Source organism: Diceros bicornis, chromosome 7 (genome assembly GCF_020826845.1).
Source record: "Diceros bicornis minor isolate mBicDic1 chromosome 7, mDicBic1.mat.cur, whole genome shotgun sequence".
In the NCBI taxonomy this organism is placed as follows: domain Eukaryota; kingdom Metazoa; phylum Chordata; class Mammalia; order Perissodactyla; family Rhinocerotidae; genus Diceros; species Diceros bicornis.
In genome coordinates this window covers 40,177,231-40,321,409 of record NC_080746.1, presented here as the reverse complement: position 1 = coordinate 40,321,409, position 144,179 = coordinate 40,177,231, and the positions used below count along the sequence as shown (strand labels likewise).

Sequence of the window (144,179 nt, the reverse complement as noted above, 5' to 3'; positions counted from 1 at the left end):
AGGTCATTTTTTAAAAATGAGAACAAAAAGTACTTGAAATAGCAGATGTATAAATGGTCCCAGACACCTGAGATCCATTAGTTACTGCCTTTGCACTTTATATCGTGGCTGTGAGTTTCCTGAAAGCTAAGAAACGGCAGAAAACACATTCTGTTATTAAAATTCTCCTAATTAAAGGAAGCATATGTTGTTTACCTGGAAAAATGAACTTTTCCTCTCAGTGAAACAAAAGGAATTTATTATTTTAAATGATGCTCTTTGCATGATTCTCTCCATTAGAGCAAAAACTATAATATTAAATCTTTACTCAGTGATGGCCTAATTTAACACTCAGAGAGAATTTCAAGAAGCAGATTTCGAAAACTAACAAGTGTCTCAGATTCAGTCTGAGAAACTGCTTCAAGTAAGCTTTTAGCAGGTGCCAACTCATAGTCAAATTAGCTCCTACATTCTCTTGAAGTGCTGGTAATCTATGTCATTAATTAAAGAGCACTCCGTGTGTTTTAGATGCCAGAAATGTTGTCAGAGTTAACTTTCTGCTATGACAATTTATTTAGGAACTTGATTCTTGTTCAAACAAAAGATCATTTCTGTGTTACTGAGGTTTGCTCAGAGAGCAAGGACCAGAGATGTGCTCAGGTGACTTCTTTGAGAAAATGTCACACCATCAGGCCTAATGAGAACTGGAATGTTGAATATCTGTCAGGGTCATTTAACGTGTCCAGCATTTCTGTGACCTTGCCTTAGCCCTAGAGACACAGCTGTCATCTCACCTTTCCTGGTTCCTGCTAGTATGCATTCTCCTAAGCCCTTTCTCTCTATCTTTTCTTCTTTTATATTTCTGTTGCTTCCATCCTCTCTCTCTGTGTGTGTCACATTCAACGTACCCTCCAGGGGGAGAGGATTTGATTAAGTCATAGCTATCCAATATGGAGCACCCTTATTGAGCAGAGTGAGGTGATCACAGAGGCTATGGGTTAAGACTAAGGGCTCTAGAGTCAAGCAGACAGAAAGAACCTGGGTTCAAGCCCCAGCAACTCCACTTATTAGCCTGTGACATTGGACCAGTTACTAAGCCTCTGTGATGGTGCAGGCTGGTCATGAGACACATGTGTTTCAAGTTGGATGATTATTGAGAACTTTTTCAATCCTGTCAGGGTATCTCTGTAACTATATGTGTATTATTATTAAGATGCATTTGATAATATTTCAACCAACCTCATAGGACTATTGTGAAGATTAAATATAACAATCAAGTGAAGGCCTCTGCATTGTGTTTGACTCACAGTAAGTGCTCATTAAATATTTAGCTATTATTACTACGTTCAGCCCTTGACAATTACTTTTGACCCCGATTTCTGGTTTAATCAATATTGGGCAAATAACAGAGTCACACGACGCTAATCCTGGTAACTTTGGGTGCAAGGAACCATCTTTTTTCCAAAAGGGAGGATAAGCATGGTATGTGCTTAGTGTTTTACACGTTGTTCAGGAAGATCCCATTTCTGCATGAAATAGGATGCATTTAGCATCATAAGCCTGGAAGATATGGTTAGGGCTTTAAATAATTAAAGACATTATTACAAACTGTCCTCTTTGACCATAAAAGGAAAGAACAAGTAGAATAGCATCCTGGGGGACTCTCCAGGATTTATCTGCTTTTGTTTCCTAATCATTTCCCAGACATAAATCTTGATGCCACAGCTAGATTGGGAGTTTGAGAACAGAAAATCATATATTTTAATTTCTTTTTATTTCCCCAAACTGCTAGGCAAATAAATAACAGATTCTCAAAAAGCACTTGTGACCTGTCTTGTTGAAGACAGTTAAGCATTTGCTCAGTGGTAAATGGAACTAACATGCAATTTTTTTTTTACAACTTTTAAGGTATGACTGCAGCAGAAATTCTCTTGGAGTCCTTTGAAAATCCTCTGCTCTCTTAGCCCTACGCATACCTCTCCATCACATTTGTCACAGTGATTAGCAGATCTCCATGATTGCTTAGAAAACAAGAGAGACCCAAGTCACTTCCATTATTTGAGGCTTATGCATTAAAAAAAATTTTTAAATCAAAAGAATGTTATAAAACAAAAACAATGCAATATAATTCTATTATTTATAAGACCAAAGATAAACACCAATATTAATTAATAAGGGAAATATAACAAAAATAATTTTAACAGTCAGTTTACAGTATTTCTATAGTTTAAATTTTTCTCAAAATCATAAAAGGAAACAGTAAAAATATAGTAAGATAAATATATTAACTTACAGTGTACTACAGATGGTGTGGTCTGACAATGAGATACATATGTTTAAGTTGTATGACCTTGAACAACTTCTTTGAATCTTGTCAGAGTGTCTCTGCAATTATATGTATGTTATTATTTGTAAACAATGTCTTGAGGACCAGTCAAATGGCCCTCATGCAGCACCCACTCCCAGCCAGGTATAATAATTTCATCAGCTGCTGTGGGAGTAGCGTCTACAAGCAGACAAGTAGACGCTCACAATTTAAAGGTCCTTAGGAGTCTTCTTGCCCAATCTCACTTTCCCATTCAGCTTTCTTCTCCTCCCTCCTCCCTTCCCCACTCTGCCAACATCTGCTTTTAGTATTCGATGAAAATGAGCCAACATTTTTGATAATCAGCAAAGTGATCTAGACTCTCTAAATTTTCTTTGCATATTTTAATCATTTACTTAACAATTTATAATTTTTTTAGGTGCTGTTTTATCTACGACACTGTAAAATTCATGGAAAGCACGGATAATGTCTATTTTGTTTATTATATAGCAATTCCTAAGAACATAATAAATATTTGTTGCTTGACTGGATTTTTGGACACTCTCCTACATGAATAGCGGGAACATAAATTGTAGGGAAATTTGCCAATGTATTTATATGCATAGAAAATCTGCTGGGGAAACACAAATAATGTTAATAGTAGATATCTCTGAGAAGTGGGATTATGGAGGGCTTTTATTTTCTGGGTCATTTAAAAAAAAAAACAGCTCCAATGTTTTCCCTTAACCTACTTAAACATATGTTTTTCTTCCTTCCTTCCTTCCTTTCTCCCTCCCTTTGGCTTATATTTTAAAAGGTCCTTCAATGTCTGGACACATCTTACTAGATCACCCACTGGCTCTCATTAGAAAGCTCTCCTCCAGTTAATCTATCCATCCATCCATACAAACAATATTTACTGAGAGCTCATGACTTACCCAGCACCGCAGAGTGGGGAAACCGACACATGAATAATTCATTACACTACAATGTGGTTAGCGTTGCATTAGAGACACATGCAAAGGGCTGTAGGAGTGCAAAGGGGGAGTGATTGACTTTTGCCCAGATGCTGAAGGAGGTAGGGGAAGGCTCTAGAAGAAAAAAACCATATTCGATCTGGACCTTGAAGAGAAATTTAGCTAGGCAGAAAAGCGGAGGAAAAATACTCAAGGCAGAGTGAGCAGCCCATGAATAATTTCATAGGAAATACATGTATGTATTTCATATGGAGTGAAATACTGTGTGCCTGGAACACAGGAGTCCACAGGGAGGAGTGACTACTCAAACCCAGACATCTCAAGTCCTGCTTCCTCCAGTAAGTCTTCCTGGATGCTCTTGGTTCCTTACGGCCTCTCCATTCTTGTAGTCCTATTGGCCAATTATTTGGCACCCAATTCAAGACTTCTTTTATTATTCTCTTGTATTTCCCTGTCTGGTTTGCATCCTTCTCAAGAGCAAAGACTATGCCTTATCTTTGTTTCTCTAGTACACACTTCAGCAACTGATTAATGTACTCTTCGGTGCATAGCAAGCTCTTAAAACTCATTGCGGACTGATAGACAGGCGACCCCTTAGCTTCTGTGTTTTTAGCTACAAGGCTGTCTGAAGAGCCACACAAAAATGGTTAATCCGAAAGGTGACTGACTGCAGCAGTTTGGTATACCACTGGGCTAAGTACTAATGTGCAATCACCCCAAACCATCTTTTGAATCTTCTCTCAAAGTAAAAAGAGCAGACCCACCACTGGTGCAGAACCAAAGTTTCTATAAATAAGGCCTGCTGTGGCCCCATCAGACCTTTCAATACTGACTGAAGAGCTTGCAGTGTTTACTAAACTCCTGAGATCACTAAAGTCTGAAGTAATCTCTCATGCCTCATTAATCTCCAACGTTTGAAGTAATCGCTAATGTGTAATAAATCTCCAGTCTCTGAAGGTTTAAGCCACACAGATGTGTTGTTTCAGATGAATAATGACAGATATGATTTTGCCATTCAGTCATTCAACCCACACTTAGGAAATACATATCATGTTAAAAGCACTGAACTGGGATCTTTTCCTGTGACCCACACTTCTGTGCCCTAACTGCTCTACGTCATAATGAAAAATGGACTACCTCACAAAAAATACATAGTGGGCAAGAAGTTTTATGAATGCAAATTAAAGGATTATTTTAGTGTTCAAATAGACCAGGGGAATGTTTCCCATTGGTTTAAGGGTAAAGACTTGGAGATTCATTCATTCATTCATTCATTCACTCAATAAATGTTTATAGAGAACCTGTAATTTGTCAAACACTGTACTAGAAACCGACATATAATGATGAACAAAAGAGTCATGGTTTCTGCCTGTATGGAGCACACCACGCACACAGAAGGCAGAATCATCTAGAGCTTTACGTTTTATCATCCTTTACTGAATACTTATTTTGTGCCAGGCATTAACATGGTCAAGATATGTTGAGTGAATTAGGAATGTCCATTAATTTAAAGCATGTCTTTTATTTGGATGATAATTGTTTAGAACATGCGATTTGGAGTTAAAAGACTTGAGTTTTATTCTGCCTTGTATTAGGTATGTGATCTGAGAAAATCCTTTCCTTCTTTGTGCCTCAGTTCCCTTATCTGTAAAAATGGGAAAGTGGAAAACATCTCATTTCTGGGGTTTTGGGGGAGCATGTAAGACAACTCTCTGTGCCTTTGTATGTGCCATTCTCACTCCCTGAATTGTCTTTCCCATCTCTCCACCCCTTCTGCCTTCTTCCCCATCTCCTACTTATCTTTGAAACCCCAGCTTAGGTAAGTGTCACTTCATGTAAGAAGTCTTGCTCTTTCTATCCCTAATGGTGCTGAGTACTCTCTCCTCTGGGTCATCGTTGTACCCACCCAGGCTTTTATTGCCACATGATATTGTTATGCAGAAGGGCAGAGCCTGTGTCTTGTTCACATGTTCTGCACCTAGCATAGGGCCTGACTCATAACCAGTGCTTAAAAACCTGCTGAATAAATGAATAAAAACTATGTTGGGAAAATGCTTCATAAATTCCAAAGTATTAAACAAAAGTAAGATTATTATTGTCATCATTTTGCTTCCCATTCAAGTGGGAATCAATTCATCTTTACAAAATATAAAATTTATTTTGGCCTAATTCTGATATGTAACTGCGGTGGACAGTATGCTGCTCACTAATATATCAGTTCTCCTCTCCTTCTGGGCACACAGGAGAATTGCACTTCCCTGCCCCCTTGAAGGTAGGAATAAACACATGATTTGCTTTAGCCGATAAATTTGTGTGGCATAGGTCACTTCCATGTGGAAGCATTTCGTTGGCAGTGCTTGACCGTTCAGCTCTCTCTTCCCTCCATTGGTGGTCATGGAAGTGTATGTTGACACGGAGGCCATGAGATTGAAGGATCCCAGCATGGTAACCTTGCACCACAAAGAGAACAGCTGTCTGCAGACTAGACCAAAACGGGACTTGGCATGACTGAGCAATAAATGTGTATTCTATTCATCCTTCGAGATTTTGCCATTTTTTATTACCACACCGTAATCTAACTTATCCTGACTGATAAAGTCACCAACTCACTGCTAGGAAAAAAATACGGCAATTGTCTGGGAATATAAACAGGGTAATAACCAAAACAAAAAGCATGAAGAAAAAATTTGTGTGAAAAGTATACATCTGAGAGTCGAACCATAATATAAAGAATCTAGTCTAGTTGATGAAGTGTTAAACCTCTCTTAACTTGAATCTCCTTCCCAAAATCTAGAGAAATTTCTCTCGTAGTCAGCACTGAAGCAGGAATCAAATCCTGTACTTAGATCAGAATGAAATTATATGCAACAAAAATAATTTTTGAAACAAGTCATTTGGTATAACTTGTTTTAAAGAAATGTGCTTAGGATCTTCCACCAACATGATCACTGCTAGCATGGTCTGTTCACCGTACCCCTTCCCTAATGTGAGTGCTAATGAGGAGTGTCTCACGAATTTCCAGTCCATGAGTGCAAAAGAGGGAAACATTCTTTTATGGATTTAGTTATGTTTTCATTTTTTGTCTTATTGTGAAATATGTACATACATACATACACACAAAGTATGTGAAACATATATTTACAGTTTAACAAAAAACTGTAAAGTGAAACTGATATAGCCACTACTCAGTTCAAGAAATAGAACATTACCAAGACTCTAGAAGTCCCCCATGTATTCCTCTCACTGGAGGAAACCACTGGCCTGGCTTTTGGGATAATGATTTTCTTACTTTTCCCAGTAGTTCCCTGTAGTGCCTATTTTTAAATTTGTTATATCATATGTATTGTGGCATAACTTATGTACGATAAAATGTACCATTTAAAGAATACAGTTTAGTGAGTTTTGCAAATGCATATACCTATGTTAACACCACCTCAATCAAGATATAGAATTTTCATCACCCCAAAAAGTTTCCTTGTGTCCCTTTGCAGTAAATTCTCCTAGTCCCAGCCCCAGGCTACCACTAATCTGCTTTCTATCACTATAGGTTAGTTTAGCCTCCAATAGACTTTTTTTAATAAATGGAACCATACAGTATACACAGCATATACTGGCTTCTTTCATTTAGCATAATCTATGTCTGATTTTGAACTGTATATGAACAGAATCGTAATGTATATTATGATTCTTTGGCATCTTGCTTTTTTGTTCAACATTCTATTTGTAAAAGTCATCCATAAACTTGCATGTGCCTAAAATTCATTCATTTTTATTGCTGTATATAAACCATTGTACAACTATAGAATAATTTATTTATCCATTCTGTTATTAATAGATAGTTGAGCTGTTCTATAGTTCCACTGCTGTCATGTATTAATTTTTTAAGTTGATTTTTATATCCAGCTAGCTTGCTAATTCTTCTTATTAACAATAATGACTCCTCTGTGGATTCTTTTGGATTTTCAGTGCATACATTCATATTTCTCTGTGAATAATGACCATTTTCAATCCTTAAAATCTCTGTATCTTTAATTCATTTTTCTTGTTTGTTCAACTGCTCTCACGAAGACTTCCAGTACAAACTTAGATAGAAGGGTTGATAGTGGCACCCTTGTATTGCTCCTGATCTCAAAGGAAAAGCTTTTTAATTATGAGGTGTAATTATTAGGTGTGAAGTTTGCTGAAGATTTTTGTGGTTACTCTTTATCAGAATATTCTTCACCAGAATGACGTTCTCCTTTAATCTCAGAAGTTTGGGGGGGGGGCGGAATCACGAATGATCTAAATTTACTAAGAGTTTCAACATGATTGGAAAATGAATTTTATCACATATTTTTTCTGCAACTATTGAGATGATCATATGAATTGATATTCTATGATTTAACTGGTATTCCATTATTAAACCAATCTTCCGTTCCTGGTATAAACCAATTTGCTAATAGCATCTCATCTAGTACATATTTTGTTTATTTTTGTTTACATACATCTTTATGAGTAAATTGGCCTGTAATATTCTTTTCTCATACTCTGTCAGGTTTTGGTTTCAAGGTTTTGCTAATCTCATAAAAGCATAGCGGAGTGTACCCTCTTTTAAAATTTCAACCTTGTGGACTCATTTTTTCTTTGACTGTTTGGTAGAAGTCACCAGTCAAGCTCTCTGGGCCAACAATTTCCTCTGTGGAAAACTTTTAATCACACATTTAAATTTAGATTTTTGACTTCTAATCCTTTTTGATTAAGTTTGGTAACATTTTTTCTAGGACTTGCTCTATTTTTATAAATTTTTAAATTTATTGGTATGAAGTTCTTCATAAAAATCCCTATGTTCACACTTAATATCTGTGGCATTCTGCAGTGTTCTGTATAGTTTGTCTAGTTTGTTCACTATATTCTACAAATATTCTGTGTTCTTGCTTTTTCTGTTTGTTGGTTTACTTGTTTGCTTATTTACTGAGAGAAATGGATTAAAATTGTCCACTATGATTGTAGTTTTGTGTATTTCTCTTTGTAGTGCTCGAATTTTAGCTTTATATATTTAGAAGATATGTTGATCAGTGCATAGAGATTTATAATTGTTATATATTCTGGATAACTGAATATTTTTATCATTATGAATCATCCCCTATCTTTAGTAGTTGTTTTGTCATAAGGTTTATTTTTTCTGATATTAATGTAGCTGCACCAACTTTCTTAGTAGGTAATTTTGCAAGGTATATATTTTCCCAAACTTTTACCTTTAAATATTCCATACCCTTAGGTTTTAGATCTGTCCCCTGAAAACAGCATATAGTCTTTTTTTTTTTTTAATCTAGCTTGAATATCTTTGCCTTTTAACTGGATCCTTTTGTCCACTTATAATTAGTGCAACTACTGGTATATTTGGATAAAATATCATTTTTCATTTCTAATGTGTATTCTCTGTTCTATGTTTTCTTTTTCTCTCCTTCCTTTCTTACCTTTTGTTGATTAATAGAATATTTTTATTATTTCATTTTTCTCCTACTAGTTTTCAATTCATACAGTTTGTTTCTATTCTGTTCATAGTTAACCTAGAACTGTGTTCTCCAATACAGTAGCCACTAGCCAAGTGTTGCTATTTATATTTTAATTAATTAAAATTAAATAAAATTAAAAATTTAGTTTCTCAGTCACACTAGGCACATTTCAAGTGCTCTAATGCTATATGCATCTAGTGGCTACTATATTGGATGGTATAATGGACCATTTTCATCATCTCAGAAAGTTCTGTTACATGGAGCTGCCTGCAAACTACAACATACATAGTCTAAAGTAAATCAATACTTTAACTACCTCCTAGATAATTCAAGGACTTTAGAACATCATAACTCAATTTAACACAGCCCAATTTGTATATTATGGTTGCTGCATGTGATAATTCAGTTAAAAATCTCACTAGGCAGTATTGTTATAGTTTTATAGAGTCAATGTTCTTTACATACACCCATATTTTTTTCACTTCATTTATTCTTTATTCCTTCTTATGGTAGTGATAAACTCTGTTTTGGTCTGTTTTTAAATATCTTTATTTCACTTTCATTCTTAAAAGATCTTTTTACTGGATATAGTGTTGTAGGTTGTCAGGCAGATAATTAATAACAATATTTTGCTAACTTTCTGTCATCTCTCTCATAGTTGATCAAAATTTGATTTTTTTTTTAATGTTGAATGTTGAGATGCATAAAACATAAAACATGTAACCTCACATACACCCCTAGTGTTTGAGTACTGCTACAGCTTTATGCCGCATAAACAATGTAGCCACTAGAGGCCCCAACACAAGAGGAAGTTTGACAGAAGAAGAGCAGGACTGGAAAGTGACAGCAATCTTAGCTTCTCGCAAAGTATCTTATTTTTGCAAATTTTATAAAAACATATGATTACATTGGCAAAGGATGATGAAACCACCACTCAATATTTGAAAGAAAGCGCACACACACACACACACACACACACACACACACAGCTGAATTTATTGCTTGCTATAATCAGGCACAGCCTCTCCAAGTGAAGCAGACTGCTGATCTCTATTGGGTTTTGGTAAGGGTGGAGTTCCAGTATTGGTGATTTTCAGGGGGAAAATGGACTGATATCATCTATAGAAGCAGTTACTGGGTGAGACTCTTGTTGATTGGTTGACATTAAGATGTGCATTCATTGGAGTGAGTCTCTGGTTGGCTGACTTTCAGAAGTGAGTGGCTGACAATTGGCTGACTTTCAAAAGGATTTTCACTGAGACAAGTTGTCCTTGATCTATTGAACAGGGGCTTAAACAAAACCAGTTCTGATTGCTCCTTGCTACTAAACTACAGAACAACCAGTTTTTTCTTAGGAGCATGGGAACCTTTCTTTATTCTCAATTTGAAACATTTCCAAGGCCCTCCCTGGGCCTTAGAAGAGGTTGATATAAATGTGGGGCCTTAAAGCTCAAGTTTCATTAACTTCATGGTAAATCTACCTCTGAGGCCGGGATCATGACTATTTCAGCTTTACCCCGTAGCCCTTCAGTCCCTGCTTATGTAGGGGTGTATCCTTTTGCTTCCCTGCCTCAGGTAGGAGACATGGAATTCTATCCCCACTGGAAGGCCAGGCTATAAAAACCAATGCCCATTTATAAAGTTTTGTTTCTTCTGGACCAAGAAAAGTAATCAGGGAAAAAGTGGTTTGAAGTTCTCACTTTACTTAGATTTTGAATTAGTTAATCTTTGTTATGTGTGATGGCTCCTTTATGCCTTTAAGAAGGTTATCTTTACTCCAGCATTTAAAATTCGAGTAATGAGATACTATCTCATACTTATTAGGATGTCTACTACCAAAAAACCAGAAAATAAGAAGTTGACAAGGATGTGGAGAAATTGGAACCCTTGGACACTGTTGGTAGGAATGTAAAACGGTTTAGCTACTGTGGAAAATAGTATGGTGGTTCCTCAAAAAATTTAAAATAGAATTAGCATATGATCCAGCAGTTCTACTTCTGGGTATATATCCAAAAGAATTAAAAGCGAGGTCTTGAAGAGATATTTGTATCTCTTCATATTCATAGTAGCATTATTCACAATAGCCAAAAGGTAGAAGCAACACAAGTGTTCATTGACAAGTGAAAAGGTAAAAAAAATGTGGTATATACATACAATGGATGTACAATTCAGCCTTAAAGGGGAAAGAAATTCTGCCATATGCTACAACATGGATGAATGTTGAAGACATTGTGCTAAGTGAAATAAGTCAGTCCAAAAATACAAATATTGCACGATTCCACTTATATGAGGTACCTAGAGTAGCCAAATTTATAGAGACAGAAAGTAGAATGGTGGTTGCCAGGAACTGGGGGGAGGACGGAATGGGGAGCTGTCATTCAATATCTACAGAATTTCAGTTTTTTAAGATGAAAAGAGTTCTAGAAAATCCAACACACCTTCATGATAAAAACTCTCAGTAAACTAGGAATAGAGGGTAACTTTCTCAACTTGATTAAGACTATTTACAAAAAATCAACAACTAACACCATGCTGAATGGTGAGAAACTTAAATCTTCCCCACTAAGATCAGGTACAAGGCAAGGATATCCCCTCTCATCACTCCTTTTCAACATCATACTTGAAGTACTTGCTAATTCAATAATGCAAGAAAAGGAAATAAAAGGTATATGGATTGGGAAGGAAGACATAAAACTGTCTTTCTTTGCAGATGACGTGATTGTGTATATGGAAAACCCAAAAGAATTGACAAAAAGACCCTGGAACTAACAAGCAGTTATAGCAAGGTTGCAGGATACAAAGTTAATATACAAAAGTCAATTGCTTTCCTATGTACCAACAGTGAACAAGTGGAATTTGAAATTAAAAACACAATAAGATTTACATTAGTACCCAAAAAAGCAAAATACGTAGGTATAAACCTAACAATATATATATAAGATCTATATGAGGAAAACTACAAAACTCTGATGAAAAAAATAAAAGAAGAGCTAAATAAATGGAGAGATATTCCATGTTCGTGCATAGGAAAACTTAGTATTGTCAAGATGTCAGATCTCCCCAACTTGATTGATAGATAGATTCGATGCAATCCCAATAAAAATCCCAGAAAATTATTTTATAGATATTGAAAAACTTATTCTAGAGTTTATATGGAGAGGCAGAAGACCCAGAATAGCCAACACAACATTGAAGGAGAAAAACAAAGTTGGAGGACTTACACTGCCCAACTCCAACTTCAAGACTTACTATAAAGCTACAGTAATCAAGACAGAGTGATATTGGTTAAAGAACAGACAAATAGATCAAAGGAACAGAATAGAGATCCCAGAAATATACCCCCATAAATACAGTCACTGATCTTTGATAAAGGAGCAAAGGCAATACAATGGAGCCAAGATAGTCTCTTCAACAAATGGTGCTAGAACAACTGGAAATCCACATGCAAAAAAATGAATCTAGACACAAATCTTATACTCTTCACAATTATTAACTCAAAATGGATCACAGATAGACCTAAATATAAAATGCAAATCTGTAAAACTCCTAGAAGATAACATAGGAGAAAACCTAGATGACCTGGGGCATGGTGATACATTTTTCAATACAACACCAAAGACATGATCCATAAAAGAAATAATTGATAAGCTGAATTTAAAAACTTCTGCTCTGGGAAAGACAATTTCAAGAGAATTAGAAGATAAGCCACAGTAGGGAGAAAATATTTGCAAAAGACATGTCTGATAAAGGACTGTTATCCAAAATATACAAAGAACTCTTAAAACTCAACAATAAGAAAACAAGCAACCTGATTAACAAATGGGCCAAACAACTTAACAGACACTGCACCAAAGAAGATACACAGTTGGGAAATAAGCATATGAAAAGATGCTTCCACATATGTCAACAGGGAAATGCAAATTAAAACAACAAGATACCACTACACACCTATTAGAATGGCTGAAATCTGGAACACCGACAACACCAAATGCTGGCAAAGATGTAGCAACAGGAACTCATTCATTGCTGGTGGGAACGCAAAACGGTACAGCCACTTTTGAAGACTGGAGATTTCTTACAAAAACTAAACATACTCTTACCATATGATCTAGAAATCATGCTCCTTGGAATTTATCCAAAGAAGTTGAAAACTTATGTCCACACAAAAACCTATAAGTGGATGTTTATAGCAGCCTTATTCATAATTGCCAAAACTGGGAAGCAATCAAAATGTCCTTCAGCAGATGAATGGATAAACTGTGGTACCTCCAGACATTGGAATATTACTCAGTGCTAAAAAGAAATAAGCTATCAAGCTATGAAAAGACAAGGAGGAACCATAAATGCATATTACCAGGTGAAAGAAGCCAATCTGAGAGGGCTACATGCTGTATGATTCCAACTTTCTGGAAAAGGCAAAACTATGGAGACAATAAAAATATCAGTGGTTTCTGGGAGTGCTGGGGAGGAGAGATGAATAGGCAGAGCTTAGAGGATTTTTAGGGCAGTGAAAATACTCTGTATGATATAGTGATGGATATATGTCATTATACGTTTGTACAAACACATAGAACGTACAACACAAGAGTAAACCCTAAGGTAAACTATGGACTCTGGGTGATTATGGTGCGTCAATGTAGGTTTGTCCTTGGTAAAAAATGCACCATTCTGGCGAGTGATGTGGATAATGGGAGAGGCTATGCACGTGGGGGGTGGTTATGAGAAATCCCTGCACCTTCGTCTCATTTTTATTGTAAACCTAAAACTGCTCTTAAAAAAAAAACCTTAGGGACCGGCCCAGTGGCGCAAGCGGTTGGGTGCGTGCACTCCGCTGCAGCGGCCCAGGGTTCAGAAGTTCAGATTCCAGGCGCACATCAACGCACCGCTTGGCAGGCCATGCTGTGGCGGTGTCCTATATAGATTGGAGGAAGATGGGCACGGATGTTGGCCTGGGGCCGGTCTTCCTCAGTAAAAAAAAAGGAGGAGGATTGGCAGATGTTAGCACAGGGCTGATCTTCCTCACAAAAAAAATTAATTAATTAATTAAAAAAACAAAACTTAAAATTAATAAAAACGTTCTGGAAATGGATGGTGATGATGATTGCACAACAATGTGAATGTACTTAATACCACTGAACTGTACCCTTAAAAATGGTTAAGATGGTAAATTTTATATGTATTTTACTACATTTAAAAAAAATCTAGGAGGACGGTTAGCCCGAATAACCTAGTTGACTATTACTGGAAGGAAGCTGGGAAGTCACATTTATATTGAATACTTACTCAGTGCCAAGGATGATGCCATATCTTTTACGTTATTACTTCAAATAATTACTAATAATTTAAGTAAGAGCTACTTGTTTATTTGGCAAGTAGTCACTGAGTACTTTTTATGTACTTACTATGTAGACATTATGCTACGTCCTGGAGATCCAACAACAAACAACACTAGCTCAGTTCACGCCTGCAAAGGGCTAACAGTCTAGTGTTCTAACATGGGATGCAGACACCATTCCAGAACAAGATGGTAAGAACGGAAGAGGAGAACCTACCCCTGGGTCCTATGTGCTAGACTTCCTGCTTAACATTTATGCACATTATCTCATTTAATTCCCCCAACAACACTAAGAGTTAGGAATTATCATCACCATTTTACAAAGGATGGCCTTAAATCTCAGCTTTAACTTACCTAAGATTGTACAGCTGCTAAGTGGTAGAGCTGAAATGCAAAGACCAAGTCTGCTACTCCAAGGCCCATGTCCTCTACACACATGGGGTCCCAAAACAGTTCTGTGGACCAAGCTGCCTCAAGGCAGTTTCACCATGAATCAAGGAAAGAAAACAGTAAGGACAATACAGTGACTTTTCTATTAAAAAAAAAAAACAACAAAAAAAAACCCTGTATTTCATTAATAGGCTGTCCTGTATACTTCAATTTGCCCCCTTTTACAGTTTGGTACTAAATTTTCTTTTCTCTTATGAACTGTTGGGGATAATACAAGGTAGTTGTCACTCTTTTTTAGGATCCCAATATCTAAACTCTATTCCTATGTTTGGGAGATTCTGCACTTCATAAATCTTGGTGGGAAGCACAGTCAGGCGCCTCCAACCCTGGAAGCTCACTCTCCCGCTTTCCTTAAAGTGAGGATGTGAGCCTCTGAGCTACACTCCACTCGTGGTAAGTTCACCCCAGACTTTGAATCGGAAATTGGCTTTATGAAGAAGTAAGGACTGCCGAGAATCCATTCTGGGGATGAATGGTGGCAGCAGCAATGGCTATATCGGGTTCCACGGGCCACGTGTCAGTTAGTGGAGCCATCCAGCAGCAGCATTGGTGATGTAAGCAGTAAACCTATGGCATCTACTGCTTGATGGCACTGGCAGGAGCAGTGGTGTCTTCATCATTTCAAAGATTTGGGCAAGGTTCTCTCTTGGTAGCTTGGTCCTCAGCCTCTAGCCCTCCTGGTGATTCCATGAGCCACACAAAACCCTCATCATAATTTCTTTCCTACTTAAATTAGCCAGAATTAGTTTTTGTTGCTTGCAGCTAAGAACCCTAACTGCTAAAGTAGTTGTTTGTTTGTTTTAATACTCATTCTTGACAACCTAAAAAGTGTCAACATTAAGCAGTTCCCTCAATTTTGGAAAAAAAGAATATTGGTTTATGAAACAAAAAAATATTTAGGAACCACTGCTGTGTACTATAGTGCTGTAAGTTGTACATTCAAAGCTCTATCTAATGAACAATTAAACTGACCCAAATAGAATTGATTTTCTCTTGGGCTAGTATAGTGACTAAACATAACTCTGGATAACCATGTGGTCTGTATTATGTAGTTGCTAATATGGCCAAAGTAACTGGACTGACTCTTGCAACAAGTCTATCTTCTTAGCAAACAAACCAGACTGACTATGTGTCTATATAACTACTTTCTCAGCTGTTGTGAAATACTTGATCCAGTTAACGATACAGATCAGCTCCTCTTTTTACAAGATTAAAACAGCATGTAATAATTAAGTAATTAATGTATTGATTCATTATATTTACTTACTGAGTACAGCCATAGGTTTTCACCAAGCACAATGACCGGGCATGAACAAAAGGCATGAAGCTTATAATCTCAATTATAAACCATTCTTTCCATCTCCCTTGCAACCATCATTAATGGCCAACAACTATGACTTCTTGTCTGGACTTTTGTAATTACTCTCAAGCTAGTTTCTTTTATTCTACTCTTGCTCCTTTGCAATCTATTTTCCAGTGAGGAACTAGGACATTCTTTTAAAACATTAATTGGGCCATATTACTGCTCTGCTATAAATCCTTCAAAAATTTTCCAATATCCCTAGCTTTAAACTCAAAGTTCTTAACACAACCTAGAAGGCCCCACATGATCTCCCTATGTTCCTATGTCACTCTTGCCACCTGCCGCCTGCCATAATGTCCCAAACAAACTGTCCTCCCAATTCCTAAAATGCTTTGATCTCTTTCCTGATTCAAGGCCTTTAAACATATGATTCCTTCTGCCTGGAATGTTTTTGCTCCTACTGTTTACTTCTCATCATCTACTTATACTTCCTGTTTTAGATGTCACTTCCTCAGAGACACCTCCTCTGACCACCCAACTTAAGATAGACCCCTGATTTACGCTCTCAATGCATCTGAAAGTTTTCTTTCATAGCGCTTATTGCGATCTGTAATTTTATATTTACATATTTGTTTACTTGTTTAATGTCTGTCTCCTCCACACTAGTCTGTAAGCTTTAAGAAGACAGTGACCATGCTTGTCTTGTTCACCACCTTGCACCCAGCAAATCACTTCCTATGGGCTCCTTAAACATTTGCTGAATGAATGAACAAACAAGCAAATGAATCCGATGCTTATGCAATTCCGTGTAAAAATGGTGTTCTGGACAGGAAGTGCTGGAAATCACAGAAAAGAGGGAATTTGGAGGAGCCTGGAAAGCTAAGGAAACTCTCCTAGGGAGCACCTCAGTTGGACCCCAAAGGATGGGTAAGATGTGAATGGGCTCTGAGGAGACCTGGGGGGGACACTTCATTGCTCAAGGAAAGGGCAGCACCAGGGAAAAGGTGGCCACTTAGCAGGAGGCAGTGAAGGGTCACACCTGGGTGTCACCTGGATCTGGATCTCACTCCTGGATGTCAGTGAGTAGTTGGCTTCCACGTGTATGAGGCCATGAAGTGATTTATTAATCCTATCTCTTGAGTAAACACATTGGTGCAGTGAAACTACCCAGGACATAGACTAACAGGTGTGTGGTGTGGGCACTGTGGTAGATACTGCAAGCTGGTTCCCTCTGTTCCATGCCAACCCCTGAAATGGGTATGCTTGCTGCATGCCTGAGCCTAGAAAGGTAAGACCACATGCTCAGGCTTCCTTCAGCTCAAGTTCAGCACCTGAACTTGATTCTGTCAGGCAGATATCCCCATGCCAGATTTGGGAGGAAGTGACTATCATGCAGAAGAGGCCACATTTCTGCTGCTGCTTTTTGCAAGCACAGTAGTCAAAGTATTATATTTTTAATTTTTATTATTATTTTTTTTTGGTGGGGAAGATTGGCCTTGAGCTAACATCTGTTGCCAATCTTCCTCTTTTTGCTTGAGGAAGATTGTCGCTAAGCTAACATCTGTGCCAATCTTCCTCTATTTTGTATGTGGGACACCGCCACAGCATGTCTTGATGAGCAGTGTGTGGGTTTGCGCCCGGGATCTGAACTCTGGGCTGCCAAAGTGGAGCGTGCAAACTTAACCACTATAACCCCGGGCTGGCCCCAAAGCTCTTATACTCTGAGGCAGCTCTAGCAGAGGTCCCAGAGTCTAGTTAGTGAAAGGCGTGGCACACAGTATTCCATTTGCTTGTGCAGATCATGGCCAAGGTAAAGGGGTTCCAGGATGAAAAGTCCTAGGAAGCCTATGTTTTTTGGGTCTCTCTTAAATAACAGAAGTTCAAAAGTCACTTTAGAATGTGAACACAGTGCCAATTCAATAATTTAAAATGCTCTCTAAAGTTGATTGAAATTTAAAATCTTCTCCCCTCCCACAACACAACTAGGGCCAACTACAGGCTGGCCACTTGCAGGGGGTTAGAAGGCATGGTCTTTCTTTCCCTAATTTTCTTTATCCAGCTTGCTTTCCAGTTTATGATCTCTCTGGGAGTAGAGATCAGAGAGGTTGGAAAGGAAAGCGTAAAGGAGAGGTCTCATTTTACCAGCGCTATTGTAAGGTGACTTCACATTTTCTGGGTCTGGCAGGTGTTTAAAATTGACTCACTTTTGGAGGTTCTTTAGAGACCTCGATATCATGGTAGTCTTTCACCTGCAGCTTCTCTGATCTGGGCAGATGCATTCTATTCCTGCACTTCCTTCCTCTACAAGCTCTAGGGAATGGGTGATCCACCACAACTTCATTTCTGTTGAGGTCTCATTGTTCCTCCAATGTTCGTAATGGAAAGGATCTAAGAGGGTTCTTCCACTGGCTCTCAAGTGCACACATCTAGCCCCCACCCGGGCCACAGGAATCATTCATGCCTTGTCCCCAAAACTCTGAGGGTGTAGGTCCATCCTAGTGTAGCAGCAACCCTCCTTCACTCTGCCACCAAAATAGCTTGTCAGACCATCTCCAGCCTGATTTCCAGGATAGGAGTCAAGCCACATCCATGCTGATTCTCTAACTGCAAGGGAAACAGCAAGCTACCCAAGTGATTCCCTTGCAGCCCCTCTTTCTCAGCTTGTGCTAAGAGTAGACACACTTCCCCCTTAGGATGGGGGCTTGAGACTCACAGCACACCAGCATCTCTTTCTTTAAAAATCCTTCACACCAAATCTTCTCTCAATCTCTACCCACTACCATTTTAAGTCCTTGATAGGAGTGACTCATTTCATCAGTTCCCTGCCATCTCTGCCATCTATTTTGAAATTTCTGCAGAGTAATCTGTTTCATAACTCACTGATTATATTGTTACCTCAGCTGCTACATGCATTTTAACATCTTTTTGCACCAGCATTCATCTCTCCCCACGTCTAACTTCTGCCTTCCTAAGAGAACATTGCTCTTTTTTGGGTATCTATCCCATCTCTGGCTCCTTGTATGAATCTTGAGTAGCATAACCCAATCTACTTTTATCTCTCCTACCAATGATGAATCAGGAATCAAGGCTTAAACTAAGAAAGAAAATATTCTCCTGGTCTGATATTGGCTCAGGTTGAGCATATGTCCTAAATTAGCCCAGTTATATCAAGCAGCAAGAGGCTTCCTTTCTATTTTGCCTGCTTGATATGAGAAAGGAAGTGTGTCCTCCCAGTTGTTGCTGGCAGCCTTCTTGTTGTCATGAGGAAAAACATCTTGAGGACAATATCAAGCCATGGAAGAAGCAAAGCTGAGCCCTGGAGCCATTATTGTGATGTGGCTGGGATTGCTCTATCTTTAGACTTCTTGTTGTAAGAAAAACGAAATGTCTTTATTATTTAGCCAAGTTGAGTCAGAGTTTCTGTTATTAGCAAGCAAAAGTTAGTGATCTTCTACAGATTTCCCGTGTCAGGTTATGAGTCCTGAACAGTGGTTCAGGAAATGGAAACATTTGGTGATGGAAAACATTTGGTTGTTGAAAATATTTGGTCATGGAAAACAAATGGAAACATGGTGCGATGGAAAACATTAATTGGCATAGCATAGGTCACTTGTTTCTTCCCTGGAACTTGGGATAGAAGTGACTTTCCAAGGACCAAAGATATCTTCCATATTTTGGGGACAGGGAAGAGGTAAAGGAATGCCAAAGAGGCAAACACCCCACTGAGACTATAGGCAAAAGCTTTTTAAAGTAACTTCTGAAACCATTCTCTTTTGTGAACATTTTAACGTTCCAATTGCCTGGGCATTGTTAACAGCACCTGGGCAATTAATATTATTCGAGATAATTGCTTCACATACATTGCAGAAGTCCGCTATGCTTGATTATTTCCTTCCCAAGGAAGTTTTTAATCTAAATTTTGTTAATTTATGAGGCTAGTAGTTATTTGGGGGAAAAAAATGCAAATGTATTTTACAGAAAGATACCAAATCAACACATGAACTTATGAACTTCAATTTTAATTAAATAAATGTCCTTATGGGAAGTTGCTGTTTCCAGCCAACAAGGCTCTTTAGTTAACCATTTTGTTTTTATTCTATTAGAGTATTTAATCCTAAAAGTTTGGTAAATTACCTATGCACTCTGTGTATTTCTGGGAAGCTCAGGATCTCTTTGTGAGTATTTTGATGTGTTCAATGTGAAGAAATATGATCACACTATAAAGCAATGCCACTTTGCTTCTAGCTACCAATAGCATCAGTGATAAAAATAGACAGGAACTAGACACGTAGGATGGCATCATCTGTATTATGGCTGGAGAAATGATCAATAACCTCTGAATGTCTCTTGCATCTTCCCCCTCCATCACTTTAGTGTAGATTTTCATTATCTTGCTGGATTACTGCAAAGCCACTGAAGTGGTATCTTTTTAATCTCCTGTCTTTCCCGTCTTCAGGCCAGACTTCACGCTGTTTCCAGATAAATCTTACAGGCACACAGCTCCCATCGCCTCACTGTCTCACTCAAGAGCCTTCAGGGACCCTCCACTGCCGCCTAAAATCAACAGTATTTGGGGTCCTGGTGTTCAAGGGCCTTATAATGTGACCCAAATACACTTTTCAAACTTATCTCTCAATCTTTCCCTGCAAGTATTTTATGATTCCAATCAACTAGACTGTTTGCTATTCCCCAAATATCCCTCATGCTCCCACTTTTCTGAGCCTTGGCTGTGATCTTTCTCCTATGATGACTGTTGTCTTAGTCTGTTCAGGCTGCTGTAACAAAAATACCATAGGCTGGTGGCTTAAACAACAAACATTTATTTCTCACAGTTCTGGAGTCTGAGAAGTCCAAGATCAAGGCACTGGAAGATTTGGTGTCTGGTGAGGGCCCACTTCTTGGTTCATGGACAGCTGTCTTCTCACTGAGTCCTCACATGGATAGTGCTTGGACAGGTGTGCATGAGAAGAGAATTTCCTCATTGCATGAAAATGTCCAGAGGCTACAGTGTAGGGACAGCCATCCAGAAGGGGAGGAGGGCAAGGGGACATCTAGGGGAGAGGAGGATTGGAGAGAGGGCTTACATGACTGGTGATATGTCTCTGGGTCAGAGAGCTCAGACGGGCCATAGCAGCTTGGGATCATATAAGCACAAAGCTCTATTTTATCAATAACCAGCAGGTGTGGGGTCAGGTTTCACCCGTATGCAAAGCAGTCAGGCTCTAAATGGCTAAAAATCTGCTTGTTTGGGCTATTTTTAAAATAATTGGATGTGTAAAATTTTGAGCGTGGTGCCAGTAGGCTTTTGAACTAATAGATCTCAGCCTGCAGTGAAGAATAATCTAGGGGTCAATATATAAAGACCATCTTTGGCTCATTTATATACCATACTGGGCAATAATTACCAGCCAGTGCCACAGCAACAATTTACACATTGAATTGAGTATTAAACATTCACAATTTAGGAGGTACTCCCGCAAATGACAAAACATATCCTTTAGAATTATAAACTAGGAAAGAATGAAACCGATTTGATTGGTGATGGCAGTACTTGACAATGGAGACTGGAGAGAATAAATTCAGCCTAGATGTCCCACTGTGTTTTTATTTAGAGGTGAAATTATCATTCGCTCTTCCCCTTCTCTCCCAAATAAATCCATGGGAACTCTAATCAGAGTTCAACCCAAGATGCCCAAACTGAAGTGTTGCCCAGTATGATGGGGAACAGGAATCCCCCAACACTATGACCACACTAATGGTGCCCTTTAATGGCTGCTGTGTAGGTTGTTTTCATGAGAGGACTTCCTTTCCAAATGGAAGAGATGAAAATGTTGGATAAAATGTATTATTCTTCCAGGGGGTGATGTACTATTAGAATTGTTTATGTAATCACATTTTAAAACGTCCTACAATTTATATTATTCTCCCACAGAGTATATCTTCTTTGTTTTAATATAGGAAGTTCCTGCAATTTGGACCCATTTTCTACAGTCTGGGAGTTGATATATACCTCAATTATTTGTTTACATATAAGTCCAGAAGCACAAACAGAGATTCTTTACAAAATGAGAACTTAGCATATTAGAAATTCACAAGTGCCTTAAGAAGTTTCTGGAAAATGGGTCATAATGTAATATGAGATTTTAATTACTGCTTAATACTCCCTGGGATGTTTCCTAAGTTAATTTGAAGAAGTAATTTTAATCGTGTGACCCTTGGCATCTATTTTTTGTTCGACAAATATTTATTGAATACTTGCTATGTGCCAGGCACTGGGCTAGAAAATGGGGACATGGCAGTGAGTAAGTTGAACGTGATTGCTGCCCCGATGATGTGGAGAATGATGTAGTGGTCATAAAGCTGCCCAAAACATATGCCCCCAAAATTGGAGATTCTGATAAGGTAAGACAAAAATAAGTAACTATTACTGTTTTATTTTCTTCTAGTCTGGGCTCCCCCGAGGCTGGAACTGATGGACTCCAGCTGAAAATTCTGCTGGAGAGAAAGCGCTTTTTTTTTTTTTTCCAAGGGAATTGATAGCTGTGTAAGCATATCACTGGTCTGAGGACTTGAGCTTAAGCTCCAATTTGCTTCACCAAGATCCCTGATCAGCCTCCAGGAGGCCAGTTCATGGACTCCCACATTCTGACTTATCAAAATATTCATTTGACGTTGAAAACATTCTTGTTGATGCCATGCAGCTAGAAAACAAAGTATTTGAACAAAATGTTTGCATCAGTGACTCCAAATTGACACAAACTCTGTAGGTTGTCTAGGACGAGGAACCTCTCTAAGGCTCATTTTATTTAGTGTTTGCAGGGTTTTGTTATGCTCTGCACTAAAAGATGACAAGCAGCATGTGAATTAAAAAAGCCATGTCCTTCAATTTACTCTTTTCTCACTACTTGCAATATTCCTCTTTCTCCCCTCAACTCCCATCCCCACTCCTGCCATTCCCAAAGAAGTGTAAGTGAAAGGTTTCACAGTTTTTACATGAATAACTTTGGGACAGATACTGTTCTTCTCATCAACCGCTTTACAGCAAAGTCAAATTGTGTGCCCCGTTATGTTAAATTTTGATCCTTTTAACACAAGAAAAATCATTTTGATAAAGGTTAATGCCTCCTTAATATTTATACACTTGAATCATATTGAAAATGCATTTTGAAATTCTGAAATCTTGAATTAATATGACAGCGTGCAAAGACTGTGTGACACTATCTGTAATTCATTAGCACATACTTTACAATATATTAGCATCGAATGTGGAATGCTCTGTCATGGTTCTGGCAAGCCTGTGAGTGTCATCCGAGTCTATTTGCCAGCACTTTAAGGTGTTGACATGGATGTCCAGAGACAATTCCAAATGATTCTTGCAGATCAGGAATAAATTAATTTATCCAGCAACCTGCTAGGTATAATATATTACCCTGAGAAACATGCTTACCTAGCAGCCATCCAGCATATGTTTGTCTAGTTCTGAGCAGATTCTGAGCACCAGACTGCCATAATGTGAATGAATTGTGACATGATCCTGGTAAATTGGGGACTGCATCTGCTGTGCTGCACCTGGCGTGTGCCCTCCTCGCATAGTGAGTCTGCAGATGATTAACGGGCCCTGCAACTCACATTTTGAAATAGTGCCTGGATAACCCCACATGTATCGTCAATGGCTTCTTGAAACAGATGGAAATCTAAAAGTGCCATAGATTTCACAAGTTTGTTCTTTGCTGATGCTAAAACCCTCTGGAATATTTATTCTAATGACCTGTTCTCCTGGGAATCTGAAAACCAGTCTCTGACTGGTTTTCACACACAGTGTCCAAAACAGAAACTTAATGGCTATCCTTATGTTGACTATCACCTCAAATATTTAAATCTTAGCTATTAAAAATTCCCCAATCTCCAAAAATCCTTTGGCATCATAGAATGTTCTATGAATTCTCAAGTTCCCCTGAGCTTGAAAACTTTTGTAAGGAGCATAGCACAGGAATTTATGTTTAAAAATATTTTTAAGGATGTTTCTGGCTTTATCATTATTCATAAGAATTTCATTCATTTGAATTTTAGAATTGAAAGGGCTGCTTCATATTTATTTTTAATCTCTGTGACCAAACTATTTAGAACTGTATTACAATATTTTTGATCCATTGTGTAGTGTGTGTGCATAAGTGTATGTGTGTGAATGTGCACATGTGCATATGTGTACAGATCCTTGTGGAACACAGAAAATACACCATCGGATGCATGAGTGTGGTCTTGTCTTTGTAATCCTTGTTGCCTTCACAAGTCAGCTTATTCTTGCTTCCTCCCTTTGAGCAATGACAGACAGCTTTGCTCTCAGCCTCATCTCTGCGATGCTGCTTCATCCCTCCAGTACTGTGTCAGGACTGCTAATTTCTTCCTAATATCCATTTCATCCCCTCCTGAGTAATATAACGCTGAGTTTTAGCTGGATACATTGCTGCCCACCCAGATACACATTTTCCAGGCTTCCTTGCAGCTAGGTGTGGGCAAATGACCTCATTTTAAATAAAAAGATATAAATGGACCCTCCTTGAACCCCTAACATCAACCTGCTGCCTGGAACACCAATTTGATGGCTTAGGCTCCCGCAGCCATTTTATGCAAATATTGGAAGGAGCCTTGTACTCTGACAACCAGGGGACCTCAACCATCTCAGACTGCCTATCTTCAGATTATTTTGTGTAAGGAAGAAATAAACTTTTATCTTGTTCAAGGCACTGTTTTTCCTGCTGTTGTATATGGAGGCAAACTGAATCCTAACTGATAAAATTGTCCTGGTCGTTTCTTCCACAACTGCGCTTGACACCATCTGTCCCCTACTCTGAGCCCTGCCATCCATGTTATTCCCCATGATCCTAGAGCCATTTCTTGCCTGTCTAATATCCTCAACTGATCACATGAGGCCGGTGAAGATCTGATGACTGCTTCTCTGTTCAGCCTCACGTCTGCCATTCCTCCTAACCCTCAAGCTCCATGTTTCAGCAATCCTGCCACTCTCCTCACACTTCAGGTTTGTGTTTCTTCTGTCTAGAACATTCTCCCTGTGCTCAACAACTTGAGAAACTCAAGTCTCAGCTCAAATGCTCATCCCCTCATTAGAATCTTCCATGATTCTCCAGGCAGAGCAAAAGCAAACTCACATGTCCTGTCTCTTATATGCCCCGCACTGGGTTAACCAATTGTATTGAGATCCTTTGTATGTCTGTCTGCATGTTAAACTATAAGCTTCTGGAAAGCAAGGGCTCAGTTATTTCTTCCTTGTACATCTTGTAACAAGTGCATTATAGTCACTCAATGTATATATGCTGAATGAAAAAGAAATGAATGAATGAATGATTCAGTGAGGAACCCATTCCATTAGGAAGCGCTCCCCTCACTTTAAGTAACCTGGCTTCAACTCCTCAATTGCCTAGGTGACAAAGAGCCCTGATGATTTTTTTTAAAAAACCATAATAGAACTTTATAGCATACTGTTTCAATTTTTTTATCTTCTTCATCTTGAATCTTTTCAGGGTAAAAAAAATGGCATAAAAGTATAAGTACATTTGATATTTGATTAGTTTTAATAACGGCTCCTGTGTATTTAGCATCTCACAGTGGCAACCTGGCCGTGCCAAGCACTGTGTTAAGTGCTGTACGGGCTTTATGTTATTTAATTTTTAGCATTACTCTATGAGGTAAGAATTGTGTTCAGACACTTTTAGTTGTAAATGATAGGAACCCAAGTGAATCTACTGTGAGCAAAAGAGATTTATTGGCTCCTGTAGCCAAAAGATCTGAGGGTAGTGGTTCAGCTGGATCCAGAGCTCGAACAATGCCGTTAAGTGTTATCCCTGTCCGTGTCTCTATCTCTCTCCTTGTTCCTGTCCCTGCCTCTAACTCTCTCCTTGTCCCTGTCCCTCTACCTCTAACTCTATCGCTATCTCTGACTGTATTCTTATTCCAATCCCTAACTCTGTTTCTCTCCCCATCTCGATCTCTATCTTCACCTCTATCTCAATCTCTATCTATACCCCTATACTTATTCCTGCCTCTATCTCTCCAAAAGTCTCTCTTCATATAGTAATCATGGTGGACATCACTAGACTCAATCTTATATTCTACCTCCTTAGCAACCCAAACAGAAGGGAAGCATCTTCCCCACAGCTCTGGGAGTAAAATCTCAGAGGACTGTCTGATTGGCTGCCTTGGGTCATCTGCTTATCCCTGAGGTTGAGATTGATTAGGGAGAAGGGTAATGTGGTTGGCCAGGCCCAGGTCATACTCAACCATGTGAATAGACAGAGTGGGTTCAGGCCCTATTGAACTAACCACATGGAATAAGTGCCCCTTCAGGAAAGAAAGGTTCCAAAAGAAGGTGAAAAAATGCCAGGCAAGCAAAATGGAAGATCTTCACCACAGATATGCTCTCTCCTTACAGACGAGGAAACTGGGTTCAGAGAGATTATTTCATTTCCCCAAGGACACCCAGGAGGTAAGTCGTGGAGTTGGGATTCAAATCCAGTTCTATCTGACTCTAGAGTCTTTGCTCCTAATCACTCTGCTGAATTATGTTCCTTTATACAGTACTAAAAAGTAAACACTAAACTTTCAAAATTTAACAGAAATTTAAAAAAAATTAATTTGCCCCAATTTGTGAGATGGGGCTAAGGCTGTGACCTGAATTGTCACCCCATATCCTACCCAACCAAGTTAAGTATCCTTACCAAAAAAGTATACCATTGCCTTTTATACATTGTCCATAAACAAACAAACAAATAAAAACATATGTGAGTCACTTCACGCCTTTAGGGATTTTATTGTTTCATTTTTCTTGAAGCTTTATTCTTTACAAAGATAGTCCCTACAGAGATTTTCTAGATGATACTCAGCTTCCTGACACCTTTTCCTGACTAAACATAGTCACAGCAACCTTAAACTACCCAAATGGATTCCTGTGTACACTCTACTTGTCCTGGCACTGCTCTTAACATTCGTCATGCTTTTTTGGTTTCCCTAAGAGAATAAAAGCTACCCTACCTACATACTTTCTATGTTTAAACACTCATCCATAGGAATCCTAAAAGATGTAAAACATGCCACGTCCATATTAAGGGATTTGGGTGCAGGGAAAGATCTTAGAGATCATTAAACCCAATCTTCTCATTTTACAGATGAGAGAAATGAGATTCAGAGGTTAAGTGGCTTGCCCAAAGTCACTCCACTGGTTTGGCAGAATTTGGGGCCCTGGGTTTTCCAATGCTTTGTCTGACATTGTACTGTTACCCACACTGGTCCACGTCTCATTTACCATGCTCCATTAGGTCTTCCTCTCCAGGACCTGAGATACAACCTCCTCTGAGACTTTGTGGGCCAGAAAATTCAAGCTATAAACTTTTGTCCTTGCACAGTAGCCATGTGATTAATATAAAGATGAGGCAGATACAATCAAATTCCAAGGAATATAAAAGTGCCATTGAAAACTGCCAGGAGATTTTAACAGGCGCTGTGCTTGATGGATTTAAGTGTGCTTCTTGAATCTTGTACAGAAATTCATTTTCAGCATAGAACAAATAATCCCACACTGTAGCAATAGAAATGAAAGAAAGAAAGAAAGAAAACTATGATAAAAGAGTGACAATAAGTCCTTGCAAATGACTGTTAAAAATTGTGCAGTGGATGTTAGCTCAGGGCTGATCTTCCTCACAAAAAAAAAAAATTGTGCAGATAATTCTAGTATTCTATTTTTCTATCATAAAGCATTACTTTTCTCTCCCTTTAAACAGCCCTTTCTGAAGCTGTTTAAACCTCATTAAACATGTGTCATGTTGTCACAGTAGCCTCATCTCCAAATGTGAATTAACTGTATGTTGACTTGAAGGAACATGATTTTCTTATAAAGCATTATGCCAATATTGCTAGCGAAGAGATTCGCGCTACTTTGAACACTCAAGCAACAAAATTCTGTTAATCACAGTGCTGTAAAGTTTCAAAGTATATCTTCATGTTAATGTTCAGAAACCTAAATGGCTTTTTTCAACTACAGCAATTTCACCGGATTAATAGAGTTCTATAGTGGTGACTTACATCCTTTAATGGAGGTATTTGTCAGAATTAGGTGTACCGGGACATATGTCCTAATTCTGTATACCATAAGGCATATTCTGAGCTCGCTTTCACTTAAGTTCAGAAATGCAAGGCCAGGCCTGAAAGAGATTGAATATATCCTCTTAGGCCAAGAATGGCAAATAGTTTTCATCTGAAGACCCAACTCCAATATACCTAGAAACAGATACTGGGAAGGATTTTGAGTCTGTTTCCAGGCTCTGGAGGGAAAGAGAGCTATTTCAATTAGTAATGTCTCCCATGGACAAAAAATGGGAGAAGCAGCACCGTGCAGTGCATTTATACTCTCCAAAAGATAGTTCTTATCATCTCTTTGTTTTCTTTCTTTTTGTTTCAATTTTAATTTTTATCAAACATATATATATGTACATGGTTAGAAAGTTAAATAGTCATGGTTAGACAGCCCAACAGAAAGACAAAGGCTTATAATAAAAAACAGTAGTTTTCTGATGAACCTCTTCCCACTCCTGACTTTCACTCCCAGAAGCAAACATTTGAAGTTCTTTAGCTATTCTTTTGGTATTTGCCTCTATAGTTCTCAGGGTTGTTACTTGCAGACAACAGTTTGACGCAGGATATTGGGCAGCTCATTGGGATGCTAAGCTTCCAGAAACAACGGTTAAAACCGTGCAACAGACTGCCCTGAAAAACAAACAGCTTCTAACACTACAGTACTTGCCCCACTGATGCCATTTCTGCTCTGGCACTCAACCTTGTGGCTGAATGATTCTGTCACAGCCCTCACCAGCCAAATGTTTTCCATATGGGGCCCCTTCCTCAAGTTTCTCACTTCTAAGTCAAAATCTCAAGTGAGTGAGTCTGGTGGATTCCCAGGTCACATGTGTCTCTGCCAGCTGCAAAGGACACTAGAACAGAATTTTTGGGTTTATTTGGGGGATACAAGGCTAATATGGCAGTAAATACTCCAAATACAATAGAAAGTTGTTCAAAAGAAACTGGACAGCCTGAAAGAAATGACTAATGTCTATCACAGCTTTCCAATGAACAAGTTTATTCTATTTTTTAATTTTTTATTTCAGATATTATCTAGGCTATCCTACTGTTGATGATACATCATTACTCCACTGAACACACGCACGGAATTCTCCTCTTTCATCTACCCATATATATAGCTATAACATATCTTTTGATAGATCAGTATTTGGGTTTGCATTATTCTGTCTATGTAAACATTATTTTTATCTGAGCCAAGTACTGTATTATATTTCTCTGTTATATAATGTCATGTTGCCCTGGAATTAATAATTACCTCTTTTTCATTTGATAGTTTTCTATATACCTATCATTAATGTATTCTAAATTTTATTCCAGAATTGTAACTTCTTGTATCATATTTTAAAATTTCTAAGAGGTCTATTTTGTTTTCTAAATGTTCTCTTTTTATAACTTTTTTGTATGAGTGTCGTAGACGCAATGCTTTTCTTATTTCCCTGAGGATAACTGTAGTTGTTTTTTTCTTATGCTTCCTACATTGTTTGTTTCATCTGTGTCACGTTTTTTGATTTGTTTTGATCTCTCTGATGTTAAAAGTTTCCCCCAAATCTCCCATCATTCTTGTTTTAGCACATATTTAAGAAAGAGGCCCTAAGATTGTGAGAGAGAGTAGGGCTTATTAAAGACTGGGCTTCACTGAAGGATAATTGAGTAGAACACAGCAATTTCATTTCATTGGGGGACTCCTAAGTGTCAACATTTTGTTTTGTTTTTCTCATTTTTCTCTTTGGCTGATCACTTTCCTCAGAGAGGAATCCTCCAATCTCCTGCCTTTAAATATGGCTGGCAGCATTCTAAGAGCTGAGCTGTGGAAGAGGTTGTTTAGAATAGAGGCTTTCATTCGGTTCCCCTGTTTTTGGTATTGTTCTCCTGTCCTCCTCTCTGTTGAATGTCCTAAGTCCAGAGCCCTCTGGTTTGACATCTCCGGAGTGTAAACTTTTAATTTTCCGCCAGATTCGAGAAAAGGCAGTTGCCTAGCTGGGGAGTGGTACTGAGGAGAGGATTTGGGTAATAACCTACATCCTATGTAGATTTTCAATCAACTTCCTTGTTTTCTTCCCTACCTGTTCCCCCTATATTCTGAAGTACTTGGTGGATTCAATTCCTGAGGGTTTTTTTTGGATCCTTGGCATGAGTTGACATGCTTTGTAGCTTTAGTCCTTGAAGGCTTAGATTTCAGCTTCGTCTGGTCTGCGGAGTCAGTCATTACTCATTCACCAGCTTTCTAGCTGCCAAAATTACACTGCTGTTGTCTTCTTTCCTGTTCTCTCTCTCTCTCCTCCTCCTTCTCTCCCTCTCTCTCAATCTCTCTATTTCTCTCTCTCCATCTCTATCTCCTTCTCCCCACTTCTCTCTCACTGTGCATGTGTGTGTGTGTCTAATCTTTTACTGACATTGTAGTGGAGTTTCAGGTGAGAAGAGTAGGTAAAGCATGTTTCAATCTGCCATGTTTCTGTATTAATCAGAAATCCTTCATTATATATTCTTTCCTAAAATCTTGTCAACATTTGTACATTAAATAGAATTGAAATTATGTTTTTCACAAATTTACATGGATGATTTTAACCACTTTTAACAAATCAGACCTTCAGTAGTAAACAATTGGTTTTCCCTCTTGGAGATTTGATCATTATGTTGAAACTTGGGGTGGGGCCTCATCTCCATTCTTTTCCAATCTCAATTCAATGTTTACAGCTAAATGCTAAATCTCTCCCTGTTTTGCACATTTGCAACTTTATAATTATATAAGCAACACGTTTATTTTAGCAAGTTTGGAAAACACAGAAAAACACAAAGGAAGTAGAAAAACATCACTCGTAATTCTATCTCTTTTTCAAATAATATGTAAAACTCACTCTTCTCCTTAGTTTCATTAGGCTCATTTCCAAACACCTACCATACCTCTGAAAGCACTATCAACATTTTGGTCTGTAAGAATCTAGAAATTTTTATGTTTAAGCCTACGTATGCAAGCTTAGATTTGCTTCTCTCCAAATCATGGTATATATATCGTTATCAAACTTGCTCTGTTCTTTTTCATTTAGTGATATATCAACAACATTTTTCTAAGTTAGTATTTTTTGACATACCTCATTATTTTTAATTGGTATTGAAGCAGCCTTAAAATACACTCATAAAATAAAATAAATTCACTGATTTTTGATACTCCTCTCCAAGGTGGAGACTAGTTCCCCTCTCCTGAGTGTGGGCTGAAGTTAGTGACTTACTTTTAATGAACAGAATATGGTGGAAGTGACAGCATGTGACTTCTGAGACTAGATCATAAAAGGCATTGCAGCTTCCCCTTTATTCTCTCTCAGGTCACTCACTCTGGGAGAAGCCAGTTCTGTGTCATGAGGACACTCAAGCAGCCCTAAGGAAAGGCCATATGGCAAGGAACAAAGGCCTCCTGCCAGCAGCCAGTGAGGAACTGTGGCCCTCTGCCAATATACCTGTGAGTGAACCGTCTTGGTAGTGGGTCCTCCAGCCCCAGTCAAGCCTTCAAATGAATGCAGCCCCGACTGACACCTTGACTGTAGTCTCATGAGAGACCCTGAGCCAAAACTACCCAGTTATGTTGCCCCCTGATTCCTGACCCACAGAGATTGTGATATGCAGATATCCCTCGTTTTATTGCACATCACTTGATTGGGCTTTGAAGATATTGCGTTTTTAATAAGACCCTCCACCAGCAAAAAAATTATGACCCACGGAAGGCTCAGATGATACTTAGCATTTTTTAGCAATAAAGTATTTTTCAATTAAGGTATGTACATTTTTTTAGACATAATGCTATTTTGTATACTTAATAGACTACAGTATAGTGTAAACATAACCTTTATATGCACTAGGAAACAAAAAAATCCATGTGACGTGCTTTATTGTGATATTCGCTTTTATTGTGGTGGTCTGGGACCAAACCCACAATATCTCCAAGGTATGCCTGTAATCAGTGGTTGTTTTAAACTGCTATGTTTTAGAATAATTTGTTACACAGCAGTAGATGGCTGATACTGATTTTGGTATCTGGAAGCTGAGAGCTGTCATAATAAATACCTAAAAATTTGGAAGTGGCTTTGGAACTGGGTAGCAGGCAAAGGCTGTAAGGGCTTTGAAGAAGAGTGTTATTAAAAGCCTAAAGAAACTGTTACTAGAAGCCTGATGCCCATGGGGAGGCTGTGGGTAAGGGCTTAAAGGAAAGTGAGGAAAAGCTTTTTGGAAACTGGCGAGAAAGGGACCCTTGTTATGTAGTAGCAGAAAGTTTAACAATATTGTCCCCCGTGGCAATGTGGAAAGTAGAAAATGTACCTAAATGAAATAGCTAAGGAGCTTTCCAGGTAAAGAGCTGAAGGTGCCACCTGGTTTCTTCTTACTGGTTATAATAAAATGTGAGAGGAAAGAGGTCAGAACATAAAGAGGTCAAATCTTGATGGTTTTGAAAATCCCCAACCTTTCCAGGTTGCAAACAAAGCTAAAATTAAGAAATAGCTTTCCAGGAAATATCAAATCCAAGGCACTGCCAGGAAAACGTGGTCAAGAGATGAGGCTGATGGTGTAGCTATAAAATACCTTGTTTACAACCTCAGAATGATCTAAGATGGTGCCTCAGAGAACTGTTCAAACCACAGAGCTTCAAAGAAGCTTAAGGACATTGTCCTTTCATAGTTCAGCAGAAGCTCAAAGTGGAGAAGAACTTCCCTTCAAGATATTTGAGAGCGTGGCTTTTGTCTAACGAAGTGAACCACAATAAGAGCCACAGGAAACACACAAAGCTTCTAAAAATAATTATAATTCCATAAATACCACCAGGTTATAATTACAGAAATACCACACAATGAGAAGAGGCATTTGGAACCCCAAAACATTACTGAGAAAACTACACAGCTCCAAAACAGACAGCCTACCTTTCAAGGAAAAGGAAGGATGAATCAGAGGAGGGAACGAGAATCCCTGGAGGATGGAGCCAAGAGACATGGAGAATCATTCCTGGGCAGGAGCAGGACTGAGTCTGAATCAAGAAACTTCTCACATATGGCCAGGTGGATTTCAGAATTTCTATAGAACAATTATTGCTTTGACCCAACGATTTTTCCTCTTTTTGAACAAGAATGTCTAGAGTGGTTATCTTGTGCCTGTTGCATACATGTGTATTAGGGGCGTATGTGAGCAGATAACTTGTCTCTAGCTCACGGGGCTAGAGATTGAAGGAACTGTACTCAGGAGCTGCATATAAGGAATGACACCTGAGAAGCCTCAGGCACGCCTGGATCTGATTAAGATGATGTATTTCTGGATTTTAAGCTGATGCTGTAAAGGGTTGAGACTTGGGGTTGGGGGGGGGTTTGGAGGGGATGAGTATTTTTTCTATGTGAAAATAATTTTCGTAATTTGTGGCCAAAGTACAAGTTAGAATAGTTTTAAAATATGTCCACGAATCATTCAACACTCTTCCCTTCAAAAAGTAGAGCCTGATTCATCTCCCCTTGAGCTTAGACTGGACTTGGTGACTTGGTGCTAATAAATAGAATATTGTAGAAAGGACAATGTGTGACTTCTGAGACTAGGTCATAAAAGATATTACAGCTTCCTTCTTGCTTTCTCTTAGATCACTCTCTCTAGAAGAATCCAGCTGCCATGTCATGAGGATGCTCAAGTAGCTCTATGAAGAGGTCCATGTGGTCCATGTGGAGAGGGACTGAGCCACTCTGCCAATAGACATGTGGGTGAGCCATCTTGGAAGCAGATCCTCAGTCCCAGACAAGCCTTTAAATGACTGCAGTTCTGGCCAACATCTTGACTGTAATCTCATAAGAGACCCTGAGCCAGAACCACCCAGCAAAGCCACAACCAAATTCATGACCCATAAAAACTGTGAGACAATAAATATTTGTTGTTTTGAACTGCTAATTTTGGGGATAATTTGTTACACAGCAATACATAACTATACAGGTGTATACTATTCTGTTGTTCTCCCCCTCTCCTTTTTTGCAATTGTAAACAATGCTGCAACAATCTCTTTGTATGTATATCTTTATGTTCTCAAGATAGTATTTCTGTAGGATAAATTCTTAAAATTGGAATTTCTGGCTATGCATGTTTTTTTTTTTAATTTTATTTATTTGTTTATTTGTTCCCCCAAAGCCCCAGTAGATAGTTGTATGTCATAGCTGCACATCCTTCTAGTTGCTGTATGTGGGACGTGGCCTCAGCATGGCAGGAGAAGCAGTGCGTCAGTGCGCGCCCGGGATCCAAACCCGGGCCGCCAGCAGCGGAGCGCACGCACTTAACCGCTAAGCCATGGGGCCGGCCCTGGCTATGCATGTTTTAAATTTAGACAGATATTGTCAAATTACCTCCCCAAAATAATTGTAACAGTTTACACTCTCCCAAACAGTGGATGAGAGTGTCTCTATATCTTTGCCAGTTTTTTTTTTTTTATTGATATTTTAATGGTTTCTAACATTGTGAAATTTTGGGTTGCACATTTTTGTTTGTCCATCACCCCATATATGACTCCCTTCACCCCTTGTGCCCACCCCCCACCCCCACTTCCCGGGTAACCACAGTCCAGTTTTCTCTGTCCATGTGTTGGTTTATATTCCACATATGAGTGAGATCATACAGTGTTTGTCTTTCTCTTTCTGGCTTATTTCACTTAACATAATACGCTCCAGGCCCATCCATGTTGTTGCAAATGGGACGATTTTGTCTTTTTTTATGGCTGAGTAGTATTCCATTGTATATATATACCACATTTTCTTAATCCAATCGTCAGTCGAGGGACACTTAGGTTGCTTCCACTTCTTGGCTATGGTGAATAATGCTGCAATGAACATAGGGGTGCATAAGCCTCTTTGGATTGTTGATTTCAGGTGCGTTGGATAGATTCCCAGTAGTGGGATGGCTGGATCATAGGGCATCTCTATTTTTAATTCTTTGAGGAATCTCCATACCGTTTTCCATAGAGGCTGCACCAATTTGCATTCCCACCAGCTGTGTATGAGGGTTCCTGTTTCTCCACATCCTCTCCAACATTTGTTGTTTTTTGTCTTGGTGATTATAGCCATTCTAACGGGTGAGGTGGTATCTTAGTGTTGTTTTGATTTGCATTTCCCTGATGATTAGTGATGTTGAGCATCTTTTCATGTGCCTATTGGCCATCTGTATATCTTCCTTGGAGAAGTGTCTGTTCATTTCCTCCGCCCATTTTTTGATCGGGTTGTTTGTTTTTTTGTTGTTCAATTGTGTGAGTTCTTTATATATTATGGAGATCAACCCCTTGTCAGATGTATGTTTTGCAAATATTCTCTCCCAGCTGGTTGGTTGTTTGTTCATCTTGATTCTGGTTTCATTTGTCTTATAAAAGCTCTTTAGTCTGATAAAGTCCCACTTGTTTATTTTTTCTTTAGTTTCCCTAGTCTGGGTAGGCATGTCATCTGAAAAGATTCCTTTAAACCCAATGTCAAATAGTGTGTTGCCTATATTTTCTTCTATGAGTTTTATAGTTTCAGGTCTCACCTTCAGGTCTTTGATCCATTTTGAGTTAATTTTTGTGAATGTCTTTGCCAGTTTTAAATGTTATCAGTCTTTCTAATTTTTCTCAATCCTATGAGACAAATTATCTGATATTTTTTATTCATTTGTATTTCTTAACTTTTGATAAGGGTGAGCATCTTTTTGTAGGTTTACAGTTTGTAAAAAGCACCTTGCTTATTTCAGATAAAATTTTCTTTGAATGCTTCTATCCCTTGATCTTTCTGCTTCCACAATGCCTAGGAAGTAGTTAAAATTACATAAATGTGCAGTTTTTGAATGGATGAATGATGGACTAAATTAAATTCAGATATACAGAAAGTCTTCGTTTAACCCCATGGGACTAACTTTTAATTGGGAAAAAAATACCTTAGCAACCAATTAACTTAATTATCTTTCACTTTCCCTTTATCACTATTCAATTATCATTCAAGAGTTCTCTAAGCTCTTTATTTTATGACTTCTTCAGGCTAATCTGTTTCTAAAAGTAACTGTATATTTTTCTCTCTGAATGTTTTAAACACAGTAGAATAGCTATGTAACAAATAATAATAATTACAATAATAATCCTAGTAACAACAATAATGATGTTAATTGCAACTATTCTTGGGCACCTACTATGTAACAAATGCCTTATATACATAACTGACCTAATTTAATCTTTTCTACAGCCCTCTAAGTATTACTATTTCCCACTATAGAAATGAGGAAACTAATATTCAGTGTGGTAAATAGATTAGCCATAATCATATAGCTATTAAGTGACAGAACTGAATTCAAAGCCCATATTCTTTCTACAATGCTCAGCTGACTTTCTTAGAAATAAATCTTTCATATAATTGTTTTCCATATTGTATGTGCAAAGAAAAAGGAGATTTCAAGAAAAGAAAAAAAATTGCACAATTTTAAATGATGAACATTGAAATTATATCTTTTTTCCTGCCTAGGGGTAACTGCTTACTGCTATTGATTCTTTTTTTGGAAGAATGAACATTTTCCTTTCCTTCATGGTTTGCAAACTTAATTCAGCCATCAATGGGTAAGTCACTTATACCCAGTTAAAGTGAGACAATGCAATTGAAATGTTTAATTATGAAAACAGAAAAAAGGAAAATGTGGTTTCTTCTCACAATGATCATCGGTCTCTACTATGTAAGGATTTATGTCAAGCTGAGAAAATTCTCCCAGTCAGTTCAGAAATAAGACCGCATAAAGAATTTCAATACAACACCATGATAATGAGATTGACGCCTTCTTTGCAAAGCAATTTACAAACTTTCAGAGATAATTTGGGTTTCTGGATGTTGAGGTCACGACAAACTGAAGGCAACTATACTTTTCAGGTGCCATTCCAAATTGTATCATCAGAATGATGTAAATTTATTTTTTAGAGAAGATAATTCCCCTAAATTGTCAAAAGTTGTTTTCTAACCAGCCTCATCCAGAATCCTAGTGCTGTAGAATTCAACCATGTGGGGAGTAAACGGCACTGTACGTGAGGGCACTATGAACTAGATTTCATGGTACACATTTCTCTGCTTCCTTTTCTGAGACGTATCTAAGAGGTTTCATAATTTTAGTCTGGTAAAGGAAAAGAGAAAAATGTTTTGTTTTGTTTTATCCTCTTGAATGTGGCAAACCCATGTTCCCTCAATGCTGAACTCAGATGTTTTATAGAATAATATTTTGTTATAGGCATAACAACTCATATTCAGTAGCAACAGCAACAATGCTAACATGCTTTATACCAGGAACAAAAAGAGGCATCATAGTGGCAGCATGATGAGTAGTCTTGCAACACAAACCTAAGTAATGAGGGTGCTGGGAGTCATTTTTCTTCAACCTGCATGTTGTTCCACATGATCATTGAAGGGTGACACTAAAATGGATAAAACACTGGTATCTCTCTAAAACAGGTGCTGCAGTCTCTCAGCGTGCTGACAGAATGTTTATTCATTAATATTTCTTTGAAGTACATCTTCATGTATCTCTAGCTCAGTTTTATTCAGCCAGCTGCAGGTTAACCATTGTTTATAGGGTAACCAGAAAACATGACACTCCAAGATACACAGAAAGTAATTCTCAATTCATAGAAGTCATTTCAATAAAATTAAATAACAACAAAATAACAATAATCGAATTTCCTAATACAAAATTCTGTGTTCTAAATATATTTTAAAGTCATCTTCTCTTATTTTACAAATGGCTATATTGTATTCTTTAATTTTTCACTGACATCACTATTTATAGCAGATGGGGTCTGATCTTGAAGTCTTATTTATTTAACACATTCATAATTTTTACCCTTCCTGTTTCCAAAAATAAAGAGCTGAGGGAACTTAAGAGATATTTATACACAATGGAATATAAAAAAATTTTAACTAATGTAGAAAGGACTTCCATTTCTGGCACCATGTTTGATTAGAACAATGCTCCTTATTGAAACACATAAAATATTACATAAAATATAAATATATATCTCAGTTGGGATGAAAGATTGGAACCAATAGATTTCAAAACCCACGTGAAAGCAAGAACTCTAACAAGGGAGTGAATGCTAAGCAAGCCTTGCCCTGAGTATTTCTGCTTACACTGGGGTGGCTATCTGCAGAAGGACTATAGGATAGAAAGTCCAGGACCAGGGCAGTTGAGGAGTCCAATAGAGGACCTCTGCATAAAACTCGGATCCCAAAAGGCTACCCTCTCTATAAAACTAAATGAGGCACAAAGAGTGAACCTTAATCTATGCAAAATTTTAAAAAATGATTTAGGAGGTTGGAGTATCCCAGGATGAAATGCAGAATGTGACAAAAGAATCTAACTGTATTACAAATGTATGAAATAACCTCATTGAAAGAAGTAGGGGAAAAGGTACTGATCTAAGTAACTTTGGAAATGAGTAGAATCTGTAAAACCAAGGCAAAATTAACTGTACATAAATACTGTACTCTAATTGATAAAGTTGTTTCCCGTAGAGCACAGTTTAACAATTCTGATACTGTACTTGTATACTGCACTTGTACACTGCAGTTGAATAATTAAGTAAATGGATGGTGGATGGTGGGAGCCAGTTTTTTACTGTTAGATTAGGAGTCTACAGATAAGCAAGGGGAGGAGGCTAGAATGATCCACGTGGTTAACAGATTAGAGTTGGAGATTACAGTGAGAACTCATGTTTAGCCTAATAAAGATATGAATGGTTACATATAGAAATATTTATAGATCTTTATATATACATGGGTTAGTATAGAAACACATATTTTCTGCTTTGTCAGCTAATAGGGCCTAGAATCAATGATACCCAAGTAGCAATGAACACACCTGGTCCCTATATCTTGGTTTCTAATTGCATTTTAAATGAAAGGAGCCATAACTCTTTGGAGAAATGGCAGATTCTAGGAGCGAAGCAGGAAATGTGTACAAGATGAGCCTGGAACATCTTATAATTCCAGACAGTAATGAAGTGCTCCAGAAAAACAAAACTAAGCTAAACTAAAAACCACAATGATGAGGGCATGTCAAAGGGACATAGAAGTTAACTGAAAGAACCCCCAATGGCCAAAACTGGAATAATTTGAGAAACAAAATAAATAAAGTCGCTTTGGATACAATAAATATCCATGAGTCCATACTGATATAAATAAATTGGAGCGATGAGACAAATCTTCCACGCAGAAGAATTCCAAATAATTTATATAGGTACTGTACCCTTAAGGAGGTGTTGGAGCATAACCCCCTACTCCTTAAGTGTGGGCTACACATAATGACTTCCATCTAAAGAGTACAGTATGGGGCCGGCCCCGTGGCTTAGCGGTTAAGTGCGCGCACTCCGCTGCTGGCAGCCAGGGTTCGGATCCCGGGCGTGCACCGATGCACCGCTTGTCCAGCCACGCTGAGGCCGCGTCCCACATACAGCAACTAGAAGGATGTACAGCTATGACATACAACTATCTACTGGGGCTTTGGGGGAAAAAAATAAAATAAATAAAATTATAAAGAGTATAGTATGGAAAGTGAAGAGGGGGGTAATTTTAGAGTGCAGAGACCTGACAAACACTGTCTCAACCAGGTGACCAAAATCAATATCAAAGTCATAAATCATGTTGATAGTACGTCCCCTTGATACGATGTGATGAAAATGGCAGTTCTTCTTCCTCCAACACATAATCCCACTCTAATCATGAAAAAAGCACCAAATTCCAATTGAGGGACATTCTGCAAAATACCTGACTATCACTTCTCAAAACTGTCAAGATCATCAAAAACAAGGAAGTTCTTAGAAATTATAACAGCCAAGAGATGCTTAAGGAGACATGATAACTAAATGTAATGTGTTACCCTGGATGGGACCCTGCAATAGAAAAAAGGACATTAGGTAAAAACTAAGGAAATCTGAGTAAATATGGACTTTAGTTAATAATAGTATATCAGTATTGGTTTATTAATTGTAACAAATGGACCATACTAACCTAAGATGTTAATAATAAGGGCTACGGGATGTAGGGTATGTGGGAACTCTGAATAATCTTCACAATTTTTCTGTGAATCTAAAACTGCTCTAAAATAAAAGGCTTATTTTTTTTAAGTCACAGAAATGGAACAGCAGAAAACATACCTATCTTGACTTTGGCCCTGGGTGAAGAAAAATTCTTTCTCTGGAAATTTGTATCATAAGCCATCTCTATACTTATTTTTTATTCATTCATATTACCTATGTTGTCTCAAAAAATCTCCTGTGAAGAATTTAATGTAAAGTGGTTTGAGGCTGTTTATGTCCCAAGGCAACTCTCAAAAGCAAATGCAGATCCTCTTTGGAAGAATTTAACCTCAATCCTAGCCTCGAAGATGTCTCAGAAATAAATTTTCCCATGAAATTATCTCATAGTCAAAAATCATAAAATACACCAGAAAACAAGACAACATAAGTAAGAACTGGCAGTAATCGATCCCCAAATTTCAGAGATTGGAATCATAAGATACAAAATAGAAAATTACTCTCATTGATATGTTTAAAAAATTAAAAAGAAGCCTGAACATTTTGGCAAAGAAACGGAAATTATAAAATGTGACAAAGATGATTTGCAAAATAACCAAATGAATTTTTTTAAAATTTCAAATTCAACAAATACTTCTTGAGTACCCACTATATGCTAGGGCACATGCTAGATACTTTCATATATATTATCTATTTTTATTTTTGTAACAACAAATAATTCTATAAAAAGTACTAAAGTTGTAAACCTTCATCTTAAAATATTTTTCATTACTTTGTCTACAGTCTGGAAACTTTCTTCTGATCTATTTTCCAGTTCACAAATTCTCTCTGCACCTGTATCAGATCTACTATTACACACATCTGTTGTGTTCTTAATTTTGGTTACTAGTAATATTTTCACTTTCAGAATTTCTATTTGGTTCCTTTTCAAATATACTAAGTCAGTTTTTGTATTTAGTGCTCCCTATAGATTTCTTCATTATTGTCTTTTATTTCTTTAAACATACTCTCCACACTATTATAACCTTTATCTGATTCCAATATCTAAAGCTTCTGTGGTTCTATTTCTATGGTCTGTAGTTTCTACTGGTTTTCCCTGATGGTATCTTGTTTCCTGGTCCTGATTATATTTGAGTGTGTTCTGGTCATTGTATTTGAGAAATTATTCTTAGGAATAATTTGAAGCCTAGAATGAATTTTTTTTTTTTTTTTAGTGAGGGAGATTGCCCATGAGCTAACATCCATTGCCAATCTTCCTCTTTTTTGCTGAGGAAGATTGGCCCTGAGCTAACATCTATGCCCATCTTCCTCTATTTTATATATGAAACACTGCCACAGCATGACTTGAACGGTGTGTATGTCCATACCTGGGATCCAAACCCACGAACCCTGGGCTGCCGAAGGGGAGCACGCAAACCCAGCCACTGCACCACTGGGCCAGACCCTGCCTAGAATGATTTTAAGCATCACCACAGAAAACTTTTGCTTGCTTCCTCTGATTGTCTTAATCTACCAGTCCAGCGCTGCCTCATCCATGCTCAAAGCTTGTCCTGAATTACCACCAAGGTGATCCAAAGCCAGGCTGCAAGTCAGTGAGTACTAATTTATTCACACTTCACCATTTTCCTGATGGCAAAGCCCTTTGGGGTTCCAGCTTAAAGGCAGAGAGTAGTCATTGACTCCCTTCCTGGGGTGAGCCCAGGCTTTGTCTTTTGTCCCTTTTGTTTCACAAGACCACAAAAACTGCTGCTCAGTTTTTCTTCCAGAGCATCAAATACTTCCCAGGCAAAAGCAGAACTAAATGGAGGGCCCACTTCTCCGGGTTCTTGCCTTTTGCTAGATTTTGACCCAATAATTTCTCACTATCCTATTAGCTTGAAACCTAAAAGGTTTTAACAGAGATGAGCTCTTGGAAAGAGTTGACCTATGGCTCCAAATTTGTTTTCTCCACTGGGGACCTGTCACTTCAGCATTGCCCGCACCATGCCTGATTCCAGGAAATAAGCTATTCCATCTATGAAACTTTAGCTCAGGACTGTACAAAATCTTTGGTTCCCCTAAATATCCAAGAGAAGATGACATTTTCAAAACCACAGTGCTGAACATTAAGGGTTTATAAGAAGGACAAGTATAGAAAAAAAATCATGATAGCCGTTTTCCAAAGAATTGGGTTTTGTTTTCTGAACCTAAAATGAGACCTGGTGTTTCTAATTCCCAACAAGAAGCCGTACTACCTTGGCACCTGGGCCCCTGGCCAGCCAGGACTCAGAGGTAAGGCCCTCCCAACTAGTCTAAATTCTCTTTGCAGAAGCAGCCTTTACTAGGAGAATTGACAGGACTGTGAGTCATGATGCAGGGAAGGCCTCACTCTGCCCCACTAAGGACCCCAGTTATGCATTTCTCTTCAGATGCCCAACCCCTCTCCCAACCCAGAGAAAGTTAATGAGGATTTTGAGGGAGGAGATTTTCATAGTCCCTCTCAAATCACACCTACATAATTTAGAATCTCTCTCATTGCCTCACCCTTCTCTCACTGCACAACCCTACTTAATGAAGAGCTTTAGTACTCTGACCAGGCACCGGTATTCTAGGACTGCACTGTCCAATATGGTAGCCACCAGTCACATGTGGCCATTGACACTTGAATATGGCTTTATGAACTGATGGTGCTGTATGTATAAACCACACAACAGATTTTGAAGATTTAGTATGAAAAAAATGTAAAATATCTCAATAATTTTCTATATTGTCTACACGTTGAAATGATATTTTGGATATATTCGGTTAAATAAATATATTATTAAAAGTAACTTTACTAGTTTCTTTTTACTTTTTGAATTTGCCTACCAAACTATTTAAAATTACATAAGTGGTTACATTATACTTCTATTGGACAGCACTGCCTCTAGAGTGACCTTGGTTCTAAAGACTGAATCTCCTCTTCCTGAATGGTTATTCTCACAACTAGAAAATGTATTGAAGTATCTCCAGAAAATTCCTTAAACTTGCTTCCATTTATAGAATTAGCATGAAACAATAAGAAAAAAAAAAAAACCTAGATTCTAATCGTTATTTGTGTCATTAACCAGCAATGAAACTGGTCAAATTATTTTAACTCTTTGGGTCTGAGTTTCTTTATGTAAAAAGAAGGAGTCAGACTAGGTCCCCTCTATGGTTTCTTCCAATTCTATGATTATATTATTATTATTATGTTAAAAAAATTTCTAAAATATTTTTCATGTATAAGATAGACTTAGCTTTTCATTGTAATGTATATATAATTTTGAACCTTCTTTTGAAAATGATAGAAAAATAGATATTTCCTTGTTGATAAAACGACAGACATCAAGCTAATTTATATAACCTTGCATATGTTAAAGCTGCATGTTCATTTTCTGTACTACTGTTATAAATTTTGCCATGAAAACTGTTTTGTTAATGAAGGTTTTTCATTTTTTAAGGTTCAGTCTATGGCTAAGATTATTATTTATTCTATATAATTGGTCCCTTAGCTTTTCTTCCATAGATCATCCTCATTCCTCAGCCATATATGTTCCCTATACTTTCTTTTGACCATTTCTGGTTGTATTTTATATCTTATTCTGATCTTCCTGTGTCCTCCAATTCTCTTTCAGGACTAAGCTCTCTTGCCACCTCTCACTAGCACCTGGTCACACTCTTGCCCTTCTTTAGAGTCAGGGACTTTCCACTCTCCTCCTCCCTTTCAAAACAATTTCACCTGAAAAGATCTAATCATAGTCAGGTACATTTCAGGGTAAATTCAAGTCTTTGCAGTTACTTCTTACTTGGGGGGTGAGAGTTGGGAGAGAGGTGGGAGGGGTAGGTCTGTGCATTTTAAGCCTTAAGTCTCATCCAGAAATGAAAGGCTTTATTCCTATTAAATTGGAAGGGGTGTTTCTATTCTATATTTAAATTTCCTTAAAATCCATCACAGTATGTGAACTCGCACATACTTAGGCTTTGCGAGCCCTGCCCACACGTACTCTTTCTCGTGAAAATGTGGCTTTAAATACATCTACAGGTACCTATGTAAGATTCTGACTGCTAAAGAGACCTTCTCAACATTAATTTTTGGACACGTTTGAAGAGCACTTGATTTGGAGCAAGATGATCTGGGTTCATATCTTAGCTGCACTTGAACTAGATGTACCATCTTGGACAAATCCTTTATTCTCTCTAAGCCTTAGGTTCCTAATCTGCTAAAAGGAGCTATAATAACACCTGTTACACTTGTGTCACATGGTATTGCTGAGCATCTAAAGAAATAGTAAACAGCTAAGTACTTACCAATGGTAAAGAGCTTCACAGCATGAGTGATATTGGGCATCCTGAAACTTTATTAAATTTTGTTCCTAGTTTCCTTTCCCAGATCAGAACAAATACATTGACCCATTCAGTTTAGACAAGGATAAAGAATATGACTAAGGTTTTCAGAATAATGAAAACTTTCAAGTTAAGATGAAATGATCACTGTCTTCATTCAATCATAATACTAGAGCTATGAAACACGTATTAGGACTAATAACCTGAGTTACTTTACACAATTCATCTATGAAACTCAATTTGTCAAGAAACAGCAAATGGTTTCTTGTAATTCAGATGGAACCTGGATAGAGGGATTGGGGTCAGTATTAAATTGACAGCCATATTAAAGCAGCAAATTAGTGTTAATGTTATGAAAGGGGATTGCAAATAAAAGATTTTAAGAATTAAAAATTAATCGACTGGATGTATTAGGAAGGAATTCTCTTCCTAAAATAGATGCAAGAATATTATCCAAACACAAAATTCAAGTGCTTAAAAATATTCAAGGTATCAGTAGAAAAAAAAATGTGTATATATATATATATGTGTGTGTGTATGCATATGTATATAAGTATATATTCTCTCTTACCATTTCTTTGAAATCAAGACCGTGAGACAGAGCTTCTCTCATCAATTATTCTTGGAATTTGGTGAAAAAGGAAAGAATTTGGAATCAGTCACTCTGGATTCCGTCCGCGTTCCCCCACTTCGGAGCTATTTCCTTCTCCCTAAAAGGGAGGCAACTCTGTCTGCTCCGCCTAACTCGCAGAGTTGTTCTAAGGCCCCAATGCGCTGGATTGGAAAGACAGGTATAGTTGCTGCTGTTATCGCGACCAGAGTAGCTGTGCACTGAGCAATGCAGTTAAAAAAAAATCCAGCTCTTCCCAGCTGGAAGACACCTTGGTGAATAGAAAGGCAGCTCTCTTTACCCCTAATCTATTTCAAATTTTTCATACCACTTCAAACGTAGGTAAGAGGGAGGAAGGCCAGGGGGAGTTTTAAGGAACTTGGATGCAGAACCCTCCCCTCCTCCCAGCTCTTTCTATTTGCTCTTTCCTTATTTCGTTCTTTCACTCATTCAACAAATGTTTCTCCGACCCTGCTGGGTGCCGGACACTGGGCTAGACAGTGAGAGCCACGAGAGGAAAGGACCCAGAATGGGGGCTCGGGAGCCCTGGGTGTAGTGAGCAGACGCTCGATGCGTAACTGCGGGACAGCGGTGACCCGGGGAGCCCCCGCAAGGCCGCGCCCGCCGCCGCCCTCCGCCGGTGCGCCCGCTGCCGCAGCCGAGCCATTTTCCCCCCCGCCCCGCGTCCCGGCCGCGGCGAGTTCGGGCCGCGTCCCCATGGCAACCGGTGGCGGCGTGGCGGGCCGGGGCTGGCGGGGAGGGAGAGGCCACAACGGCCTTGGCGGCCGCGCGGCGGGCGGGCCCGGGCGGCGGGAGCGCGGCGGCGGGCGGCGGGGCCCCTCGGGGCGGACCGGGCTGGCGGTGACCCCGGCGATCCTGCTCCCGGGGCTCCAGACCGCTCGGGGGAGCGCGGCGCGGCGCAGGTAACCCGCCCCGGCCTGTATGACCCCGCCTCGGCCCCTGACCCTCGCCCTCGCCCTCGCCCCCGCCCCTCGGCCGGGCGGGCTTGCCCGAGAGGAGCGGGGGACCCCAACCCAAGCTGGCTGGGTTTGAACCGTGCGCGGGGTGGGGCGGGGCTCAAGGAGTCGGGTTTGGGGCCCGGGGCGCGCGGCGGGTGGACAGAGCCAGGGCTCAGGACGGTCCTTGCAGAAGCCAGAGCAGAGAGTCTTCCTAAATTAGAAGATCTAGGTTCTAGATCTTGCCTTGGGCAAGTCAGCTAGCTTGTCTGTGCCTCAGTTTCCCTGACGTTACAGTGAAGGATTTTGAGGACCTACAAAATCAATTTATTCATCTGTCCGTTCTGGTCAAGTTCTCGTTCCCCATTCCCACTCCTCGCCCGTCCTCTCCACACACAATCCCAGAGTCTTAAATTCCTTTAATTTGAAGTGACATGAGCCTGGAAATCTTTCTCCTTCTGTTTCTCCCATCTTAAATACTACTTAATTGACTTTTATTCAGTGATTCAGCGGAGTGGAAGTCCTTTTCAATACTTTGTCCATTTATCCTCATAGATTATTTTTTAATTAAAACTTTGTTGCTGGGAAAAACTTTCTTTTTACTTTGGGCAAGTACTAACATCCCTATTTTATCAAAAGGCTGAGGAGGTGCCCACAGACCCGTTGAAGAATTGTAAGATTTCTCTTTTTAGGCAATTCTTAGCCTTATCGTCTTAAATCTCATGGTATATTCATTCTAACAAAACCGGGAAAGAGCCAAAGAAAGAATGTACTCAAACAAAGGCAAACTTTTCCGGGATCCACAGAAAGGCAAGTTGGAGAACATTTAGTTGGATCTCCTGTTGAAGAGGAATTCTATTTCACTCATCTCGTGTACTGAGCACTTTGCAACATACCTGGCACCAAGCTGCTGTTCAGTAGAGTGGATGAATGGTCATTTCAGTCAGTACCACATATTTCAACTTATCGCTAAGCCAATGTCATAAATGCATGGGGGCACTAAAAAAAAGGAAAAAGACCAAATTTCTACATTTTCTAGAACCAAAGGCTACTACACTCAGAAAAACTCATACTACATGGTTTGCCAGTAGCAGAATTTTCTTGTTTTATATGTTAATAAGCATAAGCATTTAAGGACTCTAGATCATTTTCCCCCCTAACAGATTAAAAATCAAGAAATATAAACCAGGTGCAGCAGTTTCTTGACATGGAGAAACAAGCCCAAAATACAATGGGGTAAGTGCTGAGAAATTTGTATTGAATGAGTTGGTACTTAACTATGCCAAAAATTCCCTGATGATGCATGAATTTTGAAATTTAGTGTTAATAGGATGTGCCAATTATTTTCGGTGAGGAGCATGGGGGGAATTCAAGTGACTCTGATTAAGAATCTATAGTGTGAGTCTTTCCAATTTTGACTATGGATCTGCACTCAAAAATAACCATTTTCTAACTTTCAGTGCATTTTTCCAGTGTTTTATGGTGGCGGGTGCCCACGCAGGCCTCCTGTGCTCTTGGGTTTCACAGTGCAGCAGCTCCTAGCCAGGTGGCTCCTGTCTTGCTTCATCGAGTGTCTCAAGCTTCCCTCCACACTTGCCCTTAAGGCTGAACTCAACACTTAAACGTAGCCTCAAAACAGAGTTAGCTCCTCAAAACAACAAAGAACTGGGTATCAAACCAAAAGTTTCACGAAGAGATAAGGAATAGGATTTGCATAACATTTGCCATCGTAAAAAATTAAATTCCTTTTCACAAACATCTGTGCCCACCCCTTTCCTGCCAGGAGCACCACAAAGGTTTCTCATCCTATTTCATTAGCCAGCTAGCCACTGGCTGCCCCAGAGCTGGGAGGGGAGAGGGGTAGGAACAATGGGTACGGGTGGTACTATAGTGCCCAACCTTGACCGTGACTTTCAACTATTCTACTCAGAACATGACTTTGACACCAGGCTAAAGGAAAGCTGCACAAGTCTGGATAATAATAGCTATCACTTTTTAAACTCCTACTGCATACTCCTCCTTAACAACAGCCATGCTAGGTATCATTCTCATTTTACAACTAAGAAAATGAAACATATTAGTTAGAGTATAGTCTAAGCTCTTGTAACAAAGAGACCCCAAAATACAGTGGTTTAAATAAGATTGAAGTTTATTTCTGTTTCGTATACAAGTTCAGAGACAAGCAGACCAGGACTGGTAGGGCAGCTCTGCCATCCTCACTACATGATTTCCATCTCTGGACCCAAAGTGATTGCTTACGCTCCCTCCATCATGACTGTGCTTCTGCCAGAGGAAAGGGGAAAGGGCAAGAGGAAGGAGTAAGACCCTCCTTTTAGGAGTATGACCTGGAAGTGGCAGGCCTCACTTCTGTTCACTTCTCATTGGCCAGAACTTAATCCTAGAGCTATAGGTAGCTGCAAGGAAGGCTGGGAAGTGTGGTCTCTAACTGGGCAGCCATGTGGTCAATTAAAGCTTAGAAATTCTATAATAAAAGAAAGAAGAATGGATACTGGTGGACAACTAGCAGCCTCTGCCACAGAGTTCAGAAAGGTAGAAAGAAAAAGAAATAAAGCAGGCTAAGGATGAGAGGAGTAGAGTGTGAATGGGGTGATCAAACAAGGATTCCTTGAAAAGGTGGCTGGCACTGGATCTGAGATTGTGTCTGGGCAAAGGGAGTTCCAGACAGCAGGAAGAGAAAGTGCACAGGCCTGAGGTGGGCGCTTTCACACAGAATGTTTGTAATGTGGTTGAATCATGATTCTCTGACATCTGGGTTATAATAGGCTTTAATTTTAATTTATCTATGATTTCTCCCAATTATAGGTGTTTGTATTTGTGCCGTCGTAATCAACCTAAATTCCTTCTAATCAAAACAGTCATATTTAAGTGAGTTTGTTCTTTTTATTTGTTTTTAGAATGTGTGTCCAGAACATAAATAATTATAGAATGAATAAATGATCTATTTTATTGGCCTTTTTAAGAGAACCATATCTAGATTTTGCTTTGTTTTTGTTTTCTTATTCATGAATTTCTACTCTTATTAATTTGTCCTTTTATGATTTAATTTACTTATCTTATTCTTTTGATTTTTTAGTTGAAATTTGTGTTTCAGCTATTTCCATGATTTCTGGGTTTCATGATTTCTTTACATAATAAAAGCGTTTAAAGCTAAAGTTCTTCCCGCATACAGCTTTGCTGCTGGCCGTAGGATTAGTATTCCAGTCTCATTTTCTAAATAGTCTATTTTCAACTTTGATTTCCTCTTTGGCTGAAGAGATATTTAGGAGAGGTAACTTCCAGGGATGCTTAATTATCTTTTTATTGTTACTTTCTAATCCTCCTACCACCACGGTCATAGAATATGGCCTATATGATATTTCAGTTTCATTAAGATGAGTCTTGTGATCTGTTGCATGATCAACTTTTATAAATGTCCTTTGGACATTTGAAAACAAATGTATATTCTCTATTGGTTACGTAAAAGTTTAAAAAAATTATGCATATATAGTCACACCTTTTAATTGTTATTATTATGTTTAAATTATGTTTTTCAAATCCACTGTTACCTTACTTTTTGTCTATTTGATCTGTCAAATTTTAGGACAGACCTTTACTATAATTGTGGTTTTGTCTGATTCTTCTTGTATTTCAAGTAGTTTTTTTTACATATTACAGTGTTCTGTTGCTCAATGTATTGAGGTTCATAGATGTTATGTCTTCTTGGTATATTATATGATTTAGCTTTATAAAATATCTCACAAGTATAAGTTAATGTTTTTTTGTTTGAATTCTACCTTGCCTGATATTGATATCGCCAACTCTGCTCTCTTTTTAATTTAATTTAGTCTGTAACATCCTTGTTCATCCCCTTTGTAAAGAGAAAAAACTCAGTCTTTTCCTTTCTATGTAGGGAAAAACCCCATTCTTCCCTACTATGTCTTTCTTCCCTGTGTGTCTCTTTTACCTTCAAGAAGTGAAGAGAGCACTTCACTTCTGACACTTCTGGTCACCAAATGTGTGAAAGTTTTTTCCCCACCAAGCAATTCTCTGTAACACCAGCTGGTTGTCCTACAATTTAACTCAATTCTGGCACTGTCTACCTGGAGACAGCGTCAGATCCCACAGGGTAAGGCCTCAGTCCCACAAGACTGCGCCCTCCACTTCAAGCACCAGTTGCAACCCTAGGTTGTCACCTGTGCTTGTGACCAACTGGCTATAGATCTGAGATTCCAATGACCCCTCCTTGGGTTCGAATAATTTGCTAAAGCGGCTCACAGAACTCAGGGAAACACTGTTTATCAGTTTATTAAAGTATACGATAAAGGATACAGTGGAATATCCAGATGGAAGAGACATATAGGGTGAGCTATGTGGGAAGGGGTGCAGAGCTTCAGTGCCCTGTCCAGGCTTACCACTCTCCCAGCACCTCCGTGTGTTCACCAACCCAGAAGCTCTCCGAACCCCATACTTTTGGGATTTTAGGGAGGCTTCATCACATAGACATGATCGATCATTAACTCCATTTTCAGCCCTTCTCCCTTCACAAGAGAATGGGCAGAGAGACTGAAAATTCCAAGCTTCTAATCATGACTTGGTCTTTCCCGTGGCCAGTCCCCATCCAGGAGCTATCCAGGAGCCCACCTGGAGTCACCTCATTAGAACAAAAGACACTCCTGTCCTCCAGGAAATTACCAGGGTTTCAGGAGCCCTGTGTCAGGAACTGGGGTCCAAGACCCATATTAGAATAAGAAATGCTCCTGGTGTTCTTATCACCCAGGAAAATACATGGGTTTTAGGAGCCCTGTACCAGGAACTGGGGACACAGACTAAAATACGCTTTCTATGATCTCACACCCTTGTTTTCAGTCTTTTTTATGTCATATTGTGTCTCTCGTAAATAGTGTATGGTTAGATTAAAATATATATACCTCAGTTGGAGAGTCTTTGCCATTAAAAAGAGGATTTTATGATCACTAACGTTTGACCCTTTTTGCTTTCCCAACATTTGCTACTCAATCTTGATTTCTTTTTCCTCTTTTTCTCTTAGAAGTTCTGCATCTTATTTCATAAGTTGTTAATTTATATTTTTTACAAACATTTTAAATTTGGGTTTCTCTTTTGGCATCCTGAATTTTAACTGTAACTTTGGCATCCCTCAGCCCTCATAAGACTTAACCCTTAGTCTTGTCTTTGCTTCCCCGTTCCCTTATCCTACCTCCAAGAATAATCTGGATTTCTAGTTCCTGATGGCTATTAATTTATATGTAAATTATTACATATAGCATAATGTTAATTATTTTATTCTTCTTTTATTTAAGAATCCTTTTTTAACAGCTGTAAGTTTGATTGCATTGCTTATTACTATTATTTGTATACAAAATCTTCCCTGTTCTTAATTTTAAAATTTTTTTGAATTTATTTTTAATGTGACTGAAGTACTTCCTTAGGTAATCTTTTCATAAAAATTAACATGGATGGTATACTTCTTAACTTTTTACATGTCCAAATATCTTGTTTTTACTCTCAAACAGGAACTCTGTAATATTAATCCCACTGTCTTGAACAATTGAGTGTTATAGATGGAAAGGTCAATGTCAGTCTCTTTCTCTCTGTCTTTCAAGATTTTTTTCTTTCTTTCTTTTTATAAATGTCTGGAGGCTTATAGGATTTGTTTTTATCCTTGGCATTTACAGACTTACCGGGATGACTTTCTAGGTATGGATCCTTTCTCCATGATCCATCACAGCATTTGGTGAACACTTCTACACTGAGGATTCAAATCTCTTCAGCTCAGTGAAATATTCTTCTATTCTTTGATTAATAATTCTCCACTATCTTATTTCATTCTCATCTCCTAGAATGCCTGTGTCTTCTTCTTTACTCTCATAATTTCCATCATGGTCTTTTTTGCTCTATGTTCTGGAGGAATTTCTTGAGTATTCTCATTTTTATTTCAGCAATGATTACATTCTGTTTTTTACTGCCTCTATTGAGATCTTTAGTATTGGCAACCATGTTTTTATTTCCAAGAACTTCTTTTGTTTTATATTTATTTCATTGTTCCCTTTACATAGTAAATCACTTTTGTTTTATCAATGCAATAAACCCTTGAATCTTATGAAAAATGTGAATAAGAAGTGTTTGAAATTATCTCTTGCTTCTTATGTCAACTCCTTTACAAGCAGTCATTCTGTGAGTGTGGCTCTAATGTATTTCGCCACATCCTTCAATTTGTGCTTCTCCCAAACCCCAACAACTGCTCCACAGCCCCACCTTTCTCCAAGCCTCTGCTACTTAAAAGAGAAATCAATTAGGTTTTCCAGAGAAATCTGTCCACCGACTACAGTGTAGCTGCAACTCCCTGAGGGCTCAGCATGGCCACCAACCAATGTGTCGTGCAGTCTAATATATTTAAGATTGTTAAAGCTTATTTTTAATAAACTTATCTCTGAAGGTCATTTCTAAATAGGAATTGCACAAATGCATTGAGCAATGGTAAGGTCAATGAAACACATACATGGAGTCTCCAAATGGATGAATTCTGGAGTGTTGTTTTCAAAAATGTAATTATTCTTGTATAAGTGGATGCACATATGATGGATTACTTCTTTAAAATATCTTTTCTAACTGAAAAAGAATATTTATCCAGATCTTTCTTAACTTAGTTACACATACATGTAGTTTAAAAGTCATTTGGTTCTTTATCACTGTTACCAAAACACAGCAATCTCTTGTTCCTTCCCCAGTTTTCCACTCTCTGGAGGCAACCACTTGCAGTTCTCTTGGCTGATTCTTCTGGTATTTTTCTTTATATCTCTACATAACATACTTATATTGCTATTTCTTGATTTTTCAGTTTTAGGCATTATCTATTGAAATCCACAGTGGTTATTTTTCACGCCTCCAACACCTCATCCCCACGACACACACAACACACACGCACACATACACACACACACACACACACACACACTCTTCCTATTCTTTCATCCTCCCAATACACTATAATTTTGGTTGGATCAATATTCTGTTTGCCTTGTTATGACTTTATAAATACTCTTCACCTCTGAGCCCTATAAATATATCGTGATTACTTTTCCTTTCCTGCACAACGTTTTGTTTTTCCTGAAGTGAAAAACTCGTGTCTTAACTATACATTTTTTTGAAATTTTCTTCTTTCTGCATTGTTTTCTTCAAAAAATGTCTTTCTGTTTATATTTGACCTAATTGTGTGAACCGCTCTCCTCGCATGTCTGTCATCCCTGACTGTCTGCTCCCGTTTAAGGGCAGTGGAGTCCGAAGCTGACAGGAAGCTCCAGTGTACATGGGCGGGGCTTGTTGACAGGGGTCTTCACTGTATGGTCATCAGGCTAGTCTCTTTCAGTCTTCTGTCTCAGGCTGGTCAGATTCCAGAGAGCATTCTTTTAAATTCTCCTGCTTGGAAGGTACAAGTCGGGCTGCCAGCATTTACCCCCTGCTTCCAGAAATACCCAGTGGGTTGCTCCTTGGCTTTCTCCACTGCCAGCTCCCGTTAATTTTGTGCTTATAGGTTTAACCTTGTAGGTTAAAAATATCCCTTTGCTGTATTTTAGTAGGATTTGGGAATGGAGCAAAATGTGTATGTTCATCCATGTTCAACCAAAAGTCTCATTTTTCTCTACTGAATCATTTACTCTACTTTTTATTCTGTGACTTATATCTTAGCCGTTGATCTCGTTCATAGAATCTTGTCAAATCCTTCTGAAAAATCTAGGTACTGCTACATGATCTGCCAAGTTTTTTTATCTGCCGTGAAGGTCATATTTTCAAAGAACCAAGGCAGATGAATATTAAAGTATAACTTTTCACACGTGAATTCAGAAAAATCCTTTAAAGCAGTGCTCTTCTCTGTGCACATCTGTCTTACACTTTAGTGTCCTTTCCCTCTGAGACATATAAATTCATAATCACGACTTTGCTTCCCCATTTCTTGTGAGTTAAATACAGTTTTAATAATAGTTTGTAAAAAAAAAAAGTCTAAGTCAATACATATTGATAGTTTAATAAATTATAGTAATGTATTCTTTTCGCACATTGAAAATTCTTTTAAATTTGATTGATTCTGTTGCTTTCTGAATGGCCCAGACTATACCCCATTAGTCTCCCTCCATCATTCTTTATCCTCACTCATCCACACATACTCTTCTCCAGAGTAATCAAATTTGACGAGTTCTAGTCTTTTGTTTCTCTGAAGAAGAAGCAAAGTGAAGTGGACCTGGGGTAAAATCCTGAAGATCCTGAAACGTTATCACAGTGCTGAGAGATTGTAGGAATTCAGTGAGTGATTCTGAAAGGAGGGAAGAAAGGGAGGGGTGGAAAGAGGGAAGGAGGTGGGGAGGGAGGAAGGAAGCAAAGGAAGGGAAAGATTCCTTTGAGACTACTAATTAAGCTGCTACCAAATTTAGGAAAAGATGAAAAATTACCTCTGTGTAGGATAAATTTGCAGATAATTTTTACAGGATCGTGTTTATAAAAGGTTAGTTGCATTAGTTACAAGTTACATTTTAAAAAACAGAAAAAGAAAAAGCCATGATACATGTAAACCTAGGCATGTACATCAGGGGTCAGGCACACTCAACCCGACCTGGTGTTCCAGGTGCTCAGTGTTCTGGCACCTCGGAACCACTCGGAACAGTTGGGAGCCTCTCTTCAGAGCACTGGTGAAACGTGTCAAAACGTGAAGATTATAGAAATGTGAGGAGCTCATTAATTCTCTCCCCAGAGAAACGAAGCAGCCTCATTGGACAGCAGTTAGTGCAAAAGCTATGCCTTCCTTGAACTAAACTCAAGAAGCAAAAAGAAAAGGAGAAATAGATGCAAAAATAGAAGCAAGAAAAGTGGTGGTACAAGTACCAGAAGCAAGAGGAACATTAAGAAGTTAATCCAATAACCCTGCAGGCCAGTGGATTCTAGGGGCCCCAGCTCTGGTCAGCACTGTTTGTCTTCCCCTGTCGTGCTAGAGGGACCAGCACAGTGCCTGACACAGGTAGGAATGCAGTCAGCATTTTTTTTTTTTTTAAAGATTTAGTTATTTATTCCCCCCAAAGCCCCAGTAGATAGTTGTATGTCATAGCTGCACATTCTTCTAGTTGCTGTATGTGGGACGCGGCCTCAGCATGGCCAGAGAAGCGGTGCGTCGGTGCGCGCCCAGGATCCGAACCTGGGCCGCCAGCAGCAGAGCGCACGCACTTAACCACTAAGCCACGGGGCCGGCCCAGCAGTCAGCATTTTTTGAATGAATGAATTAACTGAAAGAATGACAGCCTATTAAAGGGAACAGAGTGTCAAACCACAGGAAGATCAAATACAAACACGAAATTCAAGGAGCAGAAGAGTGGAGTCAAGAGTTCAGAATTACATGGAAATGAGATTGTATGAAAAGCAAAGTGTGAAAAAATAAACAGACTCTAGGACGGTTTTTATAGATGCATTTGGGATATCGAGGACTCGCCTTTTTAATTGGGGAATGTGTGGTGTGTGATTATGTAGGAATGGCTTCAAGAGCCAGAGACAAGCCATGGACTAGAGTCTGCTTTCAATGTTATTTAAATTAGGATGAGTTTTGAAATTAATAGGTATATTTGGCTATTATTTCCTTGTTCCTCTAAAAGCTGTTATCAAATTGTTGCAGCTTCTTATAATAGAAAGTGTTATAGAATGAGGGAAATATGTTTCCTATATTGCCATACTAAAGCATAAACATATATGGAGTAGCTGTATATGGGGAAATCCTCTAGCTAAGCCTTAGTGCAATGGAGTAAATATAATCTGTACAAATGCTAAAGTGGACAAAAAGAGCATAACAGAGCTAGGTGCACTATAGAATCATGCGATGAAATGGCTTCCACATTTTCTCTAAAAAAGAGTAAGGAAGAAATGCAGATATCTTGTGCTAATCTTATCATTTTCAAGTTGTATGCTGCTTTAAGAAGTTCCATAGGAAAAAATCAGTGGATCAGCAAAATAGCTGACTCATAAAGGACATCTGCTCAGAGTACCCAGAGAGTCTGTACCCATTCATATTAGAAATTGAAGTGGGATATGAGGCGCAATTGGTGCTATGGCCCAGGGACCCAGGAATATCCAGATCTTGCCTCACATCACAGACAATCCCAAGGGAGATACATACACAGCTACAATAGCAAAGACAAAGCAAAACACTTTGAGCAGTAATGGTAATGAGGTTACCCACCTCACTCAGTGTCACTGGGGGCCATGTGGGAAGAAGTAATGAGGCACCCTGCACCTCTCAGCCATGTGGTATCAGCAAAGGACTAGCAGGGAACCTGAACTCCCATCTCCACTCAGCAGTAGTGAGGCGTCCCTTCCCCCAAGTAGCAACAGAGATTGAGTCAAGAACCTGGCTTCCCACCGCTGCCTGATGGTAATGAGGCAGCACCCCATTTCTCTGATGGTGCATTCTCAGAAGAGGCCCGCTAAAACAAAAAATTTAAGTAAGATCCAGAGTCTCAGAACACAATACCCAAAGAAGTTAGGGTGTTTATTTTTCTGGAGGTTGGCAGTTCAGAGCTGACACTGTGGCTCTACAGTGCCATCAGGGATTCCATGAGCTTACAGTTTCATGGGGGGAGACAGATGACAACAGATAAATAAATATATATTGTGTCGGGGGTGGGTAGTAATAACTGCTATGAAGAGAAATTAAGCAGGTTTTTGGAGTAGAGAGTTACAGAGTAAAACTGATAAGGTGACATTTGAAGAAAGACCTAAAGAAAGTAAGGGATCTCTTCATATGGATATCCTGAGGAACAGTATTCCAGGCAGAGGAAACAGCAGCAGCAAAGGTTCTGAGGCAGGAACATGCTTAGTGTTTTCAAGAAATAGAAGGGAGGCCGGTGTGTGCGGAGAGGGGGAAGCAAGGAGGAGAGTGGTAGGAGGGAAAGTCAGAGAGGCAGATATGGCCAAATCCTGTGGGGCCTGATAGACTTTGGTAAAGACTTCAGATTGCACTGTGCAAAATGGGGAGTCACTGGAGGGTGTTGAGCAAAGCAGTGACATTTTCTGACTTAGTGTTTTCAAAGGCTCATTCTCGTTGCTATGTGAAGAATAGACCATAGCAAGGCAAGAGTAGAAAGGACAGACAAGCTAAGCTGTTGCAGTAATTCAGGTGGAGATGACAGTGGTTTGGATCAGGTTGGTAGAGGTAGAAATAGTGACAAATGGGTATATTTTGACAGAAGAGCTGACAAGATTTAGAGATCATGGATTGGATGCAGGATGTGCAAGAAGGAGATGAGCAAAGGATGAGCCCAGGGCTATCAGTTGGAAGGATAAGATTGTCATTGATTAGAATGAGGGAGACTGGAGAAAATGCAAACTTGTTTTGACACGCCTGTTAGACATCCAGGTGAAGATGTCCAATAATTAGCTTGGATGTATCTTTCTGCTTCTTCATCCTCAGTGTGTGGCTTCATTGTTTGTGGTCACCTTATGGTTGCAAGATGGCTGAACCACTTCCAGCATCACATCTGCCTTCCAGGAAGGGAGTGGAGGAAGCCCCATGGGTAAAAACAAAAGAGCGCATGCCAGCATTTTATTTTGGGTTTACAAGTTCCAGGGATTCAGACCTGATATCTTTGCGAGCCATTCTTCAGCCTACCACCTATGAGAGTGGGGAAGTGAAACAAGGGAGGGCAGGTTATCAGATCTGCTACCACTGAGGGTGACTGGAGAGAAATCCTGATGGGGAAACTCGGGAACCCAGTATAATCACACCCCTCAGAGTTATCCCATCCAAGGAGCGAGTGAGCATTTATACACCAATAACTGACAGTCATTGGTTGAAGGTTGCTCCTGGGAGACCTTCAATTCCGTCACTTCTGGCCCATCACACAGGTGGCAAAGAGGATTCCAGTGACAAGAGAAGGCACTCAGGCAAAGAAATGCAGGTTCTGTCCACTGGAAATCAGGCCAAGTGCCCTGAAGCGGTAAGTGTGAGGGATGTATAGGATACCAACAGCAACTGCTGTGGCCCTCTTTTAAATAGCCTCATGGCAACTTCCGCTTACATTTCATAGGCCAGATTTTTTTACATGGCCATGCCTAGCGGAGACTGGGAAATGTAGTTGTGTTTTTAGCTGGACACATTTCCACTCTGAATTACATTGGCGCTCTGTTAGTATGGAAGAAAGGAAGGATGGATTCTGGGTGGGCAACTAGCCACGTAGGCGATAAGAATGGAAGCAGACAAGTGAGAAGGAGGACTCAGATCAGGGTTTTATCACTGGACATGATGAGAAGTGGTCAGAATTTAGGATATATATTGGAGGCAGTGCCAATAAGACTGTTGTTTTGGAGTTTGAGGGAAACACAAATCTAGGGTCATGAAGGGTTTTTATCTTGAGCAACTGTAGCAGTGGTGCCAATTAAAGAGATGGAGTGGATTGGAGTAGGGGCACGTTTGTGGTGCAGGGAGTCAAGCACTGTGTTTTGAGCATGTGAGGTTTGAGATGCCTGTAGACGTCCTCTGAGAATGTCAGTGTTGAATAGGTAGTGGGATATAGAAGGCTGGCGCTCAGAAGCTCAGGCCGCAGATACAGATTTGGATGTTATCAGAACAAGCTGGCATTAGAAGGTTCATTAGAAATTTCCAACATTCAGGAAACAGTATATTTCTTAGTTTTCTAGCATCGGAAAAACAGATTTTATCAATGTTTGCCTAATTTTTCACTGTTGGGATCTAGTGAAATAGCTGGCTCTAGTTTTAAATAGAAAAATAACTATCCTCACATGTACTAACACTGCAGTCTCTCATCAACTAGACCTTTTGGCAAGAGGGAATTTTAATTGTCCTAGAGATTGGCTTATCCAAGCTAATGCCTGTGTAGATAAACACTTTATTATTAATTGTATTGTATGTTTCTATGTATTAATGTGAAATAATATTTCAGATATGTGTTTATGAGGATAGTAAAGTTACTTATATTTCTAGATAATTGTAAAAATCACCCTGAAGAAAGAGGGTTAATGCTTGCTAATATTTCACTGTCTTCTTACCTCATTCAATCTGTAAATCAAGATGTTACTCAGAATGTGAATAGTTATTATACAAAAAGTTTATCTGTAATGTAGGTATTTTAACAGCTCTCCCATTGTTTTTAGAACATAAAAAAATGAGATTTTAAATTTGTATGTACCTAGAATTCTGATAAAACATTGATAGGGACTTGGAAGCTATGACATTGTATTTTATTTCTTTGAATGTCTTGCTTTGATGGTTATGATGGAGGCTTTAGAATAAGGCCTTAATAAGTACCTTTAAGCATCTTTTTTTGGAATAGTGGGATTTATATCTCCTCCATATCCCTACATTAAGCTTGTTGCAAATGAGAGAGAAGAATGGACTGAATGTGAGCCACCATCTCAAATATGCAGTAAAAATGGGCATTGTAATGTTGCTAAGTCAGCAAACACTAATGATGTCAATAAACAACATTTTTTGGACAACTAAAAAAGTGCTTGAGGAAAAGCTATTTTTAGCTATAATTCGATAATTAATTTTGAACAAGGGCAACCATGAAACTATAACCTAAAAGCCATAAGGTATAAATCTTTCACTTTACTGTTTTAGGAGAGATAATCAACTAAAGAGCAGGCTGACATCATAGACATGTCTGCGAAAGTGGGTTCTAGGACTTCTCCTGGAGTCTCTCCCGGTTGGTTCTATTTATGTTTCCAGTGTGGTACAGTATTTGATGTGCAGAATGGGGTCTGTGACTACAGAACTACAGAAAAGTTGTTATATTTATTTTTTTAAGCTAAAAAAAACAAAAACAATCACCCATTTCTCTCACCCCCCATCCCCGCCTCTGGCAATCACCACCAATCTGTTCTCTGTATCTATGAGTCTGGGTTTATATATATATATAAATAATATAAATAATTATTATATATATAAATAAATTATATATATATATTTTTTATATTCTACATATAAGAGAGATCATATGGTATTTGTCTTTCTCTATCTGACTTATCTCACTTAGCATAATACTCTCAAGGGCCATACATGTTCTCGCAAATGGCAAGATTTCAGTCTTTTTTATGGCTGAAAATGTTCCGTTGTATATATACACTGTAATTTCTTTATCCATTCACCCACTGATGGACACTTAGGTTGTTTCCATATCTTGGCTATTGTAAATAATGCTGCAGTGAACATGGGGGTGCAGATATCTTTTTGAGTTATTGTTTTCCTTTCCTTTGGATAAATACCCGGAAGTGGAATTGCTGGATCATATTGTAATTTTGTTTTTAATTTTTTGAGGAACCTCTGAACTATTTTCCATAGTGATTGTGCCAATTTAAATTCCTACCAGCAGGGCACAAGGGTTCCCTTTCCTCCACATTCTGACCAATGCTTGTTATTTCTTGTCTTTTGGAAATAGCCATTCTAACAGGGGTGAGGCGATATCTTATTAGGTTTTGATTTGCATTTCCCTGATGATTAATGATGTAGAGAATCTTTTCATGTATCTGTTGGCCATCTTTGGACATTTGTATGTCTTCTTTGAACAAATGTCTATTCATCACTTCTGCCCATTTTTTAATCAGATTGTTTTTTGCTATTGAAGTGTATGAGTTCTTTATATATTTTAGATATTAGCCCCTCATCAGATATATGATTTGCGAATGTTTTCTGCTATTCAGTAGGTTGCCTTTTCATTTTATTGATGGTTTCCCTTGGTGTGCAGAAGCTTTTTAGTTTGATATGCTCCCACTTACTTATTTTCGCTTTTGTTCCTTTTGCTTTTGCATGTCGGATTCAAAAAATCAATGCCAATCCTATGTCAAGGAGCTTACCACCTATGTTTTCCTTCTACGAGTTTTATAGTTTCAGGTCTTATGTTCAAGTCACTAATCCATTTTCTGTTAATTTTTGTGTATGGTATAAGATAGTGGTCCAGTTTCAATCTTTTGCATGTGGCTGTTCAATTTTCCCAACACCATTTATTGAAGAGACCGTCCTTTCCCCACTGTGTATCCTTGGCTCGTTTGTCATAAATTAATTCACTATATATGCGTGGGTTTATTTCTGGGCTCTCTATTCTGTTCCATTGATCTATGTGTCTGTTCTTATGCCAATATCATACTGTTTTAATTACAATAGCTTTGTAATATAGTTTGAAATCAAGGCGCATGGTACCTCCAGCTTTGTTCTTCTTTCTCAAGATTGCTTGGCTATTCGGTGTCTTTTGTGGTTCCATACAAATTTTTGGATTTTTTATTCTATTTCTGTGAAAAACCCCATTGGAATTTTGATAGGGATTGCGTTGACTCCATATATTGCTTTGGGTAGTATGGACATTTTAACAATATTAATTCTTCCAATCCATGAGCACAGAATATCTTTCCATTTATTTGTGTCTTCTTCAATTTCTTTCATTAATGTCTTGTAATTTTCAATATACAGATCTTTCACTTCCTTCATTAAATTTATTCCTAGTGATTTTGTTCCTTTGGGGGCAATTGTAAATGGAATTGTTTTCTTAATGTCTCTTTCTGGTAGTTCATTATTACTGTATAGAAACACCACAGATTTTTGTGTATTGATTGTGTATCCTGTAACTTTACTGAATTTGTTTATTAGTTCTAACAGTTTTTGATGGAGTCTTTAGGGTTTTCTATATATATCATGTGACTTGCAAATAGTGACAGTTTTACTTCTTCCTTTCCAATTTGGATGCCTTTTATTTCTTTTTCTTGCCTAATTGCTGTGGCTAGGACTTCCAGTACTATGTTGAATAAAAGAGGCAAGAGTGGGCATCCTTGTCTTGTTCCTGATCTTAGTGGAAAAGCTTTCAGCTTTTCACCGTTGAGTATGATGTTAGCTGTGGGCTTATCATATATGGCCTTTATTATGTTGAGGTATGTTCCCTCTATACCTGCTTTGTTGGGAGTTTTCATTATAAATGGATGTTGAATTCTGTCAAACGGTTTTTCCACATCTATTGAGATGATCATATGATTTTTATTGTTCATTTTGTTAGTGTGGTGTATCCCATTGATGGATTTGTAAATGTTGAACTATCCTTGCATTCGTGGAATAAATCCCACTTGATTATGGTGTAAGATCCTTTTAATATACTGTTGAATTTGGTTTGCTAATATATTTTTTTAGAATGACATTCTTTTATTTATTTACTTACTTACTTATTTATTTTTTGGTGAAGAAGATCAGCCCTGAGCTAACATCCGATGCCATTCCTCCTCCTTTTTGCTAAGGAAGATCTGCTCTGGGCTATCATCTGTGCCCATCTTCCTCCACTTTATATGTGACACCACTACAGCATGGCTTGACAAGCAGTGCATCGGTGCACACCTGGGATCCAAACCTGTGAACCCCGGGCCGCCACAGTGGAGTGTGTGCACTTAAAAGCTGCGCCACCAGGCCGGCCCCTGGTTTGCTAATATTTTGTTGAGGATTTTGCGTGTATTTTCATCAGGGATATTGGCCTATAATTTTCTTTGCTTGTGGCATCCTTGTCTGGTTTTGGCATCAAGGTAATGCTGATCTTGTATAATGAGTTTGGAAGAGTTCCTTCCTCTTCTATTTTTTGGAAGAGTTTGAGAAGGATTGGTATTAATTCTTCTTTGAATGTTTGGTAAAATTTACCAGTGAAGCTGTCTGGTCCTGGACTTTTGTTTGTTGGGAGGTTTTTGATTACTGATTCAATCTCTTTGCTAGTAATCAGTATGTTCAGATTTTCTATTTCATCATGATTCAGTCTTGGTAGATTGTATGTTTCTAGGAATTTATCCATTTCTTCTAGGTTGTCCAATTCGTTAGCATATAACTGTTCATAGTAGTCTCTTATGATCCTTTGTATTTCTGTAATAAGAGTTGTAACATCTTCTCATTCATTTCTGATTTTATTTATTTATTTGAGTCCTCTCTCTTTTTTTCTTGGTGAGTCTAGCTAAACTTTTGTCAATTTTATCTTTTCAAAGAACCAACTCTTAGTTTCCTTGATCTTTCTATTTTTGGTCTTTATTTCATTTATCTGCTCTAATCTTTGTTATTCTTTCATTCCATTAACTTTGAGCTTCATTTGTTCTTCTTTTTCTAGTTTCTTGAGGTATAAAGTTAGGCTGTTTCTTTGAGACTTTTCTTGTTTCTTGAGGTATGCATTTATTATATTTCCATATTTCCATTTTCCTTTGTCTCAAGGTATTTTTTATTTATCTTTTGATTTCTTCATTGATCTATTGGTTATTCAGTAGCATGTCGTTTAATAGCCACATATTTGTGAATTTTCCAGTTTTCTTTGTGTAATTAATTCCTAGTTTCGTACAATTGTGATTGGAAAAGATACTTGATGTGATTTCAGTCATCTTAAATCTATTAAGACTTGTTTTGTGGCCTAAAATATGACCTATTTTGGAAAATGTTTCATGTGTACTTAAGAAGAATGTGTATTCCGTTGCTTCTGGATAGAATGTTCTATAAATATTTGTTAAGTCCATCTGATCTAATTTGTTGTCTAAGGCTGATGTTTCCTTATTGATTTTCTGTCTGAATGATCTGTCCATTGATGTAAAGGGAGTATTAAAGTACCCTACTATTATTGTATTGCTGTCTATTTCTCTCTTTAGGTCTGTTCATATTTGTTTTATATATTTGGAGCTCCTTTGTTGGGTGTATAAATATTTACAAATGTTATTTCTTCTTGTTAGATTGACTCTTTTATCTTTATGTAACACCCTTCTTTGTCTCTTATTACAGTCTTTGTTTTAGATTCTATTTCATCTGATATAAGTATAGCTACTCCAGCTTTCTTTTGGTTTCCATTTGCGTGGCTGTCTTTTTCCATCCCTTCACTTTCAGTCTGTGTGTGTCCTTACATCTAAAGTGAGTCTCTTGTAGGCAGCATATAGATGAGTCTTGTTTTTTTTTATGCATTCAGCCACCCTATGTCTTTCTATTGGAGAATTTAGTCCATTTACATTTAAAGTAATTCAATAGATATGTGCTTATTGTCATTTTGTTAATTGTTTTCTGGCTGTTTTTGTAGTTCCTTTCTGTTCCTTTCTTCTCTTGCTTTCTTCTTGTGTAATTTGATGGCTTTCTTTAGGGATGTACATGCTCCTTTTTCTTTATCTTTTATGTATTTACTATAGGTTTTTGCTTTGTGGTTACCATGAGAATTACATATGATAACTTATCACTATAACAGTCTATTTTAAGTTGATAACAACTCAAGTTTGATCCCGTTGTAAAGCCCTACATTATTAACCCCCACACACGTTTTATGTTTTTGATATCACATTTTACATCTTTTTATCTTGTATATCCCTTAAGTAATTATTGTAATCATAATTTTGTGTGTGTGTGTGTGTGTGTGTGTGTGAGGAAGATCATCCCTGAGCTAACATCCGATGCCAATCCTCCTCTTTTTGCTGAGGAAGATTGGCCCTGGGCTAACATCCATGCCCATCTTCCTCTACTTTATATGGGATGCTGCCACAGCATGGCTTGACAAGCAGTGCATCGGTGTGAGCCTGGGATCCAAACCAGTGAACCCCAGGCTGCCACAGTGGAGCGCACGCACTTAACCACTTGCGCCACTGGGCTGGCCCCCATAATTTTTTTTTATTTACTGTTTTTTTTTCTTTTTGCTGAGGAAGATTTGCCCTGAGCTAACATCCATTGCCAATCGTCCTCTATTTTTTATGTGGGTTGCCACCACAGCATGGCTGACAGGTGGTGTAGGTCCACGCCCAGGAACTGAACCCAGGCTGCTGAAGTGAAGCACGCCAAACCTAACCACTAGGCCATGGGGCCAGCCCCAATCATAATTATTTTTACTGCTTTTGTCTTCATACTAGCTTTATAAGTGATTAATCCACTACCTTTATTATATATTACACTTCCAGTGAGATATATTCTTTCATATGTGTTCTTGTTACTAATGAGTGACCTTTCTTTTCAGCTTAAAGAAGTCTCTCTAACATTTCTTGTAAGGCTGGCTTAATGGTGATGAACTCCTTTAGATTTTGCTTGTCTGGAAAATTCTTTACTGCTCCTTCAATCCTGAATTATAACTTAGCTGGGTAGAGTGTTCTTGGTTGGATGGTTTTTTTCTTTCATCACTTTGAATATATCATGCCACTATATATTTAGCTATATATATAGCTATACTATATTTAGTATATACTATATATACTGTATAATATAACTATATAGTTATATTACTATATATTTAGCTATATATATAGCTATACTATATTTAGTATAGCTAAATATACTTAGTATAGCTAAATATATAGTAAGATAATTAAGATAAATAATACATTAATACATTTTAGAATGAGTTTCATTAAAATATTTTGAAAATGTTAAAACCTAATATCATTGCTCATCAGCCTTTTGGAAACTTATTTTCTTAGGCTAGTCTATGTTGCATGAAATATCTCCTCTTCTCTTTTCTCTGTGCTTCTCTTCCTCTCTCCTTCCTCTTTCTTCATTATGACCTCCATATTTGTCTTTTAAACCCCCTCTTCTCTCTCCCAAGCTGAAGATCCATTTCTATTCTAACATCCCTCATGTCCCAAACTGAACTCACTCTTTTTTTTTCTTTACAGACCTGTTTATCCACTTCTGTTTTCCAAATTGGTGATGAGTAGGTTGACACTACATCCCAGTTTGCCCATAACAATCACTGTTTACATCCTTTCTCCTGGCATAATTATTATTAGTGCCCCTTTCACTTTCAGAATTGTCCTGGTTTGGATAACAGATCATATGGTCACCATAGCTATCTGTCTGATGAAGGTCTGCCCTTTTAAGAACCGGTATATAAGCCCATATGTTAAAGGACTTTGGAGTGGCATATATGTCTGTGTACCTTACCCCAGCTCTTTTTACTCTGAATAACTCTCTCCACATTCCATTCCCCTGCCCACTCCCAACATGCTTGCCACTACTACCTCCATTTATATCATCAGCTTTCTATTTTGCTCTCTCTTCATCTCCAAACTTGATAGGCTGATATTTTGACTCTAGGCTCCCCAGACTGGTATATCACCCTGCAAGTCTCAGTGTGCCCCCTCCCTTCTAGCTTAATGCATTTAGACCTCTGGCCTGGCCCCAGGATCCTTCTCTTGTGAATTGCTCCAAAGGATAAACCCAATAGTAAGGGTCAGGGTTTGCATGTCTTGAGTAGTATATCAGGCACAATCCACCCAGTGTCCAAAACTGGGAGACGCAGAGGATTCTTATTTTTTTTCAGCTCCTCACTCAACTTTTCTAAAATTGGAATGTAAGACCTACTTTATGGGATGTTGTGAGGATCCATGAGAGGAAGTGCAGGAAAGTAATTAGCATAGTGTTAGCATTTGACTTAAGGAAGAAATGAAAATATAAATAATGCTAGGACCCAGCTGTGTGAAGGAGGCTAAATAAGCCTTTTGTATTTTATTTTAAACTTCACTAGATTTAGGAGCAAATACTGATGCTACTGAGATAGCTGAACTGCTATTTATTTCTAAAAAACTGAAGAAGTGTAGATATACTAGAAGATTGACAATTGACAGTTGAAATTCAATTGACAATTGAATTTCAAAAGGGAATATTAAATTTGACAAAAAAGCTGAGTTTGATGTAAAACTGAGTTTGACTAAATCTTAGATAAGACTCTGGAAGAGATTCTCAGTGGTTTGTGAGCATTCAGAAGGGGAAGCAGTGCCACCAGGACTCAATCTGGGTGCACCTGACCCCTGCTTACTAGACCAGTTTGGTTCACAGGGCTAATGTGCTGGTGCATCAAGGAATATATAGAAAGAGTTGTATTTGGGCTTTGGCATGATATTTTACTGGGTTTTTTATGACGTGACATTTTTGTGGGAAAAAAAGAAAAAGATTGTAAGGTTAATTAAGTGGATTAGCATCTGATTATAATAAGAGAAATAATCAATGGATCACTGTCACCCTGAAGGGCTTGTTAGTGGAATGCCATAGAGCTCTGTCCTCCGTCCTGTCCTTCATGACGTTTACAAACACTTGTATGAAAAAACGTATTCATATTATATATGCATAATTATATAATATATTAGATATAACAAGTAATGCTTATCAAATCTGCAGCTAACAGAAAACTTGGAGGTATAGTGAATATACTCTCTGGCACAAATAGGATCCCAAAATATAAGCTCAGATGTTACCTCCTTTAGGAAGGCTTCTATGATAGCACGCCCTGTACAAGTCTGTATTCAATACCCTTCCTTTCTATTCCCAAAAGAGCTGCATGTCTTCCTCAGTCTCATATTGTACCTGCCTGCCTTGCAAGCCTCTCTCTGTGCACAGGCAGTTGGTCTTGCCTATCTTCCAGTTCCTCACAAAGCAGGCAGCAGCTGCTTACTGAATGTTTGCTTCATTAAAGAACCAGTGATGACAACCCACATTGACAGGCTGAAACTAGCAAGCTGAAATTTAATGAGGGTAAATATAAGGCCCTGCTTTTGGAGCACCCCCCAAAAAACTAAACAAGCGCAAGATAGTGAATAGGTGGCTTTACTTGTAGAATGAATGAAGAAGAAATAAGGTGTTTAGATATGAATAAACTCTCCTTGAAACAGTACAATATCACTGTTTTGCCCTTCCCCCTCCCAAATTCAAAGCTAAGGTCATCTTCATCTGCTTGAATAAAAGTATATAGTGCCTAAAACAAAGGATGTGCAAGTCCCTCTCTGAGCTGATTAGAATATACCTGGAGTATTATGTTAAACTTTGGAGTGGTGCATTTCAAGGAGGAAATCGACAAACAGGAACTTGTTAAGAGGAGAGCTACCGGAATTATGAAGGGTCTGGAAATCTTATCATAGTCATTCACTTTTTCATTCCACTCAACAAATGTATATTAAGGGTCTAGTATTTTCCAGGCAGTATACTAGGTAATGAGTGGTGAAGAAAAGAAAAAATCCCTTTGAGCAATTGAAAGAAACAAAGATACTTCTGGAAATAAACAAAGACCACCCAAATGAGAACAAATGAAGCCTATTTATTCAGAGCTTGCTATAGCAAGGGAGTCAGCAACCATCACCTGCATTTGGCAGACTCAAAGTCAGACAGGGGAGTGGGAAAGCTTTACAACGAACAAAAGAGAAGTCTTCAGGTGCTGGCCCAGTGGCATAGTGGTTAAGTTCATGCACTCCACTTTGGCAGCCCAGGGTTTGCAGGTTCAGATCCCAGGTGCGGACCATCGTACCACTTGTCATTCCATGCTGTGGCAGGCGTCCCACATATAAAGTAGAGGAAGATGGGCATGGATATTAGCCCAGGGTCAATCTTCCTCAGCAAAAAGAGGAGGACTGGCAACAGACATTAGCTCAGGGCTAATCTTCCTTACCAATAAAAAAGAGAAGGCTTCAGCTATGCCCTGATTGGAGGCTGTTGGCATGGGGAGGCTGAGGCAGGCTAACTAGAAGCAGGGCATCCTATATTGTTGGTTTGGGGAGCAAATTTGGCTTTCTCCAGTTGGTCCTGAGTTGGAAGTGGAGGCAGAAATTTGGGAGACTGTCAGTCATTGACCAAGTCCTGACCATTCTAGAGCTATTGCTGCAGAGGTTGTGGGTCAGAGTCTATTATCATATGTTTGGCCATTGTCTGTTTGTATGTTCAGTCTCTAATATTGAACATTGAGAAGAGAAGACTCAGAAGAATCTGGAGGTACACTGATAACTGTATTCAGCATATTGATAACTGCATTCGAGTACTTTAAGGTCTACTGTGTTGAAAAGGCATTTGTTCTGAATGGTCCCAATGGATCAAATTAGGACCAGGGGATGAAAAAGTTCTTCAATATGAGAAAGAACTTCTAAAAACTCATTGCTATCGGGGCTGGCCCAGTGGCGCAGCCGTTAAGTGCGCATGCTCCGCTTCAGTGGCCCGGGGTTCACAGGTTCGGATCCCAGGTGTGCACCAACGCACCGCTTGTCAAGCCACGCTGTGCCGGCGTCCCATATAAAGTAGAGGAAGATGCACATGGATGTTAGCCCAGGGCCAGTCTCCCTCAGCAAAAATAAGAGGATTGGCGCTGGATGTTAGCTCAGGGCTGATCTTCCTCACACACACAAAAAACTCATTGCTGTCTCGATACCATTTCAGACAGTGGTTACCTGCTAAAGGAAGAATTCAGACGTAGGCTGGATGACTGCTGGGCAGTGATGCTGCAATGCAGATCACAAACTTTGGCATGCACCAGAATCACTTGGCACCTTTGTTACTGATGCAGAATCTTGGGCTCTGTCCTAGACTTGCTGAATCTGATCAGTGGGGTATGATAGATGATTCTCTTAAGAAGCATTTGTGGAAGATATGCAAACGTTGGATGGGTAGTTGGACTAGATGACTCATAAAAGTCCTTCCAATCCTAGAGTCTAATATTCTAACTTTTGCATAGCATAATCATAACCAGGAAATAAACCATGCATTCATTTATTTAACAGTATTGATTGAATAGCTTACATTATGCCACACTCTCTTTTGGCCTCTGTTTTAATTCCATTAGCATGATGAATTCCTACATGCCAAGGAGATAGCGATGAAAAGAACTCATTTGTTCATTCTTCAAAAATTTGTTGAGCATCTGCTATGTGCTGGGGCACTGTGCTGAGCTCTGGTGAGATGATAATGAACAAGACTGATATAGTCCTTTTTTCCCCCCAGACCTTACACTAGCAGAAAAAGATAGACAAAATATATTTGCAGTAAAGGGTGATACATGTTGTTATGAAAAAGAAAATGGTGTGAAAACCATTCTTTTTGTTATCTTTTTCCCCACATCATAACGCCAATTAAAATCCAATCGAGTTATTTATAGAGGAATTAGTACTTCCTTTCCTCAGATTTGTTTTAGGTTTTAAGTAAAAATTGAGAGCCTTGGGGCCTTAGCCCAGCAATGCTAGAAGACTTCAGAATGCTACTTTGTACTTAAAACCTCTCTGATGTCAGAACTGGAGAAGCTGCCGTTGGATAAACCAATCAAATGGACGCCCTTTGTTCAGGTTGACTCAGGGTATTTTAGAAAATGACTCTGGAAATTCTGAATTCTTTGAGTTCTAATACTTGTTTCTAACCTTGTTGTAAGGGAGCTAATTTGTACTATATTTTTCAAGCAAGATCTATTCAAAACACCGTATCTTTTGCTGTGCGGTATACAGGAAGGAGCTTAAGGTGGGAAGCAGCTACCTATGCTCCAGTTCTGGCTCCTCCACTAATTAATACGTGACCTTGACCTCTCTGTGCCTTAGCGTTTTTCAAAATGCTAAATAATCCTTAATTAACCCTAAAATTCTGATTTGGTGAAACTAAATGGAGGAAATGTTGTTATTTTGCACCTGCCTCCCTTCCAGCTACACAAATATATTAGCAGCCCTATCACCACCATTGAATGGGTACTGAAATAACTTGCTTTTCTAATCTGGACATTTGTGTGTTCCTTAGGCTGAAGTCTGAGGCTTCAGCATCTGCCCACGTATCCAGTCTGAATGACTGGACTTATACCAGGCCCTTGGGGAGCGCTGCAGCTTCTTTGAAAGAGAACCTGCCCTGGGATCAGATCACCCAGCAATCTGTCTTCTCACCAACTCTCAGTCTCTATAGTTGCAGCTATTACCAAGCGTCTTGATTCAAACACAGTAGACCTTCCTAGACCCAAGATATTGCCACCTATCTGACTAATAGTATCCCCAATGTTTAGAGACTTACATTACTCTGCCCGTACCTGCCTGATCAGATTACTTCCAGACACCAGCCAGATCACACCAAGTTCCCCTCCTGGGGGAGCAGCACTGTAGCCCATGTGGTACCCTAGAATATGGTCCTACCTAGCCCAGGCTTGCTCTGCTATCCCTGACAGGCACACTTGACGTCCTAGTTTGCCTGCCATCAAACCTCCTCAAGGTATGCTAGACATAGGTACATGTATATTTATATGTAAGAGCATTGAACCAGTTTTCATAATTAGAATTTTCCTTAGAATTAGCTCACTCTAAAAAATGTTATTTTATTTATTTATTTTTTTAACTATCTTTATTGCGACCTTATTTCTGACATAATCAGCACAATGTGTTTTCATTTTAGTACTCCCTTGTCTAAGTCAAAACTTTTGGGTCAGGGAGACCCATATGCTACCATCTGCACTAGGAAGAGAAATGCAGGCAGTGACTTTATCAATCTATTGCATTATATTATGACAGAACTATACTTTAAAAAATGTCATTTAGAAAATTAAATGTAGGGGCCGGCCCGGTGGCGCAAGCAGTGAAGTGCATGCCCTCCGCTGCGGCGGCCCAGGGTTCGCCGGTTTGGATCCCGGGAGCGCACCGACGCACTGCTTGGCAAGCCATGCGGTGGTGGCATCCCATATAAAGTAGAGAAAGATGGGCACGGATGTTAGCCCCGGGCCAGTCTTCCTCAGCAAAAAAGGAGGGGGATTGGCAGATGTTAGCACAGAGCTGATCTCCTCACGAAAAAAAAAAAAATTAAATTTATATACAGTCATGTGTCACTTAACAGGGATACATTCTGTGGGACTGGCCCCATGGCATAGTAGCTAAGTTTGGCATGCTCCACTTTGGTGGCCCAGGTTCAGTTCCTGGGCGCGGACCTACACCACTCATCAGCAGCCATATTGTGTCAGCGACCCATGTACGAAATAGAGGAAGATTGACACAGATGTTAGCTCAGGGGGAATCTTCCTCAGCAACAAAAAAAACCAAGGATACATTCCAAGAAATGTATCGTTAGGCAATTTTGTCATTGTGCAAATATCATAGAGTGTTCTTACACAATCCTAGATGGTAGAGCTTGCTACACACCTAGGATATATGGTACTAATCTTATGGGACCACCGTCATATGTGTGGTTCGTTGTTGACCAAAACATTGTTATGCAGTACATGACTGTACACTGTTAACTCTGAAATTAGCTTTTAGTTTTAATTTTAAATTTAACCTCTAGCTTTTGGACTTCTTCCTATTTAAATAATTGGACAATTTAAGGAAATAATGATAAAGCTATTCAGGGCAATATAATAATTTTTCTTCTCCTCACATTTCACTCTTTTTAAATGTATTTTAATTTTCTATAATTGCCAGAGCTTCTCCTTGTGAGGCTGAGCTTCAGGAATTAATGGAACAAATTGACATCATGGTAAGCAACAAAAAATTGGATTGGGAAAGGAAGATGCGGGCTTTGGAGACACGATTAGATCTTCGGGATCAAGAATTGGCAAATGCACAAACTTGTTTGGATCAGAAAGGTCAAGAGGTATTGAATATGTGTGTTAATAAATTGTTAATTCCTCAGACTGTTATAAATAGAATTTATTCTATCAGAATATGTTTTTCATTACACATACTTTTTATCAGGCATTAGCAATAGAATTTATTGCTTGAAATTTTGTCATAGTGTGCTAAATATGTTCTATAAGATAAGTGACAAGCAGAGCCTAAACACATAGAAATTTTCTGATGCAGGCATATAGTGTCAATGCCATCTAGAAAAGTAAACAAACATTCACTATATGTGTGAAATAAATGTTTGCAAGCAAAGATGTCAGTGCTTTTGCTGCTGTAGAAACAAAGCAGTAGTCATCAAAGCTGTGTCTTTGCACGAGGCGGAATTCAGGAGCATTTGCCTCTTCTAATCTGCTAGAAAAATATTCCCTGAAAGAAGTGAAATGTCAAGATTTGATTGTAGGACGAGAGAGAAAAGACTTTGGCGAAGGGGGTGTGTGTGTCTCGTGGGCACCCACTTAAGAGGAGTGCCCTTGGCCCCTGCGAGGCTGCTTACCACCAAGCTGGTGATTGTAAAAGCATGTCTGAGTGCTCTCAGGCCTGGAGAGGAGTTCAGGAAAACCGTATGCTTTATCTAATGTGGAATTTTGTGCCTGTGAATTTTTCTTTGGGGTGAGGCATAAGAGAAATGTCTACTCATCATATACTAAAACATCATCAGTCAACTTGTTCAGCCACAATTTTTCTACCTTTATTGGCCTCTCAATGGAACTTAGTTTTTGGCAGGGTTAACTATGTTATAGTTTGACACAGTTAACTTAGTTTTTGGCCTCTGGTTTCCCTTCACAATAGAGGCAGGACTTCAGACCTGGCATATGTAAGAGACTATTTTCTCACTTCTATTCTTTTAATGACACAGATATGTGAACAGGTGCCTTGTCTGCTTTTTTTTTTTTTTTTTGGTGAGGAAGATTAGCCCTGAGCTAACATCTGCTGCCAATTCTCCTCTTTTTGCTGAGGAGGATTGGCCCTGGGCTAACATCTGTGCCCATCTTCCTCTACTTTGTATGTGGGACGCCTGCCACAGCATGGCTTGGTAAGTGGTGCGTAGGTCTATGCCCAGGATCCAAACCTGCGAACCCCGGGCCGCCGAAGCAGAGCGTGCCAACTTAACCACTATGCTATTGGGCCCGCCCCCTCACCTGCTTTTTAAGCAGACAAATTCTGTAAGCCGAATCCTTAAGAACTGCTCTTAGACGTTTTTCTTTTTAACGTGTTAGTTCTTAAGAACTAACTACCTAAATGTTACATTATTCCATAATTCCACTACAGCAGAGCTCCCGCTGAAGGCAGTGGAGCCTGAAAGAAAGCTGAAGTGTGCCGGTAGAGGTTCTGCCTGAGCAGTGATGACATAAGCCTCCCAAAAAGATAATGCAAAGTGAATTCTAAAGCTTAATTCAAAATGTGATGGTGATAAGGATCTTTTGTCAAACATCCATACCGTAGTGTCTCATGTGTACCCAGTGGAATCGTGCTAGCAACGTTTGGTTTTTGTGAATTTAATTATTAATAGCTATTTTAAGAACTTCAGTACAAATATTTATTCTTGGGTTTGGTACAGCAGTTTTATTTGCATTGTACTCCTCTTTTGCACATTTTCTCATATTGTCAGGCAAAATACAGAAAAAGCAAAATTAAATTTTCTTCTTAATGCAGGTGGGGTTACTTAGACAGAAGTTGGACAGTCTGGAAAAATGTAACTTAGCAATGACTCAGAATTACGAAGGACAGCTACAAACCCTAAAAGCTCAAGTAAGGAAACTTTTTACAATTTAATATCATACATTTTGGTATATGGTTTGACCTATAAAATTGTGTTAGTTTTATTCAAATGAATTGTTTTTAATACAAGCAAAAGTTCTTGTATTTTATCTACAAGATTATATGTTTGGCCCTACCTTTTATTATTTTATATGTATCGATTTTGTCTCTTTTACTGGATTGTCAACTTCCTATCCCTTTAACTGTTAGCACAGTACTAGACTAATAGCTGTCTATTTATCAGGAGACTTGTTGATTAATTGTATGATAATAATCTGCTATGTGAACAACGGAAAAAAAGCAAAATTACCTTTCGTAGTCATTATTAGTCCTTTATTCTGTGGCAATTTAAAACATGGAAGTTTGCTATTATGTAATAGATAATTGAAAGAACAACACTAGTCTTTACTACCTTGTTGCTGGTAGGACTGTTTCATAAATGACAGTGCTTCCGCGTATGTGATGAGAGGGATACTGATTTCTTTCTTATTTATCCTTACATCTCCCCGCTGTGCTGGCGAGAAAAAGTCTTCTCCCTCTTACCACAGATAGCACATACGGCAATAATCATCTGAGCTTCTCAGGTCTAGTAGATGCTATATGCTTGCTTAACTTAGTAAATGAATCAATTGGAAATATGGTTTGATTATGAAATTTTACTTTACAACCAACTTTTTTGGGGTGCAAGGATTTCATAAATGATAATATAAAGGAGCCCAAAGTAGTTAATGCTCCTCCTTAAGTACCTCTTTAGGGATTCAGCCATTAAGATTGGAATATTTGATGCCGCTTGATAGGTATGATCTTATAAGACTAGCTCTTAAATCTACCTAGACATTTTGCCAGCAATTTAAGCAGCTGCCACTAGGTGGTAGCTTGACTTATGAAACTTCATATGGTTTTTTCTAGCTGACTCCAAGCATTTAACACTTAAGTCAATCAGCCTTGCTTTTCTATAAAGATAAAGCTCTAAAATAATAACATAAATATTAAATCACTATAGTTGTGCACTATAAACAAAAAGACCACATTCTGGAATAAGTTTGAAAAAATGCAGAAATCTAGATACAAGTTAAATACCATCTCTAAATTTTATTTACCTAGTTCAATCACTGCTTACCAAATCCTTAATTTCTGGGTATTTTTTTTCATGTCTGTTGTTAAAAAGTTTGGGGCCTTGTGGCTGGCCCAGCAGCGTGGTATTTAAGTTTACACACTCTGCTTCAGCGGCCCGGGGCTCGCAGGTTCGGATCCACGGCACAGACCTATGCACTGTTTATCAAGCCATGCTGTGGCAGGCACCCACATATAAAGTAGAGGAAGATTGGCACAGATGTTAGCCCAGGGCCAATCTTCCTCAGCAAAAAGAGGAGGATTGGCAACGGATGTTAGCTCAGGGCCAGTCTTCCTCACCAAAAAAAAAAAAAAAATGGTTTGGGGCCTTGTTTACAGGTGCTGAGCAGCATTTAATATATGACTTCTTGCCATTTGATGCTTTTCAGCTCTATCTTATTACTTGGCTGCTGGCTAACCAACAAATATCTTTATGGCAACTTCACAAGAATTTGTTCTGTGGAACAGTAATGCCCAGAGTGGAGGAAATGCTGTTTACTCCTTCTCTGCTCCTGGATAGTCACAGCACACATTAGCGTATTAGAGGCTGTGAGAAGTCCTGCTTTAAACAAATCTGTTTAGCGTTTTTAATCCATCATTTTCCAAACATATTTGACCATGAAACCCTTTTATCTTTTAAACCTAAAATCTACTAATATTGGAGTATGGTGTTGCAGCGTGAACCCTGTGAACAGGTGTTTCATAGAATACACTTTGGAAACACTACATTATTATTGAGAGAACAGCCAACTCCTCCCACTGCAGTTTTCTTCTTCTCTTTTCTTCTCTTGTTAAAAGAAATGAAGGAAGAGAGTTAGGGAGAGAGAGCATAAGAGAAGGAAAGAGGGGAGGAGGGAGAAAGACAGAAAAAGAAAAGTACTATGTACTTGACTTGGTTTGCATAATAGCTGGTAATATGTCATTTTTCTAACCAGAAAATGGTGTCTTGTGGCAACATGCTTTTGTTGCTGTTTGCTCACGCTGCTTCCTTCTTTGAAATTCCTGGTTTATTTACAATTTCATTTTCCTAAAATATCTTAAGGATATGCTTGACCACACTCTGCATTGAATAACTCGACTCTGTCAAAGCGTTCTTGTAGAAATTGCTTCCTTTTTTAAAGCGAGGTATTTTCTTCTCCTCCTAACCATTATAAAACTATAATTAAATTATATATATATTTGAGATTCCTCCTTCTAGAAAGAGGGAGTAGACATACTTTTCCCTATTCCTCCTGCTAAACGCTACTAGAAGCCCTGGACATTATTTATAAAAAACATAAGAAGACTCTGAAAAGTGGAGAGAAGAGTCAGACCAACTAGGACCTTGGGACCCGAGGAATGACACAGTGGTGAGTTCCCTGGGATGTTTTTTTACCTCTTATACCCAGACTGGGTAACAGAGAAGCCTGCAACTCAGACACTCCAATGGACACAAACAAACAAACAAACAAAAAGACTCCCAAGGAAAGCCTGCTCTCTGCAGTCAAAAGACCAGGAAAAAGATAGCCTAGCAAGATTAAACACTTTTAGACAATAACTGCTCTGCTCCAGCCAAACACCACAGGAAAAAAAAAAAAACTACAGCTCACACCCACCCCACCAGCAAAGACTGGGTGGACGGCCTAGGGTTCCACCCCCACCAGGCTATAAGGAGGGAACCCAGGCCACTCCCCTGCATGGCGTCAGAGAAGACTGAGTGGAGAGCCAGGACTTTCATAGCCACTGGGTGTTAATCAGACCTCTCTCAACCCGTGATGTCAGTGGAGACCATGTGGAGAGCCTGGACTTGTGTGACCATCTGGTGGTGATAAGCACCCTGCTCCCTTTTCTCTGGAATGGTATCAGGGGAAGCCTAACGAGGAGTCAAGATGTTCACCACCCCTCAGTGGTAACCAGGCCGCTCACCTTCACTACAGTGTCAGTGAAGACCATGTGGGAAGCAGTAACAAGGCACCTATGTCCCTCCGATCAAGGTGGTGTCAGCGAAAGATTAATGGGGAGCCTGAACTCTCACTCCCACTCAACAGTAATAAAGAACACCTCCCCCGGATTACCCTCTGAGGCCAAGTTAAGACTTGGACTTCCACTGCCACCTGGCACTAATGAGGCAGCATTGTATTTTCCCTGCTGGAATGTTGTCAGAAGAGGACTGCTAAAACACAATATTTAAATAAAATCCAGAGTCTCATAACACAATACCCAGAAAGGTCCAGGTTTCAATAAAAAATTACTTATCATACCAAGAACCAGGAAGATTTCAAGTTGAATGAGAAAAGACAATCAAGAGATGCCAACACTGAGTTGATACAGATATTAGAATTATCTGACAAGGATTTTAAAGCAACTGTTATAAAAATGCTTCAGTGAGCAATTACAGACATATTTGAAACAAATGAAAAATTAGAAAGTTTTAGCACAGAAACAAAGCTATAAAGAACAACCAATTAGAAATTTTATAGCTGAAAAATACAGTAACCAAACTAAAAACAATTAATGGATGAGCTCAAAAGCAGAAAAGAGAGGATAGAGGAAACAATCAGTGAATTTGAAGATAGCAAAATAGAAATTACCCAATCTGAACAACAGAGAGAAAATAGACTAAAAGAAAATGAACCTCAGGGACATGTAGTACTATAAAAAAAGATTGAAAATTTGTGTCAAAGAGTATCAGAAAGAGAGAAGAAAGAGGGTGGGACTGAAAAGGTATTCAAATAATTAATGGCTAAAAAGTTCCAAAACTTGGCAAAAGATGTAAACCTACAGATTCAAGAAGCTGAGTGAAACTCAAACATGGTAAACCCAAAGAAATCTACACCAGGGCACATCATAATCAAAGTTCTGAAAAGTAAAAGACAGAGAAAAAATCTTGGAAACAGCAAGAGAGAAGTAACACCTTCTCTGTGGGGAAAAACCAATTCAGATGACGGGCTTCTCATCAGAAACCATGAAGCCAGAAGGAAGTGGAACATTTTTCAACTGCTGAAAGAACAGAAATGTCAACGCAAAATTCTATGTCCAGAGATATATCCTTAGGAATAAAGAGGAAATCAAGACATTCTCAAATGAAGGAAAACTAAGAGAATTTGTCACCAATAGACCTACCCTAAAAGAATGACTAGAGGAAGTTCTCTTAGCAGAAAATAAATGGTAAAGAAAGAATCTTGAGACATCAGGAAGAAAGAAAAAACACTGGAAAGAGTCAAAACATGGATGAATGCAATAGACTTTCCTTCTCGTGAGTTTTCTAAATTGTTTGACAGCTGAAACAAAAATTATAACAATGTCTAATGTGGTTCTTAATGTATGTTGAGGAAATACTTAAGACAATAATGTTATAATTGGGAAAGGTAAAGGGACATAAAGAGAAGTAAGATTTCTACACGTCACTTTAACTGGTAAAATGCAGACACCAGTAGACTGTAATAACTTATGTGTATATAATATAATATCTAGAGCAACAACTAAAAAAGCTATACAAAGAGATATATTCAAACACACTATAGATAAATCAAAATGGAATTCTAAAAAATGTTCAAGTAACCTTGTGGAAGACAGGAAAGCTAAAACAGAGAAACCAAAAACTAGAGAACACACAGAAAACAAAAGAAGTCAGACTTAAGCCCTAACATATCAATAATTACATTAAATGGAAATGGTCTAAACACACCAATTAAAAGATGGAGACTGACAGAGTAAATAAAAAAATATGACCCAACTATATGCTCTGTTCCAGAAACTCCCTTCACATATAACTGTATAGGTAAGTTAAAAGTAAAAAGATGGAAAAAATATAGCATGCAAATGTTAATCCAAAGTGATGCCAAGATAAATCAATGGAGAAAGAATAGTCTTTTCAACAGTGAAGGGATAACTGAATATTCACATGCAAAAATATTAAGTTGGACCCTTACCTAAACCATAGACAAAAATTAACTCAAAATGAATCAAAGAGCTAAAAATTAAGTCTGTAAAACACTTAGAAGAAAACATAGGAGTATATCTTTGTGACCTTGGATTAAGCAATGGTTTCTTAGTTTTGGCACCAAAAGCGCAAGAAAAATTAGATAACTTTAACTTTATCAAAATTAAAAGACCTTTGTGCTTCAAAGGACATCATCAAGAAAATAAAAAGACAACCCAAAAAGGGGAGAAAATATTTGCAAATTGTATATCTAATAAAGGACTAGTATCCAGAATAAAAAAATAACTCTTACTAGTCAACAATAAAAAGACAAATGACCAAATTTTAAAATGGGCAAAGATCTGAATAGATATTTCTCTACTCAAGATATACAAATCACCAATAAGCATATAAAAAAATGCTCAACATCATTAGTCATTAGGAAAATGCAAATCAAAACCATAATGAGATACCCCTTCACACCCACTAGGATGGCTGTAAAAAAGATGTACAGTAGCAAGTTGTCAGTGAGGATATGGAGAAATTGGAACCGTATACATTGCCATTGGGAATGGAAAATGGTACAGCCATTTTGGAAAACACTTTCACAGTTCCTTAAAAAGTTAAACATTTTAACTTTGGAGTTATATACTATGAAGTTTCCATATGACCCAACAATTCCACTCCTAGGTATATACTCAAGAGAAATAAAACATATATCCACACAAACACTTGCACACAAATGTTAATAGCAGCATTGTTCATAATATCCAAAAAATGGAAACAACCCAAATGTCCATCAACTGACAAATGGATAAACAAGGGTGGTACAGCCATGCAATGGAATATTATTTGGCCATAAAAAGGGATGAAGTATTGATTCATGCTACAGCATTGATGAACCTTGAAAGCATTATGCCAAGTGAAAGAAGCCAGACACAAAAGACCACATATTTTATGATACCTTTAATATGAAATGATCAGAGTAGTCAAATTTGTAGAGACAGACAGTAGATTGGTGGTTGCCAGGGGCTGGAGGAAGGAGGAAGTATGTAGTGACTGCTGATAGGTATGAGGTTTCTTTTCAAGGTGATGAAAATATTATGAAATTAGATAGTGTGATGGTTGCACAACTTTGTGAATATACAAAAACCAATGAATTGATACTTTAAAGGGTGAATTATACCTCCATTTTAAAAATTACATCAGAAAGAAAAAGAAAACAGAAGTGACTACATTAATATCAGATAGAGTAGACACAATTGTTCATAGCTTTATTTGAAATAGCCCAAAACTGGAAACAACCAAAATGATCCCATATGTGAATGGTCAAACTGTGGTACATCCACATCATGGGATAATACTGGGCAATAAAAAGGAACAAACTGTTGATACACACATACATCTCAAGGGCATTACGCTGAGTGAAAAAAGCCAACCTCAAAAGGTCATATACTGTTTGATTCCATTTTATAACATTCTTGAAATGACAAAATTATAGAGATGGAAAAACAAATTAGTGGTTGCCAGGACTTAGCGGTGGGGGGAAGAGGGCGATGAGTGTCACTACAAAGGCACCAGGAGATCTGTGCTGATGGGATGGTTCTGTATCTTGATCGTGGTTGTGGTCACACAAATCTACACCTGTGATAAGATGGCATAGAACTATGCACATATATTGTACTGATGTCAATTTCCTGGGTTTGGTGTTGCCCCATAGTTCAATAAGATGTAAATATTGGGGGAAACTGGGTGAAGATGACCCAGAATCTCTCTGTAACTTCTTGTGATCTCTCTGTAACTTCTTGTGAATCTATAATTATTTCAAAATAAAAAATCAAAACAAAAACTTTTGTAAATAGTTATATAGAAATTTCCTCACAATGTTGATAGACCATGTTGCTTTTAATCTATTATTTGAAAGTAGAATAAAAAACAGAGAAAATAATAGAGTCTAAGTTATAAAAAGAATTATTGGTAAGAAAAAGATTACATCAATTTTGATATTTAAATTTATGTAAACATATCAACATGAATAAGTAGTTTATGTTGTTCGTATCTTTTAAATTAAGTACTCAGTTTTCTTTTTTTTTTTAAAGCTGTCAGCATCTTCACTTCTGCACCGAGATTCTTTTTTTTTTTTTTTTGCAGAAGATTGGCCCTGAGCTAATATCTGTTGCCAATCTTCCTTTTTTTCTTTTTTCTCCCCAAAGCCCCAGTACATAGTGGTATATCCTAGTTGTAGATCTTTCTAGTTTTTCTGTGTGGGACACCACCTCAGCATGGCTTGACCAGTGGTGAGTAGGTCTGTGCCCAGGATCTGAACCGGCAAATCCTGGGCGACCAAAGCAGAACGCGCAAACTTAACCACTATGCCGCCGGGCTGGCCTGCAGTTTTCTTGAATAAAGTATAAGCTAGTTATTTTATAGACTGAGTTACTGAAATTAAAATTGTCAACACAAGATGGCACTAAATAAAAGTGAGAAAAAACTTGGCTTTTTTTGAAATTGTGAGCTTTGCTACATATGGTTAAAACAAAACTGAACAAAACATTTTTCAAGTGAATCATTGTTTAACTGTGCAGCTAATGAAGTCCCAAATTTACATGAAAGCTGAATTGTGTTCAGCTTCAACAATTTAGTTTTAATAACTGGTTCTATCTTCACTAATTGGAACATTTAAGCTTTACTGCATTTTCTAATCGCAATTTAAATTTTCAGAAGTACACAAGACAAAAACTATAGTGAAATCAAGTTAGAAATAACCAGTAATAGTAAAGTGTTAGCATTCTCTTTTTTTTTTTTTACAGTTTTCCAAACTAACTAATAGCTTTGAAAAACTGAGATTACACCAAATGAAACAAAATAAGTTTCGACGAAAAGAATTACCTCACCTCAAAGAAGAAACACCCTTTGAAATGAGCAATTTGCACCAGAAATTAGAGGTGAGCTATGTTTTCTGAGTTTCTTCCTGTGTGTTAAAGATTGATTGTTGTGGCTGCGGGCTCTTTGTCTCTAGTGTAGACAACGGCACGTTCAACTGTGGTAACAAACGCCATTACAAATCAACTTCTCATTGAACATATTTTCTTGGTGCACCTTCCCTTCAAGCACTTAGTGAATTAAAACATCACTGATTTATACATCTTTTATATATATCAGCATTTTTGGAGAGCCAAAAAAAAAGTTCAAAGAAACTGCAGATGTTGAATGAAATTGAAGGACATCCCTGGGGTCACTTAAAGCAAATATCTAATAAATCTTTTAATGGCTGTTTAACTATTAGGTGCTTAAATCCCAGTGAAGCCTCATAACAGTTTTCAGGACAGGGCTTGAAGTCTCAGGGTTTTTTCTTTAAAGAGATAGTGCCATTCCAGTATTGCTACCCCGTAGCACCCAGAACTTCTAAAATCTCAATTCCCTAGAATAGTTTACTGTGTCACGGATGCACTTGCTGTTATCCGCTTAACATTCCAAGCTTGGAAAAAACCAACCAGGTATTTTGCTTCCCTAGCTCTTGAGCATTTCTGCTACAGGTAATGAAATCATGGCTAGATTCTACAATAAATTGCTAGTCGCTAACCTTAGCTGAATTCCCAGTGCTGTTCAATTATTGTTTTTTAATTGACGTCAAGTTGACCGTTATTATGTTATCCCACTCAATTTCTTTCATTGTTCACGCACTAAACCTCAGCTTTCCCCCACCCCCAGCCAATAATTTCAGTTTCTTCTACATTGTTGATAGGTAATGGTTCTGTACCTCCAATCACCCAGGTAGAAACCTCCTAAGAATCTTTGATCTGTTCCTCTCTCTTAGTCATATTTCAGCCCAATTTGCCCCTTTCCCTTGTCTAATGTGTCCTATCTTCTTCTTCTCCCTTTCTAATTGTCATTGCGCTGTTTCATACTTTATCATCTTACTCTTCAACTAACAGTCCTTCTCAAACTTTTGCTCCAAAATATTTTTAAGAACAGAAAAAAAAAATTGTTGGAAGTCTTGGGTTTTAGTTTTTAAATTCCTTCCAATTTTAGGGGCCAGCCTGGTGGCGTAGTGGTTAAGTTTATGCACTCCGCTTCAGCGGCCCGGCAGCCCGGGGTTCTCAGGTTCGGATACCGGGTGCGGTCCTATGCACCGCTCATCAAGCCATGCTGTGACAAATCCCGTGTACAAAATAGAGGAAGATGGGCATGGATGTTAGCTCAGGGCTGATCTTCCTCACAAAAAAAATAAAAATAAAAAAATGAATTGCTGCAAATTTTATATTCTGCTGAATAATGAATGTACATTTTTTTAAATACAAAATTACTACCACTAAATAAAGTTGACTGTCTAGGAAAATGCACTATGCATAACCCCCTGGCTCTTGCAGTGGTGTAATTAGACTGGCTTTAGAAATATCCTTGTCTTACAGAAGATGCCCAGAGATGTGCACTGTAATATACATGTGCTTTCACTAAAAATGCAGAGATCAAGTCACTGATTATCCATTTGATTAACATCACATGTGGTTTAGTGAAAGAACCACATTCATATAAATTGTTCAAAGAAAAAGCCTTAAATTAATATTGAGTGCTGTGTGTGTGCATATTTTACATTTAGGGAACTAAATATTTACATAAAATATATCTCATGAAATTATAGTGGAAATTAGTAGCAAAATATGACTTGATATGTTTATACTTATACAAAAATTTTAAGCACATTATGTAGACACAGTTTAATCTGTATAATTATGGAAACACTTCATGTACCTGCTTTTACTTAAAGCCATCTGAAAAATTAATATGTAGGAGATGGACTGTTCTAGTTTTAGTCTATATATAAGCATGTTTTTGTTTTTCCTTTGGGACAAACATTTATACCCTGCTATAGTAATAGAGCAGTGGGAAGCAGCATGCTATAGTGGAAAAGCGTGACAGTTTATAACTTAAAGCAGGTCCTGACTGGCTCATTTATTTGCCCTGTGACCTTCGGACAAGCTGTTAGCCTCACAGAGATTCCATTTTTTTCACCAATAAATGGAGATAAAAATATCTTATCAGTGACATTGTGGTTATGGAAGAAAAAAAATGTGTGTGTATGTGTGTGTGTATTTAGATGGACACTGAAGCTTTAGGGGTGAAAATATATGAGGTCTGGAAGTTGCCTTAAAATAGTCCAACAAAAAAGGATGGAGGTTAAGCGAAATAAAGATGGACTAAGTCGATGGTAGTTAAACTGGGTGAAGGGTACATGGGAGTTTGTTTTACTCTCCACTTTTATGTAAGCATGAAAATTTTCATAATAAAAAGTTAAAACTGTCTTACAAGTGGAGGTTTATAGAGTCCCTGACATACATGCAGTAATCAGTAAAGAAATGTTCATTCCGTCTCTCAATATTTAGTAGAGGGATTTAAAATACATACATACATATATATATATATATATATATATATATATATATATATATATATATATAAAATAATGTAGTTTCCACTAATTTTAATGACCCTGACACAGTGTCAACCTTAAAAACCCAGAAAAGGTTTTCCAGCCATGGAGAACTTACTCTGGAGATTTAGGCAAGTCTACAGTCCTTCTGGAACCTGGGCTGACACCTCCAGTCTCTGCAAAAATCCTTATAAAGCTCTCTAGGTCTCTGCATAGCCCCATAACTACTGGATATATTGTACTTGCTCACTAATCTTGAAACCAATATATCTGTAAAACCAAGAAAGTCAGAACTATTATAAGCACCTGCTGATATGTCTGTGACACACATTTCTAGCCTTGCTTGGCCTCATTCTTGGCCTCATTTCTACCTGTTTCCTTCCTTTATGAGGAATTGAGGTTAATGCTTCTGCATGCTCCTAAAGAATTCTGGGAAATATTTATTTTCAAGATTGAGGTTATTGGGTGGGTGATGCTAAAAATTAATATTATCTGAAAGACATGAACTGTGTAAGTCAACCTTGGCCACATTTTAACTTCTGACTCTGAAGACTCCTTTCTAAATTGAAAGTAAACAGCAGTTTTTTTTACCTACCTTGTATTGATTTGAATTGTTACCTATTTTCCACTACTAGGTTTGTAAATTTGTCACTATTGCTAAAGACTGTTTTCATCTACTTAACTTAAAATTGTCGAATGTCAGAATCAAAGTCAATAGCTTTAAATGAACTGTCTCCATTTATCTTAATAAATACAGTCCATTGCTCATAAGGTATTATTATATATTTAAAAGAGAGTCTATCCATATTCCTCCAGCCTTATTACCACTACTCAATTTCAGGTCACCTTTAATTACTATAAAAGCCTCCTAATTTGTAGCCTCCCTTCACTAATTGTTTTGGGATTTGTGGATTTATAAAATAAAATTTCCCCAAATATTCTTTAAAATCATCTCTATAAAAAATATGAAATGCCATGTTCTTCTCATTTTAAGCAAGATGTAGTTTTAATTCTCTAAATTAGCATATTTATTTTCCAGCATAGCCAATCCAGTCCTTTCAGCCATCTTGAAAACAACACCAATCACTCCGGCCAAATGAACTATGTTCCAATTTGACATATTATTGGAGATGGCTGGGATGATTGAGACATCCTCTGTCACAATATAGTACAATAAAGTACAGTAATAACACTATAGTGTTATTATATATATAATATAATACTTATATAATATCTATTATATATAATACAATAACAACACTATAGTGTTATATATAATACAATATATTATATATAATATAATAATTAATATATAATAATTATATATAATAATACTATAGTGTTATTATTATACTTATACCGTAAAATTATTTGTTTACATGTACATTTCCCTACTTTATTATATATTCCCTGATTTTTTTTCAAAAATTTGTTTCTTTTAATCCTGAAATATTTCCAAATTCTCTTCTCTTCTCTCCATCATACCTGGTGGACACTAGGTGCTTAATAAATATTACTGAATTGATGACTGGAAATCAATACTTTCATGCCATGTATCTATATGCAACAATATATAGTCATGGACTTAGTAGCCGCAGAGTTTGTTTCCAACCATGTTGTTTTCTTTGCAAAATTTAGTGAGAAATGTTTAAATTCTAGGAAATATTAATACCATGTTTTTGTTTGTACATTCGTGGAATATAAGTGGTGCCTGGCACTTTGTCAGGCACTGTGAGCAATACAAAAGTAATGAAACCCTTAAGTTGCTTACAGTCTGGACAGAAAGATAAGATACAGGGGCCAGCCCTAGGCAAAATTGAGAAGCAGTGAAGTTTTCTTTGTCATTCCCAAAGCCATATCCTTTCCTCGTGTTAAGCTGTGAACAGATAATCATGCTCCATGAGTATGCTACGTAAGCAAAAACTTGAAGAACTGAGCATGCTGTATCAAGCTAGTTCCACCACTTCTTCCCCAGGTTAGCCCAGTTGGTATTGCCTAAATGAGGCCTGAGATGGTTGTTCTGTTCTCAAGAATGAGTTGATCTTGGCTTCACCTTGGATGGTAGCTTTGAAAGCCACAGGGGACAGAGTCACAAAATAATCCAAGCCCCACCCCCTAAAAAAATAAGGGAACAAGTTTGGTGACTGAGTGTAGAGAATGAAAGAGGGGAAAAAACTTCTGGTGTCAGCTCAGGAAATAGAAACGAACTACTGGTTGATGCAAAAAGTTGTTTGAAACTCCCTTATTAGTAATCATCATTTGTTATCAGAGAAACTTCTTACATTTCTAACAAATAAAATGCTTAATTTTTAATACAAGAATTACGTTACAAATTCCATATTTTCCTAGTATATGTAGTAAGTAAATCCAAGATGAGTGAGTTGATGCTTCTTTTGTTTTTCTAATGGGAAAAGAATAGACTTACTTTTTTTCTCGGAATAAAGATGTACAAATGAAAGAAGCCATGTTCACTGTTCATTTAAAATGAATAATTTTCTTCAATTTATGTTTGTCCCTCCATTTTTTTTAAAGGAATTTAGAACAAAGTCAAGAGAATGGGACAAGCAAGAGATACTATATCAGACACATCTAGTTTCTTTAGATGCTCAACAAAAATTATTATCTGAGAAGTGTGATCAGTTTCAGGTACATTATCTAATACTATCCTCTAAATTAGAAGAAAATAGAGGTTAAATATTACTATCTTTGCCATTCAGCGTGTAATCTTTTTACAGATGGAAATGCCAACTACAGGAAAATAACCAGAGTGGGTCCAACACTGGGTAAAGTCACAAGTGCATGAAATATCTGTAATGGTGAATTTAGTCTACATGTCTTAAAGGATGGTGCTATTAAGAAGTTCATTGTTATTATATCATTAAGTAACACATGTTTTTGCATGCCTGTGGGAAAATCACTTAGAAAGTCTAAAATTGCTTGGTCCCTGCCCTCAAGAACCTTATAGCCTAGATATAGAGATCATACATGTACAGATTTACTGGTAATTAATGACAGGTGAATGGAAAGGATCCAAATCCTTTTAGAGGTCCAAGGAGTAAGAGAAAAGTTTGGACTGAGGTAGTCAGAAAACATTCTCTAGCAGGGGTGGGACTGGGCCTGGACCTTGAAGAATGGATATATTTTGAGACAAGAGAGAATGTATGCTGGGTGATGGAAATAACGAGTGAAATCACTGAGGTAAGAGAGCTAAAGGTGAATTCTAGGCATGGAAAATGGGCCAATTGGCTGGAAGTCCCTGTGGGAAGTAGGGAGGGGTAGTGGGCAGTAAGCCTGGTGAGTTAGATACAGATCATAATAAGCCTTAGAGACTCGGCTAAGGAATTTGGAATTTTATTAAAGCCAGTAAGAAACTACGATTTTTGTTTGATATACTTATTTTTCATTCTTTCTTTAAGTTACTTGAATTATATGTTATACATGTTCCCTGAATTCAACAGAACAAAATAATCTAAGGTAAAATTAATAGCCTCATCCCCTACTCCATTCTGGTCCATTTAATATAAACACTGTTAACAGGTGTTTATCTTTACATGCGTTTTCTTTTGTTTGTACAAACATGTCAATGTGTGTTTGTGTGTAAGTTTGTATATTTTTCCTTTTTAAAAATTTACTTTTTTACTTAATCAGCCATGGATATCCTTTCAAGTCACTACATAAAATTCCACTTAATTCTTCATAATATTTCATAGTATGTAGTATATATACTATACCTAATATATCACAATATATAGTAGATATACCATAATTCTTTCAATTATTTCCTTATTGATGAGCATTCAGGTTGTTTCCAGTTTTCTGCTATTACAATATTGTAACAAATATCCTTGTATACACATCTCTACATACTAATACTTTCCTTTTGTTTAGATTAAAATCTTAAATATGATTGTTGCGCCAAAGAGTATGTCCATTCAAATTTTTAATAAATACTAGCAGTTTACTCCCCAAAAGGTTATAGTGATTTACAATTCATGAACAGGTGATGGGAGTACCCATACTCTCACCAGCTTGGAATGTTATCAGTCTTTTGATTTTTACCAACTTGATGGTCTAATAGTAATATTGGCTTGATTTGCTTTGCATTTCTCTGACTGCTTATAAGGTTGAGCATGTCTTCATATGCTTCCTAGCCTTTTTCATTTCCTCTTCTATGAATTGCCTGTTCATAAACTTTGCCCATTTTTCTTTTGTGTTGTTTGTCTTTTTCTTATTGATGTGTAGAAGTTTTTGTACATCAAGAATTATTATCCCTTGTTATATGTGTTGACAACGCTTTTCTACAATCCAGTTGTTTTTGTTTTATTTGTTTATTTTTGGTCGTAGAGATATTTTCAACTGTTGTTCAGTTGAATCCATAGTTTTCCTCTTTTTATATCTTCAAGATTTTTTCTTTCTTGGTGAATAAGAATTCCCTACCCCAAGACCCGCACCCTATTCTACATCTTTGCCCTGAGGTTATACAAATATGTTTTCTCTTTATGCCATCTGAAATTGAGGTTTCAGAATAAACACAAGACTGAATTACAAAGGACAAAGCTTCATTATCTAATGACGTATTTAAAGATGTTTTTCTTAATTCTTTTCTATCATTCTTGAACTTTATGTAAGCTTAAATATGATATTCTCCATTTAGTTGACACAGTTTTCATATTTCTCAGAAACAGGCACAAAGTTACCAAACTCAACTAAATGGTAAAAAACAGCGCATAGAAGACGGCAGCTCTGAAATTCCTCTGTTGATGTGTGAACCAGATCCCAGTTGTGAAACCAGTGAAAGAGATGAGTTCATTATTGAAAAATTAAAATCAGCTGTGAGTGAAATAGCACTAAGCAGGAATAAGTTACAAGATGAAAATCAGAAGCTCTTACAAGAACTGAAAATGTACCAAAGACAGTGCCAGGTGAAGATTTATTTATTTTTCAACTGATATTGCCCATGAGGTATATAAATGATGACTCAACAGGTATATGGATTAGAAAGCAAATTTTATATTACATGTGTAAATTCACCTCATATTTCCTCTTAGTATGTAACTCTCACTTGATGAGTAAATTCAGTAATCCCATAGGTAATTTACCCCACTCGAGTGCACTTTGGTTCTGCAGTGACATAATAATAATGTATTACCAGTGCAGTATAAGAGCGGGCACTTACAGACCTCCGTGCCTAAAACCATGGCGCTTTAGCTGCACACCACCCTGTGTCCCCACTATTCATTCTCTCTGGCCCTGTGCCTCTTTGACTCACAGGAATCCTGGGTTGGACATCCAGGAAATCATTAAGGGTTCAACAATCTCATAACCTCAGTGAGAGGCATGAGGTTCACTCCCTGTGACTTATCACTGTTAACCTTATCAGAATCATTTACCAAACAAGTGGCCTGGAGATTTTTTTTTTTTTGGTGGGGGGAGTAACTTCCACATTGGCAGACGTGATTGATGGTTTTTCCAAGAATTAATTTTTTTCTTAACTCAAAAATCTTTTTTCTTTTGTCTCTCTACTTTTTGCAACCACTAAGAAGGTTATATAGCATTCATCATAATTGGTCATGATCCACTTCTTTACTAAATATGTATTTCTTATTCACAAATATCCCAGTTACTTGAGACATTCTATAGTTTTATCTCCCATTCTAGGTCTTATCTCCCACCTCCAAACAGTCAGCCTCTTTCTACCCATTCCTCTGTGTCAATTGACCCATTTCTTGTCCCACTCTATTCCCTCCCCACGCTTAGGTAGACTTTCTCAGGTCACTGTCTGAGCAGACTTCTACTTCTCTAAGTTATTCCACCTCAGGATCTTCTGCCACTTAAACTCCCAGGGTCATATCTTAGTCTTCAGCCAACTCCTCATCCCCCCATCCTGTCTCATTATATATGGGATTAGTCCTTTAACTTCTTTCTCTGCCAGCATGTACTCTTCTGTGTTCCCTTTCCCCAAGTTTGCAAGGGGACAGAACACAAGGCTCCCAGCTTCTCCTATTGCGTGGCATTTCTAAGAGAAGTACATCTCCCCCATCCCAAACTCCAGCTTTGTTTGGAGGGGGGGTGTTATTCTAAGACAAACTAGAAAACAGATGTAAACAGACAAATTAAGCTAAACCACAAATACTAAACCCGGAGGAAGCCATAAATTTTCTATAAATAGAAAAGGTATTGCTAATGTTTTCTCTGGCTTCGCTAAAAGATAAATGAGATTAGCCCTTATTCTTCTGCTCTAGAGGTTGTCCAGGCGGTGTCCAGTGGTTAGCTTGCCAGTCAGCCCACGCAGTCCTGTTTGAGGTGGTTCTGCATGACTGCTGGTTCTGATGGGATTCTCTCCCTCTCAGGGGCTACTTCCCGTTCATCTCCCTGGTATGGGACAACTGGTCACACCTCTGGCCCTGATTTAAAGACAACTTAAACTTACATTATGCAGCTGTCTTTGCACTGCTGGAGTCCGCACCAGGATCACAATCAATAAATAAGGAGATTATTTTTCTGGATACTTCCCAAAATATTCTCCTCCAGGTTTCAGGTTATCCTGCACAGACTGAAGAGTTCTCTTTGTCCCTTTTTGAGGTCTTTTTGGTTCTGGTCTCTGGAAATCTATTTTCTGCTCAGATCTGTTTTGTTCTGTTCTCTTTAGTTTGCCTGAAACATATTTCATTAGCGAGTCCAGTTATGAAGTCTGGTTCTACCCTTTGGTGAGGTTCAGCTTCTTCACTATTAGTTCCTCTTAATCTCCCCCAGAAAATTCTGTTTGGACCTATAACGGCATCTAAGAACATCCCCGTTTATAGGCTGAGGTTCGGCGCTTGGTTCTTGGCTCACTTGCAGAATAGAAATCACTACTCTTACCCTATTCTAGAAGGAGCCTCTGTTCTCCTCTCTCGGCAGTATGACTTGCTTTCTCTGTAATGCTTTCCTTGACCAACCCCAGCTTTCTCTTTCTTAGAACCTTATCTTTTAGACTTTTCCAGGAAGTAAGTTGCAGAATCTTGTTAAAAGAAGGAATATTACAAATAGAGGAAGAGTGTACAGTGAAAGATTTTACTAAATTAACATTCCGGGTTCATATTATAATCTCTACCCTCTCTCCAAGTAAATGCCGTAAACCTATACTTCGCACTCTTATCACATTGACACACTTCTATTGACAGGAAGAGACAAAGTGCAACCTGGGAGTCTGAACGTGTAGCAGGAAGTTAGAGGACTCGAACCACCTGATGGTCAAGGCCACCCTATCTTTTAACAATATCATTTAATTGACTTACATTCCTGACCCAAGTCCAACAGGATATGACTCATCCCCTCACCCAAGATCTCTACAAACTTCCAGGGGCTTACATGCACTCCTGAGAAGGCTCTATAGGTTGTCTGGGCTAAGGAAAGTCCATGTTACCCACTTGACTTTTCCTCATGTATACACTTATTAATGTACTTAATAATTTATTAATATTCCTGAATATAGACTAACAAAATTAAAACCCAGCTATTCATAGAAGTCAATATAATTTTGAAATATTTTTATTGATATTTACACTAAAGCTTATAAAGTAACAATATTGCCTAATTTTTATGACTTTCCTTTAAATCAGTGGTTCTCTGCTGGGTGATTTTGCTCGCCAGGTGACACTTGGCAATGCCTGGATACATTTTTGGATGTCACAACAGGGGAAAGGGGTACTATTGGCATCTACTGGGTAGAGGCCAGGGATGCTGCTAAACATCCTGCAATGCACAAGACCACCCCCACTGCAAAGAATTATCCAGACCAAAATGTAAATAGTACTGAGGTTGAGAAACTTTGCTTTAAATTTTAAAATGTTATTTTTCTCATATTCTTTACCAGTAATTCTCTAACTCTACTTTGTGATGTTTTCTATAGTTAATGATAAATATTAACATGACTATTATTTATTTATTATCCATGAATTTCTATAAGAAAGTTTACTAAAGTTATTTTTACAAATTTTTGTTCATTTAAAAAAATAATTTAGTTATCCTTGGATCTAGGAACATTACTAAATTTAAACTAAGAATCTCCATTTTATACTTCACAAAAGAATCGCGTGTGTTAAAAAACAAACCAAAGTATTCTGGAGTATGTTTCACACACACACACCAAAGATATATTATAGTCCTAATGAAAAGATTTTGAGAAGTAATTTGGTTCAAAACCTTCAAAGTATCTAAAAGATAAGATTTCTACTCCCGGGAAAACACTAATTATTTTTGATGCGTTTAGGAAAAAAATGCTGAGAATAATGCTTTTATGTGGCCTTTTTCCTGTTTTATTTCTGAATTCCACTTATGTTTCATTCTTTTGCTTTGAAATAAATACTAAATGAGAAGATATCAATTATTTACTATTTGGTAACTGATTTGAAGTTTTAAAATCACTGCGTCTCAAACCATTAGGCAAATTTCTAACTAAACAGATGGGCCTTAAACTTGTTTTATACAAAATTTATATTTTACCAAATGGGAATAATTAGAGGTACATAATCATTGTAACCAGTGCATGTGCTTAGAAAGAAGTTTCTCTTCTCTTTTTGCAAAACTTTCATATGACAGTGTTCCACATCTTGCACATGAATTTAAAAAGACAACCATTTTGATTTGAATTACTGTCACTTAATTTATATAAAATTCTGTTTAGTTTATAACACACTTTAGTGCCAGATGCATCTGAATTTTCACATGAATTACGTCTTCTCACATTCTTTCTACAACCTTGAAATGTGTCAGTATACATGTTAATTCCATTGCATATATTTATTTACTGTGCTGCACTATACTCATATTTTTCAAATGTGCACTATTTCTCATTGGAAGTTAATGACAACAATAAATTGTTCTGCATTTTTTCTAATATCTATGCCCCCCAAAATGACCTTTTTTGGTTGCTTGTTAATGTGTCATTAAGGTGCTAGAACAACACTGTCCAATAGAAATATAATGCAAGCCACAAATATGATTTAAATTTTTCTAGTAGCCATATTAAAAAAATAAGAAATGGGTAAAATTAATACATAATAGTAATATATTTTATTCAACACAACATATATCCAAAGTATTATCATTTCAACATGTAATCAATGTAAAAATTATTAATGAGATATTTTACATTTCTTTTCATACTAGGTCTTCAAAGTCTGGTGTGTATTTTACACTTACAATATATTTCAATTTAGATGCTAAGTATTCACTGGAAATACCTGATCTGTATTTAGATTTCATAAAATTTACAGTTAAAAAAGTTGATTTACATACACAAGTTGTTACAAACCAACTTGAAAGTGTTCCAATAACTGAATCAAGTACCAAAGAATCATTTTCCTGAATATTTGCATCCTTACTGACAAATAATTGATTTGACTTTTATGCTAAAGCATGCCAATTTTAAAATTACATCTAAGTTAAATAAATTCACTAATTTTTGTGTCAGCTCAGTATTGTTAACATTGAATTCAAAGGGATACTGCACAAGTCAAAAAACAACTGCAGGGGCCAGCCCAGTGGCGTAGTGGTTAAGTTTGCACGCTCCGCTTTGGCAGCCCAAGGTTCACAGTTTCGGATCCTGGGTGAGGACCTATGCACCGCTTATCGCGCCAGGCTGTGGCGGCATCACATATGAAGTAGAGGAAGATGGGCACAAATGTTAGCCCAGGGCCAATCCTCCTCAGTGCAAAAGAGGAGGATTGGCAACACATGTTAGCTCAGGGCTAATCTTCCTCAAAAAAAATAAAATTGTCAATTTATCAATATCAACAAAGCCTCTTTTCTTCTACTTTTATAGTCAATTTACGTAATCCTATGAATTATAATTAAAATCTTTTGCATACTCATTCATGTTAGAAAAATGTGCCAAATCATTATTATTGATTTGCATTATGAAGTTTCAATTTTAACATAAATTTCCCTCCCTGTGTAGCTAGATCACAAATAAGCTTTTTTTCCCCCTTAATGATATCTCCAAATGTCGCACTTACAGGTATTATTTTCTATTAACATTAAACAAACAGACTCTATTAGTATCATATTTTCCAGAATTTCAGGTAACGCTAGCCCAGGGTGACACTATATTTCATTGGCCCGCAGTGAGGGCCCTTTTGTGTCTCTCCTTCCCCAAGTGAAGGCGGGCCCACTTTTCTACATGCAGCTTCGTGGTAGATTGCTCCCTGGTGGCAAATTTGCAAAGCAGGGAGCCCAGATAGTGCCTTCTTCAATTGGGCAAAGTAAAGGATGACATTCACATCAAGGTGGTTTGTCTTTCTACTTGCTAATCTATTGTTTCACATTTCTTTTGTTTATTTTGAAATTTAACCTCATCTGAAAAGTCCCCACTGTTTGAAACAGGGACTTTATCCAAACAAATCTTTGTTCAAACAAGTCTATTAAATCTATTTGAATATATTTTTATACTTATTTCTAAGTCAGCCAGGAACTTCTGGGGCTAAACTCTTGCAGTTAGGTCCTTCACTGAGCCCAGGTCTCTAGTTCTCCTGCAAAATAATATATATTTAAGGCTTTGATAAAAAAACGTTTATCTGGGGGCCAGCCCCGTGGCATAGTGGTTAAGTTTGGTATGCTCTGCTTCGGAGGCCCGGGCTCTTGAGTTTAGATCCCACGCAGACCTACACCACTCGTCAGCCATGCTGAGGCAGCAACCCACATACAAAATAGAGGAAGCTTGGCACGGATGTTGGCTCAGGGCTAATCTTCCTCCAGCAAAAGAAAATAAAGGAAGATTGGCAACAGATGTTAGCTCAGGGTGAATCTTCCTCACCAAAAAAAAAAAAAAGTTTATCTGGGAACTCATATGTCCTATACTGTCTGCACAGTTATATTTCTAGGCTTTGTGAATTTTTGGATAAGAATTAATGAATAAGAAAACATATGTCCACATAAAAACTTGTGCATGAATTTTCATAGCAGTATTATTCATAATAGCTAAAAAACAGAAACACCCAAATGTCCATCAGTTGATGAATAAATAAACAAAATGTGGTATAGCCATACTATTAAATATTATTCATCAATAAAAAGAAATGGAGTACTGATACCTGCTACAACACGGATGAACCATGAAAGCATTGTGCTAAGTGAAAGGAGCCAGTCACAAAGGGCCACATATTGGATGATTCCATGTGTATGAAATGTCCAGAATAGGCAATTCCATAGAGACAGAATATATGTTAGTGGTTGCCAGGGACTAAGGGGAAGGAAAAGAGGAGTGACTGCCAATGGGTATTGGGTTTATTTTGGGAGTGATGAAAATCTTCTGGAATTAGATAGTGGTGAGACTTGCACAACTTTGTGAATATACTAAAATCTAATGAATTGTATACTTTAAATGGGTTAGTTTTATGGTATGTGGATTATATTTGAATAAATCTGTTGAGATATATAAATAATTATTGAACAAATTATGTTTTAAAAATATCTGTAGTGTTTTCTATAGCCTTGATTAGCAGAGGAAACTCCTACCCTTTAGAGTACCTCAGCCTGTCTTTACCAGTAAGTTGCAGGTCTGTTTCTCTTACTATTTTGTGTGAAATAAATTATTTTTGCATCTTGAATGTTCTAACTGGACTAGTAGACAAAAGATCTGGATTTTTCTGTTCCAAAATCTGCTACTTATGAGCTGTGTAACTTTCGACCAAGGCTGGCTCTCACTTGCCCCATCTGTAAAAGTGGCAATGGATTTGATGACCTGGGTGAGGCGTACTTAGAAAACGTTAGTTTCCCTGTATAACTGAGTGGAAGAGACCTAGATGATACGGAAGGACTCCGCCATTCCTCTCTCCCAGAGAACAGCCAAGTACTGCTGGAGAAAATCACTCAACAGGTCATGCTCACAAATAAATGAGTATTCAACACTGCCGGAAATCCTACTGTGTTGCTCCAATCAGCGAACTCTGCCATTCCCATTGCAGGCCATTTAAACCTTCTCACTCTCAAAAACCACTCCCATACCCCCACCTCCACCTCTCCTTCCGCTGACGGTGCCTTATTATTTCACAGGGAAAATAGAAGCCAACAGATGGCCACTGTCTTATCTCCCCACATCCAAATGCATGTACTTGCCTACATTCCATCTTCCTCCTTTCCTATTGCAAGAGCAGAGGGACTCTTTTGCTTTAGGCAGTTCTTCCTCTTGTGCTTCAGGACCCATCCCACCCACCTTCTCAGGAATCTGACATCATTGCTATTACCCCTTCTGCCTCCTCACTGGGTCCTTCCCAATGGCTTTTAAACTTGCTCAAGCCTGTCCTAGTAACAAGATAAAACACTGGACTCCCAGAATTGCTGGTGTTTCTAGTTCCCAGCTAAAGTAGGGCTACTCTTGGGCAATAATGGAATCATAAACCATGGTTTATATTTCACTTTCTTGGCCTGCTTTGAAATTAGATTTTTCTTGGCTATTATCTTGTTTAAATTGGGAATTATTTGCATTAATCCAAATTTGATGCATTGATATCTTATTCATACTTTTATGTTTCTCTCTTTCAAATTCACATACAGTGTGACCATATTTGTGTGATTATTTGGTTATTCTTTGTCTTTCTCACTAGACTGTAAGCTCACTGAGGACAGATTCTGTTTCTATATGCTCAGGGCTGAGCACGTAATCAGAGCTCAGTAAATATTTGTTGACTAAATGAATGAAATTCTGTAACACAGAGCCTGCAAAGGACTAAATATCAGTTCATTTGAAATTAAGCTGGTTCACAGGTGTTAAATATTTTTAAATGTATTATACATCATGATATCCACATATGAGCATTGAAAATTTTTGATGTTTTTATTTAGGCCATGGAAGCAGGACTCTCAGAAGTGAAAAGTGAGTTACAGTCACGTGATGATCTCTTGAGAATTATAGAAATGGAACGGTTGCAGTTGCACAGAGAATTATTAAAAATAGGCGAGTGCCAAAATGCTCAAGAAAATAAAAAAAGGTATATTCTTTATATTCAGTAGCCTGAGAAAAACTGTTCAAAACATGATCTTTAAATATTTTTAAGAGTTTTATATTTGGAACTAGAATAAAAAGTCTATTTGTTTTCTATTAACAAGCTGTTAATTATTGGATAATATTAGATATTAAAAATAAAATTAATGATTATCTTCAAAATTAATATCTTTATTTACCTAGAACATGATATCATGTTCTGATTTATGGATACTTAAGTGTCACACTGAGTCAGAAGTTTTCTTAGAACTTTATTCTTCAGGATATTATAAAAACAATAGTATAGAGCTGGTATTTAATTATATATGTTGATAAATAAGATTTATAACATATTTTTCAAATGCTTTTCTTTTGATTGCCTGTAAACCTATTATTAACTTTTTCACTTGTCAATGTGTTATTTATTTTGGCCTCCATGCTTACCACCTTGTCAGTCCCATTCAGGGTTTTGTTAGAACAGATTTTTTTTCCTCTTTCAAAATCAGACAGATACTGCATACTCCATTACCACAAATGGGATGTTGAGGATTAGCCAATGTTTATGCTTGTGAATAGACAGTTTGACTGTTCTAACCATTCAGTGACGTTCTAATTCTCATTAGAACTTGAACCCTGCTCAAATCTGAAGGCTAATGCCAGACCAATGATAGGATTTTTAAAAACTGAGTAGCCAAATGGTGAGAGATATTTTATTGAAAGATGATTACATTGTTTTAAAGGGAATAATTATTTCTTCAAAATTGTGCGAACTGCTAGCATTTCTTTGAGGTCTACACTTAACAAATGGAAAATTAAGATCCCTAAAAATGACCCATTGTATTTCTCACCAAGGATGCTAGAAGGCCTATTAGCCAGGCAGCATTATTGAGTGCTCCATATACAAGCTATATATCATCGTCACCGATCATTAATAAATCAACTGGAAATATACTATGTGCAAAGCACTTTTGCAATGTGGTGTTGGTGAGAAATGTCTTTGCACAAATAATGTATATGCCTAAAAAACATAAGAAATTTCCTAGAAGAGCAAACTATTCAACCCCTATCTAGCTTTGGTTTTCTGAAAAGCATTGTAGGTGCTTTCTATGGAGCTATCTCACAAGGCCAATGCTGCATTCCAGACATTGCCAGCTCTCCTTCAATACAGGATTTAATCTAAAATCTTGCAGTTATTCACATATTTGGCCAATACAACTCTTTTGCTATGCCTGATTGCCATCCTCTAATTAAGCTGGTATTTATTTTGGTCTCCAAACTACATCTTTCTCATTTGGGGTATTCCTCAGTTCTACTATTCTGAGATTTGATGAAAAGATAGAGATTTAACTTTTCACAGCTTCCATCGTATTTTAGACTTTGGGCATAGATTTCTCAACCTTCATCTTTCCCCTTGAAAGTTTCTAATCCTTTCAGTTTGTTCTAATATGAATGTGGTTCTATCTTCTTTATTGTTTTGGTTTCTTTTATTTGGACTCTGTTTCTTCTTTACAGTTGTATTAAGGTGAAGCAGCCCAGACTACTGAGTGTACGTGCACAATAGATTTATAGAAGTAGGAATGTAATGTTTTTATTCATTTTCAGAACCTTTCTCAATAATGTTAAAATTTTGTTAGCTTTTTCTTTTTTTAGTTGTAGAAGCACCTTGGGCTGATATGTTCTAAGAGTTATTAAAAATAATTCCAACATTCTTTTCCTACGTGACAAATGATAATTCCTTTTTATATTTGTATTAGCATGATGATTGTTTTCTTCTTTGGACTTGTCCACATTGAAGTTTGACATTTGTTCCATTCACTCACTGAAATTTGCAAGATCATCATGTGGTTTTCACCATTCAGTTCAGCATTCCACTCCCTGAAATTGCTTAGGAAGAACTGAAAAAGAGGAAATTTCATTTTTCACCTCTTCCAAATCATAAGAAATAAGAAAAATTTAATACTGATCCTGACATAATGTTTTAGGAAAATATTGGATAAAATGTTCACAATATATTACTGAGTAGGAAACAAAAAGGGACTGAAAAATAATGTGTACAGTACATTCTAATTGTATGGGAAACATGTATGTATTTACACACATATGCATAGGAAAAAAGACAATTAATATACACAAAAATGCTAACAATGATTTTTCCTGGCTGACAACATTCAACCAGTATATACTTTGATATACTCTGTTTTCTACAGTTAACATATATGTTTGATAAGCAGAAAAAGCAATCCAGTCTAGACATACATACCTCAGGAATATCACTAGTAATTTATACCTTTAAAAGTTCCCTTTATTTTCAATCTTTAAATGAATTATTTCTCTATCGTTACTCAGATTTTGTTTTGTTTGTGTGGTTTAAGTTTTTGATTTGTGGAACCTTTTAAAAAGTTCTTTGGAAATCTAAAATTGTACCCACAGGTGGGTACATTCTTCCAAACACTCTACCAGATTAGTCAAGAAATAGAAAGCATGTGCTTTCCTTGCCTGATTATCTGTATTTTTCTGTTTTAATGATTTTTTTTACCAACTTCCCTATGTGGAAGTGAACATTACCTGCTTACACCCCTCCAAATTTCCTGTGGAAATTGTACTTTTTATACTAGTTTCTGATTTTCCCCTCTAGTATCCATACGTGGTTGCAATTCCATTTTATAAATTGAGCAGCCAAAGAATAGATGTATTTGAGCTCTCTCTGGGTAGACTGTCAGATTTAATCATTTTGGGTCACTTTTATGGAGTAGTTGCTCCCCTTGGACTTCTCTTGACAGTTCCTTTGCGCAATGTAGAAGCAAGTCAGGTGTATTTCCTTTTTTTAACAGGTTCCCAAGCTATTTTGTTATAGGAAACAGCCTTTTCTTCTTATCCAAAAATCTTATCTATATATGCAAACCCAGTATTCTTCCAATTTTTAATGTATAATTGAAATTCCATATTAATTGCTACCTTTTATTTATTTATTTTTTTCGCTAAAACCATTTGCACTCAGTTAAATATGTAAATACTTATGGGATCTGAATGTATTAGAACTTGCAATTTCTGTAACCAGAAGTGTTTCCAACAGACTAATAATCTATCTCTGCAGCCTACAATGGTCTAAATTAACAATATAATCATAACAGTTTATCAAGCTAAGCTTAATTTTTACTCATTTTAATTTGTAGATTTGAATCATCTTACTCACCTTCTATTAAAGAACCAGAAAGGAAAAGGAAAGAGCTGTTTTCAGTGACCCCAGATCAACCAAATCATGAAAAAGAATTGAACAAGGTATGGAATATAATGAGCTCCATTCTTCCAGGCAGATCTGAAGTCTTTGAATACAAAGGGGGAAAACATCTTCCTTCTCACTCCTTTCTTTTTCCTTCTGTATTTTCTCCTAATATAATAACTTACCAAGCTGCTAATTCTAACATTCTTCTATGTGATGCTATAAAAGACACAAACCTTAGGTCCTCACTCTGCCACCGGGAGACTGCCCATGAGACATGGAGGGCCTGTGGCTCTGTGAGAGGTGGCTCATAGCAAGCGGCATAAGAGCACAGTCTCAGACACGCAACCACATGTAGAAGCTTAAGCTTGGGGAAGCTGCCTTTGCAAGTTGCTCAGGGTCCTCATTTCTAGGAAGGGGATGAGATAATTAATACCTACCTCATAATGTTGTGATGAAGATTAAATGAGCTAATAGTAGCTGCTCCTTAAATAGCACTTACCGTGTGCCAGGAACTGTTCTAAGGGCTTAACAAATCCTAATTCATTTATTACTCACAACCATCTTAAAAGGTAGGTACTAATGTTATTATCTTTTTACATTTGAGGAAACTAAGGCATAGAGAAGTTAGGTAATTTCCCCTAATATTACACAGCTGTTAAGTGGCAGAGGCCAAGAAATCTGGCTCCAGAGTCCATACTTTTCCCTTAAGTTAACATCCGTAAAATAATGCATGTAAAGTGCTTAGAACCGGGCCTACCTAGCTCAGAGGAAGCGCCTAGTAAACACTGGCTGCTGTTGTTATTGGTTACACACACGTTGTCATTGAGCAGCTAACATCTGCAAGTACCCTGCCAGGAGCTAGGAACACAAGGATGAATGAGACCTGGGCACCGTCCTTGAAGACATTGTGATTCTTAATTCTCCTACAGAAAGTACATCCTCTTCTCCCTCTAGTAAAATCCAGTATGGCTTTCTTTCCGTGGGCTTATCATGGCTCCTCCCCAGTTCTTTGGTCTTAGGTTTGAGGATCACACAGAATATTCAATGCAGTACAATCTAAACAATTGTTAAAAGTAGGAAAAGCCTGGGTGTGACTTTGAATTATCATCTAGTGCCCAGCACAATGCCTGACACGCAATAAGTGAAAATATTTAGAGAGTGAATTAACTAATATTAAGGCTAATGTCTCCCATAATTGTGTAGGGTCATAAATTCAGTTATTGTTTATATAAATTCCATAAACATTTATTGAGTATCTAGTAGGATTGTAGCTATTCTGCTTATTTCTGTAAGAAATTCAATGATGTGAAAGTCAAATCCTGTCTCCCAAAGAGTTGATCGTCAGGCAACTGTTAAGTGTAGAAAAGGTGTTATGAATTAATGATCATTTTCCTTATATTTTTCACATAATCCCATGAAACTAATTTTACTAATATTTAAAAGTATAACTTTAAAAGACTGTTCTTTACTGGTGTCCCCAGTGAAAGCATTACAATAAAAGGTTGATTAAAGCCAGCTAAAGTATAGTTACACTATTAACCTCAGAGATTTAGAGAGAGTAATAAAACTTGGAGTAATATAAGGAATCTACTGATTTTGCACAGTTTTGATATGGAAGGGACACTACAAGGCACAAATTTCATTGTAGGCTCTTGGAGACCTGTAGATAATGCATTGCTGGCAGAAAAGTTAGCAAATGAATTGTGTATAAATAGCTATTGCTTCCAGGAAGTGTTTGTCGAGAGTATCTTCATTCTCTTGTAATAAAACTAACAAGAGCCATGTATTATGAATCTTGCAAGGGTTTTATTCCTTTCTCTTTTTTCAATATAGAATGATTTTTAGTCATTTATTTTGTGATAAAATTGACGTTTTTAATAAAGCCAAAAGTCATTTAGAGCTAAGTACATTAATCTCATTTAGAAAGAAGATTTGCAGTATAGCATGTTGTTTTAATATCTAAATGTTGTGAAAACAAAAAAAGTTTATTCCTTTTTCATAATAGTATATTCTTCTTTTTACATTTTAAAAGTTCCATTTTAAAAGAACGTGTTAACTACACAACAGGGATGCAATCAGAAAAATCCAAAACTGGGACAAACTCAGAACAACAACCCTGTTGTTTCATCTAGTAAATTGTAAGGAAAATAATTGGAGAGAGAAGACTGGAGATGAAAGTGACTTGTAATATTGTCCTCAGGGTGAGGTCATTTGCACTCCAGTCTCCTAGTCTCGGGAGCTGGATAATTTAGGCCCAGTCACTTCCCTTCCCTGTGAGTCTTTTTTTTCCATGTGTTAATTGGTGGTGTTAGACCATGTCCAACTCTGAAATTCTAAAAATGTTAGTAATAAGAATAGAATCAGGCCTGGCCCTGTGGCTTAGTGGTTAACTGTGCACGTTCTGCTGCTGGCAGCCCGGGTTCGGATCCCGGGTACACACCAACGCACCACTTCTCCGGCCATGCTGAGGCCGTGTCCCACATACATCAAGGATGTGCAGCTATAACATACAGCTATCTACTAGAGCTTTGGGGGAAAAATAAATAAATAAAATTATAAAAATATTAAAAAAAAAAAAAAAAAAGGGCCGGCCCCGTGGCTTAGTGGTTGAGTGCGCGCGCTCCGCTGCTGGCGGCCCGGGTTCGCATCCCGGGCGCGCACCGACTCACCACTTCTCCGGCCATGCTGCGGCCGCGTCCCACATACAACAACTAGAAGGATGTGCAGCTATGACATACAACTATCTACTGGGGCTTGGGGGGGGGTAATAAATAAATAAAATCTTTAAAAAAAAAAAAGAATAGAATCAGATGAGGGGTTGGTGGTATAGAGCCTGAGACTGGACCTCTCAGATCCCGTTTGCCTTCTGGATATGTCTACTTTCCAGGTTAGGTCAGCCCACTCTAGCTTTTTCCAGTGTGTGAGCTCCCTTGTAGGGCTTTGCTCACAGAGGTTACACAGCACAAGGAGTAAGGTCCTGGAATCATACTGCCTGTCACCAGGAACGTGACTGTGAAAAGTTATGTACCTTAATTTTCCAATCTACAAAGTAGAGCGATATTGTGGAGATTAAATGAGATGATGTATGTAGAGTGCTTAGAACACACACAAACACACACAAAAGAGAGGCTGTAAAAAGATATGAGCCAGTCTCAATGTGTGGACCATATTTAGATCTCAATTCAAATAAACAAATTTTAAAAACATTCATTACATTTCTGATAAAATTTTAAATTTGGAAACGGCCTGGATATTTGATGATATTGAGGAATTGTTATTAATGTTTTTAAGACATTATAATAGTATTCTGGCTCCGTTAAAAAAAGAGGGAGAGTGTGCCCTTATTCTTTTAGAGATATATCCTGAAATGTTTAAAGATGAAATGAAAAAAAAATCAATTTTAAGAGTAAGTGCCCTGGGGTAAATTCATATGAATATCTATGGATGGCATCTGCTTAACTCTCCGGCCTTATTTCTCACAACACTCCAGGTCCCAGCCCCTCCAAACTCCTCTTGGTTCACTGAGGGCGCATTCTCTCACCCCTTGCCTTCCCTGCATTCTTTGCCTGGGAGCCCTTCTCCATCTCTATTTTCTGTCTGGCTTCCAATCATCCTTCAGTATTTGGTCTGATGTCCCCTCCTCTGGGAATCCTATCCTGCCGCCCTCAGGCTGGGTTAAATACCCCTGCACTATATATGGCTGACATGGATTGCTACACTATGTTGTAACTGTGTATTTTGCTGTTTCCCCCAATGGACTATGATTTTTTTGAAATCAAGGATTGTGTACTTTATCTCCAAACTTAAAGAATTAGAGACAGTGAATGATTTCAAGAAAGATGCTAAGAGGCTGGACTAAGACAGTGATAGGAGGAATGGAGAGCAGAGGAGAGATTTAAGAGAACTTGAAACAGAAGGGGCAGCATTTGCTGCCTGACTGGATTTGGGAGGACGAGGGCAGGGAGGAGCAAGGTGATCCAGATGTTCCTAACACAGAAGGCTTAGCTAAGGTCAAGAATATGAGACGCCACAGGCTCAAGGAGAGGAGGGGATGTGTTTTCATGGACACATTAAGTTTGAAATTTATTATAACATGATTCTGAAAAATATAGTGTTTAGTCACAAACAGTACAGCACAATTTAGTTAGAAAAAGCACTGAATTTAAAGCCAAGAGTCCTAGGTTCTAGTCCTAGCTCTGCCAATTAATAGCTTTATGGCTTTGAGAAGTCACTTAACCTCTCTAAGCCAATTTTTTCTCCCTAAATAATGCTTGGTCCATCAACCTCTTGGTCCAGTGTCTTCCACCACACCACTCTGGAGTGATTGTTCAATGGGTATAAAGTTAAGTTGTACAAGACGAGTAGGTTCCAGAATCTGCTGCACAACACAGTGCCCATAGTTAAGGGTAAGGTATTGTGCACTAAATAATTTGTTAAGAGGGTAGATCTCACATTAAGTGTTCTTAACACACACAAAAAATTTAAAGAAACAGTGAAGGGACCAAAGGAAAGTTTTGGAGGTAACTGATATGATTATTTCCTTGACTGTGGTGATAGAAACATCAATGTATGTCCAAGCTCACCAAATTGTATACATTAATTATGTGCAGTTTTTTGTATACCAATTATACCTCAATGAAGCAGGGAGAAAGTGCTTGATAATACTTTCTCCACCTTCCTGTCAAAGTAGTTATCAGAGTAGCATCAGTAGTAGCGGTTGATTTGCATACAACAGAAAATAGAAGTGAGAAATGAAATTTTGAAATTGGAAGGAAAAAAGTAAATGAATCATTATCGTATCTGTTTTTAATTTAGCATCAATCAGAAAAGCAGGGTAGAGTGGGGCCTGCCAAAGTTTTAAGATAGAATAGGAAGACTGAAAATGGCCAATAAAAGCTTTAAGCTGCTTTATAAATAAAGGGATTTGTTAATATTTTCTGGAATGTCTCTGCTGCAGATAAGAAGCCAACTCTATCGGGAAGAAGAGTACCAAAGCTCTGAGCAGGAAAGAATGAGGAATGAAATCTCTGACCTAACAGAGGAGCTTCATCAGAAGGAGATCACTATAGCAACTATCATGAAGAAAGCTGCCCTTCTGGAAAGACAGTTAAAAATGGAGTTAGAAATAAAAGAAAAAATGTTAGCAAAACAACAGGTATGCAAGCAGCAGGACTGCACCTGTCCAGGCCACTCTCTTGCCCAGGGCACATAGCGGCCTCATTATCGACTAATAAAACCATTGCATTTCTCGGTATTGTTTCTGAGACTAGCGTCCCAGAAATGCTTTGTGGAGTCACAGGAAACCTTTGTGAGATAATGCAAAGTGTCATCAAAAAAGAACCAGGGAAATAAGTGACGGCACAAGATAATTTCATTAAATCTCATCCTAACATTTTCTTGTGACATATTTTGACCACCTCCCGCAGGATAGTCTAGTCAAAGATTTCTTCCTGAATTTGTTTTCTATAGTTCCCTTCCATTAACATTTTTATCCTTCAAAAAATAAAAACCTCTATTCCCTCTTTTCTTGGATACTTCCCACCCCATTTCATATATTTATTTTAGGGTTTTTAAAAATGGACGTTGAAACATGAAAATTAGTTCGTATTTACTGAACTTTGACTCCATGCACGGCATGGTTCATGGGGAAAAAGAGCAATTATAACATTCTACTGTTAAAATACTGCAAGTAACTTCTAAGTCTTCCCTGCCATCTTCCTTCCTTTCTTCCTTCCTTCCTTTATTCCTTCCTTCCTTTCTTCCTTTCTTCCTATTTATTTTGAAATTCCCTCAATCCCTTACTCATCATCAAATTGGTAGGGTTTTTTTAACCTCAAATCTAGAGGTTTTGAGAGCACCGTTCATTAATTTTCTAGGCATTTGAGGGCCACTTCACAAATAACATGGCTATTTAAATCCTGTGTACTATAAAAACAATAAAAGATTGGCCACTTCACAAATAACATGGCTATTTAAATCCTGTGTACTATAAAAACAATAAAAGATTTGCCTTTGCCCAGTTATAAGCCTTAAACTGTGATTAATCTGTACAATGCACAGGAAGACATGGGATGGGATAATAGCATTGGTTGTACCTGTATAGCAAAGGATATTTTACAGGTGTTAATAGTGATCTAGGTAGTTGGATTATGAATGATTTTTTTTTTACCTTGATATTCTTCTATATTTTTAGGTTTTTGTCAAGGAGAATATATTTTGTAACTTAAAAAAGTAAATCTTTTTAAGGGAAGTGTTTTATATAAAAATGAGCCCTAGATAAATAAAAGGGCAGATACTATGTCTAAGTACTGTCAAGTAGAAGAAATCAGGGGAAAAAATAAATTAGGAGACAAAGTGAAAAAAAGAAGGAAATTTGGCACAAATATCAGAAAGAACGAAATTAAACATGAAAGTCAGGCCTGGCCCCAGGCTTGGCGGTTAAGTGCCCGAGCTCTGCTGCTGGCGGCCCGGGTTCGGATCCCGGGCCCGCACTGACACACCGCTTCTCCTGCCATGCTGAGGCCGTGTCCCACATACAGCAACTAGAAGAATGTGCAGCTGTGACATACAACTATCTACTGGGGCTTGGGGGAAAAAATAAATAAATAAAATTAAAAAAATATATATGAAAGTCATATTTGCACATTGTAAAAATTAATCAAGTAGTGAAGAAATTAATGGACAGTGTTATTCAAACATGTTTTTAAAATTGTGATTTTCTGGTGATGGTTTGCATACGATAGAAAATAGAAGTGATAAATGGAATTTTGGAATTGGAAAGAAAAAAGTAAATGACTCATTGTTATAAATATATGTTTTTAATTTAGCACTGGTCAGAAAAGGAGGGTAAAGTGGGGGCCTGCCAAAGATAGGAGAACTGAATGAGAATATCTGATTTATGGTGATCCTGCCTAAGAAGGGTTCCCCTTCACTACACTTAGAAAATATTTACGTTAACAAAATAAAATTAATTTTAAGAGAACTAAGAGCTTTTATTATGAATTTTACATTCACTTTAACCTACTAATCTCCTTTCAGGTCTCAGATATGAGATATAAAGCTGTCAGAACTGAAAACACACATCTCAAAGGAATGATGGGAGATTTAGACCCTGGACGGTACATGGTAATATGCTGAAATCATTCCGTAAATTGAACAGGGAGATTACTTAGTGTGTCAGGATTTACCCAGTTGTTGTGTACTGAGCACTGCTACATGTCAGGCATGCAGGAATGGAGTGGGAAATTATCTTGCACTTGGATTGAATTTACGTTTACCCTCAGGCTAGAACATTTGAATTTCTAGTTTTCTCCTTTATTCTTTTCGTGGGTTGGACTCAATTCTGATCTTTTCCTCAAATATACTACTCCCTTCCTTTTTCTCTCGCTGTTGCCTCTGAAATCCTACATCCTACATGGCCTGACTCAAGTGTCAATCTTCCCCTTGATGAAGCTGCCCCTGAATCTCCAGGCAGAATGAACTGTTCCATCCGCACTTGGTTTGTATTTTAGTCTGACTTGTTTTGTAGCTTGTCACTTCCCCACTGGATGGTGAACAGGGACCATGTCTTGATGTTTGTATCCCTAGCACCTCATGATGTCAGGGGTATAGTAAGTGTTCACTGAATGCTGGTTGAATAAAAAGAATGAAAAATGAATGATTGAGGATTGCCCTTGTTGTTTTAACCAGCGGCTCTACAGGTTTACACAAGACAACTTAAACAGGTTCTTTGTACTTGTTCTCGTAATAGTCCATCTTCTAGCATCAAAGAAAAGCATTCTGGAAGAATTCTGCCTTCCTCTTTGGGCCTGGTTATGGATCTTGTGATTGGAGAATTGATGGATAAAACGTAAAGTATATGTAGTTTCCCTGCCTATTACATAAAAATCTCTGTGACACCTAAGACTTTTATTTCTCAACACTGGACACACAAAAGGTTAAATGAGTGTCTTTTTTTCTCTCACAAAATTGTTTTTGTGTTATTTTTTAAAATTTCAGTCTGAATGTTTAAAGTGTGTATTCTCCATCATCACAGCCCTCGCTCAGCCTGCTTCACTCTGTCTCCTGTAGGCATTTGGCTTTGTTCATTTATTTGTTTTTGTTTTTGTTTTTTCAAGAAGTGAAACACATAAAGGTGTATAAAAAAGAAGCTAATTATCCCCACTCCTATCCCTAATCCTAGTGTGGATTCCAGAGATATCCAATGCTAACAACTACTGTGTCCCATTTGATAACTGTTCCTTGCTTGTGCACACATATAGAAGGGATGAGTGTTCTTTTACAGAAATAAATTTATAATATATACATTATTCTAAACTGCCTTTTGACTTTCTCTCATGGACATCTCTACAAGTCAGTACAGAAATATCTTTTTATTCTTCCTAATTGAGTAGGAAAAATAAATATATACTTATGTAAAATATATATAATTTTTAATATATTGAATCATAACTTCCATACTAGTGATTTTAGTGCAGTTTCTTTTTCTTCTTGCTTCTCTCCTTCTCTTGTCTGCCATTTCTCTACCCATCTCATACCCCATCCACCAGATAACACGTGTTAATTATTCATTATGTATCATTTTGTACTTTTTCATGTGTATGAATTGATATATATAAATGTGTCTGTGTGAATATATATAAACATATATGTGTATGTACTCATATAGCTTTGTAGAGGTTTTAACTTAAATTGGGTTACATTATACACTCCTCTGTGTCTTGTTTTTGTTCGCTTAACAATATCCTTTGCAAATCTTTACAAGTCAACTAGTTTAGGTCTATTTCATTCTGTATAATCGCTTAATAAAATCCCATGATATGAATGTATCAAAGTTTATTCAGCTGTTTTTCAGAATGAATTCACTCATAATTAATTCAATTCTGTTTTTAGATTTTTGCACAAATAAACAGCACTATAAAAAACATCCTTATACATATATCTTGGAATAGCTTCCTAAAGAATGGAATTGGTGATTCATAGGATATGTATGTTTTAATTTTAAAACATTTGTTGCCAAATCATATTTCTACCATCTCTGCATGAGAGTACTTTTTCTTTCATCCTTACCAGCAATAGGTGTTATTGCTCTTTTAAATTTTTGTCTGTCTACTGGTTGTAAAGTGATTTCTCAATAGTACTTTAATTTGCATTTCCCTGACTACAGTGAGCATATTTTTGTATACTTATTGGCAATGTACTGTGAATTGGTTAGTCTTTGCTCATTTTTCTGTTGGGCTTTTTCTTGTCAATTTATAACAGCACTTTTCTAAATTTTTTGTTTATACTTTTATTTATGATATCCTTTTGCCGTACAAAAAGTTTTAAACTTTTTGTCAAACATGTATATCTTTTCTTTATAGCTTCTGAATTTCCTTCCTTGAATGACAAGTTTCTTCCAACATCTAGATAGTATATATAGTTTCTTAGAGGTTCTTCAAAGATTTTTATATTTCTCATCTAAGTCTTTAATACATTTGAATTGTAATTTTGCATGTGATGTAAAAAGGAACCCAATTTAAATTTTTATATGGATGTTAAGCTCAGTTTATCCAGTTTCTTCTGATAATTTCCTGTTGAATTCTATTTGGGATTGAATTAAGTTTATACATTAACTTTGAAAGAATTGGCATTTTTATGATAGTACATTTTCCCATCCAAGAATATGACATGGCTTTCCATCTCTTCATATCTTATTTTATGCTTTCAATAAGATCTTACAATTTTCTTTGTATAGGTTCTGTGCCTTTCTTTTTAATTATTTTTTTTTTAATTTTTTATTTATTTTTCCCCCAAAGCCCCAGTAGATAGTTGTATGTCATAGCTGCACATCCTTCTAGTTGCTGTATGTGGGACGCGGCCTCAGCATGGCCGGAGAAGCGGTGCGTCGGTGCGCGCCCAGGATCCGAACCCCAGGCCGCCAGCAGCGGAGCCCACGCACTTGACCGCTACGCCACGGGGCCGGCCCCTGTGCCTTTCTTTTTAAATTTATTCTCAGATGTTTTATAATTCTTGTCATTGTTGTAAATGGAATATTTTCCTTTTCCATATCTAAGAACTTATTGCTAATATAGAAAACAAGCCAAATTATCTTTTAATTCTAGTCAGCATTTTACTAGATATTCTTAAGTTTTTCTGCGATAATCATATCAACATTAATAGTTTTATCTCTCCTTTTCTACTGTTCATATCAGTTATTTTTGTCATACTGCATTGGCTAAAACTTCCAAGAGAATATTAAGTAATAATAGTAATTGCTGATAAATTTGTTTAATTTCTGATTTTAGATGAAATTGTCTTAGAGTTTTACTATTTAGGATAATATTTGTTCTTGATTCACGGTCTTCATTTTATCTTTCTACTCCTAATCTACTTAGAGTTTTTAAGATTTGCTGCTGGTTTTTATTAAATGTCTTTTCAGCATATATGACATCATGTGGTTTTTGTCTGTTAATTTGTTGATGTGTAATAGACTATGGTTGACAGATTTCCTGATATTGATCCACCTTTGACTTCCTGGAATAAACCTTCTTGGTCATTGTACTCGTTTGCTAGAGCTGCCTAACAAAGTACCGCAAACTGGGTGGCTTAAAACAATAGAAACTTATTGTTTTACAGTTCTGGAAGCTGGAAGTCCAAAATCAAGGTGTCAACAGGGCCACACTCCCTCTGACACCTGTAGGGGATGATTTTTCCTTGCCTCTTTATAGCTTCTAGTGATTTGCCAGCAATCTTTGGTAATCCTTGGCTTGTAGATGCATCACTCTAATCCTCCGTCTTCACATGGCATTCTCCCTGTATCTCTGTCTTCACATGGCTGTCTCCTTCCTGTATCTTCATATCATCTTCCCTCCGTGCATGTCTGTCTCTGTGTCCAGATTTCTCCTTTTTATAGAACACCTATCATATTGGATTAGGGCCCACCCTAATGACCACATTTTCACGTGATTACCTCTGTAAAGATCCTATTTCCTAATAAGGTCACATTCTGAAGTACTAAGGGTTAGGACTTCAACATATCTTTTTAGGGGTACAAAGTTCAACCCATGACAGTCATACTCTAGCAATTTTGGTGTATTACTGGATTCTACGTGATATTTTATTTAGAAATTAAGATTTGTGTGTATAAATGAGATTTGTACATAGTACTCTTTTCTCTACTTGTTTTAAAGTTATGCTGGCTTTGTAACATAAATTGGGAGCTTTCTATCTTTATGAGTGGTCTAGAATAATTTAAATAATATTAGAATTAATCAGTTCTTTAAAAGTTAGAAAGAACTTAGCTGTGAAACCATCTGGACATTGAAGTTTCAATGAAGTAGATCTTCAGTTACTTTTCCATTCTCTTTTAGGATACTTGGTATATTCAAATTTCACTTCTTAAGTTGCTTTTGGTCATTTGTATTTTTCTAGGAAATTTTTACTCATTCAAATTTGTTTTCTTGTTACCAAACGTAGTAATATCCTACAATTCTTTTCCTGTCTTCTATATTCTGTGTTTATATTTCCTTTCTTATTCCTAAACTTGTATAGTTTAGGTCTCTCTCTTTTTTTAGGTACGGCACATAGGGAATTATTTGTTTTATTTGTATTTAAAAGTACTAGTTTTTGAATTTATTGTTATTTCACCTATTTTTTTCTAAATTCATTATTTTTAGCTTTTATCAATTTCCTCTTCCTAGCTTGTTTTGTTTTATTTTGTTACACTTTGTCTAATTTCTTAAGATAAGTACTGAATTTCTTAATTTTATTTCTTTTTCTTTAATTGTAAAGATTTTTAAAGCTGTATATGTTCCTCTGGATATAGCTTTTGCCGCATCCCATCATTTTGCTATGAAATGTTCTCCTATATGTTTCTTTCCAAATGCACTCTCCTCATCATAGAGTAGAGTAGGCAGTGTCTTTGGAGAGCAGGGAGACTGGGCACACTCATGAGGGCTAATGTAACCCAGCCAAGCCCTTCCCAGGTTATGTGTCCCTGCTTGGCTTTGAGGGAGGGAAGGGTTAGAAATAGATATGGGTCAGGGGAGATGCAGCAAGATGCCAACTTCCAAGTCTCCCTCACTCCTCAAAATGAGAATATTAGAATGTATATCCCATAAAGAAATTAGCACTCAAGTTTCAGTGAAGTTAGCCAGTTTCAAATTGGTGCCTTAAAACTTTCTCTTTTTTCCCAGCTTTATTGAGGTTTAATTGACAAATGAAATTGATATATATAAATTGTGCAAAGTGATGATTTGATGTACATATACATTGTGAAATGATTACCACAATCAGGTTAATTAACACATCCATCACTTCATATAGTTATCATTTGTGTGTGTGTGTGTGTGGTGGAACACTGAAGTTCTACTCTCTTAGCAAATTCCAAATATACAATACAGTGTTATTAACTATAGTCACCATGCTGTACATTAGATCCCCAGAACTTATTCATCTTATAAATGAAAGTTTGTATTCTTTCACTCAACATCTGCCCATTTCTCCCAACCCCAAATGGCAGAATTTCCTTCTTTTTTGTGGCTAAATAATTTACTATTTTCTCTATCTATTCATCCATTAACAGATGTTTAGGTTGTTTCCATATCTTAGCTATTGTGAATAATGATGCAATGAACATGGGAGTGCAGATATCTCTGTGAAATATCGTCCCTTTCTCCACAACCTCACCACCAGTTGTTATCTCTTGTCTTTCTGATAATAGCCATCCTAACAGGTGTGAAGTGATTGCTCATTGTTGTTTTAATTTGCATTTCCCTGATGATTAGTGATGTTGATCACCTTTTCATGTACTGTTGGCCATTTATATGACTTCTTTGGTAAAATGTCTGTTCAGATCCTTTGCCCATTTTTAAATTGTATTTTTTTTTTTTTTTCTGCTATTGAGTTGTATGAGTTCCTTATATATTTTGGAAATTAACCTCTTATCAGATACATGGTTTGCAAATCATTTTTCCTATTCTGTAGGTTGTCTCTTCATTCTATTGATTGTTTCCTCTACTGTGCAAGAAGCTTTTTAGTTTGATGTAATCTCGTCTATTTTTGCTTTTGTTACCTGTGCTTTTGGAGTTATATCCAAAAAATCATTGCCAGGACCAATGTCAAGTAGTTATTTTCCCTATGTTTTCTTGGAGTTTTACAGGTTCAGGTCTTACATTTAAGTCTTTAAGCCATTTCAAGTTAATTTTTGTGAGTGGTGTAAGATAGGGTTCCAGTTCCATTCTTTTGCATGTGAATATCCAGTTTTCCCAACGACATTTATTGGAGAGACTGTCCTTTCCCCCATTGTGTGTTCTTGGTGCCCTTGTTGAAGATTAGTTAACTATACATGTGTGGGTTTATTTCTGGGCTCTCTATTCTGTTCTCTATCTATTGCATGCCACAATCACCACAGAATGTTTTCATTCATTCTATAAATATTTATTGAATGCCTACTATGTGTCTGGCAGCATGCTAGGATCGTAAGTCAGACTAGATCTTTGAACTCCTGGGGCTTAATATTAATAGAAGGAGACCATACTTTACTAGATACAGACAATTAAGTGGATAATTATGCTAGAGTGATAGGACAGTGCAGAGTGGGGGGGGGGGCCTGATAGGAGTTACCTAACTCCTTCTTGAGAGTCAGAAAAGGCATCTGAGGAGCAGGTAGCCTGACAGATTGGTGGGAAAGAGTCATGGAGAGGGAAGAGAAGGTACAAAGACCAGGGATGAGAAAGAGTCCGGGAGAACTGTAAAACAACAAAGAGCTGCTATTCATTAGGTATTTACTACGTGCTTTACACTCTACATTCATTCACTTACACTTTACAATCATTCGTGTCTATATCCTTACAAGTATGTGGGATAGGTATTACTATCGCCACTTCACAGGAAAAGAAATGAAATCTTTAAGTAACTTTCCCAAGCTTTAAGTTGGTTTGGATAACTCCAAATGCATGATATTAACTGTTATAATGTCCTGTAGTTCTGTTCCCTCTGTTTTCTTCATGGATCCTCACCCTATTGTTCCCGACTACTCATTACCCAAATTTTGCCGTTGGCCCTCAGCTCCTCTTGCTGTATGCTTTCCCTTAAAGGATAAATCCGCCAACCACCTCAACTTATGTCTTCTGTATCATACAGTGGCTTCCAAGCTGCCCACTTCTCAGACCACATGTGCTTTCCTTACAAAACCTTTCCTTATGTTATTCTTCAATTCAAGAACATGTGCTCAGTTTTCCATGGGAAGTCAGAACTTTTCATATTCCATGGCTTTCTTAATGTGGCTCACCCACTTTGTTTCCCTTTAGTGACCTACACAGACTGTCTACTATAGCCACACCTGTCTTAGTCTCATTTCTCATGCTCTTTCTTGCTTCCAGGCCTTCACACATGCTTTTCCTTCTACCTAAAAATCCCCTTTCCCTGCTTCACATGGCCATGCCCTATTAATGTTTCAAGTCTCCCAGCATAAATTTTCCATGTTATAGAAAATCTTCCCTAATTTCCCTCTGTTCTCTTAAGTGTCTCTCCTTGAAGCCATCATAACATCCTTTACTTAACACCTACCATAGCACAATATTAAAATTACCTGTTTCTTGTCAGCTACCCATCCCCTTTCCAGTAGAATGCCCTCAGTGAGGGCAGTCATGGTCCTTCCTCATTTACCATTGTACCTCAGCAGTGAAAAAATATTTTGTTAGATGAGTGAATGAACAAATGAACAAGTGAGTGAGTGAGTGAATGAATGAATCCATTATATTTCCTCCACCTGAATGCTTTTCCTTTACTTTACCAAAGTAAAGACATATCCTTTACTAAATCCAGCACTCCCTTAAGACCTAGATTAAATGTTCTCTACTCCATCAATTCATCTCCAGTTACTCTAGGCCCCATTTATTTCTCCTTTCTTTGGCTTTCTTCAGCACTGCTAGTTATAACAATTTAGCACTAAGTTTTGAATTGTCTTTTTTTATTTTTTAATTATTTCATATGTGTAGGTTTTGTCTCATCAGTCATAGACTTCTTGAGGGAAGTGGACTATATTTTTTACTTTTTCTTCATTTAGGGTTTGGTATAGAGTAGGGCTCAATGAATACTTGTGGATTTATGGGTCTCATTGTAGTCTAAGAGGCATGAAGAAGTTATCATGGAAACTCATGCTAGCGTCATTAAAGTGGTCCCCAGAGCCTTGTCTTATCTCACTGCCTGCATGATCTCTGTCCTAATAGTAGTTGCCATTCATTGATTTAAAAAACATTTGAGTTCCTACTTGGTTCAATGTAATTTAACACATAATTGTACTTTATCTATATTATTCACTATTTTTACATACATGTTAGTTTAGTCTACTCAATTTTATTGTATTTTCCATGAAGACAGAGTCACTTTTTCATACTCGATTACCTCTGTAGCACTTAATACATATATATACAATATATGTTTGCTAAAAGATTGGTTAGTTGGATATCATAAAATGGAATGCCACTGATATATGGCCCGCAATGTGATGCTTATTAAAATAGCACTTAATCATATATATTTTATGTAGGATTGTAATTCATATAGGAAGTTGACTTTATAATTGCTCTCTATTTTTTTGTATGTGAAGATTTGGAATTGACTTTGATAATTGAAATAGTCAAGCCACTCTCCAAAGAGAAAAATCTCAAGTGTCTATTTAATTAAAAAAGAGTTAAATGTAATTCTTTTCTCTTTAAGAGTTTACAATCTATTATGTGACTTATTTAGCACTCATTAGTTTAAAGATTTCATGAAGAAAACTTATATCTGTTATATGTTAAAATCCCATAATTAGATAGTTCATTCTTTCTGAAATAATCAGAATGGATAAGTAAACAGAGAGTTAAATAATTAGTGCTGAAATTTTACTTCAGGCAAGAAACAAAATATTTACATCATTATTTTTAAGTTTTCTAAAATATGTGGTATTTGGATAATATTAAAATATTTTTTTTTCTTTCTAGATGAGTGAGATTACTGATATCAAGGTAGGTCATTTCTAAATAACTAGAGCTTGAGAATTCTTCTGCTTGACTAACTGTGAAGCTCCCTGCTGATTTACACTTAGAGAAAGAAAGTTTTAAAAAGGCACCCACCCCGTGGTAGGAATAGCAGCCCTGCACTCAGTCATTATCTGTTGTGTGCTTGGGGCTATGGCAGCTCCTATTTTCCTCTGGAGAATGTACTGAGGGGACTAACTGTCTGTACGTAAGTTTTCCTCAGATCTCAGTGAGGTACTTAGATTAGTAGCAGAACTAGCAAGAGGTTCTTAGAACATCTCTGAAAAAGATGTTTTCCTTGGATTTGTGCAAAAGCTTGACTGCATGGGGAAAAGTGAGGGATTTACTTTTACTATGCTCCTGGGTGGCGAAGAATTAAGTTTATCATGATAGCTTTTTGTGATTCCATATTTACTTAGACCTATAATTGTGTTAATTAAATGCTCTTTCATTTAAGAAAGGTGTCATAAAATCAGATTTAATCAGAACTCGGTATTTATGGTAATTTTTAAGACTAATTTGCTTTTCCCTATCCATAAAGTCTGCTAAATAAAATAATAGCATAAAAAAGTTAGTACCCTCACAAGTATCTAAAACATCTATTTACATACTGAAATTAACATACTAACCATAACACATGATTAAAGCCAGTCCTGTAGAAATGCTTTGTTAGACTATTATTGTTGAATATGCATGAATTTAAAAGAAAAAGTGTGCATAAAAAAATACTATTATTCAGACACTTCAGTAATTCAACTGGCCTCATGCTCAAGTATCCAAGCAAATAGGCACCAGGAGGTTTAGCTATTTCAAGAAGAAAGAAATGGATTAAAACTACGGAACTCTAAAATTTGGGGAAAAAAATTTAATAAGCCTATAAAACAACTCATCAGAAATACAGAGATACAATTTAATCAATGCCTATTTTCACATGATAACCATCTACGGAAGATATATTCCTGAAATTTCTAGAAAAGTATTTAAGAAAAACATGAAATGAGAGAGCCCCAAAAACATTGTTGTCAAGGAAAATGGAATATGCTTTTAAATATGTCATGTAAATACATTACCTGTGTAATTCTTTTAGGTCATTCTCACAATACTTTTTTAATCATGGTACATTTAGAAAATTGTGGGGTTTTAAAGAAATTATTACTATCATTCTTAATTACTTTAAACCAACACTGGGCCAAAAAGAGTCACAGCTGAAATCTAATTTCATCGAAAAAGCTTGAATAAAATTACAACTGAGCAGCAGACCATCAAGAGTCATATATTTTGACTAGTAGATGTCTTTTTAGGAGTAAAATTTTGAATCTTTCCCATGACCTATTTCAATCAGATCTGATTGTATGAACATTTTCCTTATAAAGGGCAAAATTTTATAAGACTCTGCCTCCTTTATATTTATAGTAAATCTGCTCTAGTTTTAGAATAAACAATCCTCTCTCTTTTAAAGCAGACTACAGATTACCCTTTCTTCTGCACTGGTGTATCTCAATTGAGCGAATGTTGAGACGTACCAAAGGCCAGGGCCTCACACGTGCAGCAAGACCTTCAGTGGTCCCCCTTCTCCAAAGGGCACCTTGTCAATAGACATACAAGCGTATAACCCTTTCTGTACTGTTTTGGGGAAGTTTGCCCTCCTGGAGCATTTCCTTTCATTCAAAAGTGAGACCTTTCTAAAGATTTATAAACTTCTATAATGTATTAGGCAGTAACAGAAAATGTAGTTAGCAGGTTTGGCCTTTGAAGCAAAAAAATGAAACAAATAAGTAAAAGTTTTTAATACCTAATATGTATATACTTCTACATTTATTTATCAACATTGATACTAATCAACATTTATATGAATAATTTAAAATGTGAATTAGTCAAAAACTTTTGAATGACTTTATGGGGTGCTAGCCCGTATGAAATTACTCTCAAAGCCTTAAATTTAAGAATTTCAAAGTGAAATTCTAAGCCATATTCATCTATAGTCTTATGGGCTTTTAACCATAGAAATTGGGAGCTTCAAAACAGGTATTTTATCCATGTTATGATTTTTGTGCTAAAATATTACCCTTCTGGACAGCAGAGAACTATTGTTTAATCAGCAACTACACAACTCATAGATATTCACATCCTAGGACTAGAAAGGACTATGTAGATTCACTTAAAGCATTTTCATGTTAGAATATATCCGGTTTTTTAAAATTTTGTGAGGAGAAATGGTTAGACTCCCCTTACAAAACTTCTTACAGCATTTAATTCAAACAGCATCGGAAATCTTTGTTCTTGCTCTAAACCTCTCATTTTGTGATTTAAACATGTTTCTTATTCTCCTCTGAAGACACATTAAAATTGGGTGGCCTATTCCAGATAGTAAAACTTTATCATGGGGGCCGGCCCCGTGGCTCAGCGGTTAAGTGCGCACGTTCCGCTACTGGCAGCCTGGGTTGGGATCCCGGGCACGCACCGACGCACTGCTTGTCCAGCCATGCTGAGGCGGTGTCCCACATACAGCAACTAGCAGGATGTGCAACTACAACATACAACTATCTACTGGGGCTTTGGGGATAAAAAGGGGAAAAAAAGGAGGAGGATTGGCAATAGATGTTAGCTCAGGGCCGGTCTTCCTCAGCAAAAAGAGGAGGATTGGCATGGATGTTAGCTCAGGGCTGATCTTCCTCAAGAAAGGAGGGAGGAAGGGAAGGAAGGAAGGCAGGAAGGCAGGAAGGCGGGAGGGAGGGAAGGAGGGAGGGAGGGAGGGAGAGAAGGAAGGAAAAAAGGAACTTTATCATGAAGCTACATTCCTGAAAGCTGTGTGATACTGGCACAATCTCAACTGTTAGATCATTGGTATAGAATGGTCCAGAATCAGACCCCAGTCTAAATGGATTTAGTGTGTAATTTGTTGCATCACTCAACAGTGGGGAATCAATATGTGATTTTCTATAATGACATGTATTATTTTAATCAGAAAAAAATTCTTTTAAAATTGAAATGTATTTCAATTAACCAAAATTAATTCTGATTCCATTATTGACCAACACTAGAAGGCATACCCTGTAAACACAGAAACTCTTACATATAGCCAATTTGTGCTAGATACAGAGAACACTAATGCATGAGTGAGTCTTTTCTGTATTGGAACATAGGCAGTAGTGTATGCGTTGCTTTTATTGTGATGTGCTCAGCAGCAGCTATCTCTGAGTATCTGTGTTGTGAGGAGATAAGTGTGGGAAAGGGCATTAGGAGGTACACAAGCACAGAGCTACATCACTTGACTCAAATGAAAGGGCCTTTCCAACACACCTGTCCAAACGCACAGAAAATATGCCTCACTTACAAGGAACAATTTTTTCAATGATGGTTTATTTTATTATCTAGAGTATGGACTTCACTAACAGGGAAAAGTCAAGGCATACATCTATTAATAAACTGGAATATGAGAATGAAAGGCTCCGAAATGATCTTGCAAAACTTCATGCCAATGGAAAATCAGCATGGGCTAATCAAAATGCCTGTGAAGAAATGGGACGGTACACCTATCAGAGCCAAATAAAAGTGGAGAAAAATGAAGACAGGTATGCTGACTCCATTTTATTTTTAAACAATTCAAATTATAATTGTATACACTTTCTCTTTAGTTGTTTAGTGATAATGCAGTAAGTGTAGATACATTGTTTTATATGAAATTCTATGTTGTTAATAGCTTTCAAAATGCAACAGTGAAATGGGTAGAGTGTTATAGTGAGTTTTAGTCAATTCAGACCCGTCTTAGAAGCTGCTGTGGCATGCAAAATACACAAATAAGTAATCTTATTTTCATGTCATAGGAATAGAAAAACTAGAATTTAATGTTACATATACTGTTCAAACAAAATAGAAAATATAGGAAGATGTCACTTCTTAACTTCAAAAATGTCTACACTTTATATTGACTTAACTTGATAATGACTTAACTTCAAAAATATATGCACTTTACATTGACACTCCAGCAGTGGTAACAAACTATTGGTCATTTCCTAGGGAAAGAATCTATGGATGTGTAAGGGAGGTTTTCTCCGAGTGAAGAGAAGCATATGGAAAATCAGTATCTGCAGTCCACACTATCCCCGTGCTCTTTAAAATGTCTTAGTTCAAAATTTAGGTTAATATATCAACTATAAAATTAGACTAATTTATTCAACTCTAATAAATATTTATGGAATCAAAACTGTCTCTGGAAGCCTTCTACTGTTTTCCCAAACTTGGAAAATTCTCAGCAAAACCAACAAGTTTCTTTTCTACAGGATCTCTCAGAGCCATTAATGTACTAATGTACACTGTGAGTTTCCAAGAAGGGGTATGGCGTTCAATGCTCCCCAAGCTTATTTGATGTTAGGTTTATTAATATTCCATGGTGCTGAGAAATGGTAAATTAATAGGTCCAGACCCAACTTCAATACAACTTTTGCTCAGAAGCTCATAATACCTAGCCTGAAAACCTTACCTACTGTTTTTATATGCCATAATTAATGTTTATAACCCTAGGAAATTTACTTAACCTTTTTAACCCTCAATTTCCCATTTGACAAATAGGGATAATAATTACAGGGTCTATATGAAGATTATAGGAGAAAACATGTAGTTCCATGAATGTTAGCCATTATTATTGATATCATTATTACTAACAAAATTATTAGTATTTGTAATAATAATAATACTTCCCCCACAATTGACAGTGCCTAAAAAAGTACGTTTTGGTGGATAATAAGTGGCTGAATCTAACATTTCCTCAAAGATAGTCCTGTAGGGGAAGGGTGATGCCAGGCTCATCTTTGTAGCTAAGCATGCCAGGTTCTACAGGTAGATAAATCCATAAATCCATGGGACATACTGAAAAATCAACATTCTTATGGATGTAGTATAGCTCTCTCCTACTTTCCCCACCTCAGCCCTGTGTGTGTTAGAAGGATCTATCCTAATCCAATACAAGAACAGCAACCATTCAAAAGTGCTAAATTAGTAATCCCTCTTCAAGTAGTTAAGGAAGGGAATGAAGGAAGACTGGCTGCTACCCAAAAAATCACTGGTGGGGGGGTGTTGTCGGGGGAGGGGTGAGGTGGGGTTGGGGGTGGTGGTGGCAGCAGCAGTGCAAAAACAGTATGGGGAGGATGGAAGAGGACACTGGGCCACAGCCGTGGGCCAGCTCTCTTGTGAATGTGCCCATGTTGACTGGCTAGTATAACTGAAAATCTGTCCACAAGGCTCTAATCTTGATTTTGCTGTAAGAATATATTTTCTAATAGAGAGTAAAACCTTTAGAAAGTGCTGCCCTACTTTCTGGATTCATTTCTCCATGGGTCAAATCACGACCTCCATGTATTTGCATAGTTTTCTCATTGTAAGAGAAAAGCAGGCCCCTAAAGATATTATCAAGGGTCTTCCTGTGTATCTCAGTCAGTCACTGGTCTGTACTGAGCACCCGTTAGGTGCAGAACGTTGTTTCCTATTCTTGCTTGTTGGGAATAACTTTGAAAGCCTTAGCTGAAGGTACCAGGTGTTGTTATTGAAACTAAAACACAGTTACTCTGCCTTTTACTCTTTTTAAAAAGTATTTTTATTATTTGAATTGCCCCCTTTTTTCTCTTTGTCGGGCAGTACAGGATGTGTTAAAAGTGCCTAACAAAAACAAGACAGTAGGGGACACAGAAAGCAACATAAGTGAAGTGCTCAGCAGGAGATGATCTTAATAAGCAGTTGGGACTACTCCTCCTGCCGCAAAGCCTTGTGCCCTGCCAGTCTCATTTGTTGAAAGTTTCATTAAATTTGTTTTAATGCCTTGTCCGATTTCAGTGTTCTCCAGTGACTTGATTTTTAAAAGAAACAGCATTTCAAATGTTCTGAATAAATTATTACCATGTAAAACCCACTATAAAGAAAGAGTTGTTGAGATGCAAGAACACTGCGAACTCACCAGTAGAGAACCGTAAAGCGCATCTCTATTAATTTTAGCAAGTGAAAAATGACGTACTCTTTCGTTCACTCACAGCACGGCTCAGTGAAGTCAAATAGCAAAAGCTATATATATTTGTTAGGCATAAAATAATCAGAAAAGACACAAGTCATATTTACATATCAGTGGCTAATGAAATAAGATTTTATTAAACTATTTTAGAAAGGAAAAAGCTTTGAGGTAAAAGCCTATGAAGATAATGTTCCACAAAATTTTAAAGTCTGTAGTCTAATTTTTAGCCACTTCTTGCTTTTAACTGAGAAAGATTTGTATAACACATTATTAAAATAATCTTTTATTTACTCAGAAGCAACTCAATTCTTGTAGTTTTTCACACCTGTTAGAAATGATAAGAAGTTTTTGATGCTCATCCACTTAAAATGTGAAGTATTTTAGGATATTCCAAAGGATTTGCTTCCCAATAAGACAGTTATTCGGCACTTGAATAGATTAGGAATGAGATGTAATTGAATTCGATGAGGGTGTATTGAATATTTTAAAAATTTTTGTAAGTTAGAGTTTTGAAGTTTAAGGATAATTTACAAGCCAAGTTGGAGTAGTGGTATCCAGAGCTATTAATATATAACCAATTTTAATGACAAATCAATTTTGTAATACATGGAGTTTTATCTCTATGTAAGATACATACTTAAAAGTGAATTTATGGTCTTAAAAGTCATATCATGTACTGGAAAGATTTTAGTAATCACAAACATTAATCATTAAAATGGCTTCAAATCTAGTTAATAAATTAACAGTTGCTGATACTAAAAAACCACAAAGTCAGCAGGTTTGTCATAACCACTCTCACAGGATCCCTTGTCGAGGAATGAATAGTCATCTAGATGTGAAAATTTGAGAAAATTTTATACCATAGTATTACTCAGTAAGGAACAAAACAGTAGGCTGGACAGTTCTGGGCTAGGAAATAATGAGTAGTTCATAGAATAGGGAGCATTATGTGGAGCTTTAGAAGGTGAGGCTGGAAGCAGGTAAATTAGCACAGTTTGTAAGGGGATCTTGTTCCATGCTGAGGACACTATCCTACAGCCCAGGGAAAATTCATGAAGGGCCAGGATTGGACGTACACGTCAGACGACTCTGACAACTGTGCGGAGAGTTGACTCAAGTCTCAAGTAGGTAGCGTTCTACTCTCCAACAAAGCAATCAGGTCCTGCCCTGCTGGCAAAAAAGGTAGGCAGAGGCCTTGGAGTAAGGCTTGTGGAAAAGCCAATTGAACAGACCAGCTTGTGAGGGGATATTAAGAGCCTTCTGAAATAATTTTTGAGATAGCTTTTAAATTGATATACTTAGCATTTTATGCAAGGTGGTTTTATGAAGTATTTGAATAGCTGTATTCTAGAAGAAGAACTTGTCAGATATAAAGATGATTTAAAGCAAAAGTACTTTACTTCATAATGTAGTCTCTCCTTTCAATCTCTACATTTTATTGATCTTAAAATAAAAAGAATGTTCATATATAAATTTTAGTAATTAACGCCATAAAACTGTGTCTATATAGCCAAAACAAAATGGATAATTGAGATAATTATTTAGATAATTTAGGACAAATAATACTTTCCTTGAAATCTCTGTATAATTGAGATTACAGAGAGATATATATTTCCTGAGTCATTTCTATAATTGTCTTATTTTTTTCGACTGTGCTTCGAAGTATAGATGGTTGCCTCACTAAAATTAAAAGGTTCAACTGAAGATTCCATGCAGATGTACTATGCAATTCTTATAATTCTATTTGAATTGTGGGATGTTTCTTCTTACTGTGCACATCATAAACCATGTTATTTCAGTTTAATTTGCTGTTCTGTTTCCATGGTAATTATGATTTGAGAAAATGGATTTTAAAAAGATATATTTCAAGATAAGTAAAAATGGAAAACATGTTGTGTTTGTTTTTATGTACTAATTTACAGATGCCTCACTTAGCTTTTATTGTTATTTGTATGCATAGCTTTGAAAATGTTTGCATAATAAGAAACAAGTCTATATAGATAGATAGTCTTTGGATAAGAACAGAGAAAAATAATGTAAATTTTTTTTGAACTGTGTAAATTAAAATATGAAGGCTTTTAAAATGGTTAGTCAATACCTGTGGAGAATTTGAATTGTTAGTAAAAATAAATAACTTTGAATAGAAGGGATTTTTATGTTTTCATGGTCTTTGATGAGTTTGATTAAATTTAAACCCCATTTTCAGGAATTAATGTACAGAAAGATTGATTTAGTCCCAAATAGCCCATACTGTTGGGATCTTTTTGTGTAAAATTTTAGGGTAAATTGATGTGTTTTAGTAAGCATACCAAAATTTAACATTTCACTGGTATTTTATTCAGTCTCACCGTCTACCCTTTATTTTAGCATGAACAACAAATTCTGTACTGTGCCTTTCATCCAAATTGTGGAGTTCAATTCTCATAGCAACTTTTTTTTTATACATGAAAAAATTAAAGTCACAGAAAGATAAAGTCACCTGCTCAAGGTCATACAACTAAGTGTGGAGGAGCTTAGGAGATGGTGTAAATTAAAAACATGTAATTATAAATTACATGTAAATTAATAATGTACATTAAAAACATGTAAATTAATAAATTAAATTAAAAACATGTAAATTATTAAGTCCTATTAGAATTAGAATTATTATTATACAAAGACTTGTTCAAGCACCAAAAAAAAAAAACTATAACTCTGTTAAGAAAGCCAGTGAGGTTAAGTAAAATAGAGAATAGAAAAAGAATATCTATTTAGAACTGTCAAGGGCAGCTGTGTTAGCTGTTTTGAGATTTTTCTCAAACTGGTTTCATGTTATTTAATTAAATGGCAAAGAGATACAAAAGTAGAACACAGAAAGGGAAGCAATATAGGCAATAAGGATAATAGAATATTTTTAACAATTACAAAGTTTTCTGTTTCATTATTCATCATTATAAGTCTTTCAAGTGGAGTACAAATTATTCATCAGGAAAATTATTTTCAAAGAAATATCCAGCTAACAAGCCCAAACATTTTGTTGTGTATTCCCCCCAGTTAAACATCAGAGAAATTAAAATCTTTAGCTACATAAACACGTAAACAAGCAACATGACAACTATTCTTTCTCTTTTAGATTTAGCCGAGATTGTGAGCCAAATAGAAGTACAACGCCTCCATTGCCACCTTTGCCATTTCACACCAAAGAAATGACAAGTCCTTTGGTTAGTGATGATGAAGTATTCCCATTGGTGAGTTGCTGGTTGTTGGGTTCTTTTTTTTTTACCCCTTTAAGGGATGATTATTCTTACCCTGATACCGATGTACTGACGTGTACATAGTTGTCAAAAAAAAAACTGTCGCTCCTTGAATAAGACTCCACGATGGGTCTGTGAGTTGGTTGGCCATGCCAGTCTATAGAAAGAAAAGAGATCTGTAATGTTTCACGAAGTGTTTCCATCAATGGTTATTCACCTCTAGTGCAGGCCAGAATTGCTGTGATGCTTTTTTAAAACGCAAGTGTTTGAGACTTACCCCTGGACATTCCATGAGCCCTCAAGGCTCCGTATATTTTAAAGAGCTACAAGTGATCCTTTGTGCCTGTTTAAAAAACTTTTTTATTGACTCTGACATATGTACAGAAATATGCACAAATCAGAATTGGACGGCTTGATGATTTAGCACAAAGGGAACACATCAATGGAACTACCACCCAGGTAATAAATAGAACAGTAGTAGCGCTCCAGAAGCTTCCCTCCTGTCCTCTTCCAGTCACTCCTTCAACTTGCTCACAAGGTAACCACTATCCTGACTTTTAACATCATAAATTATTTGTGGCCATTTGTAAATTTTATATAAATGGTATCATACTATATGTGTTCTTTTGTGTCTGGCTTATCTTGTCATTGTTTCTGAGATTCATCATCCATATTGTTTCATATAGTTGCAGTTTATCCATTTTTGTTTCTCTAAGTATTCCTTTGTATATAAATACTACATACAATGATAGTACAATTTATCTGTTCTACTGTTGATGAATATTTGAGTTATTTCTTGTTTGAGGCTATTACAAATAATGCTGCTAAAAAACATTTTTGTATGTGTCTTTTGGTGCATATTTCCATTGGGTATATACCTAAGAGTGGCATTGCTAGGTCATAGGATAAGGTGAGCTTTAGGAGGTACTGCCAAGCTGTTTTCCTAACTGAGCCAATTAATATCCCCAACAAGTAGTGTGTGAGTGTTTTTGCTCTATATTCTTTCCAATGCTTGGTATTATTGGTCTTTTTAATTTTAGCTTTTATGGTCAGTATGTAGAAACATCTTATTGTGGTTTTAATTCTTGTTCCTCTGGTTACTAATGAAGTTGAGCACCTTTTCATATGTTTATTGGCCATTTTGATATCCTCCATTGTAAAGTGTCTGTCAATTTCCTTGCCTAATTTTCTATTTGATAATCTTTCTTCTTATTGATTTGTAGGAGTTCTTTATATATTCTGGATATAAGCCCTTTGTTGATTGTATGTATTGCAAATATCTTCTCCCACTCTTACTTGCCTCTTCACTTAACGGTATTTTTTGATGACCATTTGATGTCCATACATTAATACATTCAAACTTATGAATCTTTTCCATTATGGTTAATATTTCTTGGTGTCCTATTTAAAACTTTTGCCTGTCCCAAAGTTATAAAAATATTATCCTATGTTATCTTCTAGAAGCCTTGGCTCTTTACTGTTCATATTTAGATCTATACACGGAATTAATTTTTGCTCATGGTGCAAGGTAGGATTCTCAATCCCTTTTTCGATGGAAATAGTCAATTGAACCTGAACACATATTCCAGTCCTGTAGATTCTTTTCGATTTTCTATGTTTGGAATCAAAATAATTACAATTTAATTTCCTACTTTCAAATCTTTAAGTCTTGTTTTTCTTTTTCTTGCTTTATTGTACTGCCTAGAACCTCCAGTAAATGGTGAGTAGTAGAAGTAGTATTGCCAGCATTCACCTCTCACTCTCAATTGCAAAGGAAAAGCTTTCAATTTTTTACCATTGTGTATGATATTTGCTATAGATATTTTGTAGATTCCTTGCAAAAGATTAAGAAAGTTCCCTGTTCTCCCTAGATTGCAAAATTTGTTTCCGTGGATTGATACTGAATTTTATCAAATGCTTTTTTTGCCTCTATTGAAATGATCATATAAATTCTCCTTTGCTCTGTTAATGTGATGTTTTTTCTTGATTTTAGATTGTTAACCCAACTTTGAATTCTTGAAATAAACCCCACTTGATCACTGGATTTGGTCTGTTTACATTGCTTCAGAATTTTTGCTTTGTGTTCACAAGAGAAATTAGCATATAATATTCCTTTGTTATCTTTGTCAAGCTTTGGTATCAGATTATGCTGACCTCATAAACAAGTGGGAAAGGTTCTCAATATCATATTCCTCTTTTCTTCATTTTCCTTGACTCTCTGTGTTGGTTTCTATGCATAAAAGAGCCACTTCTCCCAGTCTTGAGGAAGTCACCTCATGTAGGTTAATTTCAGTTTTAATGTTTTTCAGTTCTTGAATTTTCATTTGATTTTTTTTTACAGTTTCCAGTTCTCTGCTTAAAGTTTCTACCTTGAATTTAATTTATTAAACATAATAATCACAGTTTTGTTATGTAGATTTTTCCCCTCAGAAAGTAAGTAGTAGTACTCTTACAATTATCTTCACTTGTGTTAAAAGTATATTATGTAATTTTTCAGTGCCTCTCCGTGATATACAAATATTGGATACAAATTGTAAAAATTAACAAACAAAAAACAAAACAAAAAGAGAAAATGTTTAAACTGGATGGAGTATCCCATCAGTACTCTTCTGCTTTTCTGGAATCTATCACCTTCTTTTGGTAGAGATTGGAAGTAAGATTTAAGCTATTGTGGAAGAAGGAGGAGACTTAAAACCAATAACTTTTGAAGTTTTAGAGATCTCAAAAGCCCTAAAATGCTCTTTTGTGTTCATCTCAACATAAAATGCCAAAATTATTTGAACAGAATAAAACTCCTTACCAATAAAGTAAACTAAATTAACTTCCTCATTTAAGCTATGGGAACCTCTAAAGGGACTTACCAAATTCTGTATCAACAAAACTTTGATCTTTAAGGACCCCAAAGTAAGTAGATATTCCAGTCAAGCAAGAGAAACTAATATCAGATGATTTTATTATTTGGGGATCATTAGTCTCTGCTCAAATATCACCTCATCAGAGACGCCTGAGTGACCACCTTACAGTAGCACCTTCCTCTTCACTCCCTGTCTCCTCGTCCTGTTTCTTGTTTTTTTCATAGCACTTCACCATAAGACATTTATTTGTTTGCTTGTTTGTTTGCTCCCTCCTCTAGAATTTAAGCTCCATGAAAGTAAGGATTGTTTCTATTTTTGTTTACTGTTGTAACCCCAACACCCAAAACAGTGCCTGACACTAGTAGGCACATAATAGGCATGCAAGAATATCTGTCATCTCAACCTAATGAACACTGGGCTTCCTTCCACCTCTAAAATTCAACATCACTCCTTTGAGGAGTTCCTAGTCCTAGAGTGACCAAGAAAGAAAATTCTTGACCGTTGTAGGTCTGGGCATGGGGAACTAATCTGTGATGGAGGCCCTAAAGTTCTCTGAAAGATATGGCCCAACCCACTGTTCTGGATCCAGTGATTTCCATCCACTGTTGCATTTTGACTTGACACCAATACTCTTCCTACCAAGACCAGCACTGACCTCCTGGTTGTTAATGCAATACACGTTCTCAAGAGCTCATCTTCCTTGGTCCTTTTTTCTTGAAACCCTTATGTTCTCTGGCTTCTGTGACACTATTCTCCACTGATTCTGCTGCTGCCTTTCTGGTTACTTTTTCCCGGTCTGCTTCCAAGTTTCCCTCCTATACCTGTCCCTTAAACATTAGTGTTCATCATTCATTCATTCATAAAATAAAATAAACGTGTATTAAGCACCCACCATATGGCAGGTTCTGTTCTAAACACATCTTCATATGTTCATGACACAGATAGGTCTACTGGATGGTAAAAAAAAAAAAAAAAAAAGAGGGGAATTCTATCAACAGATGAATGGATAAACAAATAGTTGTATATACACACAATGGAATACTATTCAGCCATAAAAAGGAGTGAAGTACTGATATATGCTAGAATGTGGATGAACCTCAAAAACATTATGCTAAGTGAAAGAAGCCAGACACAAAAGATCATATATTATATCACTCCGTTTATATGAAATGCCCAGAATAGGCAATCCATAGGAACAGAATGCAGATTGGTGGTTACCAGGGGCAGAAATAGGGAGCAATGGCTTAATGGGTACAGAGTTTCCTTTTGGAATGGTAAAGTATTTTGGAACTAGATGGAGGTGGTAGTTGCACAACATTGTGAATGTACTAAATGCCACTGAATTGTTCATTTTAAAATGGTTAATTTTATTTTATGTGCATTTTACCTCAAAAACAAAGAGGGAACAATTAATGACTGGAAACAAATGAGCAAATAAGAAAATATCAAATAGTGATAAATGCTGTGATGAAAAGAAAAGCAGGTGATGGGATCGGGAGTGATGGGAGTGTGGAGATTACTTTAGGTGGAGTGGCCAGGAAGATCATCACTGAGGAGGGGACATTTGACACATAAATAACAAAAAAAGATCCAGCCTTGCAAAGATCTGGAGGAAGAGGGCTTCAGGAACAGGGAACTGCTGGTGCAAATCTGTAAGGCGGGAACAAGTTTGGTAAATTTAAGAACTAGAAAGGGAGTGGAAGGTCTGGAGCTTGGAAGGGAAGAAAGAGAATGGAGTGAAATGGGGACAGAGAAGTAGGCAGAGGAAGTCGAGATATGCAGAAACTGTAGGCCATGGGAAGGAATTTGGATTTTATTTTAAAGCAATGGGAAGCCATTGGAAAGTTGCAAGTGGGGGAGTACATGATCTGTTTAAAATATTTTAAAAGATCCTTTTGATTGCCAAATAGAGAATAAATTACAGGGGGGTGCAAATGTAGAAGTGGGGAGAACAAATGTCAGGCTATTTCAGTAGTCCAGGCAAGAGATGATGATGTTGGCTTCATAGCATTGGAGGTAGAGCAACATGTTGGATCCAGGAAATGTTTTGGAGAGCAGAGCAGACTTGACAATGGATTGGCTATGGGGAGTGAGGGAAAGAGAGGACTCAAGATGCCTCCTAGGATTTCAGTCTGAGGACTGGGTGGATGCTAGTACCACTTTCTGACCTGAAAGACTAGGGGAAGGGGCAGGGTTAGAGGAGAAAATAATGATTTCTAGGTTGGACATTTAAAATGTGTATTAGACGTACAAATGGAGATATCAGATAGACAATAGGATATGTGAATCTGGAATTCAAGGAAGAGACCAGAGCAAGAAATAAAATATGGGAGTGATCAGCATATGGCTGATATTTAAAACTGTGGGACTGGATGAGAATATTTAACAGCATAAATGAAGAAACTGTCCCAAGACAAAGCCTTAGACCGTAACATTTAGTAGTCCAATGGGAATCTTCAAAGAGAGGAGAAAAGTTTGATGGTGAAGGAGGTGGGACCCGGGGAGGCACAAGGTTCATTTGAGAAGCAAAGTCATCGAGAAGGTAAGAAGGAATAGAATCCACAGTACAGATAGAAGGAGGAGTCTCTGAAACAGAGTATGGCCCAAAGTGTGGCTCCAGGTGCAAATGGGTGTGCAGGGATGAGGGAGGTCACACTTGGGAAAGAGGTGAGGCCACGAGGTAACAAATGAGAAAGTGAACATTCTGGGGAAGTGCAGTAGAATGGCCAGGCAGTGTTAACTGGCCATTTGACATTTGTGGTCATGAATTTAAAGTGAAACTAGTCCCTGCAATAACGTAATTCCTCCTCCATCCATCCGCCCCAGCATTCAGTCGTTCAGGTGCAGGCATGGCTCAGGCAGTTTAATTAGGCCTAGGTTTTACCGAGTACCTGGGATAGAGACAGGATATGGGGTGGGGCAAGCTGCTGCCTGGTTATAATGATGGATATGGTATATAAGCAGAGTTAGAAGGAAACAGATGATAGGAGAAAGTGGGAGTACTAGACTAAGTAAGCCAGAAGGATGATAGGTGAATGCTTAAAAGCTTGACTAGTAAATAATACAGTTATCACTGATGACAGTGTCAAGAACGTGACCATGGGACTGGGTGCCTGAAATGAAGTGTTCCCCAGGATTCCATTTTTGAAATTCTTCTTCTTCTTTTATTTGCATATCTTGGATGATTTCAATTGAACTCATGGCTTTAATTATTATCTATAGCTTCCAAATATATATCTCTGATCCAGGCCTATCTTCTGAGATCTGGACTGATACATTATATCCCATTGTCTACTTGACAATCTGAGTCCTAAGTTGCCTCTAACTTAGCATTATTCAAAATCGAATGCATTTCCTTCATTCATATATTAATTAAAAATTTTTATTGAAAATATCCTCCATGCTAGAATCTGTGCTAGAATCTTGGGAATCAAAAATAAATAAGACCTTACCCTTAATGGGCTGCTTTTGCTGTTTTTCCTTTCTCAATAAATGGCATTGATGTCACCCAGTCACTCAAGCCAAAATCTAGAAAGTCATCTGTCTGAGGTCAGGTTTCCTAGAACCTGAGATGGAGATTCTTGTGACAGTGATTTGTTGAAGGAGTATTCTCAGCAGAAGGGGAGTGAGGGAAGCAGGCTAGAGGAGCAGAGGAAAGCTAAACAAGGATGAGGCCTCAGCTAGAGATCAGTTTAGCCTGGTCTCACCAGGATCTTGAAGCATGAATAGCACAACACAGTTTGCTTCCCTGAAGACAAGATCTCTGGCATTTTGTGCCCCTGTGTCAATCAGTCATTGCCCCTGAAAGGGGAAGGAATGGGATGAGGGGGGATTGCAACTTCCCAGATGAGGCAAAAGCCTCCAGTTCAGCTGAGGGCAGGTCTCCAAAGAAGTGGCCAACTGTGAGCTGTTAGCAGCCAACACCCACAGCAGCTGGAAGAGAAAGGCACCAGCCTGGAGAAGGGGATCCAGGTAGAGCACCAACAGCATCCACTATGGTCCACCTCTTGAACCACTCAGATCCATGTTCTTCTCACATTGTTCATTCCATTCTGGTATAGCTTCTCCAAGATTCTTGTTGGTCATAATTTCTAGGAAAACTTATAAGAGGAGGGTTAGTGGGACAAACTATAGCACCTGATGCTGCAATGGGTCTCAAGGACTTAACTGATACTCATCATCTCCTCACCCTTCTAGATTTCCCTCCCCCTCAGCTGGCGCTTCTGTTGATCCAGGTGGCTTGCCCTGTGGGGGAGCCCCTGGTTCCCAAGCCTTTATCAGGATGTGGTTTGCCATTTACAGTTAAAATTGGGTATGAGAATACCAAAAGACCACCGCAGTGGATCACCTGACTACCAAACATATCCCTCACTGCCTCCATTAGGTAGCAGTGGTCTTACCTCTTCATGATAATTAGGGTCAGTTACCTCTGCCAGTATAGTACCTCTTTTCTGTGCTTCTAGTCTGTTGGCATGAGGAGCCTAATGTGACTAGGTGCCAGCCAAAGCTTTGAGTTTTGTGAGACTCTTACAAGTCTCTTGGTGGAGACATTCCCCCTCTGAAACCCAGGACCTCTAGAGCAACAGAGCCTAAAGATACAGAGACAAAAGGTACAAATTCTCCCAGTGATTCAACAGAAGTGGTAGAGTGGAGCCATTCTTACGTCCTCCCTTTTGTTCCCAGATCTGTGTAGTCTACCTGTTGGAAACACAGTAGCATATAATAGCCATTGGTTTAAAGTCTATACCATATCCTGAAGAATGGCACCCCATCCTCACAGGATATGCTCTCCAAGCTGATGTCTCAGCTGTGCCTTCCAGAAGCCTATTAGGCTAGCATCTTCTGAATGGTGCTGTATGTGGTAGGACCAATGGATACCATAGTCATGCCCCCACTGCCATACTCCTCTGCTGTAAAGTAGGTTCCTTTACTATTAATCAGGATCCCATGTCAGTAAATTAGTCACTCTGTGGTCCCTCAGGTAGTGGTCCTGGCCAGAGCTCTGCAGGCAGGAGAGGCAAACCCATAGAGTACATGTCAATTCTGGTAAGGATAAAACATTGCCCTTTCCAAGGTGTAAAGGACCTGATGTAATCTAATTGCCACCAATAGGCTAGTTGGTCTCCTTGAGGGATGGTGCCATATCAGGAGCTCAGCTTTGGTCTCTACTGCAAGCAGATCAGACAATCAACAGCAGCAGTAGCTGGATTAACCTTGGTGAAAGGGAGACCATGCTTTTGGGCCCATACGTATTTCCACTGGAGTGGCCAGAGACAGAGGCTAGATCAAGTCATCCCGTCCGTTTCTCAGATGCTCTGTCTCAACCAGGGCTCAATGACAGGAACTGCTTCACAAATAGTATACAGTTTTCTGCTATAGATGGCATGACCTTGCTCCCAAATCTTACGGGTTTGCAATACAACTTTCCCATTGAAACGTGCAGAGGCTCCACAAGGCATTTTTCTTTACCACAGATTCTTCTACTATGGGATCTGCTGAGTCATTTGGCCCAAGTAGCAGGACAGCTCGTACCCCATTCCCAGCCTACTGCAGAGTCCTTTCTTACTCTGGGCCTTGCTCAAAAAAACAGCTTTCTGTGTCACCCAATAAATGAGTCAGATTATTCCACCCAAGAGTGGAATATGCTGCCTCCAAAACCTGAAGAGACCTACCAAGCTTTATGCTTCTTTTGTAGTGATAAGAAATACAAGGTGCATTAATTTGTGCTTATGAGATGTCCTGACATGCTCCATATCACTAGACACCTAAAAACAACGTGTCAAGCTCCTGAATCTTTTATGGGGTGTATCTTCCACTGTCTGGAGTACATGTGGGTCTTTTCAAGCCTTCAACGTGCTTGCCATTTCTTGCTCATGAGGTCTTATTAGCATTATATTAACGTTAATATATGACATCCTATAGACTGTAGTCCTTGGAATGCCCAGATGATCTAGGCTCATTCAGAATTTATTGTGACATCATCATAAAACATAACATAAACATAAAACATAACATTGGGGCAAGAACGTGGATATATATTCTTGTCCATCCCATGTGAATGCTAACTGCTTCTGAGCCCCCTCCTTATTGGGTATTAAAAAGAATACATTTGCCAGATCAACAGCAGCATACCATGTACCAAGGCTGTGATAACCTACATAATAAAGATACTCTATCTGGCACAGCAGCTAAGTTTGGGGATACTACAGGGATAAGTTTGCCGTACTCCACTATCATCTGCCAAGGTCCATACACTTTTGGCAGGGGCCAGACTTGTGAACCAAATCCGCCTATAATGAAGTTCACCTGCATACAGATTATTGACTCTTCAAACACTTTATAAAGTCCCATTCTTCCTACTAAAACAAAAGTTGAAGAAGAGTCTAGAGACCACAGAAATGGAAAATTAAAGTACAAATTTCCCCAACTTATTTTTTTAATTAACATAAAAATTATTTTGAATGAGGGACTGTAAAATTATCTAATATTGCCCTTTATTCCTCAGCCACGGATTTTGTGTGTGTGTGTGTGTGTGTGTGTGTGTGTGTGTATAAGCACTGAACAGGTCACAAACAGTTTAATAGCATTTCCACATGACCATGAAGGGTGGAACTGGGCACTCATCACTGAGGCTTTCTCAACCGTAATTGGACAAACAAGATACAACCAGCATCGTGGCCCTCCCCACTGAGAAACCACTCTCATCCCTGAGATATAGCAGGCAGCCAGCCCTTCCCACCTGGCTAACTCCAAGCTGCAGTTAGCCCCCTTATTAAGCCAATCCTTAATTTCTTTTTTCCAAATAAGCTTTCTTTACCCAATCCTCCTATAATCTTTACTTTAGCTTTTTGGAGTTGCCTATTTTCAGATGAAAATCGTTGGCTTTGCAAATTAGTGGAGTATGTTTTAGGTAGGTTCCATGGTAATTACGTTGTCCCTGCATTTGCATTTGGACACTATAATATTCATTTCTAGAGCTTTGTAATGTAATGGAGCTGTGATGTTTCAGTTCCTTGAGGATTTCATTAGCAGTGACTACATTACACTGGTAGAGGGAGTTCAGCTTAAGATGTATTATTTCATTAAGAGTGCAGTGTTTGACAATATGTCAGGGACACAGCATTCCTGGAAATATGAAGATTTAAAAGGCTTTGTGTTCCTCATCTAACTTTTCCTTCTTTCTTTCTTTAGTCTCCCCCAGACATGTCCTTCCCAGCTTCTGTGGCTGCACAGCATTTCCTTCTGGAGGAAGAGAAGCGAGCAAAAGAACTTGAAAAACTTCTAAATACACATATTGATGAACTGCAAAGACATACAGAATTTACTCTTAATAAATACACCAAGCTAAAACAAAATAGACACATATGAGCTTTTAAATTTTTTTATTTGCTTTCCCCACCCCAGGAAAAAAAACTCTGGCAAAATATTTACAAAGCTGATTAATGAAACTGAGAAATTTTCTTCTATTTTCTTGAGTAAATCATTTTGTAAGGCAGCTAGAAAATAGTAAGTATTTTCTTCGATAAAGCTGTTTGTACTTCTGCATTAACATGATAAATTGTTCGGCTGTAGAGTTACTATAAAATAAACATGACTACTCCAAAAGAGATTTTTCTTCTAGTCTAAGAATATTTTGGAATTAAATATGCAGTTGTTTTCCCACCTGAATCATGTATACTGAAAACCCAGTTCCTCTATAACAGCACAAAAGGAGGGAAAGGGAAGCACTGTATTCCAAATATAAATGAATCAAGTGCAGCTCGGTTGTACTAGGTTTGAAAACTGAAGGATTTTTATAAATGAAAATATTAAGTATTTTGAGCTATGTAAACATCCTAAAATTTCTTTTAGGGAAAAAAAAAAGATATAGCTTTACTGTCGCTGCATTCACCTGTGTAATGTTTCTGTTTTAACACAATAAAAGACATGGAATGTGCTGTTTACACACTTAAAATACATGTGCCAAAGATTAATGCTTTCCTGTTAATGCTAATTACTTCATGGAATGAACAAGATAAAGAAAATGTAAAGCATTATTGTTGTTACATTCTCCTTTGTAATCATCTCTATTTTTAATAGGTTAAAGGGGTACAAAATTCTATGGACTTAAAACATAAATGCCAAACCTGTACAGAACAGTAATAGCATGATAGTGAACAATAAAATTCAAGTTACAAATATACAAGCGTGATAATCCATTCTTCTTTCTTTCAAAATGACGTTTATATGCAGATTATGAAAAATCCTATGTAGTTATTCAAGGTAAGTTCCACAGCTTTTGTAGTTTTCTTTTTCTCTTTAAAGAAACCAAATCTCAGCACACTGAAAGATAACTCAAGATAGCTTTAGATAACTAATGTCATTGTCGTGTGACAAATGCAGAGCATGATTCACTTTGGGTGACACAACCATGTGGATTTGTATAGCTCTTGATATTTGCAAAAAGCCTTCACATAGCAGTATTCATTTCAGCCCAAAACAAGCCTGTGAAGTCAGCAAGGCTAGTAGCCTCGTTCCTGAAAATCAAGCTGTTAAGGAACTTACTCAGAATCACTGCGAGCAAGTCAGGAACCCCTGGCTTCTGATTCCTGGCTCCACCTCTTTCTCTCACCAGCATCACCTCTTGTAAGCAAGCAGACGGTGAACAATCTGTATCCACAGAGGCCATGTTTCATGACAAAACATCAGAGGGGTACAAAGCCTTTAGTGTACCCCAAAAAGCCCCATATGAGAAAAATAATAAAAGTTATGATACTTTTAAATTATTTAGTAATTTCTAGCCTGGACACAAAGAAAATATTTTTCAGTATTCTCTTTGGAAGATGAGGAAAAAAGTATGTTTAGGAAAAGGGCATTCCATAAACAAATTCTAAAACCTTTGTATCCCCAATGCAAATCCAAACAACGCAAAAGTTTAAATATACATCTCGTTATAATCCTCTAAGCCTGAATGCCGCTTCCTTCTCTTCAGGGTTAAGATGTGATTGAAAATGGTGTGATGAAATCAGATCCAGGCTACAATGCCTTAGACCTTAGCAGAGTCAAGAGAGCATGAACTTGGAGATGTCCAAGACTAATGCTGCATTTGCCTCTCCGGATTATTATTTCAGGTCCATAAGCAAACTTCTTTTAAATCACTAGTTTAGCATTCCACTTAATACCAGCTTTCTTAAAACAGTGGTTTTCAATATTTTTTGCTTAACAGCAGGATTCAGTGTTCAAAAGGAATCCTATGCTGAAGCCCAACATGTATACAATCAAGATAAAAAGCAGGCAGCTCTGGTTGCATGTTGAAAGGAGTGAGGCCTACCGGCCGTTCATCCTCACTCTGTCCCCTCTTCTACCTTCCACGGGCCAAGGGATTCCATGAAGCAGTTGCCCCTGATGTTGTGAGAGGCAGATTTGCTCTGTTATTACCTTAGCATGGAAGACATTTTCCTACAGAAACCATGTCCTGGATAATGGTTATAACTTCCTCCATATCACAAAAGCCAAGCTAGCCCATGATGTAGCTAAAACATGATGGAAGGAGCAGGAGGGAAACAGGAGAAAGACCAATGTGGCCATCTAACACTGGGAGTCAGCTCAAAGAGGAAGTGTGACTTGAGTTAACTTTTGCCTCATAGTGGCTTAAATATACACTTTTACTTCTCAATTATCCAGGAGCAGTTGAACTGGTTTGGGAATTAAGCAAATTGGGAGAGGGAGGGCTGCTGGAAAATCGTGATAACCCTCAACCTTCAATTAAAACAAAATGATAGACAATTCTTGATTATCTATCAACAGCTGCTCTGGCTACGTGGAGTTTAGAGTCTCCAGTACCATCATCCTGAGACTCTGCCCCACTCAGGCCCTGACTATCTCCTTCCACTCTGGGAGAGCAATCAGAGCTAAGCAGCTTCAGCTGCCTAATTAAGAGGGCTGTTTGGAGGTGAGTTTGTCTAGGTCCCTGCTATGCCTAATAGTTAATCTGACCCAAGCAACCTAGAAACAATTGTAGTTTTAACAGTGATGTGGGGTTATCCCCACCCCATCCCGTCATCTCACTTAATGTAAATTTCTTCTTTATACATGTGCCTCCTGTCTCTCCAACTGGCCCAGAAGCTCCCAGAAGAGAGTAGTATTCTTAGGCTTCTTTGCCTCCCATGTGTACCTAGCACAGGTCCTGGTCATGGGAAGTATTTGATAAGTAGTGATTGATGGGTGGATTGAATCCAGACATGGGAGCTGCTTTTAGAAAAGGCAAGGAGGAGAGGAAGTTTGGGGCAGTTTAGGGTACAATGACAAAATACTAGGCATATCAAATTGTCAGCTGCAGAAAAGTGCACAAATTGAATTTGTCTGAATGTTAATAGGTATGGGGGAGATTTTCACCCATACTTGACCTCACATAGGACCATCTGAGCATCTATGCACTCCTTTTATATGTTTCAACTAATGTCTAACAGGAATCTACTACAGAACATTAGCCATGGTGCTTAATGCTCAGAGCAAATGAAACCATAAGGGTCCAGGACTTGAGCAATGCAGTGGGAAGTGTGAGGGAGATTTGGACCCAAGGACTTAAACTAGCAACCAAAACCCTGCACAACCTTTCCAGCCCTATAGTCTAGAGCATCACCAGGAGCTAACCCCTAAGAGATCAAACATTCTAAACTGGTACGGCTCTTTTTCCTACAGTGAGGCTGCACTGGATGACCCAAAGATGATAATAAATGGGCCTACTGAGTCCTGGCCAAGGAAAAAGCCTGGGGAAAAGTTTTCATGACCTCTGGGGAACTCCCAGGGCAGAGGTGAGGCAGAAGCGTTGGCACAAGTCACAGAAGTCAACCAGGCAGTGTTCAAAAGCTGCCACTCATCACCATCCTCCAACATGGGTCAAGAGGGATCACAGTTTTGTAACAAGGATAAACACAACACAAGTCAGAGTCAGGCAGGCAATTACTGTCTTGGTGACCAACAATCACATCACAGAGCAGAACTGCCAGGTGATCTAGAATAGCAAGATTTCGAACAGGCAAGCCTTCAGCAGGGCCAAGCATAGAATGAAGGAGGTGCTCAGAGCTACCTAGCTGGCCCCAAGACCAGGCTAGAAATTCTTAGGTCTTAAAGGTTCTCAATACATTAGGACTGGTTAGATCTGTTGGAGGCAAGGGATTCTCCGTGCCACGGCCCTGGGACCTTAAAGAAGCTTCCTTTTTCTTATCTGTAGAACAGGCATAATACTACTACCTGTGTCAGAGGACTGTTGTGAGGATAAAAGGAGAGAATGTACAGAAAGCGGTTAGCACAGGGTCTGGAACATAGCGAGTACTCAGGATATGCTAGTTGTTAGCACTTGTTGCCATCCTTGCCCTCTGAGGCATCAGGTCTGAGCTCAGAAGATGAAATATATCCTCAAAGAATAATACTATCAGTTATTGAGGACCATGTACCAGCCCCTATACTATAAACTCATTTAATCATTAACAGTTTTATTAAGAAATAATTTACATACCATAAAATTCACCCATTTCAAGGGTGAATTCAATGATTTTTACTAAATTAACAGAGTTGTGCAACCATTGCCACAACTCAATTTTAGAACATTTCCATCACACCAAAAATATCCCTTGTGCCCATCTGCAGTCACTCCCTCTTCCCATGTCCAACCCCAGGCAGCCGCTGAACTACTTTCTGTCTCTGTGATTTACATGGACATTTCATATAAATAGATTTGTATAATATGTGGATTTTTGCATCTGGCTTCTTTCCTTTAGTATACTTTTGTGGTTCATATTGTACCATGTATCGGTATTTTTTTCTTTTTTTATGGCTGAATGGTATTTTGTTGTATGAATAAACCATGTTTTGTCTATCCATTTCATCATTTGATGGACATTTCACTTGTTTCCAGTTTGGGGCTACTATGAATAAAGCTGTTAGGAACATTTACATACAAGCCTCCGTGTGGACATGTTTTCGTTTCTATTTGAGTAGATTCCTAGGAGCAGAATTTCTGAGTCACATGGTAAATTTATGTTTAACTTTGAAAAGGAACTGTTAAACTGTTTTCCTAAGTAGCTGCACAATTTTACAGCCCACCAGAAATGTGTGTGTTCCAATTTCTCCATATCTGCTTCCATATTTGCTATTATCTATCTTTTGATTATAATTATTTCAATTTAAGTGTGTGTGAAGTGATATTTCATTCTGGTTTTAATTTGTATTTCCCTAATGACTAATGATTCTGAGCCTTTTTTTTGTATGCTTATTGACCATTCATGTATCTTTTTTGCTGAAATGTCTATTCAGATCTTTTGCCCATTTAATAATTATTTCTCTTCTTATTGAGTTATAAGAACTCTTTATATATTTTGGGTATAAGTCCTTTATCAGATATATGATTTGCATTTTTTTCTCCCAGTCTATTGCTTTTCATTTTCTTAATAGTGTCTTTTGAAGCACATGTTTTTCATTTTGATGTAGTACATTTCATCCATTTTTTTCTTTTATGGATCGTGCTTTTGGCATGATTATCTAAGAAGTGTTTGCACAACTCAAGGTCACAAATGTTTTCTCCTAAAAGTTTTATAGTATCAGATTTTACATCAGGTTTATGATCCATTTTGAGTTACTGTTTTTGTATAAGGGTGTAATAAGGGTCTAGATTCATCTTTTTATGTGTCTATATCCCATTGTCCCAGCACCATTTGGTGAAAAGACTATTCTTTCCCCCACTGAAATGTCTTGACACTTTTGGTGAAAAATCAATTGACCATAAATATAAGGGTTTATTTCTGGACTCAATTCAGTTCCATTGATCTAGATGTCTATCCTTATGCCAGTACCACATAGTCTTAATTATTGTAGCTTTGTAGTGAGTTTTGATATTGGGAAGTATAAATCCTCCAGCTTACAAGACTGTTTGGGCTATTTTGGGCCCATTGTATTTCCACGTAAGTTTTAGGATTAGCTTGTCAGCTTCTCAATTTTTGCAAAACAAAAAAGCCTACTGGGATTTTGATAGGGATTAAAATGGCAATTTTCTCCAAATTGACTTATATTGAATCTCAATTTGGGGAGAATTACCATTTAATAATATTGAGTCTTCCAATCAATCAGTGAACATGAAATATCTCTCCCTTATTTGGATCTTCTTTCTCTTAGAAATGCTGTACAGTTTTCAATGTGCAAATCTTGCAGTTCTTTAAATTTATTCCTAATATTTTATTCTACTTGATGCTATTGTGAACGGAATTTTCTTAATTTCATTATCGTATTATTCATTGCTATTATATAGAAATACAATCAATTTTTGTATGTTGGTCTTGTATTCTGTGACCTTGCTGAGCTCATTTATTCTAGTAGTGTGTGTTCCTTAAAATTTTCTACATATAGGATCATGTTGTCTTTAAATAAAGACAGCTTTTACTTCTTCCTTTCCATTCTGGATGCCTCTTATTTCTTTTTACCTGATTGCACTAGCTAGAAACTGCAATACAATGTTAAATTGAAGTAGTGAGAAGTAGTGAAGTGTGTTTGCCTTGTTCCTGATCTGAAGGGCAAGCTTTTAGTCTTTTACCATTAAATATGATGTCAGCTGTAGGTTTTTTGTGGATGATTTTTATCAGGTTGAGGAAGTTCCCATCTATTCCTGGGTTGTTGAAAGCTTTCATGATTGGGTGTTAGATTTTGTCAAATGCTTTTCTGCAACTATTGAGATGATCACGTGGTTTTTCTCTTTTATTAATATTATTACATTGTTTTTTAGGATAAACCAATCTTGCATTCTTGGGATAAATCCTACTTGATCATGATGTATAATCCTGGATTCTGTTTGCTAATATTTTGTTGAGGGTTTTCGTGTCTGTATTCATGAGGGATAGTGGTCTGTAGTTTTCTTGTCATGTCTGTCTGGCTTTGGCATCATAGAATGAATAGGGAAGTTTCCCCTACTCCTCTATTTTCTGGAAGAGTTTGTAAAAGACTAGCATTATTTCTTCAAATGTCTGGTGGAATTCACCAGTGAAGCTATCTGGGCATAGGCTTTTCTTTATGGGAAAATTTTAATTATTAATTCAATGTCTTTCCTTGTTATAGATGTATTCAGGTTTTCTATTTGTTCTTGAGTCTGTTTTGGTGATTTGTGACCTTTCTTAATTGAACTAACATTGGTTTATAACATATAAGTTTCACGTGTACAACATTATAATCCGATTTCTGTATACACTGCAGCATGCTCCCCACCGAAATCTAGTTTCCATCCATCTCTGTACAACTGACCCCCTTTATCCATTTTGCCCTTCCCCCAACCCCCTTCCCCTCTGCTAACCGCCAATCTGTTTTCTGTATCTACGTGTTTGTTTTGTTTCGTTTAAAATTCAATGTAATCTTTATAATAACCCCTTTCAAAGTAAGAATTTTGCCCATTTTATTTTAAGATTTAAAAGACTGAGTGATTTATCTCAAGGTCAGATATCTGAGAAATGGCCAGTCTGTGAGGCTCCCAAGTCCGTGCAGCTTCCACCAGGTCACACTGCATCTAGACAGACAGAGGGCTTTGAAAAGCGACCCCCTAGGGTTGCCACTAAAACAACCCTCTTCTGTGGATGCCATATTCAATCCAAGCTTTTTTTTTTCTTAAAAGCTTGTGCCTCCCTGGAATCTGAGCTGCTGGCAGCAGAGATGCTTCCCACAGACCAGAGTTCTCCTTTCTTTAAGGCCCCATTGAGCATTGCTGCCTTAGGAGTCCCAACGTGATGTTCACAGGTGAACCCTCTTGGGAAGGCACTCAACATATAGAGGCTACACTTAACAACTGAGACAGACACACTTTCCTCCCTTGCCTGCCAAGGAGGGGCAAAACAAAACGCCCAATGACATAAGTGGTTAGAATGAACCACACTTGTTTTGCTATAAAGAGTTGACAACTGATAATCAAGACATCTGCTAGATAAGAAGAGCCTGATGTGTGACTTCCTAAATGTTTACTCACACAGTAATGATATGGTTGCTCCCCTAATAGGAAGAACCCATCAGAGATAAAATTTATTTGGCTCTGTGTGCTTCCCACAAAATGAAGAATTCACTTATCTCATCAATATCTCTTTTATCAGGTATGGTGAACTGCCTAAAAGATTATTATTAAGATGAGGCCCAAAGGCCCATACTAAGTAGACGTTATGTCGTACTTGAGGTGTGCACAACAGATCTCTCTATACCACAAAATTTTATACATTAAAATGATAAAATAGAAAAATATCAAGATAACATTTCTTCCCATTTGGTATGATTTCTTTTGTGTTTTGTTTGTTTGTTTCTGAAAACAAGAACATTGCAGCTTTGAAATTCCTCATTTTCATCAGTTTGAGGAAGTCTTCCAAAAGTCAGTATTGTTTGAGCTCAAACCATTTCCAACGCCAACCATATC

General features: G+C 37.5%; 1 protein-coding gene across 1 annotated transcript; it reads left to right on the top strand.

Annotated features, from left to right (window-relative positions):
* Positions 1-47,125: 47,125 nt before the first annotated feature.
* On the top strand, positions 47,126-137,184 carry DEUP1 (deuterosome assembly protein 1). The gene is made up of 13 exons (XM_058544520.1): positions 47,126-47,165; positions 72,087-72,258; positions 73,944-74,039; positions 81,873-82,007; positions 89,173-89,415; positions 97,316-97,461; positions 100,628-100,733; positions 105,635-105,832; positions 107,716-107,802; positions 116,646-116,669; positions 120,057-120,253; positions 125,792-125,906; positions 135,959-137,184. Exons 1-13 carry the CDS (start codon positions 47,137-47,139, stop codon positions 136,133-136,135), a joined length of 1,725 nt encoding a protein of 574 aa, XP_058400503.1. The 5' UTR covers positions 47,126-47,136; the 3' UTR covers positions 136,136-137,184.
* Positions 137,185-144,179: the final 6,995 nt, after the last annotated feature.

Bases quoted from the DNA above. Each gene is read 5' to 3' on its own strand.
- DEUP1 (XM_058544520.1), top strand. From the start codon at position 47,137: ATGGAGAAACAAGCCCAAAATACAATGGG. The intron at 72,259-73,943 runs GTATTGAATATG...TTCTTAATGCAG, and splicing joins TGGATCAGAAAGGTCAAGAG to GTGGGGTTACTTAGACAGAA. The intron at 100,734-105,634 runs GTATGGAATATA...TCTCTGCTGCAG, and splicing joins ATGAAAAAGAATTGAACAAG to ATAAGAAGCCAACTCTATCG.